The sequence below is a fragment of the Cervus canadensis genome, chromosome X, assembly GCF_019320065.1.
Source record: "Cervus canadensis isolate Bull #8, Minnesota chromosome X, ASM1932006v1, whole genome shotgun sequence".
Classification (NCBI taxonomy): Eukaryota; Metazoa; Chordata; class Mammalia; order Artiodactyla; family Cervidae; genus Cervus; species Cervus canadensis.
In genome coordinates, this window is record NC_057419.1 from 23,514,562 (window position 1) to 23,658,740 (window position 144,179).

At 39.7% G+C, this 144,179-nt stretch overlaps 1 non-coding gene across 1 annotated transcript; it reads right to left on the reverse strand.

Annotated features, from left to right (window-relative positions):
* Positions 1-139,013: 139,013 nt before the first annotated feature.
* On the reverse strand, positions 139,014-139,085 carry TRNAC-GCA. The gene has a single exon. It is a non-coding gene; the product is annotated as a tRNA-Cys (tRNA).
* Between the last annotated feature and the right edge of the window lie 5,094 nt (positions 139,086-144,179).

The window sequence follows — 144,179 nt, forward strand, 5'->3', positions numbered from 1 at the left end:
CAGCACATTATATGGATAAGATAGAGGCCAAGGAAAGACATTCATCAAAGTGATTGATGAATGAATACATGTTTCAAATAAAATGTGAAAGGTATACATGTGTCATTTTAAATGATTCTTATTTTATGGAGCCTTTTCAACCAACTGCTTAATCTTCTGTATGGATTACACAGCATCCCTTGAACTTCATATATTTGAATTCTTCTCTGTTTACCTTAGATTATACATCTGAGAGCCTTAAAATGGTTGGTAAGGTCTGGTCTGGATGAACTGGAACCGCAAGGTCATCTTGAGACCTGGTACTAGCCAGTGCTGCCTTCTTTCCCAGGGACTTTCCATGTGCCTTTCCCTCTGCCAGAGGATTCACTCACCCCTTCCCTCTTCATCCCTCAGATCATTTCCTGATCTTCCCAAGGAGGTCAGAGCCCTGTGGTATTGGCTTACATCACTTAACTCTTCATCATAACTTTCAGCACCATTGCAATTTTATATTTATTTTGTGACTACTTGACTAGTATCTGCTGTATTAGTTTTCTAGGGCCACTGAGACAAATTGCTACAATTTTGGTGGCTTAAAAAAACTAGAAATATGTTTTCTCACAGTTCTGAATCCCAGAAGTCTCAAAGCAAGGTGTAAATGGGGCCACAGTAACTCTGAAGGCTCTAGGGAGACTCCTTCCTCACCTCCTCCAGGTCTGGTGGCTCCTGGCATTCCTTGGCTTATGGCTGCACCACTCCAATCTCCACTTCATATGACCTCCCCTGTGTCTCAGAGTCATCCTGTTCTGTCTCTTAGGATACTGATTAGATTTAGCCATTGCCACCTCCCCTCTCCCATTCAGGGTGATTCTATCTCAAGAACTTACCTTAATTATATCTCCCTTTTATATATGCCTTTATATATACCTTTTTTCCAAATAAGGTAATACTCACAAGTTCCAGGTAGAACATCTTTTGTGGGCCACTCCCACTAGACTCTAAGTTTTGCAAAGGCAGAGATTATTTGTCTTTGCCTATTGCAATGTCTGACACATAGTAGATACTCAATAAATATTTGCTCTTTGAATGAATAAATGGATCTTGTGTAATCTCCAATATTAATCAGTTAGGTGGATGTGTTGGACTACCAAAACACTAATATAAATATGCTGATTACATTTTAAAGTACGGTGAACTCATTTCTATAAAAAATTCTATTGTTCCATAAAGTCAGTCCCTGCTATTTTGTAAATGTACCGAACTCTCTTTTCAAACCAACTGACCACCTATTTCACAATCTTGTAAAATCAAGCTTTAAAATCTAAGATCTAATTCCTTCTGGCTTATTATTATTCATTTAAAATTTTAAGTAGGGTCTATTTACACTAGCCCAGTTAGCACTTGGTGACAAAGAGGTAACCATGGGGATAATAAGAGAAAAGGAGTGACAGGAGGCAACACTAACAGCTAGAAATCACATTGTAAATATAAATACCTCAAAGCAAGTGTTCTTTAAAAATACCATTGTAGAGTTATACATTTCTGGGCAGTGTTATTGTTTATTATGATTATTAGAGCTTATGGTAATACTTGGAAGTTTCACTTAGGAACAAAGGTGAAAAACCCTTAACAACCCCAAAATACACTCCCATCACAAAAACTTGAAGCCCAGGCTGTCCATTTTATTAAAGTTTTGGCCTTAAGTTAAATGTGGCACAGTCAGAGTGGTTTCAATATTGAATTTATACATCCTACAATTAAAGAAAAGTGTTTTTATCCTCTAAGCTGTGCCTAGATTTTCAGACATTACCTGACTCTCTGAAATTTAAGAGAACAACAAGAGAGGCATCACAAGTAGCAGAGGTGTCTTTTTTCCTTTTTTTGCCTCACCATGAGTTCCTTGACCTCACCTCAGTTGCTTGACCAAGGATCGAACCCATGCTCCCTGCAGTGAAAGCGTGGAGTCTTAACCACTGAACCACCAGGGAATTCCCTAGAGGTGTCATTGACCCCTTTCATAAAGCAGATCCCTGTCAGGTGAGGTTAAAGCTGACTAAAAGTAAAAGTCACTGGGTTAAGGGGGCCTATCCTCCTCTTAATGAGAAGCAACTATCAACTTCTGTGAAGTCTTTTTGGCTGATAGATATGGGAGTGGGCTGTTAGCCTCATCTTCATTCCCAAGAGCTACAGAGAGGAGGAGCTTAGAAAGCAACAAGCAATTTACCATTTATTAAGCATTTAGAAAGTAGAAAGTGCTAGTTACTCAGTCATGTCTGACTCTTTGTGACCCCATGGTCTGTCCATGGAATTCTTTAGGCAAGAATACTGGAGTGAGTTGCCATTCCCTTCTCCAGGGGATCTTCCATATTATAGCAAATTTTCCTAACAACCTGGTATGGTAGAGATTCCTAGGTTCGATTTATAAACAGGGAAAGCAAGATTCAGAGAGGTTAAGAAACTTGACCTAAGTCACACAGCTAGCAAATATCTTTTAGGATTGGGACACAACCTGTCTTGCCTCCAAAACCACAGGTTTCCTACTTTGCCAAGCTGCCTTCCAGAGTTTACTTTCTAAGGAAAAGGGCTAGTCCATTGATGACTCATGGCTAAGATAGACTCAGAGAGCCCCTGGGTTCTAGGTTTTCAAACTGAGATATTTGTACCACCAGAGCTATGTGGTGACATGCCAGGGTAAGCAGAACCACATAATAAACTTGTTGCATCTTCAATGTCAAGTCTTATTCATGATGCATATGTATATAAAAAGAAAAATTTTAATGTAAAGCAAAGAGATTGAAAATATATTTCCTGCTTTTGGAAACTACTTTGGGTTAAAACATCAGATGCCAGGTATGGGGAACAATGCAATCACCATCAGCCTTCTCTACTTCAGAAGGATTTCTGTAGGAAAGTTTGAGAACTATTGCAATAGTATGAGAAAACTTAGTTGTATGGGTGTATAAGTCAGTGGTCAGTCAGGAAGACAAAGTTTATTCTAGGTCTTTCAGGGGGAATTTAGTACAGGAAATGGTTTACACAGTGTTGGCAAGGCACAAAGAGCACACAGAAAAGATGAGGAAAGCCTGAGAGTAGTAATTTCAGGAAGCTAGCTCTGAGGACTGGAGGAACCATTGCTAGGACTGGAGGAGCAAAAGGGAAGAGGTGGTACTACCAGAGCAGAGGGGGACGCTCATCAGTGAAACTGTTTAAACACTGCTGATGCTTTTGGAATCCTGCTCCCTCCTGAAAACACCAAAGGCCATTAGAGCCTGTAGCTATCCCTGATGTTAGATCTGCTGCTTTCACTGTAGTCCTTAGTTGCTGGCAGTCACCAACAACTGTCCACCAGCACAGCTGCTGGAAGGACAGAAGGCCACCCATTGTGCCAGAAATACCCCCAGAAGCAGGAGAAAAATAACTTCTTCTTTTCTCTCACCTTCCAGTCTCCTGTCATTCTCTCCCACTGGCAGAACCCAACAGATGCCAACAGGCAAGGGAGTCTGGGAAACGTAGTTTGCAAGTTCCCTGCCAATAAAGAGATGAGTGGAGAAGAGTGGGAATGATGGAATTAGGCAATTGAACAGTGATGGCCTGTTATGTTATTATTAATCTGTTTCCATGAATGCTTACTTTTTTATTTCTTCCCTAAGGATGGTAAAGAATATGTATCTTATTTGACAGGGATAAATACAAATATTCCTTGCTTCCCAACTCAGTTTAGCTTCTGCCTTCAGACAATGAGAGTTTAGCTAAGTTCAGATAGTGAGAGATATCTTTCTCTTTTTTTTCAAGTGACCAGCCTTTGTTAAATGTTCCAACCTCACATAAAAAGTCAGGGAAGTACCAAACTCATCCAATGGGTTCACTTCTAGGTCCAGCAAGCAGTCATATGATGGCCCCACTGAAAAGAATTTCCTTAGGGAAGGGTTTTGTACTCTCTGCTATACAGTTAATATGTATTCTGGTTAATCAGCTATACTCCATTATAAAATAAAAAGTTAAATAAATATGTATTTTGCAAAAGACAAATTTTCCATGGGCCAATATTTTCTTTTTGGTATATGATGTATGCTACAGTCTCTCCTCCATTTTTTTTTTGCATTTGCATCAATTCTCCCCTCCCCTAACTTTCTTGAGATATAACTGACATAGCATTGTATAAGGTGGACAACATAATTATTTGCTACACGTATCTATAGACCCTTGAACAACTGGGGTTAATCCATGTATAACTTACAGTTGGCCTTCTGTCTTCAAGGTTCCACTTCTGTGTATTCAACCAACCATGGACTGTGTAGTATTGTAGCATCACTATTGAAAAATATCCACTTATAAGGAGACCTGTGCATTTCAAACCTGCTTTGTTCAAGGGTCAACTATATTGTGAGATAACTATTACAATAAGGTTACTGAACATGTCCATATCCATCATCTCACATAGTTACCTTTTTCTGTGGTGAGAAAATTTTAAGATTGACTCTCTTAGCAACTTTCAAGTACATAGCATAGTATTGTTAACTGTATTACCCTGTTCTATAGCCCCTTTTTACAGCTTTGGAATACACACCTGTATTGAAGGCTTTGAGAAGTTCTACAGGAGACAACCTCGTTTAACCTCATCTTATTTGATCCTGGAAGCCTCTTCTCACTAACAGCTGGCAGGGCCCTATGACCTGCTGCCATGGGGAATCACCATCAGAGAGGGCTATCTCAGCCAAGTTGTGATGTGTCCAAATTTTCTTTCAGGGAAGCATAATGTTAGCTTTGAACTTTATTCCTTGGCTCCAGCTCTCTTGCTTTGTAACTATGGCAAATTATTTTTCACCCTCTGAGCCTTCATCTCTTCATCTACAAAATGGGGTAAATAATATCTACTTCACAGGCTTATTCTGGAGACCAAGGGAGGCTACATGAAAACTTTATGGTAAAGTATAAGGCACCACACAAACATAAGGACTCCAGGCTTCTCTAAGGTCTACCTGAGGTCCCAACCCATAAGGCTGCTCAGAGAGGCCTAGATGCCTCTCTGTGCCAAACCCCTCTTGGGCAGAGTCTTCACTCTGCGGCCCTTTTTTCACCTTCCTGTGATGCAGCGCTTACCTGGGGCTTATCACACTCTTCTGGTTCCAGCTCTCAGGGGACTCCTGACAGCCGTTACTGATTCACCTGCCTCTCTTCTCTGTCTCCCACTGAACCATCCTAGATACTGTTGCTACAAACATCATTCTAAAACAAATTTCTGATCTTTTCATTCCCATTTGTATAATAAAACTTGCACTGACTTCCCTTTGACTTCAAATCCACTGACATAAAATCTAACAATCAAGACCCTTTTCTAACCTCATCTGCCCTTCACCTCCAGCAACAAAACTCTAGTCAACAGACCCTCCCTTGTTCTTTACTGAAACTGTAAAAGAACTGGATTCAAATTCTGGCAGAGCCATTTGTTAGCTATGTGACCTTGGACATGTTACTCAATCTCTCTGTGCCTCAGTTTTTCTCCTTTGTAGAAGGGGATAATCATATACTTATTTTATGGGATTGCTTTCTAGGATGACGGGAGGTAGAGTCTATTAAGTTCGTAGGACCGTGCCTGCTTTGTTAAGTGGTCAAGAAATGTCAGCAATCTACTATTACTATTTTTGTTACTCTTAGAACCATATAATTTTTGTTCTCTCCTCCTCTTGCTTCTTCATCTGAGGATGCCCATCATCCTAGCTCCACGACTTAAAATCTGACTTATTTGTTTTAAACGCACCTTTAGCAAATTACTTTTAGTTCTCTCAGCCTTCAATTTCTCATCTATAAAATATGTGTAAAATATATATATATAAAATATATATGTCATATATACTCATTGATCCTATTCATCTCCGTTTTGATACTCTCTGCATGCTATAATCTCATAAGACTTTGTATCTCATTTTTGGTATTTCTCATTTCACAGTATCATTACAATTTGCCTTGTTATTTCTGTACATGTGTAGATCAGAATCTTCTTGAATGTGAACTGATGTGTCCAGCTGGCACAGTGCAAGGCAGCAGAGTGAGCTTGCTGAATTGAGCTGAACTCAAACTCATAATACAGGTTTAGTTGATAACATGGGTTAGTATATTTGATTTGCACATTTCTTTACTCCAGGAGAGGAATCTCTGAAGGTGGAATTTCAGCCTTCACTGAATAGGCTACTGCTATAGACTAGCGCTATTCACAGGCTGGTTCCCAGGCCAGCAGCATCAATATTAACTGCGGACTTGTTAGAACTGCCACATCTTGGGCTCCACCCCAAGCCTGATGAATCAGATTCTCTGAGAGTGGGTAGGAATCTGCCTTTTGACAAGCTGCTAAAGTCTGAGAAGCACTGGTATAGACAGTTTGAAGGAAGAAATCTTAATTTTCTACATTTGACATTTTATAGAGGAGTGCCTATTTGTGATACCTATTTAATCAAGGGCAACTTAAGCAAATTTCTTAGAATCTGACAGAATTTTCTCTAGTTCCCCAAGGTATAAGAAGCAGTAATTTTTATTAGTTTATCTGTGGGAAATTTTAATTTAAAAAAGAAAGAAAAAAATGTGTAAGAGGGAAAAAAAAAAAAACAACACCCCAGCACCTCTGGGTACTTTGTTAATCAAGTCTATAAAACTGTGACTTGTTTTTGCAAGAATGTGAGGCTGTGGACTGTATCCTCCTTAAAAGGGTTCTACAAACTGTTAAATTGGAGAAAATATCTTAGGTTCTCTCTTTTTATACTTTAAAGGCTTTCTCCTTCCTTATTGAAAATGGGGATTATATATTGCAAACAGTAATGGTCTGTGGCTGGAAGCTGTTATAAATGTCGTCTTCTCGGCTGCGGGAGTAAACACTTTAGAGCTTAGATACTAATTACTGTCACATGAAAAGCAGGGAGACATATTGTGACTTCTCGGGCTGTCAGAAAGCCCTTCTTCTTGCAAATGGCAGCACTTCACAGAGACTTTTACACTGTACAGTTTATAATTTCCATGGGTGATCTGTTATTTTAAAATACCAACAGGAAGATTAAGAATGTGTTGACACAAAAACGGCACCAACCAATGCCCTCTGGCCCTCCTAAACTTGAACCAGAAAGCTCCCTCGCCTTTTAAGGAAGATTATAATCTGCCAAAATAGAAAAAAGAGTTACAAAATGATTACATTCTATAATAAGTTTAGGACAATCCAGAATTTTCCTCAAGCAATTGCAGACTGCAGCGTGATTTGTTTACATGTGTTTGCCCTGACTGGGTAATTTAGGCACAGGTTGTTTCTAATAAAAGAATGGGACAAAGGATAATTAGTTCTGGAAACATTTTGCCCCAAAGTTTGATCTGTTCCTGAATTCTGGACCCTTTTGGGACTTCGTCCTTCAGTGGATTTCCAGTGGAATAAATTACACAAGGCTTTGTGAAACGTGTGTGACCTCAGGATGCTGGACTTCGCTAAGCAGATAGAGCTAAGTGGGATTAATTGAGTTAATATTTGTAAAGCACATTGCATAATGCCTGGCACACAGCAAGTGCTATATAAATGTTTGACAAATAAATGAGAAGCTCTACTTTGAACTAAGGAAGGTTTTATTTGTGCTTCGAGGAAAATGGATGAATCTCTAAAGAACAGATATAATGGGGTTCAGACTGTAGACTCCACAGTGCAGTTGGCACCAATAGCCTTTTTCTGTTCATGGCTGCCACATACACCAAATTTTGACATGAAATTCTCTGTGGCAAAGTAGAGGGGCAGAAAGCACGTTGTGTCTGTGGTTTCATTCTAGACAGCACCGCCACTTATTAGTTTATGACTTTAGGTAACTTGCTTCACTTCTCCACGTTCCTCCTTCTTCTAATATGTAGAGGCTCACATGAGATAATAGGGCTGAAGATCTTTGTAAACTTGAAAGCACTATACACATAGATGGCTTTATCTTAAAGATATTCATTTCCAACACAATCCCGAGGGTGCAGCCCACATATTTCCCAGAGGGGTAGGGAGACGCCATAGCAGGAGTGTCAGGAAACTCACTTTGGGTGAACTGGCATGGATGGGGGAAAGGAATTCATCAATGACTATCATTAAAATCTTATCAGGGGCTTCCCTGGTGGTCCAGTGGCTAAGACTCTGAGCTCCCAATGCAGGGGATCCAGGGATCCAGGTTCAATCCCTGGTCAGGGAACTAGATTCTAAGAATTTACATACTGCAACTAAGATCTGGCGCAGGCAAATATATATATATATATATATATATATATATATATATATACATATATAAAACCTTATCAGAAAGGTAATCTAAGATACTTCAGAAGTATCTTCTTCATTCACAATAAGTTCATGGAAATAATCTATTATAATTGTCACTGCTTCTTGTCTGCTCAGCATCCATTCTGCCCTCTTTTTTAACAGAGCCTTACATTTTTTCAACCATGTGTCCCAAGAGAAACCAATCCAGTCCACATCTTCAGGGATAGCCTAGCTGGTTTAAGATTATTCCCATTCTGCTTAAATGGACATGCGACCTCATCTGGCCAGTAAGACAAAGGAAAGCCTACTGGGAGTCTTCTGGAAAAAGTTTCCTTACTCCCAAGAGAGGGCCACAAAAAGAGATAGTCTCTCTTCTTCTTTGGAGTTGCTGTGCCCAGAGGAGATGCCTAAAACTGCTGCAGCCATCTTGTTGCTTGCCTGAAGCTGAAGCCAATACCCAGGATCTTGGAAGAGAAAGATGTTAAGGGGTAGAGGCGGCTGGGGAGTGTATGTAGGGGTGAAATTGAAGACACCGTGAGCTGAAATCACCCCAATTGACACAGAACTTCCCCTGTGTTCTCTCATCAGTCATCACAGAGTTCTCTGAGTAGGTGGCCTTATCCTTGCTGTATGGGATGAGGAAACCAAGAGGTTAAATTGCTCAGGGTCATCCAACACGTAGGTGAAAGATTTAGAACTCAAACAGATCTGTTCAACTTCAAAGGCTGTGCTCAAGTTGTTGTGGTCTCCTAAACCTTGCCTCAGATGAAAAATGGTGAAGGGGCAGTCTATTTACTGTGGCCATGAAACTAGCAGAGCCTGGGAGTTGGACAGCCTGAGTTTTTTTTTTTTTTTTTCAATGTTGGCTTTGCTGCCCAACATCTGACCTTTCTGGACCTCTATTTCATCATGTGTAAGACAGTTGTACCAGATGTTTACTGAGGTTCATTTTGGCTCTAAGATCTTTTGAAATGCTTGGTAAACCACAGGGAGGGATAAGACAAAATAAATAACATACATTTGGTATCTTGAGAAAGGGCGCTGGGCAGGATTTCCCCTCTCAGCCTGAGGTTCACGGTTTACAGTGCATCAGTGATGTTGCTGAAGAACCATAGAAGGCTCCATGTGGCACTAAACAGGACACGCTGAAACCAGATAAGAGTTCTTGTTATGTCAAGAGAGACAGAGCAGAGAGCAGAAGAGAGCTGTTTTCTGCAGCACCCTCCTGAGCAATCTAACCAGTTTGCTTGCTGAGTCCCTGATGAGGAAGTTACGTTCTGAAGGGCTTTTGTGCTATCTTTCACTTTCTTCTTATTTCTACTGGGCTTAAAACAGGGTGGTGCATGGTGTTCTAGGTACCTTTAAATACTTTTGTTCTCTTCTTGTGAGAAAACTTGTTTCTATGACATCATCACCAGAGCTAGAACTCATCAAGGCCAAAGTCCTACTCCTACCTGAGTTCCTGCTCTATGAGGCAATGTGCTGGCCTATTCGGCCTGCTTTTCTTTTTCAAGGCCACTTTTCATGTTTCTCAAAAACTGATTCTGCCTGTAAGAAACTTAGAGGGGTGGAGGAAGAGGACCTGGATGCTCCTGGAGCCGCAGTCAAAGGATGTGGTTCCCCCAGACCAGCCCTTCTCAAACATCAGTAAGCACACAAATCCCCCAAGGAGCTTGTTTAAAAGCAAATTCTGATTCAGTAGATCTTCAGTGGGGCCTGAGATTCTCCAGGTCTAACAAGCTCCAAGGTGATGCTGATGCTGCTGGTTCCCAAAGTGGTAAGCTTCCAGATCTAGACTAGATGGTGGTCATATCTATTTATGCCAAACAACTGAACATTACCATGTCTGGGAGGTTTCAAAACTTCAACTATAACACCCCAATTTTCATAACAGCATTATTTACAATTGCCAAGATATGGAAGCAACCTGTCTATCAGCAGATGAACAGATAAACTGTGGCACATACATGTTGTTGTGTTTACTTGCTAAGTCATGTCTGACTCTGAGACCCCATGGATTATAGCCCACCAGTCTACGGGATCTCCTAAGCAAGAATACTGGAGTAGCTCCCAAGTCCATTCATGTTGCTGCAAATGGCAAAATGTCTTTCTTACGGTTGAGTCCTATTCCATATATACATATACAGCTTCCCTGGTGGCTCAGTGATAAGGAATCTGCCTGCCAATGCAGGAGACATGGGTATGATCCCTGGGTTAGGAAGATCCCCTGGAGAAGGACATGGCAACCCATTCCAGTATTCTTGCCTGGGAAATCCCATGGACAGAGGAGTCTGGTGGGCTACAGTCCATGGGGTCACAAAGAGTCGGACATGACTGAGCACGTAAGCACAGATAGACTTGGAGGCCATTATGTTAAGTGAAATAAGTCACACAGAGAAAGGCAAACACTGTATGATGTCACTTATATGTAGAATCTAAAACTACAATAAGCAAGTGAACGAAACAGAAAAGCAGCAGACTCCCAGATCTAGAGAACAAACTCGTGGAGTGGGCAGGTGGAGGAGGGAAATATAGGGGTGGGTGAAAAAAATGGTTATCCTGGGATTGTATGAATTCATGTATGTGAAACTTTTGAAAATGGTAAAGCACTATAGAATTTAAAGACTCTTTCATTCAATTAAAAAAATAAAAATAAGAAAACCCTCAGAAAAATACTTCAATTGTTAGTTAGCCAGATGAAGTCGCAGTAAACTAAGTCAGAGTACTTCAGAATGAGAAAGAGCAATTCAGTGACGTTTTTTCATGTGAGAGGGAAGTCTGAAACATCTGTGTACATTCATCTGGATGGATACAGTATTTGCTAGCTCCTGGACTGTGGTGAATACTGGCCCATGTGCATGTCAGAAGCCATGATTCTGAGGGACAGACTGACTTCAAGGTTTAGGGAAACCAAGCAACTTCCTGTCTCAGCGAGCCAGAAGCACTGCATTTGGAGAAGCTTCAGACCAAGTGTGACAGGGACTGCCCACTTCCTGCTTCCAGTACTCAAATGGCCAGATTTTCCTGGGTCTCAACCCTGTTGGAGGCTCAGTCTCAGGGCCCACCCAGTTGATCTCTGAAGGCCACATCTGTGGCTTTGCTCCCACCCACATCTGTGACCTCTCTCCCTTGCCACTTCCCTCAGATGCTTGATGACTCCCAGGCGCTCCCCATGCGCGCTGCTCAGGGCCCAGCCCGGCATGTAGAAGGACCAGGTAGACGAGCCAGTGTATGCCCCCGGAGGGTCCAGCCCCTGGATAAGCTTGCACAGAGCAGGTTCCAGAGAAGAGTAAATCTTTTGTGATGTCAGGAGCTGGCAATTTGGTTTTCCAAACTCAATCATGACCTGATTATTTCCAGCTCAAAAACACCCATGCATTATTGGCTCCCTGACAATACTTTTTAGTTGGAAGTGTTTAGGAAGAGAGCTTTCCGAGCATCTGGCATGGTGCATCTTTTTGGTCAGAACGTTAGTCAGTTTACATGGTCAGCATCATGACTACAAGATTTGTAATAAATGTCAACTGTGTCAGACTATAAATTCCTGTAATGTCTTCTTATGGTTGAGAGAAGGAGAGAAAAAGAACAGCACGGAGTTTTCGTTACTGATTGCTGAGTAACCAAGTGCCCTAGAACTTAGTGGTTTAAAGCAATAGCTATTTGACTTGCTTGTGATTTTGTGGGCACAGTGGGGATGGCTTGTCTCCCCTGGCCAATGTCTGGGTCCTCAGCTAGGTGGCTTGAACAACTGGGAAGTGGATAAGATGGCTCAGTTGGGGTCATACACCTGAGCTCTCTGTTCTCTGCCATGTGACTGCTCCACATGGCTAGCTAGGCCACCCCATACTGGCCTCAGAAGAGTCAGACTTCTTAACTGAGAGCTGGCTTCCTCTGAGATAGTGGAAGCTGCCAGGCCTCTCAAAGGCTTGGCCCAGAATAAGCATATTGTCATTTCCGCCATGTTCTACTGGTTCAAAGCAAGTCACAGGGCATGTCTCGATTCAAGGGGAAGGGAAATAGACTTCATCTCTTGATGCGGGAGCAAAGAATCTGTGGCCCTCTTTAATCTATTACAGAGAGAAAAGTGGAAAGAAAAATATTTATTCATGTTCTTCCCCGGTTCTTATCAGATTAAGTCAAGCATGAGCAGTCAATAGAACTCCCTGTGATTCCTTGTCTCTTCCTCTCAGTGGCCAATTTTTAACTTTGGTGGGGGGGGTAGAGGGTCAGCATGTGGTCTTTGAACCTTCAGCTGTACAGAGTCACTCACTCTTTTTATTTTCATTTTTTGAAACTTCCATTTTGCTTTCATATATTTTTGTTGTTTTCTAAAAAGAATTTAAGCACTATATAAATATATATTCACTTACAAAGTTATGATAGTATTGTAGCATCCACACTAAAATGTAGAAACATCTTTTTACTTTGACCCTTCATCTACTCACTTTTCCAGAAGTAACAACTACAAATAGTTTATTGTGGCTCCCTTTATACTTTCTCTATATACATATATTCAAGGGTGTGTACATATGCTCATAGAGTTATTCTCCATTAAATGAGATCCCATGGCCTGTACCATTCTCCAAGCTGCTTTTTCCATCTAATAATATAACATGATGATTGCTCCATATTCACATATCTACCCACTGTTTTTTTTAAGTTGCTTTATATTATTCCACTGAAGTGACATGGCATAATTTATGCAATGATTTCTTTGGTAGTGGACTTTTAGTTGTGATTGTTTTTTCAATGACAAAAAGTGGCAGCTGAAATAAATATTCTTGCATATATACCTTTTTGTACGTGTGCAGGTATTTTTAAGATAGTTCCTGGAGGTGTAACAGTAGTTGAGTCAGAAAGTATGGGCATTTGCAATTTCAGTAGTATACCAGCAGTCCCCAACCTTTTTGGCACTGGAGACTGGTTTTGTGGAAGACAATTTTTCCATGGACTTGGGAGAGGGGGATGATTCAAGTGCATTACATTTATTGTGCACTTTAGTTCTATTATTATTAAATATTACATCAGCTCCACCTCAGATCATCAGGCAGTAGATCACGGAGGTTGGGGACCCTTGGTAGACAGTTGATTCTTAAAATTGGAGAACCAAATTGTATTTCTTCCACGTATTTTTCCACACCCTTGACAACATTGGCTATTACTCATGTTTGTAATTCTTCCAGGCTGACTGATGGATGAAAATGATACCTCACCATTGTATAGCACTTCTTTCCTGTAATAATTGGTTACTTATATTTCTTTCTTGAAACATGTTCTGTTAAAATCACATTCTTTATAATTTTGCTAAATATTTGTGGGAAGGAATTCCCTGGTGGTCCAGTGGCTAAGACTTCACAGTCCCAATGCAGGATGCCCAGGCTTGATCCCTGGTCAGGGAACTAGATCCCACATGCCACAGCTAAACATCCTGCATGCTACAATGAAGACAGAAGATCCTGTGTGCTGAAACTAAAACCCAGTGCTGCCAAATAAATATTTAAAAAAAAATTTGTGGGAGCTCCTGCTTTATCAATCCCTTGTTATTTCCTACAGTTAAATTCCCAGATATGAAATTGCCAGGGCAAATGATTTATCTGTTACAGAGACTTTTGACATTTCCTACTTGAACTGCTGTCAACTGTCTCAAGTCTTCTTTAGACATTACTCTTGGAAGGGACTCATCTCCTCTCACTGATGAGCTGAGTCTCATTTCTTGCCAGTATACAAGCTCTCTACATAAAGAAAATAAAGCTGAGAACTGTACACTAATACATTCTAAGGCTGTTGGTGCCCAGCTGTCCTGACTTATTTCACATATAATTAGCAAACTTCTTCCTGAATGTAGCTGAGCTGGTAGGTGGCTCACTGGACAGGACAAGAGCTGAGAAAGATCTTGCATTCAATGATTATATACTTTTCCTTGTTCCTGATGATTTAGGAGGGGAACATAGACTCTGGTTAGTGACTGAGCCAGTTGATGAGTACCTACTACGAACCAGGCACTGTTTCAGGCACTGCAGCTTATGATTATGATCTGGAATCTCTAAGGATGTGTTACATTTCTGAACATGGCATTACAGTTGAGGAAGCAGTTTCAGATTTTGTGTGTACGTGACTTGAATTTTAGACTTTGTGAGGCTGGGTTACAGAACTGTATCATTTAACTGATAAGTTTAGCCAACTATTTAACCTCTGAACCTCAACATGGCTCTTGCATTCTCTACTCACATAAGGTACAAAGATAGTTAAAAGTGTTTCTTTGTTAGACATAGCTGTAAGTGAAAGAGAAAACACTAGTAAAAGTTGAAAAAGCAGATAACTTGTGGTGTGTGGACATGCACAGGAAATAAGCTACTCTTAAAGGAAATATGATTTAGGAGATAGCCAGGAGCTTGCACAAACATCTCTGTTGCTTGAGAAGTTAGAAATTATCTTCTGTATAGAATACATTTTAGACACATTTAAAGAAAAACTATTTCTACAGAAACAATTATGGTTAAAGGATTTGTGTTTCAGTTATCTGAAGCCTTAAAAAATCTAGAATGCTAAGTTTTGTACGGTGAGTGACTTGCTACTATGGGAGGTGGTTTTTGTTGTTGTTATTTGTTGAGTAGACTAGTGACTTATAGGACAGGGAAGCCTGGTGTGCTGCAGTTCATGGGGTCACAAAGAGTTGGACACAACTTAGCAACTGAACAACCACAAAGTGACTTGTTCAGTTGAAACCTTTGAAGCAAATGTGGGGACCCTACACAGGCATAGTTTGTCTATGTTTGCTGTTGATGATCATTAATGGAAGGGATATAGCTAATGGTATGATGCAAGCACATGGGATTTAAAGCATGAACATTTTGAGTCCTGATTCTCTTTCTGATTGACTGTCACCTTTGGGAAGTCACCCAAATCTCAGAGCCTCATTTTCTTATCTGCAAAATTGTAGAAGCTGGCCACAGAATTTTAATGGGAAGATACTTTATAAATGTGAAATTGCTCTTCCAATGTGAGATTATTACTTTTCCATGATAATAAAAAGAGGGAAACAGACCACTCATTCATCCATCTATTAACAGTTTCTGATTACCTGCCATGAGCTTGGCACTGGGCTAAGTGGTGGAATAACGAAATAAACAATACCTGGTTTCTGCACTGTAGAAGTTTACAGGTCAGTGGAAATGATGGTCAAGATAATGTCTAGTTCACTCAATGCTGTGCTGGAGCTGGCTCACTCAGGCTCACAAGAGCTGCTAAATTTTCAGGAATTCTGCACATGAGTTGTTAAATACAGCCATTATTAAAAATTAAGATATAGTTGATAACTATTATTCACGTATTCTATTTGTGAATTCACTGGCTTACTAAAATGTATTTGTAACTCCCAAATCAATACTTGGGGCACTTTTGTGGTCATTTGCAGAGTTGTGAAAAACTCATGCAGAGTTGTGAAAAACCTGGGTTGCCTGACATGCATGTTCCCAGCTGAGATCAAACAAAGCTTTCTTGCTCCAGCTCTCATACTGTAAACAAGTGTCCTTTTTGTGGTATATTTAGTGCCAGGTTTTCATACATTTTTATGCTTTTGGTGAGTGATTTCACTGTTTAAAATGGCTAAGGGTAGTGCTGAAGTGCTGTCTAATGTTCCTGAGCACAGAAAGGCTGTGAGATGCCTTATGGAGAACGTACACGTGTGTTAGAGAAGCTCTGTTCAGGCCTGAGTCAGCCTGCTGGCCATGAGTTCACTGCTCATGAATCAGCAGGATATAGTAAATAAGGTGTCTTTAAACAGAAACACACATAAAACAAGGCTACACATCAATCAGTTGACAAAATGTTTTGACCCAGAGGCTTGGAGGAACCCACCCTCCACTTCCTCTAGAAGCAACGATTTAATATTTGCTAATTCAGTGTTTGCATCAACTTTACAGAACATAAATATCATGAATAATGAGAAGTGACTGTACAAAAAAGGTAATAAATACTCAGAATGTTTCACTTCTTAATGACTTTGCTACCTATTGCCATGGTCTAAGCTCTTGAGGTGATTTATGTGTATTTTGTGTGTTTGTGTAGTAGAAATACTACACAATGGAAGGGCCTGCTGTGTATCAATTTCTGAGTCCCAATGTCCTGTGAGCAAGCTGGTAGTTTGACATTGGCCACAGTGGGAGTATTTACACCACAGAAATTGGCAAATGCTACAAATCAAAGCTCTTTCTCCCTAGCCCCCAGACAGTTGTTAAGTATTTTTTGTTGTTTAATTGCTAAGCTATGTCCAACTCTTTGTGACCCCATGGACTGTCGCCCCCTGCCCCCCAGACTCCTCTGTCCGTGGGATTCCTCAGTTAAGAATACTGGAGTGGGTTGCCATTTCCTTCTCCAAGGGATCTTTCCTACCCAGGGATTGAACTCGCATCTCCTGCTTAGCAGGTGGATTCTTTACCACTGAAGCCACCAGGAAAGCCCGTTAAGTATTTAGCAATACATAACCGCCTTCATCTTTCTTTAGGGACCTGGCCTTGGGTTACTGGAGCCCACTTTCAGACACTAGGAGAATTAACGGGAGTGTATCTCTTCCTACCTCCACCGCAGGTCCATTAGGGCATGACTGCCAGAGCTCTTTCGCCTCAAGCTAGGATTTACATTCCAGGGCGCCCCATGGGATCCGCATGAGCTGAGAGCCCCAGATACCTGAGATAACACCCTACTTAGACTTCTTCCCCTTCCCCATCCTGCTTCCCTCTTAGCCTTACTCGTTTCTCCTGGGAGCTCTTCATTGATAAACTGCGTACCTATACACCTGAGCCTGAGGGTCTGCTACTAGAGGACCCCATGTAAGAACAGAACTTTGACAAACCTGAGAAGCAAGTCTTGGGGTCAGCAATGGGTGTGTAGGTATCTCAGACTGACCCTGAGAATCTACTGGCAGATCTTGATTTTCTGGTTGTAATTCCTTCTTAAGAAGGCATTGCTTCTCAATTTTGTCCTTCATTTTATACATTCTTATAACCTGTAAACAAGTGTGAATGAAAGTTCTTCAGGTTTTGCAGTGGCAACTTATGCGGTCAATGCATTCATGTTTTGATAAAATATAAAGGATTACTGGAGTGTCCTTTACTGAGCCTCGCTCATTGGTGGGTCTACCCCTGTTGAGCTCAGCTAGTGGCCTTGAAGTCTGACATGCAATAATAAATCAAGCTTTCATCAAGTTCTTAGCTTGCTGAGAAACAAAACCCCTGTAAGCAACGCTGCAATAACTCCCTTTGAAATTCTAATTTGTTTTACTGTGATTAAAAAAAAATGTGATAAGCAGGCAAGAAGTGTACTGTGTTGCTGTATACAACTGGAATATGATTTTCTAAAGACTTCCTTTATTTTCTAATTATTCTTGCGATAGAGTTAGCAAGTGCCAGTTCAGATGCAGGGTCTAGGTAATTGTGCAGTAATTAAATGCTTGCTTGGGAAAACAATTTTAGATCACTGAATTGCTTTACTGCATTTTGAAAAGCTGAAAGGGGCATTCAATCAGGTAGAGCCTGTGTGTTTGTCTTCTAAACCAGATTTGTCATAAATTATTCACAGGAGCAAAGACTGAATTTGAAAAGGAAGAAACTTGGGGCATAGGGCAATTATTGCTCCAATAGTCATTGTAGAGTTCAGCAGGCCTCATAAAAGGAGGCCTGTCTCGAAGATGCCTGGCAAGGTTTGGAGGATAAAGAAGTGCCTCTTTAGCAAATCCCATTTTAAACTGAGACTACTCATTGATTTGGGGAAGTTTGCTTCCTCTTCTGGATGCTGCCCCAGCTCAAACAGCCCTGTTCAATTACATAATTTAGAGGAAAGCATAAAAATATGATTTCACAACATATGACATAGGTGACAGAAATATTAGTATAAACACTGGGCATCACATGTAATTACTGCATACAAGAGAAAAGCTTCACTGAGGCTTCTGTTTTTATTATTTTTCATTTGCCCTGGAATTTTTTTGAGGAATAACTGACCTACAGTAAAATGCACACATCTTAAGTATGTAGTTTTCTGAATTTTTATCTATACACTCATATCGTGCTTGTGCACAGTCGTGTCTGACTCTTTGCGACCCCATAGACTGTAGCCTCTGAGGCTCCTCTGGCCATGGGATTTCCCAGGCAAGAATACTGGAGGGGGATGCCATTTCCTCCTCCAGGGGATCCTCCCGATCCAGGGATCAAACATGTGTCTCCTGCATCTCCTGCATTGGCAGGAAGGTTCTTCATCACCGAGCCACTTGGGAAGCCCATACACTTATATAACTACCACCTAAAGGTACAGAACAATTCTACCACCTAGAAAGTTCCCTATGCTCCTTCCCAAGTAACACCCTCTCCCAGAGGTAACCACTCTTCTGACTGCTAACACTGCAGATTAGTTTCACCTGTTCTTGGAATTCATATAAAGAGATGTACTCAAAAATCTGGCTTCATTTGCCTCACATAACACATTTGAGATTGCTGTAGTATACATCAGTAGTTCATTCCTTTTTATTTCTAGGTAGTATCCAGTTGTATGAATGTACCACAGTTTAGTTTCTTGCTGATGAAGTTTTCTGGGGCTTTGGCCTACTATGAGACAAGCTGATTTAAACATTCTTGTAGGAATATTTTTATGGACAGTGTACAGAACACAGCTGTTTGGGTACCTATTTCTTTAGGATACACACCCAAGACTAGTAGTGCTGGGTCTGTCTTTAAAATTTACAAAACATACACACATAAAATTAAAACTGATACCAACTGGAAGTGTACATAAGAAATGATTATCTATTGTTTGTTCCTGGCAAAGTGAGAACAAAACCGTGTACTGCCTGAAGACAATGTTTTAGCATTTAGACTTGGAATATCTCGAGTTATTGCTTGGGAAATTGGAGATACAGTTCAGATTCTTTCTTGGTGAGATGAATACAGGTGCTGAATGTCTGAATGGATGGAAGTGCTCTGAAGTCGCTCTGAAGTCCTTGCAACGGACTGCTTAGTACCTTGGAAATTGGATTAATTTGGGTTTCATCATTTAGAAACAGGATAGCTTGGTTCACCTTGAGATCACCCAAGGCCAAACAGACTTATGTTGCATTGCTGGAAGAGATCCAAACAGGATGGATTATGAGAGCTCAGTGCAGCCGAAGTGCCACGGGGTTACCAGAATTGGGCTGGATGGTCTCCAGGCAATCTCACTGCTGAGAGTTATTCTTTGCTACCAATCCGCTGATAATGGAGGTGGGCTGGAGACCAGCCTAACCACAGAACACCGGGCTGGTATACTTGTGAAGGGGTTATGGCGCCCCCTGGGGGACACTGAAATGTTCCTCCTGTAGACGTAACTTCTCTGACTGAGGTCAAGTTTACTAAGTTATGTTGAATAATGTCTCAGACGTCACTCTTCTAGTAACTCTCTTCAAACCTTTCAAAATAAATTTAGAATGTTTTGGAGTTTTATTGAGAACCATTCAATTCAGGAAAGGCTTAAGAGGGATATATGTGATGTTAAAGCTCTCGCAAGAGGGAGGGAAGACTTCTTTCCGGTTTATTTCTTGTAGAAAGGGCGTCACGTGATTGGATAGTTTGTAGTTTTTGCTGTGTTACTGAAGGTGGTCGAATAAGATGACAACTTCACCCTCAAAGTTCTGCAGGCAAAATGCCTCTACAAGACGGCTGTGAGCCTTTTGTGTCTTGCTTGCTCAGGATGCAAAATGAGCGATTCTGAACCCACGCCAGTACCACCCTTCCAGTGAGCATTTGGAAGAGTGTGGGAGCATTTTTGATTGTCACAATGACTGGGGGGTGTGCTACTTCCAGTTGCTGAGGTCGAGGAGGGAGGGAAAATGTCTAGCACGAATTTTGTCCCATTCAAAATGCCAATAGGGCCCAGATGAGAAATATTTTTTCCCTCCTCAGGGGATACTGAGCCGTTTATATGCAATTCTTATTCAGAAGGTTTAAGAACATAAACAAAATATGTCAAGCAAGTGAAAGCAGACTTAGGGAGCTTACTGAGACAGAAGGAGTGAAGTCTGTTTTTGGACATTTTGAGCGTGTGATCACTTTACCCAAAGCAGAAATGGGGCAGTGCTCAGCCCTGACCTTAAGTGTAATATGGAGATGGAGGAATTTGTTTTCCATGCTCTCCACCACCTCTTTCTTCATTCTCCTCCAAACTTTCACTGATCCTGCTCTCCTTCTCCCATGCTCCCTGGGATAAGGAAGCAGCTGATAAATTCCTTAAGTTGTAAGAGTCTTCTCCTACTCCTCCCAATAGGCTACCAAGAAGAGAAGAATCTCAAATGTTGGAATTTCAGTTGTGGGCGAGGAAGGTAGGTGTTTTTGGCTGCGAGATCTTTCTAGAACTTCTTAAATTATGCCCAGGCAAGTAATAACTTATTTTTCTGTGATGCTGGCTTTAGATGTGGAAACTAAAGTATTAGAATTTGTTGTAACTATGGCAAAGAAAAGGAAGGAGGGACAGGACAATTTTGTGAATTTATTGGCAGAAGACTGGGTTGAACAAGACTCTTTTGAAGTATAAAGTTTAGAAAGCGTCATGTACTTTGTAAGTGTAAAGTACTCTGCAATTTTGATGTATTTTTTTTTATCATACTGGATCTTCCTTGTATTTTTCATAACACATATTTCAGAACCTTGCACAAAATATCCATTCAGTAAACGTGCCCTAGATGAAACACATGAATAGGCATAGGGAGTTGCAGTGAAGATTATGAAATAAGGTCATACGTAGCCATGTTTATTGATAGGCTGACATGCCTTAACTTGGATGGAACTACCCACTGAGAAGGAGATTTTGCTACAGTATTCTTTATGCTTCCATTAAGTATTTCCAGGAAGGAAATTCTCATTTTTCCTTTGTGAAAAGGATTGGTGATCCCTCTCTCTCAGGTTTCCAAATGACATGAAATTATTCTGTCTCTATTTAATATATGAAAGAAGGCTTGGGGGATCACCACTAGTGTCATCATTATCCAGGACCTGAGCCAACTGGTGAACATGAGAACCTAATTACAAGAGCCCCTGGGATTGTTGGACCCAAGATTCTAGGATCAGACTATTAGGAATACCCTGATCATTTCCTTCCTTGGTTGGGAGAGAATGACAAATGACAAGATCTTCAGTATCACCTGCATTTATTGAGCACCTCTTGTTCCAGCCACTGTGCTATGCCCCAGGCACACAAGGCTGAGTATGGCATAGTCACTGTCTCCATGGTGCTCACAGTGGTCTAGGGAGGGTGTTGGCTACGGGGCGTCAAAAGTTTGATTGCAGATTATAGTCACCTGGAGAACTTTAAGTTGCACAATAAAATCAGAATTTGGGGGAACCCAGACTTTCATATCTTTTAAAGTTCCCTGGGTGATTTCAAAGTGCAGCTGAGGTAGAGAAACACTAGGGAAGGGGGAAGAGACAAATCTGTAAAGGGAAATTTTAAAACATGCAAAGTGTTGCTGCTGCTGCAGCTAAGTCACTTCAGTCGTGTCTGACTCTGTGCGACCCCATAGACGTCAGCCCACCAGGCTCCGCCGTCCCTGGGATTCTCCAGGCAAGAACACTGGAGTGGGCTGCCATTTCCTTCTCCAATGCATGAAAGTGAAAAGTGAAAGTGAAGTCGCTCAGTCGTGTCCGACTCTTCGCAACCCCATGGACTGCAGCCTACCAGGCTTCTCCGTCCATGGGATTTTCCAGGCAAGAGTACTGGAGTGGGGTGCCATTGCCTTCTCCGAGAAAAGTGTTAGGTAGAGGTGAAAACAAAGTCCTGCTGGAGGAACGCACAGGAAGAGAAAAGAACACTCACATCCAATAGAAGCTCTCTGTGTCATCAGAAGAATTAGATGAGCACTGACAATCTGGTGAACTCTGGAAATAAGAAAGGGTGGTATTTGAATAGTTTTCTGCTGGAACAAATTTCCCTTTGCATCTCAGTCTTTACTGGTGATTTTGGGGGTTTGAAAATAAAGTCTGATAATCTGGGCAGCATACCTCCAACTCTTCTTTTTCTTGTCTCCTTGCCCTTTTTTTTTTTTTTACTACAACCTCTGGCACACACACGGTACACTGAATGCTAGGTATAGGTTGGTGGTTGCTAATATATTACAATTAAAGGGGCAAACGAAAGCTTACTGTTTCTCTCTGCTTGTGAGAAAGCACTTTAATATAAGTATGTGGCTATGGTCGTATGGCTAAGCCTAGACTTGAAAATAGTAATTAAAAAGACCCACTTAATGTATCAAATTTCTCAGTCTAAATGCATTAACTGTGATTCTCAAAACACATCTCAAAGAAAGCATTATTATCTCTAGTTAATGGATGAGAAAACTGAGGCCGAGAGGAAAAATAACTTGCCAGATCCACATGTTTATTTGGTGGCAGAGGTGGGATTCAAATCCATGTCACTCTGACTTGAGAGTGTTGCTTCCCATTTTAGATTTGAGCTTGTTATGTCTGCCAAATGACTAAATTGAGGTAATAATGTTGATGTGTTTATGGGACACAGCGCAATGTCACACTGAAACAATGAAGCTAGTAACTAAGTTTTTTAGTTACTAAAATATGTTTTTACCAACATCATTACCATACCACCATCACTGAATGAATAGATCTGCTGGCTGAAATCTTGGATAAATCTCAGTGGAAGGGGGAGTTATCTTGTAGGGAGAAGTGATTTCAAGCTTCACTGGGGTGTGAGATTATAAAAATAATAAGAATTATTAAGTATCTAACTGGATTTTTAGTGGAAAAAAGCAGAGGACAGGATTTAACTGTGCATGGTAGAGGAACAAGCACATTCCAGAATGTGAAACAATTTGGCTACAAAGTAACTATACTAATCTCCCTGTAGAGACTTATTGCCTGTAAAGACCTCATTGCCACAAGATCATTAATGTGATCTGAGCTTTTGAAAACTGAAACCAGAATGAAAAACAACCTAAACTCTAAAAAGCAAACAAACCAACATGACCACAGAAGCCAAATGCTATGGACTGAATGTTTGTATCCCCTCAAAATTCATATGCTGAAACCTAATCCTCAGTGTGATGGTATTAGGAGGTGGAGGCTTTTGGGAGACTGATTAGTCATGAGGATGGAGCCCTCATGAATAGAATTTGTGTCCTTATGAAATAGACTGGGAGAGTTCCCTGACTCCATGTGAGGACATGGTAAGAGGACATTGATGTATGAACTAGGAAGTAGGCCCTTACCAGACACAGAATCTGCCAGTGCCTTGATCTTGGACTTCCAGCTTCCAGAACTGTGAGAAATACATTTTTGTTATTTTTGACTCACCCAGCCTATGCTATTCTGTTATAGGGGCCCAAACAGATTCAGATACCTAGAGACTGTGCCGTTTTTTTCTTTTCTCTTGAAGAAAATGATTGAATAGGTTTTTAAGCTTTATTTTAAAGACTATATTTTAAAGTCTTATAATATTTATAATAACATTTGTGTGTTTTTTGACTACAGGAATTCCCATTTACCTATCTCTTTCTTGTACCATTCAGGCAGAGTGAAAACTTTTTAAACAAATTCCCTACAAGGTAGGCTGGTTATAGCAGGAAAATAGAGAGAAAGCCATGACATTTTACAGCTTTTGAATTTCTAGATAGATTCAGAGAAAAGGCATTGAACTTTACCAGAATTTTTTTTTAACACTAATGGAGCGAAATTGTATGCTAGAAACAGCAGTTTTTAGCCTTCCCCTAGCATTGACATCACTAGAAAGTGCTTTAAAATTTACCAGTACCTGGATTTTAACTGAAAAGATTCAAGTGTAACTGACTTTTGGTGGGCATTCATGTATATATATATATAAATTGCCCAGGCAATGCTAACATGCAAGCAGGGTGGAGAACCAATGCCTTAAAACAGTTGTTCCCAAACTTTGGTGCATGTTAGAATCACCTCAGGGGGTTAAAATCCTCAATGCCAAGGTTGTACCTGTACCAATTAAACTGGAATGTGTGGAGGGGGCACCTAGGTGCCTTAAACAAGTAGATTTAGGAAGAAATCCTGGTGAAAGTTCTACTGCTTTACACTTAGAGGTTTCCACAGGTTAACAAGTGAGAGGAGAGGTGAAATAGAGAGAGACGGTAGCTTAGACATTAGTAATGTCCTTGAGAAGGACCTTTTTGACCCCCATCTCCCACATCCCCATCAGACCGTGAAGTGGGTATGGGTAGTCATGTGCTGGTAAATGTTTAACAGATGGAAAAACAAAGAAAAGAAGCCTCATTTATAGTGTTTTCCACTTTCTCTTGAATAAATACTCCCACCATGCATGGCCAATTTCAAGTTACCAAGACAACATCATTGACTGGAGTTGGAAAGAAATACACACAATTGGCTCTAGCGAATCCGTAGGAGCTGGCTCTAGCTTGCCACTGGGTATGAGCTTGAGAAATCCTTCACCCAAGTTTGGGACTCTGAGGGCAGCTTGAACCAGAAAAGACATCAAAGAGCCTAAGGATTCCCCAGGATGTGTCTTCTAGAGTGGAAATGGGGGCCCATTTAGGAGGGTCCAGGTAGCCAGGGCATAAGATCAACTCTCACATCTCTTGGCCCTCCCTAGTGGTAGAAGAGAAGATTCAGATTTTCCTGTACCCTGAGAGCATAATAGAAGTGGTTGAACATGAGCTGGAAGAGCTCAAGGGGCCTTGAGGTCAGGATGAGGAAGCCATGAAGAGTTTTGAGTAATTGGTTACTGATGGGCACACAGAAATAAGCTGTAGATGCAAACTTGGAGGGCACTAGTGAGGGCCAAAGCCAATAATAACTGAGAATCAGACACCTCCTGCTGAAGCCCTGAGACTGCTCACCTCTATGACCTGCAGTCAGAGACATAACAGAAAAGGCTTGAGGAAACAGAAGAGGTGACTGTTAATCACTGCAGTAATTACAGTTTATTACAGGAGATACAGCCAGAATCTCTCTTTTATTTCTTGGCAGAAGTCAAAAAGGAAAAAAAGAAACCTCAATTTTAGGTTCATCTTGTTAGAGCTACTGAAATGATGCAGTAGGATATCTTTCTCTTTTCTTGCTTGGCAATATTGTGCAAATTTACTCTGACAAAGAATAGCATGCCCCAAGTTCATCGCAGTGACCTTACTGAAAGTAGGACAAGATCGAACACCTTCAACAAGTGCCCATGCGAACATATCCCTTAGAATAGAGGTGTGAGGGGAGACTGCTTGCCCTCTCTTGGGCATGTGGACTGCTGAACCTCTCTGCCATTTGTAGATGACCACTGGATGGTACTAACTGAGTGCCTGGTGGTTTTTAAAATACTGTTGGCTTTGTACACTGTGATGCTCACATACTGCCGGTGGTAGGAGCAATCTTATTAGGAGAGGCCAAACAGCAGAAAGAACAGCAGAGTGGGGACTGGTAGATCAAACTTCTCATTCTGGCTCCGTATCAGCTATGCAATCATGAGTAAATCTGTTTTATAAAGTTTTATGGGAACACAGCCATATCCATTCATTACTTGTTATCTATGGCTGTTTTCACATTTCACGGTAGAGTTGACTAGTTGCAACAGAGATTGGTCTGTAAAGCTTAAGATATTTACCATCTGGCACTTTACAGAAAAAGTTTGCTGACCCCTGATCTAAAGTAATGGGATTATAGTTCATTTAATTATTCAGGCCCCAAAGTGGAGTCACTCCTGATTCCTCTCTCTCATACTTCCATCCCAATTCTTCGGTAATCCTCCCAGCTCTCTCTTAGAAAAATATTCTGATTCTGCTGTCTCTTTATCACCACCATGATTTCTCTTTTTTCCACCATCATCTCTTGCCTGGACCAGCATCCCTTCTTTCACTCTTGTCCACTTTACAATCTGTTCTCAACACAGCGGGTGGAGTGATCCTTTAAAAGTGCCAGTCAGATCACGTCACTGCCCCGTGCAAAACCCACAATGGTTTCCACTGCATTTAGAAAGAAATGGAGAATTCATATCACATGAGCCCTATATAATATCCCCTGCCTTCAACCCATCTCCAGCATGAGACTGACTCCTTCTTTCACTCTTCCCTTCCTTCTCTCTGCTCAGTCACACTGGCTTCCCAGCTGCTGAACTCTCCAAGTATGGTCCTGCCTCAGAGCCTTTGCGCTTGCCATTCCCTCTAAGTGTTATAGCCTTGCCCTGGATATCCATTAGCTAACTCCCCCACTACCTTCAGTGATCTGCTTGAATGGCATCTTATCTAAAACAGCACTTCCATCCCTCTCTGTCCCCTCATCATGCTTTATCTTCAGAGCAGTTATCCATTCAGCTAATGTCCACTCGCCTCATTAGAATGCAACTCTGGATACTGTATCCCAAGCCCAGTGTTCAGTAAATATTTGTCCGATGAATCTGTTGCGTGAATGGGCCTCAGTTTCCTCATGTGTAAAATGAATGAAAGGGCCATCTGGCTGGAGCATCTGTTACTGAACTGGTTGCCAGGATTGTCTCCGTTGATCCGACCAGCTAAGTAGGCATCCCTTTCCTCCTTATGTTAGCCTCCCCCCAAAGCCTATGGGAGTCTTCCTTCCCTTTGGTCAAGAGTATCTAAGTCCCAAAGCTCACTTGTTGGACTGTCAAAGCAGACTGTCTTTTCACAAGGGGCCACCAGAGTAATGTCTTTTCTGCCTCCCTCTTATAAGTATTGTGAACATCAAATACGATAATAGATTTGAAATTCTAAAGCTCTATGTAAGTGGAAAGAAATAAAGACAATGTAATATAGATCCCCCTCCTCATCATACCCTCTCAGCCCTGGGCTAATTTGATAGGCTACATGAGACATAAAACAGGAGTTGAAAACAAAATAAAGCAGCCTCAAGAGCTGGAGATCAATAAGATATTTGTTTAAATGGTTTTAAAAATCAGTCAGGGACTTCCCTGGTGGTCCAGTGGCTGACTCTGTGCTCCCAATGCAGGGGCCTGGGTTGGATCCCTAGTCAGGGAACTAGATCCCACATGTCGTAACTGACAGTTCACATGCTGCAACTGAAAATTCGAGACCACAAAGAAGATCGAAGATTCCACATACTACAACTAAGACCCGGCATGGCCAAATAAATAAGTAAATAAAAATTTTTAAAAAATCAGTTAAAGAAAGGAAAACCCAAATATTTCTGGCTTCGAGTTGTGACGAATCCTCTTACCTTACTGGGCTCTAGCACTGAAAACAATAACAACATCCCTACCCTTACTCCCCAAAGCCACTTTAATCATTTTAGGATTCTCATAATTATGTTTACGAGTTATTTAGACACTTAAGTAGTAATAATTCAAAAGCCTAGAATTCTCATAAAATATTGAGACTATGGGAACACTAAATTCACATCTAAGCTGTTAATCATTGAAAGATAACTTTGACCCGTTCCTAAGCAGCCTCTTTCCCCAGATGTCACTCTTGATAATGAGGAGGATTTGTCTCTGGGTTTTGCAGGAAAGACAAAGAGGCAATTGAGTGTATTTTATATACAGTTGTGACATGAACTGTATTCTGAAACAATGGAGACATCAGTAAGTGAGAATAAAAAAGCCACTTTGATAGATCGGATAACCAAACGACCAGGACTGGTATCCTTCTGAGTGACCCAGGGTCCCTAGTTTTTCAGGGCCTTGGCTTTTGCTGCCTTCTGACTGGGAAATGATACAAGTCCATAATCAAAATGATCATGGGGCATGCATAGTGAAAAATCCTGGTCAAAATATGATCCTATTTTAATCTTGACTTTTGCAGCATGGTGATTAAGTGCATGGGCTGTGGTCAGACAGATGTATTAAATCTTACCCAGCTATTCATTAATTTTGTAGATTTATACAAGGTCATTATTTCCTTCAGCTTCAGTTTTCTAATCTGTAGAATGGAGGATAAATTTATTTAATTGATAGGATGATTTTAAAATTAAATTAGATAATTGCATATAAAGTACTTAGTCTGGTGTCTTGCTCACAATAAACACTTGATGAATGTTAACTAATATTCATATTCTTCATTTTGAATTTAGGATGGGAGGACTGCCCAGTGTATTAGTTTCCTAGGACTGTTGTAACAAAGCACCATAAATTTGATGGCTTAAAACAACAGAAATGTATTCTTTCACAGTACTGGAGGTTAGAAGTCTGAAACCAAGGTGTTGGCAAGGCTCTGAAGGCTCTAGGAGAGGATCCTGCCTTGCCTCTTCCTAACTTCTGTTGTCTGCTGGCAGTCCTTGGTGTTCCTTGACTTGTAGACACATCACTCCAATCTCTGCCTCCATTGCCATGTGGCATTCTCCCTGTGTGTGTGTCCAAATTTCCTGCTTCTTATAAGTACAGTAGTCATATGGATTTAGGGCTCAGCCTACTTCAGTATGACTTCATTTTAACCTGATTACAACTGCAAAGACCCTATCTCCAAATAGAGTCACATTCTGAGTTTCTAGGTGGACATGAGTTTTTTTTTGAGGGGGGGGCGCTATTTAAAAGAGTATACCAGTATGGGACAGTACTAAGTCCTGGAAAAGATTAAGAGGGAACCTGCAGAGCTCACTCTGAACTAAGCAGAACCTGAGCAAGAAGGGAAGGGATGTGATGGAAACAAGTCCCAGAGGGCACTGTCTCTCTCCCTTCCCCAAGAAGGGTTTTCCACATTCACTGGATGACTGCTTCAGTCCGCTGAGTACAATAGCACATTTCCTGACCAGACTCTCCTTAACCTGGAGCTGAAAACTGGGAACCACTAGGAGCAGTTATGGATTCCCAGGTGGTGCAGTGGTAAAGAATCCGCCTGCCAAAGCAGGAGATGCGAGTTCCATCCCTGGGTCAGAAGATCCCCTGGGAGGGGAATGGCTACCCACTCTAGTAGTCTTGCCTGGGAAAACCCATGGACAGAGGAGCCTGGCGGGCTACAGTCCATGGGGTCGCAAAGAGTCAGACACGACTGGGCACACACACATCCACAGGAGCAGTTATAAGACAGGAGGAAAGCGAAGAAGGTAGACAGAAAAACTAAAGGCTGAGTCTTGTGGACTAAGTGGCTAGGTCCCAATCCAATTTTGGTTTGCTTTTTTTTCTTTTTGGCCATGCCCCTCGGCTTGTGGATCTTAGTTCCCTGACCAGGGATTGAACTCACACACTTGGCAGTTAAAGCACCAAGTCCTAACCACTGGACTGCCAGGGAATCCCCCCAATCCATTTCTGGTTGGAATGGGGCACATCAGTCCACTGGGAGCGGGAGGCAGAAGCAATTGACATCCTGTCACAACATTCTTCTGTGGTTTCCCATGCAGCAAGATACATGCTCTACAACTATGCTTCTTAATCTGCAATGTGCAGAGGAATCCCCAGGGGATCTTGTTGAGCTGCAGACTCTTGATTTAGTAGGTCTGGGGTGAAGAGTGAGCGCCTGTATTTCTAACAAGCTCCCAGATGAGGCTTGTGTTGCTGGTTCATGGATCACACTTAGCTCTAGGCTTGGCTTGTGTTGCATACCACTCTAAATAAGCTACTGAATATGCATCTTTAAAAATAATCTTGGGCAAAATAACTATCATGCTTGAAGCTAAAATTATGTTCCCTAAAGCTAATATGCAGTCAATATTCAAATTTTCCCAACTGCTTCCAAAATGCCCTTTAATCAATCAGAGTTCACTATAGGACCACCCATCACATATGGTGATTTCTTTTAAGTCTCTTTTATTCCAAAACAGTCTCTTTTTCATGACCTTGACTTACTGATGGGCAAGTTGCCCATAAAAATATTTCACTGTCTGGATTTGTGTGGTTGATTCCGTGTGGTGTCACTTTGCTGTATTTGGCTGTATTTCCTGTAAAGTAGAAGTTGGCTCTGAAAGCTTGATAGGTACATGTTAAATATTTGCTGCAAGAATTCATCATAGATGATGGGTACGTTATAGTGCGTCACATCAGGTGACATGTGACATCTGCTTGTTCTACCATTGGTGCTGCAGAGACTTAACCCTGGATTAAAGTGATGATAGCTTGATCTCTTTGCCATACACTTAAGTTTTACTCTTCAAGACCAGAGTTCGAAGATTTAGTTTGGTTTTTCTTGGCAGCATATGAATGCCTCATTCCTCATCAAACATTCTCTTAATAGTTTTCTTTTTAAACACCAATTGATAATCCTTGCCCGAATCAATAATTTCTGAGGGCTGCAAAATAATAATTGCATAATTCTGCCATTCCTTTTACATGTATTAACTGGCATCTTTATGGAATGAAGAGTTGTCTTTTATCAATTACAGCTATTTGGCTACCTTTCCAGGATAAATGCTTAATTCTTTTCCTTTAATTACCAACTTTCAAAGGAAGGAGTTGGTTTTAGAGCTGCCCTTAATGGTGCCAAATGGATTTTTCCTGGCTTTCTCTTTTTTGATTTATGGATTTTCATACATTCAATACATTTCAAATGACTACATTGTTCTTTTTGATACTCATAACAACTTTGGCCAGTAGGCGGGGCATTTTCAGTCTTGCTCCTGTGTCCTTTTGACATGCCTCAATTCATCTTCAAAAGCTTCCTTTCTTTCTTGCCTAAAAGAAATTATAATTGTAACTTCAGACCTATAATTGTACCTTCTCTGCCCCAGGCCTGGTATCAGCCATTTCTTTAAGGAGACATAGTTCCTTTGAGTGAGGAATAAGTATTAGAAAAAAAAGAGTTTCAAGGTTAAATTTGATGATTGGGGGTGACTGCTTCTAGGACATTTTAATGCATTTTAATTATATGTATATTTTACAAATGACTTCATACTGATACATCCAATTAACTTTAATATCACTTCAAAATTTTTTTATTTTGTAATTCTTTTCTCTTACTCTGAAAAATCTTGATTCTTATATAATTATTTTATCTTACAAGAATAAAAAATAGCTTCTGAATAAGAATATCACAGTTAGATATAACAATAACATTACCAAATGGTTTAAATTTTCTTTATGACTTTTTGATGACTTAAAATTTTCTTTTATGACCTTAGATAAAATTTCCCCCTTAAACTGAGCTCCTTAAGATTAAGAACTGTCTTAGTTAGATATTGGAAACTCTGTAAGTGTTACTTGAATGAATAGCTTGTTGAATAAACAATTTCAATGACTAGATATCCCATACAACAGAACAAAAATGTGTTGGGGATATGGGTGAGTTATCAAGTGGATTTTACTAAGGCAAGTTCATTTGGCAAGCAAGCAATCAGTAGGTATTTAAAATCCATAAATCTGGTAATTCCCTGGCTGTACAGTGGTTAGGACTTTCAATGGTGAGGGTGGGGGGTGGGGTGGTGGTCCGGGACTTAAGATACTTCAAGCCGTGTGGTGTGGGGGAAAAAAAATCCATAAACCTGTTTTCATTTCCCATTTCAAGTATATTGATATAATTTAAGATGTACTTAGTGAACAATAATTTATACAGAGTCCTGAATTTGGACTGAATCCTCATTAATAGGATTGTGAATTGGAACATTTTTCTTCTTTTCTATTCCCATTAAAAGTCATAAGGGGGACTTCCCTGGTGGTCCACTGTCTAAGACACAGTGCTCCCAATGCAGTGGGCCCAGGTTCAATCCCTGGTTAGGGAACTAGATTGCACATCCTGCAGCTAAGAGTTCACATACTGCAACTAAGACTTCGTATGCCACAACTAAAAAGATCTGGCATGCTACAACTAAGACCTGACACAGCCAAATAAATAAAATAAATAAATATAAAAAATAAAACTCACAAGGAAAAGAGTAAGGAATCATGGGAGGCTGTGAAAGACTAGAGCAGGGTTTGCTTCGTGAAAGCATGAGATATTGACAATGATGACCTGCCTGCTTAGGTTTCAGTTAGCCATTTCTAACTCCACAAATGAATGAATTCTTATCTTAATTCTCCTCTCTAATGGAGCTTGGGGCTTCCCTGGTGGCTCAGTGGTAAAGAATCTCCTGCCAATGCAGGAGACTCGGGTTCAATCCCTGGGTCAGGAAGATCCCCCTGGAGAAGGAAATGGCAACCCACTCCAGTATTCTTGCCTGGGAAATCCCATGGACAGAGGAGTCTGGCGGGCTACAGTCCGTGGGGGTAATAAAGAGTCAGACACAACTTAGGGACTAAACAACAGTGAACAAATGGAGCTCAAGCATTTCATCATTGGTCTTACATAGAACTATTAGCTTTTGTGTGATACAGGAGAAGGAAAGAGACATAGCCCTAAGAGGATCTCCAGAAGGCCTTTGGATATTTTGCAGGTATTTAGGATTTTTCTTCCTATCCTATAAGGAGTCAGTCATCTAAAAATTGTTTTTACTTTTACTCTACTCTGAGTCAGGAAGGACTTTCATAGTCATATCACTCATGCTTCATTTACCAATAAGGTTTAAGAAAGGAATGCCAGTTTCAACATGTAATTTAACTCTGTTCCTGACAATAACCAATGGGTGCAATTTATTCATCACACATCAATACTCCTAACTCATAACAACAGGAAGGCTACCGAAGACGGTCATTTGAGAATTAAAGGAGTCTATACATGCTGACAGAACAAGTGGCTTGAAGCATTTTCCGTCAATTTGTCATTGACCCGATGGTTCTTTTGAAAATCCTCCACTCAGCAAGAGAAAAATAGGGAGATGGGAAAAAGAAATTGTTCGTGGAGACAATACAGAAGCTCTTTCACGTTGAATTTGATGGATTTGATAGTTTTCAGTGGATATACTAGGCTTGTGGCATCTTCTCTCTGAATTCTGATTCTCTTCGCTTCCTTTATAAGCATAACCTCCGGTCAAGAGCTTTGCAGCTAATTGGAGAATAAGAATTCATTTTATGTATTCCCACATAAATGTCACAGCCTGACCAGGATAAAAATAACCCTTGCTTTAAAAAAAAAAAAAAAAAACAATGTCTTTATTGTGTCAGAGATTTGTTGCTCTTTGATTAAGTACACTGCTTGCAAAAGTACATTGCTTGTTTCTCATGTTTTCGGACTCCTTAGCATGATGATAGATAATGTAGTTGATTTTTAGGGGCCCAAAGGTTCAAAAGTGAGAATCACCTCCTAAAGTGTGAGGGCAGAAAGACCAAGCGTTACCTTCTTTCTTTGAGACAATTGTCCACTCATGGTGGGATTCCTTATCCCGAGAAGTCTTTCTCTAGGAACTTCCTCCTACGGTGGTGTGTAGAGACCCCACTGATGAGAAGCCAACCCTTCACGTATTGTGACCATATTTTCTGAACTGAAAATTGGCACCGGATCTGGCAAGATGATAAAATACTTGAAATTGGGACTACTTTAGAAATCATCCACATATGGCTGCCATACCTCGATGTCTTCAGAAAACCCACATTTGATTTGTGTTTGATGTCATCTGGCTATCATATGATATCATATTCTTTGAATCTCCTAAAAGGAAGTTTGGCTTTTTTTTATTTGAGGGTTAACCACCATCATATAGAGCTTGCAATAAGTGAAATATGTACATCTGTAGTGCCCTTTTTTAGTTTTAGTGTTTTTTGTTTTTTTTTTTTTGCTGTAAGTATATCTGTCTTATGTTTTCAGTTATATCTTAAACTTCTTGCAGGCAGGTCATTTTAAACCTGTCATAGAAACTGGAATGCTAGACTTACTGTTTGTTGATTTAACACACGTATTTCACAGCCCCTATCCTACATCCCCAAATCCTCAGTGACCGAAATTTCTAGCCAGAGCTGTGCTTTAGGTGATCATTCTCTTTAGATGTAACTTCACTATGCCATAAATACAAGCAGCTTATGGAGCCCATCATAGTAAGGGGGCTATTAAGTGCAGGCTGAAATGTTACTCCTCCTATAAGAAAGAGTCTCTACATAGAAAATCAGGCCTTTGGGGGCAGGTGGTCTTTGAATAAATGTCCTTTTCATCTGCAGTGAATGTATTGCTCTCATAATAATGCGTAGATGGAAGAAATGAGCTAGAGCTGTTAGTCATCCTCTAGCGCTTTAGGCATTTTAGAAATGGCAACAAATTGGGCCCTGTTAGAGCACAATTTTCCTATTATGTGTTTGAAAATGTCAGACACGAGATGGAAGGCAAGGTGTGCCACACCTGCTTCCATTTATGCTCGACACCATTCATTGCTGTTTTTTTTTTAACAAGACACTGAATAAAGAACCAAGACAGCAGCATAATGTACCTTTGTGCTGATTCTTTGAGCCTGGATGGGACAGGAGGTGAAAGAGAGACAGGAGACAAATGTATGAAAAACCCAAGTGTCTATGATGCAGGAAAAGAAAGTTCAGCACGTACAGAATTCATTCGAGCATGAATGGCAACTTACTGTTTCTATTAAACCTTCACTGAAAGAGCTGTGACTCGGGTTTACTTTGCCTTCTCTTCCTTGTGTCTTAGAGGATGCAGAGCATTCGCTAGTCTACATTTCAGGTTAGAAGGAATTCATCATCGCCCAGCTGAGGACAGCTGCAGCTTTAAGAGAGAGAGGTGATGAGGACAGGAAAGGGGGTACACAGGGAGCTTGGTGATTTCAACAGGTTGTTCTGGCTATCACACTGAAAACAATTCAGGCTTTTTAAACTTTGAGGAAGCATGAACATCCGTATCATCTTACCTGTCACAAGCCTCTGAAACAAGAAGGACTGTCCCTTCACAGAGGGGGCACATTTCTTTGCTCTGCCCTGAGCTGGGTGATGTTTCCATGGAGAACATTGATTGATCTTCATATGATCTTGAGAAAGCAGTGTGGGTTTTATTTGCCCCATAAAAAAATACCAAATGTGGAAAATGCACTTAGCATATGGGGATGAGCGTGCAGCCTGGGTTTTTAAGTCAAAGCAACTGTATTTAGTTCGCAGCTTCCTGTGGTGATCAGCAGCTTTAGTTGTGAAGTCAAGAAACCCAACCAGATCTCCAGCCACACCACCTGTGTTAGAAAAACCCCTATGAGTAAAAGTTATTTCAGGAAAAGGTAGCATGTAATTTAGGTAATGGAAATATTTCAAGTACTAGTAGAACATTTCAAACAGGTTTTTAAAATCCTGGCACTACTGATATTTGGGACTGGGTAGTTCTCTGTTGTGGGGCAGCTCCTGTGCATTGTAGGGATGTTCAGCAGCCTCCCTGGCCTCCACCTGAGACACGCAGTAGCATCCTCTCCCAAGCTGTAACAACCCACAACGTCTCCTGACACTGCCGAGTATCCCACGAAGGGCATAACTGTCCCCAGTTGAGAACCACTGGTTTAGAAGTAGGTATGTAATAAACATATGCTCCCAAATGCACGTGACTCATCTGAGAGGCTTAAAGTTTGGAAGGCTTGTTTAACTAATGATGATTCCTTGTCTTTGACAAAACCAGCCTCTTGTCAAAGTGGAAAGTAAGTAGTTGGATCATTTTCTTTCAAGGGCTGGGAATGGACAAGAAGTGGTTCTTTCGGCAAAGGCAGGCGATTTCAACGCTACCATTGATGGAGAGCTGCTGACTCACCTCTGCACTTACACACAAGGTGCAAAGCAATATTCACTGTGAAAGTACTAAGGGAACACATCCTCTTGTTTTAGTTTGCTGATCTGCCCCTGCTCCTCCCATTTTATTCAGCTCTCTTCTTCTCAACCTCCATTTCTTGAAGAACAAAAATTGGGGGCTGTGTAATTGGTTCTAAAGAGCATCATCTTAGCTGCTCAATTTTTGGAATTGGTGCTGTTATGGTTCCGAGTCTCACACTTGCTCCTTGGGCAAAATGGAGGAGTCAGAAAACACCCTGGCTTCCCAAACTTCATTTTCTTTGCTCTTTATCCTCCCTCACTCATGCCTTTTCTTTTCCACACATTACATCCTCTGCACATCCACCTCCAGGTGCCCCAAATGCTTTCTTCATCTTTCTTCCCTCTCACTTTATATAAATCAGATTTTTAGAGAAGGAGAATCTGATTATCCTTCCACATTGTAGCTAAATATACATCTCTCTTTTCTTTTTGAGATTGGCATGCATTGTCTTAATTTTTTTTTTTAAATTGACATATTATACAATTGTTTTAATATAGAGTTCTATGAGTTTTAACACCAGGTAGGTTTGTGTCACCTCTGCTACAATCAGGATGCAGAATAGTTCAATCACTTCAAAAAAACCAAAACCTTGGGCTGCCATTTTACCAAACCCTGCTCCCCACACCTGAACCCTGGCAACTGCAAATCTGTTCTCCATCCTTCTCTATATCATGTAAAGAATATCGCACTGTGACGGTGACCTTTGAGAGTGGCTTCTTTCACTCAGCATAATGCCTATAAGATCCACGCACTTTGCTGTCTTGCATTCTTAGTCACTCCTTCTTCTTGCTGGGTAGTTTTCCAGGCTTTAGATGTACTACAGAGAGTTTATCACCTGTTGGAGGACATGTGCTTGCAGCTTTGGGCAATTATGAGTAGAGCTGCTATAAACATTCTTGTATAAGTCTTTGTAGGAATGTAAGATTTCCTCTCTAGGGATGGCATTGTTGGATCACACAGTAAACAAGTCTTTCTATTTTCCAGAGGAATTTTACTCTAACTGGGTCCAGGAATGAATTCAACATCTGAACTGTAATGATTCTGAAAGCGTGAGACTTACGGCTGTGCTTTTGAGGTACAGTGTAAGAGTGTGTGTGTGTGTGTGTGTGTGTGTGTGAATGAGCATGTGTGTGAGCGTGTGTGTGCTTGTGCACACGCTGGGCATGTTAAAGGTTGGGAGCCCTGAAATCACTGCAGCCCAAATGGGTGGCCTCTCCTTGCCCACCTTGTGCTTGTGGGTTGACACGCCGATTTTTTTCCCCAATGCTTTCATCTTGACCTTTGGTTTCAGTACAGGAAGAGCTATTTAAATTGGATGAGTGTTTGACAAACAGCCGTCTGCTCCTGATGAGTGGATTTCCTTCCATCTCTAAATCCCATGACTATGACTCTGACTCTTATGCTTGAATCATTCTCTAGCTACATCAATTTCATGGTTGTCAGCAATGGCTAATCCATCTTCCATAGTCTGGAACTACTCAGGCGGCAGACTCTCTTGAGGTGGGAGAGCCCCTTACGTTTGCTAATGTACCTGCCATCCTTGGGGTGCTTCCGGTTTACGTGTTTTAGAGAGTTAATTATTTAATTTTTTTGCAAAAGAAGTCTTTGGTAAAGAAAAATATGAGCAATGTACCAAACAATTCTATTGGATATCATTTCTTCTTTTTTTAAATGGCTTTCATTGCCAGAGGTTTTGCTCTAAAGTTCCAAAATGTAGATTTTGCACACACAACTATTCTTCATCATCTTAATATTGCCAGGTGTGGCTTCTGGAAAGTATTCAGTAAATGTTTGTTGAGCTGAATGAGTGTAAAAAAGAAGCATAATTTGGTAGCAAACAATAAGGTCTGTATAATTATAATTTTCTTCCTTTTTTTAAATCACTATTTACACTGTATCAAGCCCTCTTCTTTCCTTTGATTTTAGATGCCAGAAATGTTTATTATCTATGTTTTTTTGGTGGAGCATTTTATATTGGAAGCTTGACTAGTATATCTTGGAAAAAAGTGACTCTTCTGAATTTTTAAATGTAGATTCATTGATTATTCTATAAATTAGGATATTAATTAACTTTTACAGTTACTAGACGATGCGTACTCATCCTCTTAACTTCAAGAAAATTGCCACCATCTCAATGAAGCTTTTGCAAACTAACCTGTGAAAAACTGTTTCCTCCACATGCCACAGTTCTACTGTAATTTATTTGAATTCAAGTCCATCTCTCCCAATGAATGATCTGGCAGCAACTTGAAGATGGGACACATGCCTCATTCTCTTCTGCAAGTTTAGCATTTAGCACAGTGTCTGGCACAGTTATGCTAAATAAATATTTGTCACATTGAATAAGATAGTAGACGTATAATGATAACTTTGGCCAATATTTTAGTTTTTTCATGTATTTATATAATGTATGTATATCTGTGTGTGTGTGTGTAATATATATATTTGAGAAACTGGTAGGTGGTAGGACTGAATGAAAGCAGAACTCTTTCCTCGAGTTTTATAGACTGGGTAGTTGGATTTTTTTTTAATGGGGCTGATAAATCATCAGCAAGGAAAAAAGTGAGTTTTGGAGTGTTTTGTTATTATGGAGGGGAAGTAGGTCTTTGATTAATTTGGAAAGACAAGGGCCCCCATTCATTTGGTTAATTCAATTTCAAGAGCTCTCTGAGCATGCCTTGAGCCAAAATTTCTTCATGAAATAGCTTTTTAAATTGCAAGAATAATTCTGTCACCATAATTTGAAACCACTCTGGAAAGTGATGGAAAAACTAGTTACATGGGTTATGTTGCACAAAAATTGTGAACCACAGTGAGGTTAACAGCACAGATCATCCTCCCTTTAGTTTTATTTTGCATATCAAGTTCACAAAATTCCTAATAAGACAAGATTGCTAAGGGCTACCGGAGAAGGCAATGGCAACCCACTCCAGTACTCTTGCCTGGAAAATCCCATGGAGGGAGGAGCCTGGTGGGCTGCATGGAGTTGCTAAGAGTCGGACACGACTGAGCAACTTAACTTTCACTTTTCACTTTCATGCATTGGAGAAGGAAATGGCAACCCACTCCAGTGTTCTTGCCTGGAGAATCCCAGGGACGGGGGAGCCTGGTGGGCTGCCGTTTATGGGGTCGCACAGAGCCGGACATGACTAAGCGATTTAGCAGCAGCAGCAGCAGCAGCTAAGAGCTACATCAAGTTATTTCAGCTGAAACAAGGTGGGAGACATAATAACTCAAGCCAATACCTGCCTGTTATTGCTTTTTACTCTAGGTGGAGATCTAGGTGGCTACTAGGATGTAGACATCCATCTGATATGACCTTGGACTGGCAGTGAGGCTCACCAGGTAGCTCTGCCAGGCAACTGGCCAGAGAGAAGTGGTCTGATTAGATTCCTTCTGAAGAAGGCCACACCCAGAAAACCTGATTTTTCTTACTGGAAGACAACTCTTGGTCACATGTGGTTGTAAGCTGTTGGTGTTTCACTCAGATGCTCTTTCCTGTGAAATTGGCTGTTAATGACTGATAACTGTACTATTCCTTGGAGAAGTATCTTTGGTCAGCTGGAGTTGCTTTCCTTGGAACTGCATGGGGCATCATGCCTTTCCCATGAGGGTTTCCCACAGCCAATGACTGCTGCTTTAGGGGGAGGGTAAAAAATCCTTCCTTGTCTCCAGGTAGGACAACTCCATGGTGCTGGTTCAAGCACCAGAGCTCCTTGTGGCATCAGGCAGAGGCTAGAGCTGAAACTATATCTTTCATGGCTTATTCTCTCCTACCCTGCTTTACTCTTGAGAGTACTTCTTCAATCAATCCCTTGAACAAAAATCTCCATTTCAGAATCTGCTTCTGGAGAAACCAACCTTTGGAGAAAGATATGCCTCTTACTAAGTGAGCTGGCAAGGACAGGGAACTGGAAGGACCATCTGTGAGGATACTGACATTTCCAAGAATTATGACAGGAGTAATGTTGGCAAGAAAGATAGTTATCTGGGTGGTAAAATCATTGAGGATGAGGCCCAGAGGCCTGAGGTTCAAAATGGGACTCTTGCTTACTCAACATCTGCACTGAGAAGCTTAATATGTTTGGAGAAAAACCCATAACTGTGCTAATGATTTGCACTTTGAATTAGTGATCAAAGTCATATGAGTTCTAGGTACAGCCTGGTCATCCTGCATTTCCCAGTCAACTTTCTGTCTTAATTTTCTCTATTTATTCTACCTGCTGAAAAGATAGACTCCCAAAATCAGTGGCTTAATGTAATAAAAGTTTCTTTCTTTCTTCTTATGTAAATCCCCAAAGAGTGTTCCTGATGGGCAGGTGGCTCTAGTCTAGGTGATGATTCAGGGATCCAAGGAGCTTATCCTCTTGTGGCCTTGTCATCTTTGATGCATGGTTTCTAAGGTTTCAGCTTTGGGAAGGAACATGGAGGATCACATGTGAGAGGATTTGATGGGTGCACATCAGCCTCACATTTCGCTGACTACGTGATGACTGTATACCAGATCTTCCACTGACTGCATGACAATATGTAAGTCCCCCATGCATTTGACACAACTGTGGAGAAGGGGTAATACTGAATTGATTGGAATTAATTTTCTACCAGTGACTGAAATGGGGGACTAAAAAGGATTGAGTTTGGTAGTGCTAGTGGTAAAGAACCAGACTGCCAATGCAGGAGACATGAGACATGGGTTCAATCCCTGGGTCAGGAAGATCCCCTGGAGGAGGGCATGGCAACCCACTCCAGTATTCTTGCCTGGAGAATCCCACGGACAGAAAAGCCTGGTGGGTTACAATCCACAGAGTCACAAATAGTTGGACATGACTGAAGTGACTTAGCATGCACACACACACATAGAAAGTTAAGTTAAATTCCTTGACAATGTAGGTTTGTGCATTGTGATCGATATATACTGAATGTGTTGGAAATAATATCTGGAGGGGGTGGTTTGGGGGTAGAAGTGGGTAATGAAGTAGAAGAGCATGGAATTGAAAAACCTGATGAGAAAGTTTACAATTGTATTCAGTGGGTAGACAGTGATACAACAGTAGCTTTTGATGCCTTCAATGGTAAATTTCCGACAGGGGTCCACCAACCCATGTAGTGCTTTTGTTAGAGAAGACACAGCCCCATGCCAGGGTGCATGGCTTTGGATTCCAGCCCCTCCCTCCCCTTTCATCAGATGCTGTTGTGCAGGATACGCCTGCACATCAATAAGTGGCCCTTCTGATATCAAAGCAACTGCTTTTTCTCCTTTCCTATAGTAGATTGAATTAATGGCCCTATTTTTTTTTTTTTTACTTCTTGTGTCCACATTCTTTGTGATATGACTTTACAGTTCTTCCCACTAAACAGGTGGATGATATTTCTCTGATACTTGACTTTGAGTTTGGCTCTATGATGAGCTTTGGCCAATGGAATGTTAACAAATGTGAGATGACCCCAATGTAGAAGTTGACATTACATGATTCGGCTTGCCTTCTTACCTATCTGCCAACACCTTGAGAAGCACATGCCCAGGCTAGCCTGCTGGTCCCAGAAAGAGGATTAAAGACATGTAGAGCAGAGCCAAGTCATTCAAGCCAAGCCCGGAGAGATCTACTAATATTCGGTCAACCCTACAGATGCATAAGTAAGCCCAGCAGGGATCAGGAGAGTCACTCAGATAAAGCCCAGCCTAGATCAGCTGAACTCCTGTCAACTAGGTTGTGCGTGGGTTAAATAAATGTTTATTACTGTTTGCCACTGAGATTTTGTGGTTGTTTTTTATACAGAATCACTGTTATCTGGTACATCCTCTTCTCCCCAAGAAGCCCTATGAGTGTGAAGCATACTGATGGTTGCTTTTGCCACATCTGCCCTTTCCCATTAGAAATTTGCACTCCTTTTTAGATGCAATACCTTTCCAAATTTTCATCGGAATTCAGTTAAAAACACACACATTAGAAAAGATTTAGGGATGGTTGATCAAAATGTTTCTGATAAGAGATCAAAGGTGGTACAAGGTCCTAGACCTACTGGAGGCAGACAATCAGAACTTATAGTCGGATGATACTGATAAAAGAAGGATAGGTGGTGGAGAGTAGGTGGGAAGGGAGACAGGTTAACCTCTTTATTCTCAGTGATGAAAATTTCTCAGTGCAACTGTGTCAATTCCTAAGTTTCCTTCTACTTATAATTCCGTGTAGGATTTGGGTATATAATATAATTTTAGCAGGTCATAAAATTTTCTATTTATAGATAGGAAATATGTCATTTTTCACCCTGATAGAATATGGGAAGTGAATATATCTGAAGTCCGTATGCATATGAAAAAAAGTAAAGGGATTCAATAATTCTTGAAGTGATGCATTACAATGTTTTTATTTCCTTTCTATTTTCTTTGCTAACCTATTCTTGCAAATGAAACAGTTGATGACACTTTTCTCTCATTATTCGCATTAAAATATTCTATCATTCTATCTAATGACACTGAATAATTTTATTAGATAAACAAACATTTTAGTCACTAATGAAACATTCCTGCAGCAAATCAGATAGATTAGATTGTTAGGTCAAAAGAGAGCACACTGTAATAGCTGTCACCATGATGGAAAATTTCAGACAATGACTATTTTTTCTTTTTTAATCTTGACTGCTTTGGGGACCAAGTAGCAAGTCCACCCACAGCTATTGTCAAGCATATTTCTTTTTTCATCAGTAATGAGGAGCAATCATTCCCTTGCCTAAATTTATCATCTTAGAAAAGGATCTAGAGATTTCTGTTGCAATGTTGAATTCCTGGTGCTTTCTGTCCTTCTTTTTTTTTTTTTTTTTTGAAGTCTCACAGTTTCTAATCTGCTCAGGACTTCTAATATTAATATTAAGTGGGAGTGTCTAGATTTTCTGAACCTAAATATATTTACTACATTGAACTTCTTTTCCTATAAGATTTTTTTTGATCGATAGGATGTATGTCTTAAAAATTACGCTTTCCCCATTTTTATGGTTATCAGCCAGCATAGCTCAGGAGAAAGGATGGTTATATCCATAAAGGATGTGGTGCTTTTCTTGGCTAGGGGATACCTTGAATTAAATCTCCTCTGGTCTAAGGTCTGACTATACTTAGGTGAAATTATATTTAAGCTGAATGGACATAAACATTTTTATTTCCCCAGGCTAAGTGTTCTGATGCATAGCAACACTGTTGTAGATCGGGTTTCCTGGGAAGCAGATCCTGAAATGGAGTTTAGTGGGCAAGATGTTTATGAAGTAGTGCCCCTGGGATCATCACGTTGCCACGCAGTTTCTCCCTCTGTAAAATTCTGCTTCCCTCCCCTCACTAGCACTCACATTTAATTAGTTTCCATAGTATTTAAAACTAAACAATATACCTACAATTACAACTGGAATAAACAAACTTGAGAACAAAACTCCAACTGATCTTTTTTTACGCATACAACTTAAAAAATGGGAGCTGAACTGCATGGGTGAACTGAAATGTGGGTATTCCAAATGTCATGGGCTTTGACTGTCTTGCTTTGCAGAGAGAATGATATGGTCAGTTAATTAAGTGGAAGTCTTGTAAGGAGACTTCTACCTCCACTTCAGGCAAACTGTTGTGCCTTCATGCTTGAATACAACATAAAGCATGCATAATACAATTTTACATGTTTTAAAACATTACTAATTCAAGACACTAAGAAACTGAAGAAGACACAAATAAATGGAAAGAATATCTGTGTACATGGAGTGGACTAATTAATATTGTCAAAATGCCCATACTACCCATACTACCCAAAGCAATCTACAGATTCAGTACAATCCATTTCAAAACTTCAGTGACATATTTCACAGAAATAGAACAAACAATCCTAAAATTTGCATGGAACCACAAAAGACCCCAAATAGCCAAAGCAATCTGGAGAAAGAAGAACAGAGCTGGAGGCATCACATTTCCTGGCTTCAAGCTATCATAATCAGAATATTATGGTATAAGCATAAAAACAGGTACATAGATCAATGGCATAGAATACAGAGTGCAGAAACAAACCCATGCACATATTGTCAATTAATTTAAGAAAAAGGAGGCAAGAATATACAATGGCGAAAGGACAGTCTTTTCAATAAGCAGTGTTAGAAAACCTGGGCAGTCACACACAAAAGAATAAAACTGGCCCACCATCTTATACCATATACAAAAATTGACTCAAAATGGATTATAGACTTGAATGCAAGAACTGAAACCTAAAACTCATAGAAAAAAAATCACAGGCAATGAGCTCCTTGACGTCCCTCTTGGCAATGAGTTTTTGGATCTGACTCTAAAAGCAAAGGCCACAAAGGCAAAACCAAACATTGGGACTATGCCAAATTAAAAAGCTCTGGATTTCCCTGGTGGTGCAGTGGTTAAGAATCTCTCCACCAATGTAAGGGAAGGTTCGATCCCTGGCCCGGGAAGGTTCCACATGCTATAGAGGAACTAAGCCCAGGTGCCACAACTACTGAGCTCTAGAGCATGTGAGCTGCAACTACTGAGCTGGGGTGCCTCGGGCTCGTGCTCTGCAACAAGAGAAGCCACTGCAGTGAGAAGCCTTTGCATCTCAATAAAGTAGTCTCCATTCGCTGTAACTAGAGAAAGCCTGTACACAGCAATGAAGACCTCGTGCAGTCAAAAAAAATAAATAATTTTTTAATTTATTTTTTTATTGAAGGATAATTGCTTTACAGAATTTTGTTGCTTTCTGTCAAACTTCATATGTATGAATCAACCATAGGTATACATATATCCCCTCCCTTTAGAACCTCTCTCCCCATCCCAACCCTCTAGGTTGATACAGATCCCCTGTTTGAGTTTCCTGAGCCATACAACAAATTCCTGTTGGCTATCTATTTTACATACTGTAATGTAAGTTTCCATGTTACTCTTTCCATATATCTCACCCTCTCCTCCCCTCTCCCCATGTCCATAAGTCTATTCCTTATATCTGTTTCTCCATTGAGTGAGTGAGTGAGTGAGTGAAGTCGCTCAGGTGTGTCTGACTCTCTGCAACCCCATGGGCTGTAGCCTACCAGGCTCCTCCATCTACGGGATTTTCCAGGCAAGAGTACTGGAGTGGGTTGCCATTTCCTTCTCCAGGGGATCTTTCTGATCCAGGGATCAAACCTGGGTCTCCTGCATTGTAGGCAGACGCTTTACCATCTGAGCCGCCAGGGAAGCCCTATTTCTCCATTGATGCCCTGTAAAAAAGTTCTTCAGTACCATTCTTCTAGATTCCATATATATGTGTTGGAATACGATATTTCATCTTTCTCTTTCTGACTCACTTACTCTGTATAATAGGATCTAGGTTCATCCACCTCATCAGAACTGACTCAGATGTGTTCCTTTTTATAGCTGAGTAATATTCCATTGTGTATATATACCACAACTTCTTTATCCATTCATCTGTCAATGGACATCTAGGTTGCTTCCATGTTCTAGCTATTGTAAATAGTGCTGCAATGAACAATGGGATACATGTTTCTTTTTCAATTATGGTTGTCTCAGGGTATATGCCTAGGAGTGGGATTGCTGGGTCATATGGTGGATTTATTTCCAGTTTTTTAAGGAATCTCTATGCCATCTTCCATAGTGGCTGTATCAATTTACATTCCCACCAACAGTGCAAAGGGCACTTTTCTCCACATCCTCTATGGCATTTATTGTTGATGGCCATTCTGACTAGTGTGAGGTGATATCTCATTGTAGTTTTGATTTGCATTTCTCTAATAATGAGTGATGTTGAGCATCTTTTCATGTGTTTGTTAGCCATCTGTATGTCTTCTTTGGAGAAATGTCTGTTTAGGTAAAAAACTGGGTTGTTTGTTTTTCTGGCATTGAGTTGTATGAGCTACTTGTATATTTTGGAAATTAATCCTTTGTCAGTTGTTTCATTTGTTATTATTTTCTTCCATTCTGAGGGTTGTCTTTCCCCCTTGCTTATAGTTTTCTTTGCTGTGCAAAAGCTTTTAAGTTTAATCAGGTCCCACTTGTTTGCTTTTGTTTTTATTTCCATTACTCTAGGAGGTGGGTCATAGAGGATCTTGCTTTGATTTATGTCATCGAGTGTTCTGCCTATGTTTTCCTCTAAGAGTTTTATAGTTTCTGGCCTTACAGATTGGTCTTTAATCCATTTTGAGTTTATCTTTGTTTATGGAGTTAAGAAGTGTTTTAATTTCACTCTTTTACATGTAGCTGTCCAGTTTTCCCAGCATCATTTGTTGAAGAGGCTGTCTTTGCCCCATTGTATTTTTTTGCCTCCTTTGTGAAAAATAAGGTACCCATAGGTGCATGGGTTTATTTCTGGGCTTTCTATCTTGTTCCATTGGTCTATATTTCTGTTTTTGTGCCATTACCATAGTGTCTTGATGACTGTAGCTTTGCAGTATGATCTGAAGTCGGGAAGTTTGATTCTTCCAGCTCCATTCTTCTTTCTCAAGACTTCTTTGGCTATTTGGGGTCTTTTGTGTTTCCATATGAATTGTGAAATTTTTTGTTCTGGTTCTGTGAAAAATGCCATTGGTAATTTGATAGGGATCGCATTGAATCTGTAGATTGCATTTGGTAGTATAGTCATTTTCAGAAACATGGGATATCTCTCCATCTGTTTATGTTGTATTTCATTTCTTTCATTAGTGTCTTATAATTTTCTGTGTACAGTTCTTTGTCTCCTTGGGTAAGTTTATTCCTAGATATTTAATTCTTTTTGTTGCAGTGGTGAATGGGATTGATTCCTTAATTTCTTTTTCTGATTTTTCATTGGTAGTGTATAGAAATGCAAGTGATTTCCGTGTATTGATTTTGTATACTGCAACTTTGCTAAATTCACTGATTAGCTATAGTAATTCTCTGATACTATCTTTAAAGGATTTTCTATGTACAGTATCATGTCATCTGCAAACTGTGAGAGCTTTATTTCTTCTTTTCTGATCTGGATTCCTTTTATTTCTTTTTATTCTCTGATTGCTGTAGCTAAGACTTCCAAAACTATGTTGAATAATAGTGGTGAAAGTGGACACCCTTGTCTTGTTCCTGATCTTAGGGGAAATGCTTTCAGTTTTTCACCATTGAGAATAGTGTTTGCTGTAGGCTTATTATATATGGCCTTTACTATGTTGAGGATGGTTCCTTCCATTCCCATTTTTTGAAGAGTTTTAATCATAAATGGGTGCTGAGTTTTGTCAAAGGCTTTTTCTGCATCTATTGAAATTACTGTATGATTTTTATCTTTTGTTAATATGGTGTATCACATTGATTGATTTGTGTACATTGAAGAATCCTTGCATTCCTGGAATAAACCCAACTTGATCATGGTGTATGAGCTTATTGATGTGTTGCTGAATTCTGTTTGCTAAAATTTTCTTCAGGATTTTTAAATCTATGTTCATCAGTGATATTGGCATGTAGCTTTCTTTTTCTGTGTTGTCTTTGTCTGGTTTTGGTATCAGGGTGATGGTGGCCTCATAGAATGAGTTTGGAAGTGCTCCTCCCTCTGCAATTTTTTGAAAGAGTTTTAGAAGGATAGGCATTAGCTCTTCTCTAAATGTTTGATAGAATTCTCCTGTGAAGCCATCTTGTCCTGGGCTTTTGTCTTTTGTAAGATTTTTGATCACAGCTTCAACTTCAGTGCTTGTAATTGGGTTGTTCATAATTTCTATTTCTTCCTGGTTCAGTCTTGGAAGATTGAACTTTTCTAAGAATCTGTCCATTTCTTCCAGGATATCCATTTTTTTGCCATATAGCTGTTCATAATAGTCTCATGATTTCTGAATTGCCTGTTGTAATCTCTCCATTCTCATTTCTAATTTTGTTGATTTGATTCTTCTCTCTTTTTTTCTTGATGAGTCTGGCTAAAGATTTGTCAATTTTGTTTATCTTCTCACAGAACCAGCTTTTATTAATTTTTAATTATTAAATTTAATTAAAAATTATTTATTAAAGTTTTATTAATCTTTACTATTGTTTCTTTCATTTCTTTTTCAATTATTTCTGCTCAGATCTTTATGATTTCTTTCCTTCTGGTAATTTTGGGGTTTTTCGTTCTTCTTTTTTCCAGTTGTTTTAGGTGTAAAGTTAGGTTGTCTATTTGATGGTTTTTTGTTTCTTGATGTATGATTGTACTACTATAAACCTGCCTCTTAGAACTGCTTTTGCTGCATCTGGTAGGTTTTGAGTTGTTGTGTTTTCATTGTCATTTGCTTTTAGAAATTTTTTGATTTCCCTTTTGATTTCTTCAGTAACCTGTTGGTTATTTAGAAGCATGTTGTTTAATCTCCATGTGTTTGTATTTCTTACAGTTTTTTTCTTGTAATTGATATCTAGTCTCATAGCATTGTGGTTGGAGAAGATGTTTGATATGATTTCAATTTTCTTAAATTTACTAAGGTTTGATTGTGACCCAAGATGTGGTCCTGGAGAATGTTCCATGTGCACTTGAGAAGAAGGTGCGTTCTTCTGCATTTGGATGGAATGTCCTGAAGATATCAATGAAATCCATCTCATCTAATGTATCATTTAAGACTTGTGTTTCCTTATTAATTTTCTGTTTTGACAATCTGCCCATTGGTGTGAGTGGGGTGTTGAAGTCTCCCACTATTATTGTGTTACTGTCAATTTCTCCTTTTATGTCTGTTAGTGTTTGTCTTGTGTATTGAGGTGCTTCTATGTTGGGTGCATAGATATTTACAACTGTTATGTCTTCCTCTGGGGTTGATCCCTTGATCATTATGCAGTGTCCTTCCTTATCTCTTGTAATCTTTATTTTAAGGTCTATTTTGTCTGATATGAGCTACTCCAGCTTTCTTTTGCTTTCCATTTGCATGGAATATATTTTTCCATCCTCTCACTTTCAGTCTAACTGTGTCTTTAGGTCTGAAGTGGGTTTCTTGTAGACAGCATATATATGGGTCCTGTTTTTGTATCCATTCAGCTAGTCTGTGTCTTTGGGTTGGAGCATTTAATCCATTTACATTTAAAGTAGTTATTGATATATATGCTCCCATTGCCATTTTCTTAATTGTTTGGGGTTGATTGTGTAGGTCTTTTTTCTTCTCTTGCATTTCTTGACAGTATAAGTCCCTTTAACATTTGCTGTAAAGCTAGTTGGGTGGTACTGAATTCTCTCAACTTTTGCTTGTCTGAAAAGCTTTTTATTTCTCCATCAGTTTTGAATGAGATCCTTACCAGGTACAGTAATCTTGGTTGTAGATTTTTCCCTTTCAGTACTTTAAATATATCTGCCATTCCCTTCTGACCTGAAGAGTTTCTGCTGAAAGATCAACTGTTAAGCATATGGGGTTTCCCTTGTATATTACTTGTTGCTTCTCCCTTGCTGCTTTTAATATTCTTTCTTTGTTTTTAATCTTTGTTAATTTGATTAGTATGTGTCTTGGCATGTTTCTCCTTGGATTTATCCTGTATGGGACTCTTTGTGTCTCTTGGACTTGATTGACTATCTCCTTTTCTGTGTTGGGGAAATTTTCAACTATAATCTCTTCAAAAATTTTCTCATACCTTTTCTTTTTCTCTTCTTCTTCTGGGACCCCTATTATTGGAACGTTGGTGCATTTGATATTATCCCAGAGGTCTCTGAGACTATCCTCCGTTCTTTTCATTCTTTTTACTTTATTCTGTTCTTCAGAAGTTATTCCCACCATTTTATCTTCCAGCTCACTGATTCATTCTTCTGCTTCAGATATTCTGCTACTGATTCCTTCTAGAGTATTTTTAATTTCAGTAATTGTGTTGTTTGTCTCTGTATGTTTATTCTTTAATTCTTCTAGGTCTTTGTTAATTGATTCTTGCATTTTCTTCATTTTTTTTTCAAGGTTTTTGATCATTATTACTATCTTTATTCTGAATTCTTTTTCAGGTAGTTTGTCTCTTCCCTCTTCATTTATTTGGACTTCATTTATGTGTTTCTAGTTTGTTCCTTCATTTGTGTAGTATTTCTCTGCCTTTTTTTTTTAACATACTGTGTTTGAGGTCTCCTTTTCACAGGCTTCAAGGCTGAATTCTTTCTTCCTTTTTGTTTCTTCCCTCTTAAGGTTGGTACAGTGGTTTGTGCAAGCTTAGTATAGGGTGAGATTTGTGCTGAGTTTTTGTTGTTTGTTTGTTTTTCCTCTGATGGGCAAGGCTGAGTGAGGTGGTAATCCTGTCTGCTGATGATTGGGTTTATATATTTGTTTTGTTTGTTTAGATGAGGTGGTTGAGTGATGCAGGGTCTGGTATTCAAGTGGTTTCTGTTGCTTGAGTTCTCACTATTTGATACTCCCTAGGGTTAGTTCTCTGGTAGTCTGGGGTCTTGGAATCAGTGCTCCCACTTCAAAGGCTCAAGGCTTGATCTCTGGTCAGGAACGAAGATTCCACCAGTAGTTTGTTATGGTATTGAGATTAAAACAAATATCCAAAAATGAGAAACCAAAGATAAACCCCAGACAAATGGCAGTTATAAAATCAGGCAAATAATAATCAAGATAATGGAATATACACATATACATATACACCCATAAGCAATGTCAGAACAGTCCAACAAAAATAAAGTACAGTAGATCGACCCAGCAAACAAAGGAAACAAAAAATTACACTTACCAGTTAAGAACAAAACTAACTAAAGCACAAACTGGAAAACAAAACTAACGCAAGGTGCCAAGTGGTGAATAAAGCAATGAAAACAAAGCTAACAAATATGTTGAGAGGAAAGGAAAGAAAAGAAAAAGTAGATATGCAAAGTTACATAGAGGTAGATGAAGAAAATTTGGATACTTTAAAGATTAACTGCAAGGGGAAAAGAACAGTAGGAAAGGCAAACAAAGGGATAAGTGTAGAAAAAAGATAATAGGTTTAAAAAATTAAACTTAAAAAAAAAGAGAGAAAAGAAGAAAAAAATGGAAGAAGAAAGAAAAAAAAAAAAAAAAAAAAAAAAAAAAAAAAGAAAAAAAAAAAAAAAAAAAAAAAAAAAAGGAAAACTCCATAGAACTGCAAATGCCCAACATAGAGGCAGAAGTTTATAACAACAATAAAAAGTGTGACTGAATATACACATATACATATACACCCATAAACAAAATCAAAGCAGTCCAACAAAAATAAAGTACGATAGAATGATCTGGTGAACATAGGAAACCCAAAATTATATCTACCAGAACAAAACTAACTAAAGCACAAACTGGAAAACAAAACTAAGGCAAGGTGCCAATTGGAGAATAAAGCAATGAAAATAAAACTAACATGTTAAGAGGAAAGGAAAGACAGAAAAGAAAGAAAGAATAGATATGTAAAGTTAAATAGATGTAGATAAAGAAGATTTGTATACATTAAAGATTAACTACAAGGGGAAAAGAACAGTAGGAAAAGTAAACAAAGGAATAAATGTAGACACAATAATAATAGGCTTAAAAAACTAACAATTAAAATTTTAAAAAGAAAAAAAGGAAAACTCCACAGAACTGCAAAAGCCCAAAGTAGAGGCAGAGGTTTATAACAACAATAAAAAAATGTGACTGAGGATATAAAAAGCTCAAAAGCTTAATTAGATTTCATAGTGCCAATAAAATCGACAACTACAATGGGTGGGGGGGGGAGGGAGGAGAAAAAAAGAAAATAATTCCAAGAGAAAAAAAGAAAATAATTCCAAAAGAATCTACAGAACAAGTCAAAATATAAGAATAATAAATGTTTCTCTTGAGTCACTGCTGTGAGAGTCCTTTCCCTCGCTGGGAATCACAGTCCACCTCACCTCTCTAGGATGCCCTCCAACACTGTGCTGATCCTGAACCTGCTGTGGGGGCAGCTCAGATTCTAATCTAGTCCTACTCCTGTGTGTTCTTGCCTCTAATGTCCACAGCTATCAGAACTAGTGTGTTTTCTTTTGTGGGCACTCTCAATGACCTTTTATATATTCCATAGATACAGAAAAGGAGTGTGTCAAGGCTGTATATTGTCACCCTGTTTATTTAACTTCTATGCAGAGTACATCATGAGAAACACTGGGCTGGAACAAGCACAAGCTGGAATCAAGTCTGCCGGAAGAAATATCAATAACCTCAGATATGCAGATGACACCACCCTTATGGCAGAAAGTGAAGAAGAACTAAAGAGCCTCTTGATGAAAGTGAAAGAGGAGAGTGGAAAAGTTGGCTTAAAGCTCAACATTCAGAAAACTAAGATCATGGCATCCAGTCCCATCACCTCATGGCAAATAGATGGGGAAACAGTGGAAACAGTGTCAGACTTTACTTTTTTGGGCTCCAAAATCACTGTGGATGGTGATTGCAGCCATGAAATTAAAAGATTCTTACTCCTTGGAAAGAAAGTTATGACCAACCTAGACAGCGTATTAAAAATCAGAGACATTACTTTGTCAACAAAGGTCCGTTTAGTCAAGGCTATGGTTTCTCCAGTAGTCATGTGTGGATGTGAGAGTTGGACTATAAAGAGAGCTGAGGGCCAAAGAATTCATGCTTTTGAACTGTGGTGTTGGAGAAGACTCTTGAGAGTCCCTTGAACTGCAAGGAGAGCCAACCAGTCCATCCTAAAGGAGATCAGTCCTGGGTGTTCATTGGAAGGACTGATGTTGAAGCTGAAACTCCAATACTTTGACCACCTGATGCGAAGAGCTGACTCATTGGAAAACACCCTGATGCTGGGAAAGATTGAGGGCAGGAGGAGAAGGGGACGACAGAGGATGAGATGGTTGGATGGGATCACCGACTCAATGGACATGAGTTTGGGTTAACTCCGGGAGTTGGTGATGGACAGGGAGGCCTGGTGTGCTGCAGTTCATGGGGTCACAGAGTCAGACACGACTGAGCGACTGAACTGAATTGATCTGAACTGATAGACACAGAGTCTGCCTCGTTGATTGTGTGGATTTAATCTGCAGCTTGTACAGATGGTGGGAAGGTTTTGGGTCTTCGTCCTTAGCCACACTGCCCCTGCGTTTCAATTGTGGTTTTATTTCCACTTCTGCATGTGGGTCATCCACTGGGATTTGCTTCTGAAGCTTCCCTGGAGGACTTGGGTTTGCCCCGTGAGGGCCAGGTGTGGAGGTGGTGCAGCTGCTTGGGTTTCAGAGGTTCTGGCAGCACCAGGTACTCAGGGGAGTTAGCAGCTAGGGCAGCAGGAAATATAGTGCTCTAGAAGGGTATGGCAACCAGTATTGGCCAATACGCTCCAATATTCTTGCCTGGAGAACCCCACTCCCTGACAGAGAAGCCTGGCAGGCCACAGTCTACAGGGTCACAAAGACTCAGACATGACCAAAGCGACCCTGCGTGTATAGATGCAAGACTTTTTTGCCTGTGGCACCTCTGCCCCAGTGAGAGTTGAGCGTGAAGGTGGCATAGCTGCTTGGCATGTGGGGACCCTGGCGACTCCAAGTGTGCAGGAACACGGACTGCCTCAGCCACAAGAGTTATGGCCCTATCAGTCTTTTTTTGAGCATCTTGTAACTGGCGATCAGAAAGCCTCTTTGGCCAGTCTTTCTCCATAGCTCCACCTGTTCAGGCACTTAGAGGGCTCCCTTGCCTGGGGTCCTTCTCTGTTGTTCCGTGCATCAGGCACATAGAGGACCCCCCCCCCCCGCCCCGGCTGCAGTCCTACTCTGTAGATCGGCACATCAGGCACTTAAAGGGGCACCCTAGGTGGGGTCCTACTCTGTAGTTGGTGCATCAGTCAATTAACGGAGCACCCTGGGTGGGGTCCTACTCTGTAGTTCAGTGCGTCAGGCATTTGATGGGCCAGCCTCTCAATTGTTCAGCTGCCCATGCTGGTGTGTAGGGGAGAGAGGCTATAGTGATGGTTCCATCCCCTATGTGTGACTCAGCAGTATCGCCTTGCTTCCATGGCTGCCTGGCTTTCCTCCAAAGGCATTTCCCACCACACTCTTCTCTGTCACATTCCCTTGATCCGTCTCTCCACAGTCAACAGCAGCCCTCGCCCTGGGATGGCTCCACAATCCCTAAACTCCAGCTCCCAGCTGCTGTGCCTTCCAGGGGACCCGCATCCCTGTCTGGGGTATGTATGGCTTCGGCAAGGACTGTCTGATTCTTATTCCATTTAGGGTGCCACAGATCAGCTGTTTCACTCTCAGCCTTAAATGTTTCTCTTCTGACTCAGACAATTGCCTTGATGTGGCGATCAGACCCCTGCTTCAGTTCCCCTACTGGCCGAGGGCAGGTCCAGTCGTACTAACACTCCTATTTTCCCCCCTAGTTCTTTTGTCCTACCGAGTTTTGTGTGGTTCTATATATTCTTTTCCACTGGTCAGGTCCTCCTGTCCACTCTCAGCTGGTGTCCTGCATGCACTTCTGTGTCTGAAGGTGTATTCCTGATGTATCCATGGAGAGAGGTGTACTCCGTGTCCACCTACTCCTGTGCCATCTTGTTCCCTCCATTTAAAAAAAAAATCTAGAAAAAAAAAGCTCTGCACAGCAAAGGAAACCATCAATAAAATGAAGACAACTTATGGAATGGGAGAATATATTTGCAAATTATATATGTGACGAGACGGTAATATCCAAAATACGTAAAGACCTCACATAATGTAATAGCAAAAACCCAAGCAATCTGATTAGAACTAGGAAGATCTAATTAAACATTTTACCCAAGAAAACAAACAGATAACCAACACCCACATGAAAAGATGCTGAACACCACAAATCATCAGGGAAATGCAAATCAAAACCACAAGTGATATATCACCTCACAACTGTCACAATGACTGTTATGAAGAAGACAAAAGATAATAAGTGTTGGTGAGGATGTGGAGAAAAGAAAACTTTTGTGCACTACTGGAGGGAATGTAAATTGGTGCAACCACTATGGAAAACAGTATGGAAGTTACTGAAAGAAAATTAGAAAGAGGAGTACAATATGATCTAGCAGTTTCATTTCTGGGTATTTATGCAACCAACATAAAAAGATACATATATCCCCATGTTCACTGTAGCACTACTTTTAATAGCCAAGATATGGAAAAAAACTAAGTGTCCATCAGTGGACAAATGGGTAAAGAAAATGTCACAAGCACACACAAATATTATTCAGTCATTAAAAAAGAAGGAGATCTTGCCATTTGTTACAATATAGATGGACCTTGAGTGTATTATGCTAAGTGAAATAAATCAAACAGAGAAAAACAAGTTCTGTATGATCTCACCTGTATGTGGAATCTAAAAACCAAAATCAAGCTTAATAAACACACTGGTGGTTCTTAGGTCCAGAGACTGGAGGGGTAGGTGAAATGAGTGAATGAAGTAAAAATTACAAACCTCCAGTTATAAAATAAGTAAGTCTTGGGGATGCAATGTAAAGCATGGTGACTATTGTTAATAATACTATATTGAATATTTGAAAATTGCTGCAAATAGATCTTAAAAGTTCTCATCACAAGGCCAAAAATATGTAACTATGTATGGTGATGGATGTTAGATCTATTTTGGTGAATACAAATGTTGAATTATGTTGTACACTGAAACTAATATAATGTTATATGTCCATTATCCATACTTAGTCGCTCAGTCGTGTCTAACTCTTTGTGACCTCATGGACTGTTAGCCTGCCAGGCTCCTCTGCCCATGGAATTCTCCAGGCAGTAATACTGGAGTGGGTTGCCATTCCCTTCTCCATGGGATCTTCCTGACCCAGGGATCAAACATGGGTCTCCTGCATCACAGGCAGATTCTTTACTGTCTGAGGTATATCTCTATAAAATTAGTAATTCTTTTTTTGTTACTGTTGAGTTGGAATTTTTAGTCAAGTGGATTCTAGTATCTGAAGGGGTAGAGGATTAGAAGTAAAAAAAAGAAAGACCTTTCATGGAGAAAAGCAGAATGGCTGAAGAATGGGTTATACCTAAAGTTTCAGGGTGAGTTGAGTAATAAGGCAGAAATTTGCAGGTTCTTAGGGCTAAAACACCTTTAGTGGGGATGGGGAAGGGTGTTGACTGGGAGGTGTGAGTGGGGTAGTGGTTTGTGGTAGGAGTAGCTTTAGTTTTTTTTTAAGCCTTTACTTATTAAGAGCAGTTTCAGGTTTACAGTGAGAAATAAAACATTGCCTGCTTATCAGTAAACAAAGATGTCACAGGAAACTTAGGATGGGAAAACAGGATACAGGCCCCAGATAGCTGAGGTGCACATCAAAGGAGTGATGTCAGTGAGCCCAGACTCTTGCATCTTCCCATACATAGAAAAGCACTAAATTCCTTAACTTGAGATATTTGGTTTTCTTTAATTAACAATAATCTGATATTCAGACTATCTGCCTTTTATTAGAACACTCTTATATAGCCCAGCTCCCCCCTCACCTCCTTGGAGCAGTTTTCTCAGGGTTACTTGAGATGCTGTTAGGCTTGAAATTCTAAGAATGTCTGCTGAATAAAACATAACTCTGAACTTTTAGGGCATTTTTTCAACCGACAACAGCAAAGTTGAAGGGAAGGTATAGAGATTTCCTATAAGACCCCCTGCCTCATATGTGCATAGTTTCCCCCATTATCAACATCCCCTACCAGAGCAGTATATTTGTGCTACTTGATGAACCTCTATCAATACACCATTATCACGCAGACTTCATAGTTTACATTAGGGTTCACTCCTGGTGGTGTATATTCTACAGGTTTAGACAAATATTTAGTGACATGTATCCATCATTATGGTATCATGCAGAGTATTTTCACTGCCCTAAAAATCTTTTGTTCTCTTCCTGTTCGTCCCTCCCCAACCCTGCCCATTCCTGCAAACCCTGGCAACTGCTGATTTGCATTTTGTAGTTTTTTTTTTTTTACTGTCTCCATAGTTTTGCCTTTTCCAGAATGTCATATAGTTGTACACAGAATATGTAGCCTTTTCAGATTGGCTTCTTTCATTTAGTAGTATACACTTAAGATTCCTCCATATCTTCATAATTTCCATTTAGTGTTGAATAATATTCCACTAGCTAAATGTACCACTATTTATCCATTCACTTGTTGGTTTGGCTTCTAAGTTTTGGCAATTATAAATAAATAAAGCTGCTATAATACATGTGTGTGACTGTGTTGGGGACCTAAGTTTCCAATTCCTTTGGGTAAACACCAAGGAGCAGACACCTTTTTTATTTCATTTACTTCTAAATTGTTTGAGACTTTTAGTAGTGATGTTCATTAATTTTATAACTGAAGTTAATTAAACACTTAGTAATTATACGTAATTAAACTAAATGAAAAATATACATTAACTTGTGGACACATAAAACCAAGTGTGGGATAGAATCATTGCACTGTATTAGGCAATTGACCAGAAAGTATAAATAGTGTCTTACAAGGGCCAATAAGGCATTAGGAGTGCACACAATTTGATTTCTTAAATGTATTCTCTCAAACACATTTAAATTAAATGATTATGAGTGGAATCATTTGGTGCTAAGTAAGCTATTATCTAAGACACCAGTTTTCACAGGAAACAAAAAGCCCATAAAAGCATAAAATTCTGTTAAGTCCATTAGTAAAGAAATTTCCTAAAATGATGGAAATATTTATATTTAACAGACAAGCAAATACTTTTCCAGTGAAGAATTAGAACTAACAGAGATGAAACATTCTCCTGAAGTGCAGTGCTGTTCAGGCCATGGTGCTCATCAGTGAAATGAGGAGGGTGGATGGCAAGAAGACTCCATTAGATGAATGAGCAGTTCCTGCTTTTGGGAAGGGAGTGTTTCCACAGCTTTTTCCTTCAGAGCTTTCCTTTTCACTTAGTACCATCTTTGAGTCATCTTTTTTTCCTAAGGATGGCAAACCTGCAAGTATTAGTATGGTATTTCCTCTATACTTAGAAAAGGTATATTTTTGGTGGGTTCATTTATCCTTCTCTTCAGCAAAGTGAAGCAGTATACTCACCAGAGGCAAAATACCAATGGTGCAAAGAGCAGGGGCAGAGTGGGGGTGAGGGGAAATGGGGCATCAGTCAGTCAGTTCAGTCAGTCAGTCGTGTCCGACTCTTTGTGACCCCATGAATCGCAGCACGCCAGGCCTCCCTGTCCATCACCAACTCCCGGAGTTTACTCAAACTCATGCCCATTGAGTCGGTGATGCCATCCAGCCATCTCACCCTCTGTTGCCCCCTTCACCTCCTGCCCCCAATCCCTCCCAGCATCAGGGTCTTTTCCAATGAATCAGGTCTTTGCATCAGGTGGCCAAAGTACTGGAGTTTTCAGCTTCAGCATCAGTCCTTCCAATGAACACCCAGGACTGATCTCCTTTAGGATGGACTGGTTGGATCTCCTTGCAATCCAAGGGACTCTCAAGAGTCTTCTCCAACACCACAGTTCAAAAGCATCAATTTTTCGGTGCTCAGCTTTCTTCACAGTCCAACTCTCACATCCATACATGACCACTGGAAAAACCATAGCCTTGACCAGATGGACCTTTGTTGGCAAAGTAATGTCTCTGCTTTTTAATATGCTATCTAGGTTGGTCATAACTTTCCTTCCAAGGAGTAAGCGTCTTTTAATTTCATGGCTGCAGTCATCATCTGCAGTGATTTTGGAGCCCCAAAAAATAAAGTCTGACACTGTTTCCACTGTCTCCCCATCTATTTCCCATGAGGTGATGGGACCAGATGCCATGATCTTAGTTTTCTGAATGTTGAGCTTTAAGCCAACTTTTTCACTCTCCTCTTTCACTTTCATCAAGAGGCTTTTTAGTTCCTTTTCACTCTCTGCCATAAGGGTGGTGTCATCTGCATATCTGAGGTTATTGATATTTCTCCTGGCAATCTTGATTCCAGCTTGGCTTCTTCCAGCCCAGTGTTTCTCATGATGTACTCTGCATAGAAGTTAAATAAGCAGGGTGACAATATACAGCCTTGACGTACTCCTTTTCCTATTTGGAACCAGTCTGTTGTTCCATGTCCAGTTCTAACTGTTGCTTCCTGACCTGCATACAGGTTTCTCAAGAGGCATAAGGAGGTAGATTCGTACAGGAAATAATATTATTGTGTTCTCAACTATGCATGCCAGGCATTACACTTGCTTTGCCTTGTGTAATCTTCCCAAGAATCCTGCGATCTAAGTATTATCTCCATTTTACAGAATAAGGAAATGAAGCTAAGAGCATTTAAACAACTTGTGTAGGTTGCACAAGAAATGTCTCCATCATCTGTCGCAGGTCTAAAATTTTAGCCCAATGGATCTGGCCTCTAGCACATCCTTTTCCACAACAGCAGGGAGCTCTGGTTAAGAAACCAAAGACTGAGAGCCACGTAACTCATATGTGGGGCTGGGCAAGTGCCAATGCCTCACTTAGAAACAAATGTTTTAAAAACACCTTTGAGGTTAAACTGAGCAAATCTGCAGAACTAAGTTTGCATGCATCTTCTGCAAATAAGGTTGAAAGAACAAGTACATGGGTATTTACCACATTCAATCCTCCTTTCTTAAATTATTTAAGGAACAAGATTGGGGGCTGGTGGTATAAATAAATACCCAGGAAAATGAAAGAAGGCAGCTTTCACTTTAGAAAAGTTATTCAGTGCAGAATATGTCATATTTTGAACACACATTAAGTGATATTGTGAAGGTTACTGTAGACGGGGTGATGATGTCCAAGTCACTGTCAATGGCTCTCTTATTTCAAGGAACACTTGACATAAAGTTTAAATAAAAAATCATTTTGACCTGTGAAACTTGGAGTGAATGTAACTAACATCAACTGGGTTACTCAAAGTTTGCTGATCCCAGCAAACTGTTAGTCCACAAACTGTTACTAGTCTGTGGTAAGCACAGGGATTGGGAATAAGCATGTAGAAGCTTCTATAAAAATTTTACATTACTGTAACACTATGTGATCAGTGGACTTGCATTTTGTATGCTTTTTAATACTTTCCTAATAATTTATTTTCACTGTAATTTATAAAATTATTGGTCTGTGACAGTAGCTTGAGAAACACTGACCTATGTGATATGAATTATGATGTTAATTAAGGTCTATCCTAGTGCATATTAAGCCATATGAAGATGTATGGCTTCTGTCTCTGATTCTTTATTTTATTCCTTAAAGAAAAATGAGTGCTGTTAGTCACTTATTAAGTCTGCTTTTGTTGACTGACTTAGTCTCAGATGTAATAATACAAAGTACAGCCATGCTGGCATACTACAGGCAAAGATGACGGGTAAATTGGTTCTCTATGGGAGGCTCAGTGTATTTCAGAATAGAGAAATAACAGTTCAGTGCATATTCTAACAAATATAATCATGATAGCCTTAATTTAAAAAATATAACACTTGAATATTCTGACTCTTAAACAGCTCTTTGTTAAATGCCTTGAATGTGTTATTGTGTTTGCCTTGAATTTTTAAAGGGAGTTTTATTTTTATCCTGAGTCTGCTGAGAATACATACTTCATATTTACTTCTCTAATTTCTCATATGCCAATGAAATCTTCCAGTATTCATAAGCAAAGTCCTTTGCTGCTCAGCTATAACAGAGTTTTGTTATTTCAAATGATTATTTCAACCCATAGCCAAGCTGTCCCTAATGATGTTTAAAATCTCAGAAGTTATTCTAAAATATGTCGGCACCATTGAAGGGCCTAGCATCAACCATTTCTCTTCCCATAAAATTCTGGAGCTCTCAGCTCCTGTGCTGCTGTAGCAGCAAGAAAGAGGGCTGATCCAGGGCTGGGGCTGGGGCAGAGGAAGATGGCTCATCCAGAGGCCAATGGGTCATAGCAAGCTCTGTGGTGGTTCTTCTCCAGTTACAAAGAGGCCCAGCAAGGTCATGGGTCAACCACTAATTCTACCTCTGGGCCACTTTTGATCCTGGCTTGTGGGACCTCAATTCCCTGACCAGGGATTGAACCCAGGCCACTGGCAGTGAAAGCCCTTAATCCTAACTGCTAGGCCACCAGGGAACTCCCTCTGGGCCACTTTTAAGGGATATGAGGCGTCACTCTTTTTCTTAAGGCTTTCTTTTCTTTCATAAAACTAGCCCCTTCTGGAGGGGTCTCCTCAGCCTCCCGTATTGTTATCATTGATAGCAAGCAGTCAGTTTCTCTGCACTTCAAGGGTCTTTCTTGCCCAGACCCCAATGCAGGAAGGTACACCCACACCTTCTTAAACCCCTGCCCAGTATTTGTCCTCTTCTGGTCTGGAAGGCTCTCTTCTTCTGTATAAACCTTCTATTAGTGCCTTTGATTTGTGTGTTCTCTAAATAAAAGTAATTTGGCATTTAACTGACACTGAATCATTTTGATCAGTGAAAATATATTTTTTTCCAAAAACAGTCCACTATATTGTTCCTTGTGAGTGATAACAGTATATTTTAATTTCACTTCATTTTGCATGGTGTATGTTTTTATAGCATGCGTTTCTAACCAGTTTTATAGTCTCTATTAACATTTTAATGATGAAATCATGGTAAACTTACAGCATATGAACAAATTAACAAATACTGTGGTATTTGTAGTATTTTAGAAACAGTTGTGACAGCTAAGAGTCAATGGACATATTTTTAAAAATTCTCTGGAAGGGAGCACATGAAATGTGGTTATACACTGAACTCTGGTGACTCAGAGTAAAGGACACAATTGTACAGAAGACGTGTGTCAATCATGGGTCCTACTTTTAGCAGTCAGAGAGTACCCTGGTAAAACAGTTTCTGACCTTCAGATTGTCATGTTTTATTTACAAGATCACAGTGTGGCGTACTTAGCTGATATTGCTTCAGGGTCTCTGAGGTCTGAACACATGAAGACATAACACAAAGAACCTTTTCTTTTAACCAATGATTTTTGTACTCTCAGTGAGCTTGCCTGGTGCTCAAAGCCATTGTAATTTCTATGGAATCTGTAAAACAAATCAATTCCCTAATTTAATTCAGCAGGAAAAAACGTGTGTTTGACATGTAGTGATTCAAGTCAGATTAGAACATTTATCTTTGGGGAAAAGCTCATAGTCATATTTTTTTCCTTTCACATTTAAAGGTCCAGTATTTTAAAATCTAAATTCCTCAGTTTCTATGAACAATCCTTACATATAGTATAAATAATTAATTTCAAGTATTTATAGAGCCAGTTAGACTACATATTCCAAGAGTTCAACCAGTGTTCCTTATTCTACTATTCCATGGGTCTTTTAAAAAAAATCAATGATGTGAAAATAAAGCTCTTTTTCCCAGTATGGAAAATAACAAAATTGTCACCAAAGTATTTATTAGCTGAAGTAATTGATCACAGGGTGCTTTTTTTTTTTAACTTGGCCTTTTCAAGAAGCTGTATTCTGTGATCATTCTTAAAAGCTTCTACTGTGAACATTGTTACTTTAAATGGTCTGCTTGCTATGTTTAGCTACAAGATGCTTGACAAAGAACAGTGCACATGCTTGATAAACTCTTCATAAATTTATTATAAGGCAATATCTATTTGTCAGTCCTTGAGTCATTACTTTTGGCATCAAGCTAAGATTCAAATGGAAGGTGAACATAAAGCCTCTGCAATTGTTTTAAATACCTAATATATATCACAAGGAGGGACTAACGAGAGCAAATGAAATAACATTTGCTGGCAACATGATGGTCACTCTTATAAAACCAAGAAGTAGTTGAAATTTAAAGTTGATTAGGATCTGTTAAACCACAGGTGAGCGAGTGGTATAAAAATAAATCTAGATTAATAGCTATTTTCATTGCATTTTTCTAAGTATCATTATACATAGTTTATCCAAAATTTAATCAAGTTTCTGATGTGCTAGTTACTGTTAAATTGTATTCAAATAATACTCATTGACTGCCCTTGTGCTAGGTACCACTGAGGTTATGACCTAATGCTTAGCAAACAGAATTTTAAATACATGGCTGTGATCATATGTTTAGTGATCTAGAGAAAGGACTGAATTCCTATTAAAATTCAACTCCCATCAAGATTAGATTTGGTGGTTTCAATAAATCTCTTTACAGATTATTGGGCTAATGCGGTCACAAATCATATATCATCTACCTCCACTGGTGTCTGCCCTCTAGGATATTAAACACAATTGGGAAGACAAGATACACAGACATGAAAAGTTAATCATCCTAGACAGTGATATAAGAGCTATCACAAGGAAATGCATGATTGAATGTCAAATGATGCCTGTTGTCTCTGAACCAGTGACGAATATTGCTATATACAGAAGAGGCCAAGCCAAGATAAGCTAAAGGAGTTCAGAGAGGGGAGAGAGGAACGTGATCTGAAGTTCAGAGAGACAGTTTCGAGAAGAGCCAAGAATGGGAGATGACCCTCCAAGAGCAGGTGGACTCTGCAGAGATGGAGAGAAAGGCAAAGTGTGACCACTAGCTCTGTGGTTTGAACCCACGTCCTCAATTCTGCTTATTTTATCTTTGGATTATTCTGTCTATTCCTGTGGAAGACTGCCCACTGCTTAGTAAAACCCTCTTATTTCTGGGCCAGGCTGTGTTTCTCAGTTATGTATGGCCATGTGGCTGATTTCTAGCCAATGAAATAAGTGGAAATGTATTAATTATCTACTGTCACATAACAAATTACCCTGCAGCTAAGCTGCTTAAAACAATAGACATTTATTATCTCCTAGTTCCTGAGGGTCAGGCATTTAGGAGTCTATTAATAAGGTGGTCTGGTTCAGCACCTCTTATGAGGCTGCAGTCAAAGTGGGGCTACAGTCATCTGAAGGCTTGCTTTGGGATGGAGGATCCAATTTCAAGCTGGCTCACTCACATGTCTGTTGGTGGGATGCCTCTGGGCCATCTGTGGGATGCTTGAATGTCTTCATAAGATGGCAGCCAGCTTCCCTCAGTGATTCAAGAGTAAAACTCAGCCTTGGAAGTCACACACTGTCATTTCTGCGATATCGTATTTGTTCCACAGATCAATCCCATCCAGTATGGGAGGGGCTCAGTATGATCAAGACCAGGAGGCAGGAGCTATCTCAAAGGCTGGCTACCAGAGGAAGACAGAATTCCCACATGCTGCTTCAAGTGCGTTTCCTTTTCCAGCTGACTGAAATAAAACACTCTCAGGGCAACTGGGGACACACATGTTAAAGGTAGTAGCCCCTCTATCAGCCTGGGTCCTGAGTGACTGCATGGAGGAGAGTACCCTGTTGATCTGTTTACTAGTATTAGTAAGTGAACAAGAAATCAAGTTCTACTGTATTTGAGCCATTGTACAGTTTTGGGTCTATTTGGTTCGGTAGTTACTACATGCCAAGCAGCGTTAAGTCCCATTTAGTCAATCATTACAGTGTCTTCTCCTGAAGCAAAGTCAAGCACCATAGAATGTTGAGGGAGTGAGGGGACTATCTCTGTTACATTCCTTTGTCCTGTGGTGCTTTTTAAAAATTTTCCACAAGTATCATCTGAGTGCCTACCGTATGTCAGGCCTTGTCCAAACTGCAAGGGGAAGACCTATAACAAAACAAAGTTCTAACTTCATAGCGCTCATATTCTAATGAACTATCTAGTGGAGGCCTCTTGATGAACACACCAAAAAGTTTGCCAGTGTTTGTCTTCAGGGGGTTAAAAACTGTAAAGGCATTTGCTCAATCTCCCGATTTGATGGAGGCCTGAGAGATTAGTGTTTCCCCTAATTGTGCTCTACACCAGTGTTAGTGCTTCTCAGGATTTTATGCACACACAGGTCACCCAGGGATCTTGTTAAAATATAAAATCTGATGTTGTGGCCAGGGTGTTGCCTGACTTTGTATTTCTAACAAAGCTTAATGCTTGGTCTAACAAGGTTCTAAGGAACACTAGTTACTTGGTGTTAAGGATATCCTATGTAAAAGGATTTCACATTCAAATAATAAGATGTTGCCCTGGTTCCTGACTGCTTTCTAATTCCTGGTGCCAGTCCTATCAGAAGCCTACCAGTACTTTCTACCATGTGCTCTGTGAGATAACCCTCTATAACATATTTACCTTTTGAAATTTAAGCCACTTTGAGAGAATTTCTGCAATTCCTACCCTCCCCACACCCCCCAGTCCCAAACACCTCGAGTAAAGGCCAAGAGACTCAGGCGCAGGGAATGGAGGAGAAACACAGCCAGGCTGCAGAGCTGAGGGCAAAGTCAAAGCAATGAAGCTGCAAGGGGAACACGAAACCGATTTCTCAAGAGCCTGAAATATCACACACTCTCCTGCCGCTTCTAAGCCTCAGTTTCCTCACTGATAAACACAGGGTTTGCTGTGAGAATCAAAGAGGATGATGTGCTGGGATCTCATGACGCTGATAAACTAGGCACGGGGCCATCATATTTTTCTTCTGTAAAGAACCACCTGCATCCAGGGTCTGGGAGAATAAAGTGGGATGATGACCAAAAGCAATTAGCAGTTTGCTGGCACTGAACAAATGTTAGCTACTGGGAACCCAGCTGGATTTAAGAGAGAAGAATTAACTGCTTTTCCCCACAGATAGAGGAGAACTGGCATGTTGAAAAAAGAAAGATAGCCCTGGAGAGGGAAGGTCATTGATGGAGGCTGCAGGAGGGAAGGGGACAATAGAAGGAACCAGGTCATCCACATCTCATCTCAACGCAAATGTCTTGAACACACTAGAACCAAGATGATTCCTGAAGGAATACCCCACCTCGACTAAATAGTAGTTGCTGACCAAGAAGAAACAGCTCAATTCTTCTTAAAACATACCTGTTCACATTATTATTTGATAAAATCTGGTGGTTGGGGCCGCTGCCCATTGTCTCCTGCCCAGATGGGCTCCGTGGCCTAGTGCTCTGGTCCCTGCTGCCTGTGATCATGAGCCCAGGCCTTTGAGGGGTCACCACCGAGGCTTCCCTCAGCCCCCAGGAAAGAGCATGACAGCCACCAATGACTACTACCGGGGCCACCTGGGCTCCAATTCCAGTAACGGCTCCATCCCCCACCATCCCAGTGTCCCCAAAGCCCAGCCTGGACACTGGTGGGGTAGCTTCTTTTTTGGGAAATCCACTCTCCTGGTCATGGCCACAGTGCTGGAGTCCCCAGAACACCCTGGACCTCCCCAGGCCTCCAGAGCCCCCTTCTCCTCCTTCACCTCCTCGAGACTAAGCAGGGTGCAGCCAGAAGCAGCAGTTGGTTTTTTAATATCAAAACAGCAAAACACCAAAAAGGAAATGGCTACTACTCAATTGCTTTGCTACCCAAGCCACAAGAGAGCCTTCCTGATACCCCCATAACTCTGCCTTGCACCAAGTAGACAATAAACTCCAAGCAGATAGAAAAAAATAAAGTCAATCCTCTACAATTCAAATTATCCAGGTGAAGATTGCAATTTTCACATATTAGCTATTTTGTTTATGTATCTAGAAGAAACAGCTCAATTTATATAAAAATATATGTTTAGTAAAGGTATCTTTATCTTTACAATATATTTTTATTTTTATATTTATGTAAATATTTTATATTTATCTTTATAATAGTTTATCTGTTGTAGCTTAAACTCCCAGGCAAAGATTCCATTTCAGTTTTCAAGTATTAACTTTATTTTCCATGCTTGGGTATCTTTGTATCTCCAACTTGTCAGCAGAGAGAGAGAGAGAAAAGGTCCTAAGGTTTCTCAAGCACATGTTCTTGGGGTGATGGTGATAGGGAGCAGGACCTTGAGGGGCTCCTCAGCACAAAAGCCTTTCTGTGGCCCCTTATTATTTCTTGATTACAGGAAATAGGCTTCATTCAGCCTCCAGACCTTCCCTGAGTTCCAAGGAGCAGGTTCAAACAGATGCTAATCAGGGAAAGGCAGGGATGCAGAGACAAAGGATGAGCAGTAAGGAGAAACAATAGGGCAGCTTTGGGGTAGAGACCCGGTCCCCTCTCATGGTATACAGAACAATATCTTTGAGCTGTTTGCAGATACTGAAACCCCCACCAGGTGGGAGAAGTTAAATTTAATGATGGTCTGCTGCCCACAAGCACAGTAGACCCCACACCTGTTGGAACCAGGATGATGACGCTGACGCCCATGTACCTCACCACCAACCAATCAGAAGAATGTTCACAAGCTGATCACGCTCTCTTTGAAGCATTACTCTAAAACTCCTCACTACCCTCTCCAGGTTGGGACACATAGTTTTAGGAGCATTAGCCCACTGTGGCCCCCTTTCGCCTAGCAAAGCAATGAAGTTATCCTTTTCCACTTCACCCAAAACTCTGTCTCTGAGATTTAATCTGGTGTTGGTGTACAGAGGCTTCAGTGGAAATGTTCTGTGTCATGCTTGTGGTAGAGGTAACACAACTCTGTGAATCTGTCAAAATTCAGAGAACTGTGCACCTAAAAAGGGTGACTTTTTACTGAATACCAATGATACGTTAATAAACCTGATTTAAACCAAACCAAAATGAAAAAAAGATCACATCCTTGAACCAGGAAGTAAGAGGGCATGTAAGCAGATTTTAAAACCTGATTTTACAACTGAACTAGGAAAGAAAAGTTCCAATGTTGTAATCCAAATGACCATAAAGGAAAATCTAGACCGTCACCTCTCAGTAGGTCATGTCAGCCATGGCCCTGTGCACACTCAGCCCGAAAGTGAAAGTCGCTCAGTCTTGTACGACTCTTTGTGACCCCATGGACTATACAGACCATGAACTTCTCCAGGCCAGAATACTGGAGTGGGTAGCCTTTCCCTTCTCCAGGGGATCTTCCCAACCCAGGGATCAAACCCAGGTCTCCAGCATTGCAGGCAGATTCTTTACCAGCTGAGCCACTAGGGAAGCCCACTCAGCCCTGAACAGGGAGGCAAAAGCACCAAGCGAAGGCCCTCGCTGACCCAGAAGGAACACACACCCCCTCACCCCCAGGAACCACGGTAGGTCGGCTCACGTACAATCCCCAAGCCATGATGTTTCAAAATCAGACTTCTGGTTGCAATTGACAAGTATTTGCCTCCTGCCTGCGTGTTTGCACCCTCACTGTATTCAAGTTTCTGCTCAAATGTCCCTTGGCAGAAAGGCCTCCCTTGACAGCCCTATGCCAAATAACCTCCTCACTCTTCACTCCATCCACTTGCTCTGACTGGCTGTTTTTCTTCATAGCACTTGTCTCTATGGGACATTGTCATATGCACATATATAAAATGGAGCTTATAGTCTAGTGGGAAAAGAACTAACTCACAATTCACACAGATAATTGCTTCTCTTTCCACTAGGCTGTAAGCATCATGAGGAGAGCAGGCTTTATCTGTTCTGTTCACTGCCACAGTCTCAGCACTCGAGTGGTGCTTGGTATATAATAGGTGCTCAGTAAATATTTGAAGAATAAAGCGAAGAGGAGAATTAATTTCTGAATCCAATCTGCGGCAAAAGGGATAAATAATAGCACTAAGGGCATGAATGCCCTCAGGGCTCCCTTTGACCGATAGGCTGGGCTGCCACCCTGTCTGGTGTCCTTCATGATTTTAGTGAGCCGCATCCTGGTGACTTCAACGAAGCTCCAGTTTACCCAATCACAAGTCTACAGCCGAGGACAAACGGTTTCTGTCTCTCAGCTCCAAGTTGCAGCGCCCTGGGGAAGTGTTCAGATTGGCCTGTCTCCCACAGATGTCCAGAGCAGCCTGGAAAAAGCCACAGAGCATCTCCTGTCTCCCTCTCCGATCCTGCTTGCTCTAGGGATTTTTGGAGCTGTTGCCCCACTTCTAATCGTGAGGCTTTAGAGCTCTGTAGCAGATGCTGTTGGAGCCCAGCCTGTTACCTCCTGGATCCCTTCAGCATCTCTGCACACTCCTGCTCCCCACTGCATGCTCTCTCAACAGCAGCACCTTCACCTCCTTCCTGGAGGACCACCCCGGCTGCTGGCACCCACTTGGCCTGGGTGAAGAGAGAGCTGCAGGTGCCCCCAGGGTAGCTTCTGACCGATGACTGACAGTCCAGGAGTGCAACTCCAGTCCCCGTGCTCCCAGTAGCAGACAACTCTGGGGTGTGACCACCACCGCCTGCAGAGCTCCCTCAAGACGGAGCCCACGTTACCTTCCGTGGGCTTGCTGGCTGCAGCACCGTTGCTTGGCCTCCTCCCACCCCATGCCCCCTCCCCACTCCCCTCCTTGGGAACACCTACTAATAAATCACTTTCATGTGAATTCTCATTCCGATTTACATGTGGGAACTCAACCTACAAGAAGCTCTGTGTGGGCCTTTAGCTCTCTACTGATTTGCCATAAGTTTTGCAAGAGAAAATCTTTTCATAGATTCTGGTCTCCCCTCCACACATGTGCATTACAGGAATGTTTACCTATTTGCTTTTAACATGTTCCAGTCCTTAGAGATCTTTCTTCTCTTCCCTGTTTTCACGTGGGATCCTTTCTGTTTATTAGATCTGCTCATTTTCCCTTATGACTTTGCTTTTCACTTCCCTTTTCACTTTGCTTATGACTGATGGTTTGTCTAGCCATACTAACTCAACATGTTAGAGAAACACTTCTATTTTCCCCTCTTATTTTCCAAACCTTTCTTCTATACTAGATTCCTGCTCAAGATAGCTCAGGGGTCCCCAGCTGGCTCAGTGGTAAAGAATCTGCCTGTTAATGCAAGAGACGTGAATTCGATCCCTGGATTGGGAAGATCCCCTGGAGGAGGAAATGGCAACACACTCCAGTATTCTTGACTGGGAAATCTCATGGACTGGCGGGCTACAGTCCATGGGGTTGCAAAAAGTCAGACACAACCGAGCATGCATGCACGATATCTCAAGGTCAAGTTTGAGTTCACATTAATTTAATCATTATTAACCATACTTTTCCTAGTTTACATCTCTGAAAAGAGGAAATACAATAAAACCATCAGAACACCCCGTGGGAATCTTTACTTCTTAACTATTTTCTAAAACATTATTTAATTCAGTTCAATTCAGTGAAACTCTTAGTAATTATCAGATAAATTTATATATACATCATTGTAGAAAATAATAAAACAAGTCCCAAGTATCTACAGTTCAGGCTCAATTGAGATAAACACTGAAATCAGAGGCTACAAGTTTCAAATAGAAAACACAAAGAGAATGTCTAAGACATGACAGACACAAGCATTTTTGACAAATGAAAACACTGGATTAACATTACCCTTTGCCTAGACAGATAAAGGCGAAGTTTAGCAAATATTTACCTACAAGTTTTCATAACATTTAAACTAAATCTTTGCTTCTATATATTGTCATTATATAGTTGAATTTCTAAGGTTGTTTACTGAAAAGGGGCAAAGAACATTTCTATAATCTTGCAAGGTTTGTTTTAGTAACCCTAAAGATTGTTGACTTGTAACCCTGAGACTATGAATGTTTATGACAGGAAACTGCATGTTAGAATGGTTGGGGTAGAAATTTGTGCTTGTTTGCTTAAGCTGGTAAATTGTGTTTGTCCTAGAAGGTTGACTTTACTCACCAACTCTTTGATAATTGATCTGTCATTTTTGACCTCACTGATCCAGCTCTAATTAACTCAACAAGTAAAAGAATGTGCAGATTAGTTTGGAATTAAGGACATCGCTGAAGGCATTTTTCGGGAAAAGTAATTTTACCAACAAAATAAATATGTGACTAACAAAAGAACTCTAAAACCTGAATATGGATCACAGCACTTTGTAAAAGCCCCAAATCAGAAACTACCCAAATACTGCCTGATGATAGTTGGATAAATACACTGTGGTATATTTACACAGTGGAATACTATACAGAAATGAGAATGAATGATTTACAAACAGATGCAATATAGTTGTGCTGGGGCTCATAAACAAAATGTTGAGTGAAAGAAACCAGACACAAAAGAGTACATATTGTATGCTTCCATTCATTTAAAGTAAAAACAGGCAATACTAAACTGTAGCGTCAAGATAGTGTTTATTTTGGAGCAGTAATGCCTGAAAAGGAAATGGCAACCCACTCCAGTGTTCTTGCCTGGAGAATCCCAGGGATGGGGGAGCCTGGTGGGCTGCTATCTATGGGGTCGCACAGAGTCGGACACGACTGAAGTGACTTTGCAGCAGCAGCAGCAGCAATGCCTGAAGGGGGCATGATGAAGGTGTTCTGGGTAGTTGATACTGTTCTATTTCTTGAGTTATAGGTTACTCTAACTATATATATTTACATATAACTTAAGCAATATATTTTACTATATATACTTATTCCTGAGTATTTTATTCTTTTAGATGCTATTATAAATTGGATTATTTAAAAAGTTCTCTTACTGATACTTCATTTTTAGTATACAGAAACACAGATTTATTTTTAGATATTTTTCCAATGTTGATTTTGTTTTCTGCAACTTTACTAAATTCATTTATTCTAACCATTTTTTGGTGGAGTACTTAGGATTTTTATATATAAGATCATGTCATCTACAAACATAGACAATTTTATTTCTTCGTTTCTGATTCAGATGCCTTTTATTTCTTTTTCTTGCCTAACTGCTCTGTTAGGACTTCCACTACTATGTTGAATAAAAGTGACAAAAGAGGGCATCACTGTCTTATTCCCGATCTTAGAAGAAAAGCTTTCAGTTCTTCATTGTTGAATATGATGTTAGCTGTGGGTTATATACAGTTGACCCTTGAACAACACAGGTTTGAACTGGGTGGGTCCACTAATACATGGGGTTTTTGAATAGTAAATAAGGTACTACATGATGTGTGGTTGGGATTGGTTGAATCTGCAGATGCAGAACTGTGGATATGGAGAGCTGATGATGAGACTTGAGCATCCTCAGATTTTGCTATCTGTGGTTGTCCCTGGTGGCTCAGACAATAAAGAGTCTGCCTGCAATGCAGGAGACCGGGTTCAGTCCCTGGGTTGGGAAGATCCCCTGGAGAAGGAAATGGCAATCCACTCCAGTATTCTTGCCTGGAGAATTTCATGGATGGAGGAGCCTGGCAGGCTACAGTCCATGGGGTTGCAAAGAGTTGGACATGACTGAGAGACTAACACACACACAGTGGTGGGTCCTGGAACCAATTCCCTGCAGATACTAAGGGAAAACTGTATGGAATTTATTATGGTGAGGTACATTCCATCTATGGGCTTCCCTGGTGGCTCAGTGGTAAAGAATCTACCTGCCAATGCAGGAGACACAGGAGATCTGGGTTCGATCCCTGGGTCAGGAAGATCCCCTGGAAAAGGGAATGGCAACCCACTCCAGGATTCTTGCCTGGGAAATCCTACGGACAGAGGAGCCTGGCAGGCTATGGTCCATGGGGTCGTGAAGAGTCAGACATGACTGAGCATGCAACACATTCCATCTATACCTAATTTGTTGAGAGCTTTTATCATGAAAGGATGTTGAATTTTGGCAAATGCTTTCTCTGCATCTATTGAGACATTCATATGATTTTTGCCCTGCATTTTGTTCATGTGGTGTATCACATGTATTAACTTGTACATGTTGAACCATCTTGCACCCCAGGAATAAGTCTCACTTGATTATGATGTGTGATCTTTTTTATGTACTGTGGAATTCATTCTGCTAATGTTTCATTGAGGATTTTTACATCAATGTTCATCAACAATATTGACCTGTAGTTTTCTTTTATTGTGATGTCCTTGTCCAGTTTTTGTATTGGGGTAATGCTGGCCTGGTAAAATGAGTTTGGAAGTGTTCCATCTTCTTCAATTTCCTATTGGTATTTGTAAATGGTCATACTGGCTACTGTTGGAACCTGATGGGTTCTTGTAGGTGGGTAGGTGAACCTGGACAGATACAACAATAATAACAATGAACATCCAGACAAGAATAAAAACACAAGATCTGGGATGTGACAGGGTGGTAAGGTGAGGCAGGGAAAGATTGGAAACAATTACTTACCATCTTCTATGATAGGAAAACACAGCTCCAGGTCTTTATCACAAATATTAGCAATCCAAGTAAGCCCACTGGTGGACACTCAATACCACAGTGTTGCAACAGTCCTTTTGCTTTGCCTTAACCCCATAATCATTGCTCAAATATATCCATGGGAACTTTCATTGCGCAATTCTCCCATAGATGCATCCAAAAATCCTGACCATCAGAACTGTGGATTGTTTTAGTCATCTCCAGATTTTGCCCATGAACCTGTGATTTAGTAAAGAGATGCTTCACCCACCTCAGGAATCAGCAGAAGCCTGTCATCAAGTAGTTGCATACCCTCCAGTTCAGTGGGTAAAGTGTTACCACACTAAACCTGGGTTGTGAGTCTAGAAGCCTTGAACTCAGTCTAATTCTTTGTTTCAACAGTACTCAAGCAAGATATTATCTGTTAGTGAATATCTAGGTGAAGATGATTCTTGCTTTAAATATGAGAGGAGGGGCAAGAGAGTGAAGAATTTCTGATGCAAAGTCGAGGCTAGAGTTTACAGTTGGGTGCTCTCATCATCACATTTATCAAAGGTTATTTATTTTTGTTTACAGTGAAACAAAGTCTAACCCACAGGCTCTCAGCTAGGCACGATGAAACAAAACAGAGATTATGGTTTTGAAATTCAAGGCGAATGATGTTTTGACTTGAATGCTTTTGCTTAGTTCTGCTGACAAATAAGTTTGCTTAAAAATTAGAGGGGAAAGAGACATTCTCTAGGTGTTAAAGTAGGAAAAATATAGCCCTTCTGAGATGCTTTATTCCTCCCAAACCCCGACACTCCATATGCTTTATAGACTAAGAACTTCTGCCTGTTTTTAGTATACCAAAAAGCTAAATCTGCATGGAGAAGTGTGGCATGAATCAATGTCTTTTGGTTAAGAAGAAGATACCCCGTGAAGTCATTTTAAACCAAGCTTTGAATGGAGTCAATGTTTAGTATGAAGAGTGAAAAAAAGTCCATGACTTAGAAAAGCGGATGCACAGTGTGGAATTTTAGAGCTAGATATTTATTGACAGATAACAACTTGCAAAGTACTGTTGGAGCAAAGAATTAGGCTGAGTACAAGTCTTCTGGATTCACAACCCAGGCTTGGTGGGTTAAAACTTCACCCACAGAACTGGACGGTGGCAAATACTTGATGACATGACATTAGGATGCCACCTTCTCCCACCTCCTTCCTTGCAGTATGTGTGTCCAATGTGGATGTAGCAGGTCAAACTAGGAGCCAGAACTTAAATTGGTACAACCCCATTTGCAAAGTGTTAACTATGTAACTAGAATTTCAACATCTGTGCCATTGCTTTGTCTTTCCCAAATTTATTTTCTGAATTAGTTAATCCTTGCAAAATGGAATAACATTTAATATTTTGAAATCTTCAGAGATGATGCTGAAGACTTAAACTTGAAATATTCTACAATCTCTTAGTTGCAACACATTTTCTTATTGATCATTAAAACGTAAAGGTATTGGGACTTCCCTGGTGGTCCAGAGGCTAAGACTCTGTGCTCCCAATGCTGGGTGCCTGGGTTCAACCCCTGGTCAGATTTTGTTGAACCACATGCCTCAACAAAAGAGTTCACATGCTGCAACTAAAGATTCTCCACACCTCAACTAGAGATCCTCCATGCAACAATGAAGATCAAAGATCCCGTGTGCCACAGCTAAGACCTGGCACAGCCAAATAAATAAACAAAAATTTTTTAAAAAGTAAAGACACCAATGACCCAAACTCTCTAAGTGAAGTGAAAGTCGCCTCTGACTCTTTGTGACCCCATAGACTATACAGTCCATGGAATTCTCCAGGCCAGAATACTGGAGTGGGTAGCCTTTCCCTTCTCCAGGAGATCTTCCCAACCCAGGGATTGAATCCAGGTCTCCCGCATTGTGGACGGATTCTTTACCAGCTGAGCCACGAGGGAAGCCCGAGGATACTGGTGTGGGTAGCCTATCCTTTCTCCAGCGGATCTTCCCGACCCAGGAATTGCAGGCAGATTCTTTATCAACTGAGCTATCAGGGAAGCCCCAAACTCTCTAAGCAGAATACTCTCTAAGCAGTATTCTATAATATGACCAGGGACTAGAAGGCAGGATTGTACCACATGGCGCATAGGTTGCATACACACACACACAAAATAGGAAGTGTCCCAGACTTCTCACCACTCAAGTCAACACAGCAATTCTTCATAAAATAAGTTCAGGCTCCTGGTTTCACAGATCCATGCAAGGCAGTGATCTCTTTATTGTCTGCTAGTTGGCTTGGTAGGTACCTATGCATCAGCTAAGGAACAGGCCTGCTTTGGGAGGAGTTAGGGTGGGGATGTTTTGTTCTCTTCTTCTGGCAGCAAGCCATGGTTTATCATCCCATTTTAACAAATAGAGTTGGAAGAATGGATGCCATCCCAGTTTTCATAAGTAACAGGGAGGACTTTTTCCCACCAGGATTAAGGGCATGCAAGGGACAACAGGCAGTGATTTTCTGGGCACTTAAAGAAGCTGAGGGAACAGCTTAGGCTGGAATCATAACTTTGGAGCCAAAAGATGGTGGTTCAGGGCAGAAGAAAACTGTAGGCATAAAAGGAGGGTGGAGCTGGGAGGGGGGTGGTGGAGAGTACACTGCATATGGGGAAACTAGGCAGTGAAGGTGTTTACAAGACTTGGGGGAAAAGGGATTTGTTTCCTTAGATGACTTGCAGATTTAATGTGTATAATATTGTTGTCTGTTAATTAATTCTCTTTCTAGCTTTGAGCTGAGGAGGCATTTTCTAGGAGCTGGGTACCTTTCTGGAGAAAGTGAAGCATAAGCTGGACCCTTTCTTCCACAAAAATAATCCAGACCTTTGGTGCCAGATGATTGTCGAAGCCAAGGGTTACACTGGTAAGCAGTGTCAGCCCTTGAGTTCTGCATTTCAACTCTTATTTTAAAATAGATGCACTATTTATAAAAGTTATTTGCCCCAGCTTTACTATTTGACCTAAATCAATCTTTTGGCTTTTGGGGATCTCAGCCATTCTCTTTGCCTATATAACAGACTTACAGGCTCATCTTGAGGAGATTCAGACTGGATGAATAATTGCCTTGAAAAAACCAGAAGCAGTGACTCATCATTCTAAAAATCCATACTGCTTGGCATTTACAGCACTCCTACTCTGTTTCATAGGAGATGAAAAAAGAATTTGTTGTTTGTGCCCTCTGAAGAATGAATTCTCTTCCCATCCCTGGAAGATGAGGTGCATTATCAATGGAGCAGGTCATTTCAGACAAAACCTCCAGTCCTTTCAAGCACGTTGCTGGGAGCAGGAAGTACACATGACTACAGGCTTGAGGTCTTAGGCCCCCAAGAATCTGCACCTAGGGGTACAAAGCCAGGGATCCAGCAACGGCTCTAGTGAGAGTGCCATGGTTAGAATTCATGGCTTTTACCTTCCACCTCTCACCACTGGCCTGTCCTCAGGCTCTTCTCAGAAACTGGAGAGATTAGCAGAATTTAAAAAGCAAGAGGAAAGGCAAAGAAGTTAGAACTTGGGTCTTTTTTTTTCATTTATTTTTATTAGTTGGAGGCTAATTACTTCACAACATTGCAGTGGGTTTTGTCATACATTGACATGAACTGAACTTGACAAGAACTTGGGTCTTAAAGGGATCCCTCTGGAGGTAGAAATGGCAACCCACTCCAGTATTCTTGCCTGGAGAATCCCATGGACAGAGGAGCCTGGTGGGCCACAGTCCATGGGTTGCAAAGAGTAGGTCACAACTGAGGGACTGACCACACGTGCTTAAAGAGATCCACAGGGGACACGCTGCCCCCAGCAGGAGTCATAGGGCTTTACCACACCTCGGTTGTAGTAGAGAAAGGTCAGCGGGGAAGAAGAAAAGAGATACACCACCAATGGCCTTGCATGGCAGAAACTGACTGGCTATTCAACAAACTCTCTTCTTTTCCACCTGGCCCCTTATCGGACTACATTTCCCAGGCTCCTCTGCGATTAGGTCATGCCACGTGCCCGAGTTCTGGCCAATGCAATATGGGTAGGAAAGTCACATATACCACTTTCAGGCTTGGGCTGCTTAATTCCTCCTGTGCAAGCAATCTCTCTTAGTCTCTCTCACTCTGTCTCACCCCTCCTTACTATCTGCTGACTGGACTGATGCTTGGAGAAATTGTGGAAGCTGTGTTTTAAAGATTTTAGAGTCGTCTTCTGCCTGAGTTCCCAAATACTGAGAGAACAGAGGCCCCTAAGCTCCAAACTGTACTTTTTATGATCAAAAAATAAAATTCTGTTTTGTTAAACCACCAAGATTATAGGGTTTATCTTATATAACAGCTAGCTTTAACTCAAGTAGTATGTAATTCAACCTAATAGAAGAAACATTTTTATATTGCTCCCAAAATTATTGTTCACATCTACTTGAAGACCTGTTTAGATTTTTTCCCTAGTTTTCCACTGTGATAACAAAGTTTTAAAGACCTAGGACTCCGCAGAAGGAAGGGATTTCAGACACAGGCTAAGACCAAAGGCGAAGCACCTGAAGAATGGACACAGTTTCTCTGAACACAGAAACATGCCAGAAAGACAAAAGGTGACCTCATTTCTCCCAGTTACAGACATGAAGGAAGAAAGGGTGGTTAACCCCTTACATTTTTAAAAAAGATGATTGATTCCCAATTGAAACAGCCTATATGTTGAAAGTTTCAAAAACATACATTTTTAAAGCCTAGAAACATATGACCTAACTGATCTTCCCTCAGAATTAGGCCAGTATTTAGCACTGAGGTTTGGTATTGAATTCACAGAGACTTTTGGTATATGGCATATTTCTCTGTTTTCCTGTCATCAATTATAAGCTGGGTACTGCTGCTTTGAATTGTCAAATTTAGAATTATTCATCTATCCTGCTTCAGGGTGCCAGCATGTTGAAGCCAGCCAGTAAAAAGTGCATAAGTAGCTACCCAAGGCATCTTCAGGATGTTTGGATCTTCTCCAGGCCACCTAGATTGGTTGATCCATCCTCATGGATTTCCTGGTGTTTCTTGACCACTTTTAAATTTTATTTCTCAGTTCCCCCTTCCCACCTAGCCTTCTTGGGTCAGTCATCTAATACTGTATGTATATCTAATACTGTACTGACCTCTGGCATGATCCTAAAACAATGCTCAACTGTCAACCAATATTCAATTGTCAAAGCCAGAACATGGGCTGGCTAGTAGGGATATTTCTATGAGGCCACAGCAGGACATGTGGCAGCAATGATGGTTGTCATGAGCTCAAAGAGCATGGTCAGGTGGTGCTACTACAGGTACATTTTGGTGTAAAGGACACTAGTCACCTACAGATACGCCCAAGTCTCAATTTCAGTCAAAAACTTTATCCAACAACTATCACCAGCCTTTTACCAAAGCTAGTACAAAGGGGCAGAGCCACACTTTGAGTTTCCTGCTTCAGTACCCATCTATGCCTTCCTGGAGCAGACGCTATTAGTGCCCTGCCCATATCTCCTCGGTATTACTGCTGTTTACTGGTTGCCCGTGTTGGTGACTGGTTTGGTAACAGATTATTAATTGGCTTTCCTCCCCTGTCTATCTCACTTCCCCATATCCCTACTGATGCTTCCTGGGATCACCTTCCATATAAACCACTCACACCCAAATCCTTGCCTTAAATCTGCTGAACAGAAGTAACCAATCTAAGAAAGCTACTGTTCTCTGATTGTAAAGCAAAGCAGAGAAACAACCCCTAAGAAGTTAGTAAAACAAGGCAGAAGCAATGAAAGAGGTGTGTATATTCCATAGAACAAACAATAGAGCTCCCTGATAGAGACTATTCATTATCCTAGACTTGTGCTGTTCAATATGGTATCCATTAGCCACATGTGGCCATCAAGCACTAAAACGTGGCTAGAGCAACTGGGGAAATCAATGTTAGATTTCACTGAATTTTAATTAGTTTAAGTTGAAATGACCACATGTGGCTAGACTACTGGATTAGATAGTAAAAGTTACGGAACTCTTCCATCATTGTAGAAAGTTTTGTTGGGCAGCACTGGCATGGAGCAAGGGCAGGAAATATTTGTCTGTGAAAGGCCAATAGTAAGTATTTTCGACTTTGTGGGCCATGTGACTTCTGAAATAACTACTGAACTCTTACTGTAGTGTGAAAGCTACCACAGACAACATGTAAGTGAACAAGCATGGCTGTGTCCCAATAATACTTTATAAAGGTTGAAATTTTAATTTCATATAATTTTCTCATGTCACAAAAGGTATTATTCTTCTTTTAATATTTTCCCCAACCATTTAAAGGGGATTTTATGGCACTGTACAAAAACAGGTGGTGGGTCATTGTTTGCTGGCCCTCAGTCTAGACTATCACCATTAACTGTTATGGAGGGGATTATTATTAAGATGCCCCGGTGATATCAACACAGTACAGGTTGCAACATTACTGACCAGAGTGTCAAATGAGCTAATGGTCATAAACTAAATTAACCTTTGAAGACAAAAAGCTTAGTTCAGAGTGGAAATTACTGTCAACTGAGGATGGTAAGGAGACTTTTTTTTCTGTTGTGTATAAGGTTCCTCTCACGTGGTAACTGAGAATCATTAGGGCTGCTTTTAAGAAAATCCTCGAAGCCCAGGATGTTCCTGTATCCCTCCCCTGGCCCATTTTGCTTCTCATAACAGCGCTTTCCTCACGTAGAGGAGCTCAATGGTGTTCTCTAACCTCTTGATTCCTATTCGTTTGTCCTGTCTGCTACATTTCTTTCTCTACCTCCTGCCCTTGCCACAAAGATCAATACTTAGGTCTGGCAAAGATTCACTCAAAGCTTTCAAATGGCTCCTCCCAGCTGATAAAAGTTAGTTTTCAAAAACACAGTGTTCTCAGAATATGAGCTAATTTAATCTTGAGACACCAGGAATTAAAGAAGTGTTATCTATACGACACAGACAATACTTCATTTTTGAGAGCCCTTTCAGAGCCAGCTCAAAACAAAATGGGGAGGTGAATGGGAGTGGGACTGGGACTGTTTCCAGCTGGACAATTTAATACCATAGTTCTCCACAGTAACTCAATGGCAAATTGGCCACATCAAGCTAAAGGATCAAAAATAAGGTACCTGGCAGGGATCAATAAAGCAGTAGGGGAGAACTGCTTCTGGAAAAGACTGAGCTATCCACTCAACTGGCTCTCAAGAGCTCCCAGAAGAAATGGTGGGCACTAACATTTTGTCAGCTGTGCCAACAGAACCCAGGGACCTACCTGGGGCCTCTGATGGTAGCTCTAGCCGCAGAGTCAAAGGTCTTGAGGCATGGAGAGTCAGAATTTTTTTTCCCCCTATTGCTTCCTTTTTAAAAAATGATGCATGGTGCTTCAGCAAAAAAAAAAAAAAAAAAAAAAAAAAAGTCAAAGTAATACCCTCTTCAGCTGGGGTTTAAAACAGCCACTGAAAGCTCTATGTAATCAATAATATAGATCTAATTACAGGGTCTACATTAAAGAGGTAAGAGTTATGTTAACTTTACAATTTCCTTGTGGGAAGGACAAGCAGAGCTTGAGCCCATGTGTTTTTATATCTCTCATACTGAATGCACAGACAACAGCAGAAGAAGTATGCAGCACCGGTAGAGGACCTGACTCGCTATTATGCTATGGTTCAACTCTCCCAAGAGCACTCGGCTTCTTTTAGAGGTGGAGAAATATAGCCTGGGAGAGCTCGATTCGGCCAAGCCTCTGCATGACCGGCCAGTGGAGTCAGGCTGCAATCCAAGTCTTACTCCTGATTCCAGAACCAGCCCTGACCGGCTCTTCCACGCTGGGGAGTCTCTGATGTGGACAGTGGTGCAGAATGGGCCTAACTTTGATGCAGGGACTGGTGAAAAGCCATGGGTAGAGCTAGAGAACCTGGCTTGAGTGCTCCCCAGCTAAACTCTCAGGATGTGATGGAGAATCCATAAGCAAGTGAAATTGTTTTCTTTGAAGCCCTTACCAAGGCCAGATGCCCAGAGTGACTACTGTGTTAGCTGTCAGCCAATCAGTTTCACCCATAAATGTGCAAAGGAATATCTGGAGGTTTCCCTTCCCCTGTCTCCAGCCTGTTAGAAATCCTGTTTTTGACTTTTTAATTCAGACCACCAATGGGTTCCCTCACATATAAGGAAATAACTTGCATACAAAAGGATTAAATATTTCTGAGTTATCCTTCAGTGTAGGTAAACCATGCCAGTGGTGGTGGGACTGTACACACTCTAGAACTAGATAGTGTTTAAATTTTTTTACATCAAGCATGTACCTTCTTTTAAAAAATTAAACAACATAAAAATAAATGAAAAAAAAAGGCTTAAGCTCCCCTGTAAAAATTAAACATTATTTTGAGAGAAATGTAAATTCACATGCACTGTAAGAAATGATAGAGATTTTCCCTATGCCCTTTACTAAGTTCCCCCAGTGGTACCATCTTACAAAACTATAGTATGGTTGTTTTTGCTTTTTTTAAAAGCTGTCTTTAAAAAAATCAGCTTCCTTGGGGTATAATTGACATAGAACTTTGTGAGATATTTAAGTGTACATTGTGGTGATTTTATGTATGTGTACATTTTGGAAGGGCTCCCTATGTCTAGTTAATTAACATATCCATCACCTCACCTATTTATCTTTATTCTTTTTTTAGTGAAAATATTTAAGTTCTATTCTCTTAGTGAATTTCAATTAGAAAATAGTGTTATCAACTACAGTCACCATATTTTAGTTAGATCCTTAGACCTTATTCATCTTACAGCTGAAAGTTTGTACCTTTTTACCAACTTCTCCCTATTTCTCCCACCCTCCAGCCCCTGGCAACCACTTTTCTACTCTCTGTTTCTATGAGTTTGACCTTTTTTTTTTTTTTAAGATTCCCACATATAAGTGATGCTATGCAGTATCTGTCTTTCTCTTTTTGGCTTATTTCACTTAGCATAATACCCTCAAGTTCCAACCATGTTGTTGCAAATGGGAGGATTTCCTTCTTTTTGTATTAACTTCTATAATAAATGAAAAATTGTTTTATTGCTAAGGGGAGGAAAGAGACAAGGGGCAGCTGGGGATTAACACAAAGTCATGGGAATGGATCTGTTTATTAATTTAAGGGTGGGAGAGAGTTGAGCAAGTTAAAAAGATGACAGGAAGTAATGGGAGACCAGAGAGGAGACCGAATCCCCTAGGCCACCTTGCTGCATTCTCCCAGAGTTTCCTGCTACTGTGTATTCAGCATATGCTCTGCTCAAATGGCAGAGAAGAGAGGGGGTATTTTATTTCATTCCTGTTGGAGAAAAGAGAGCCTTCCTGATTGGGGCCCTGCAAATGGATTCTCCAAATGGACCAAAGCATGGATGGCTAATACTTCTGGTATGTATCCTCACCATCTCTCTTCTCTGTCCCTCTCCCTTGACATTCAGGCTCATGGGTGAGTTCATTTATCCACATCATGTGCAAATGATACATGGCAGACCAACTTTTTGCCTCTGAGCTGTTCATTACCCCCATTGTCTTCTAAACTGTAACTCAAAAAACAAATAAAAAGCCCACACAAAACAGGCCCACTTTCTGTAATTTCCTTTTCTCCATCTTCACTCAGAATATTTCATTAACTTCCTTTATCATTTGTGTAAAAAGGCAACCAAGCATAATGTAGTAATTTTGATCTTAATTTGCAAAGAAGACATGCTTCTGTGTTTCATTTGCTCACCTTTAGCCCTACTGTGAGAAAATATTTTAAAAGATCACAATGAATAACTCTTTACTTTCAGATGCTACTGTAACAATTACTCATCCTTTATAGCATTTTCTTGTTTACAAGGCATGTAAATATTCCCTCTGGGTATACAAATACACTGAATAAATATTCTCTCTCACTGGAGGGTCATACTGGATAAGAGGTACTCAGAAATCTTTATTCTGATCTATTTTTGTGGGTTTATTCTGCATATTCTACATTCATTTTAATTCCCCTGTGCTTTAAAATAGGATATGCTTATTCTTCCTAGATTTGAGGGACACTAAAATAAATTTGACTTAAATAGTTCCACCTGAAAAAAAAAATGCACCAAGATATCCAGGGATAGCACCATAGAAACGAAATTTTGAAGCAAATCATGTTACATACCTTTTTGTTCTAAATTCAGTACTGGTGAAATATAGAAGACTGGGCATTCATCCCTGGACTCTGGACACACCACCCTTGCTTGATAATGTGGAGTACAGGAAGCCACCTCTCTCTCTTCTCCCCTCATCCCATTTTGCTTTTCCCCAGTTCAGACACCTGGTCACCCACAGCACTGGGGTGGTGGGAGATACAATCAGATTTTGGTCTGAGGAGTAGAAGAGAAGCATCTTAATTTATAGTATCCTATTAACAACTCTGGGCCTCTCTCGTGGCTCAGGTAGTAAAGAATCTGCCTGCAGTGTAGGAGTCCCGGGTTCGATCCCTGGGTGGGGAAGATCCCTAGAGAAGGGAATGGCTACCCACTCCAGTATTTTTGTCTGGAGAATTCCATGGTCAGAGGAGCCTGGTAGGATACAGTCCAAGGGGTTGCAAGGTGTTGGACATGACTAAGTGACTAACACGAACATGAACAACTCTGATATGAATTCCCAAATTAAGGCTTCAAATGCTTTCTTCTTAACTATGGTCTGGAGCATGTGACAAATGGAAGGGAAGGAGAAAACCATTATATCAGTTAGGATGGCATTGGACTGTATGTAACAGTAACTTTTTCTAATGTACCAAAAATCACAATTCTAGTGGCAGCAGGACAAGATGCCAGCTGGCACACAGGTCACTTTCATCTTTCTATTCTGCCGTCCTGTGGCTATCATATCAAAGACTGCAAGAGAGCTGCTCCCCCAGCACATCATGTCCACATCCCAGAGAGGAAGAAGGCAAAGAGTTAAGGGAAAGACACCGAGTTTGCCCCCCTTTCTAGTGTGCCCCTTTCTATCATGAGAGCAGTTGCTCTTGGGGAAGCCTCACCCATTTGACACCTGCTCACATTTCAAAGGACAAAAATGGGTCACATGGACACAAGCTGTAAGAGTGTCCAGGGAAACAGTGCAGCTTTGAAAGATACCAGGCTCCTATCAGTAGAAATCATGAATATGGGTTGTAGCTATCAGTATCACTAGAATAAGCAGGGAGAATGGATGGACAGTCATCATTATCCTGTGAATAAGTTGACATATCTGTCTTTATGTACACAGATGTAGAGGGTCAAAAGAGCACTTGGACTCACCCTCTACATGCAGAGCAGCATAATGCATAGCATCTAGAATTAAGCCTTTAGATTCTGGAACAGTTTATTTATTCATTTATTTTGCTGCACAGGGCATGCAGCCCGTGGGATCTTAGTTCTCTGACCAGGGATCGAACCTTGGCCCCTGGCAGTGAAAACCCAGAATCCTAACCACTGGACTGTCGGGGAATGCCCTGGAACATGTGTATTTATTCAAAAGTTAGCTTTACCTGTTATCAATTAGGACTTTGAATAGATCATTTTGCTTTCGTTTGTCATGACTACATGTCTCATGTCTACATGAGAGAGCTACTTGAGGATTAAATAAAATCATGTTTTCAAAGAGCCCTTTCTTCCATTCCCCTACATTAGAAATCCCAGCACACAGACCCCAGCAGGCACTCTCATGATTTCAAAGAGGAGAAGAAAATGATCAGCAGCCCATGAACAAGAGAAGAGTTAGATAAAGCAAAGTAACTCACCCCTTAGGTCATGTTCTCAAGTAGTGTGATGTCAATTACATAATGAGACATAATGAAAGGACCATGGCACCTACCCCACAGCACGTGGGCTCCGTGTGTTGTGATGCCATGCAGTACACGTTTAGCTAAAGATGAGAAATGTGCTGAACTCCAAATGTGCTCAGCTACTCCAAAGTCCAGAACTTTCAGCAAATAATACAGATCCTTGTTTCTAACAAAACTACCCCCAACAAACATTATGACATCATATTGTGCTCCACTTAACAGAACAAACACCTCCCATCAGCTTCTGTGTAGTTTTTGAGAATCACAGTGAATGGACAGAGGAACATTGTTCACGGAAACAAGAAAGTTAGCATGAAATCTGAAGTGGCCCCCATGGCTTTGATCCTCAGTAACAGGTTCCCTACTCAAATATGGGAAACTTTACTTAGTCTTGTTGTTGTTTTAGACACTAAGTCATGTCCGACTTTTTGCAACCCCTTGGACTGTAGCCCGCCAGGCTCTGCTTAGGTAGATATAATTTCACTAAGTTCCTTACATTTTTATATTTCAATTAGAGTAATCTTATTCTACATCTCCGTTCAGGAGATGGTTTGTTATACATTTTAAGGATCAAACAATCTTTGATGATATTGTTGTTAAAAGATTTAAACAGATTTATAATTTTGTATAGTCTTGGCAAGAGCTCCCATGCCTAAGGAGTTGGGTTTCTGGGTCATGAACCCCACAACCCTTCACAGTAAAGAACAATTATGCCAGAGCAGCTATTTGCGGTCAGCTATAAGCTAAACACTGTTAAGCTGCTCTAATGGAAGTGTCGTACATTGTGCGTTCTCTGTGTATTCTGTCACACCAATAAATCACACTGTATTTAAGGGCTGGATTGTACTCTAAGGGTTGTATTGCTTATTTTGAATGCATCCAGGGCAGGAGCTGAAAACTGTATTAAGGAGCAACGATTGAAGGAACTAGGGATGTTTAAGCTACGGGAGCAGAAACTAATGCGAAACATGATCTGTGTCTTCAGATATTTAAATGATTCTCAGATTTTAAAGAATATGGTCTTATTCTATACAGCTTCAAAGGTCAGAAATAAGAGTGCTGAATACAAGTTACTCAAGGACAGCATTCAGTTCAGAGTGAGAAACAACTGTTTCGGCAAGGAAATGAGCGACTTGGTAAGAATTGAGTTCCTGTGCATCAAATATCTATCCAGGGGCATGGTGATCATCTGTCAGAGATATTGCATTAGGTGGGAGGATAGACTAGAGTAACCTAAACATCTCTCAACCCCGAGTTAATTCTAACACTCACAGTGCTTAGTGATTCCAACTTTCCAAATTCAGAAAGAAAATATCTCCAAATCTGACATAGGAGACACAGTGATCGTCCTTTGTTTTTAGTGTCCTTTAGACTTTGAGCATTTTAGTGGGATTATTGTTAGGGTTATTGTATTCTAGTGGTATAAATAAGCTCTCTTACAGAAGTACCCAAATCCCTTTAAGAAGGGCTATTCTGTTTTGATAAGTTTTTGGTAAGTACTTCTCTTTATCCTTTGGCAACAAGGTCAAAGCCACAGTTCCAAAGGCATGCTGATCCAAGGACAGAGGATTTCTTCCCTCCACTGTTCATTTTCCTATGTCCAGTTTTCTATTGGCTATTCTGTGCTCTGAAGAGGGAGGGCAGGGAGCACCTCACCCACTAGAGTTTCCATGTCCTACCCCTTGGCTTATAGCTCCCTATCGCTGATATACTGGCATTGTCTTCGGATTTACAACTTGACCTACAATGGGCTGGATGAAATAGAGGCTAGAAGCTGTCAGCTCAGAGTGCAGACTGTTGCCTCACTCTTTCTTCTCCTCCAGGTTCTAAATGTTTTTGCAGAAACAGAGAGGAAACATATTCTCAGTAACAGTAATATAGAATGCCAAGCACAACATGTATTACACATGCATTTATGGCATGTGAACATATGAAATCAGCACCGTATAAAAGGCATAAGTAACATTGTCTCCTGCCACCAAAGAAGTGAAGGAGAGTAAAAATCCTTTAGTGGTTTGAGTCAGATCAATACTGAACTCTCAGGAAGGAAATTGTGGTGCTCTCACACAGAAAGCTCCTCAGACATCACCCGCACCAGACTTGGAGCCAGACATCCTGACAGAGGCTAACATAATGGGTCATAAGCGGCGAGCGGCTCCTTAAATTGCAGCCTAAATTCTCCCACAATATCTCCAACTCAAAAGGCCCCTTGGAAAGGAAGCCTGAGATGAAAGAGCACTAAATATTTCCAAACAAATTTTAAATCGCCTGATTTGGGTGAATTACATCCCAGGGAACTAAGAGAGCATGCAAATGAAGTGACAGAATCATTACTTCTTTATGGGAATTGGCAATATAAAAAGTCACAGAAAACTGAGACAGGGAAGTAGAATTCCCATTTCCAAAGGGTGGGAGAAGATAGCTCTCACATAATATGGCTGGGTGAATTTGATATCGATTTTCAGAAATGTTCTAGAACATATTATTAAGAGAATAATTTACATGTACTTAGAAAATGATATAGCAGTCTCTAGCACTCAGCAGGGGTTCATGACAAATGAGACCAATTTAATTTTTTCTTTAATCAAATTATTAGATGATTATAATAATCCAGGGAATGCAATAAACAATATTATTTTTCAAAGGATCATCTTTTTTTTTTTTTTTTCCTTTTGGCCATGCTGCATGGCTTGTGGGATCTTAGTTCCCCAACCAGGGACTGAATGCAGGCCTTTGGCAGTGAGAGCATGGAATCCTAACCACTGGACTGCTAGGGAATTTCTGGGATCATGTTTATTGAGGAGTGATTTACATAAAATAAACTGTACCCGTTACAAATGTGTGCACCCATGCAGCCATCACAATAGTCAAGACATAGAACATTCCATTACTCCCAAAGTTTCTTTTGTGTTCCTTTGCAGTCAAGCCCCTTCTAATTCCTGATGCCAGGCAAATACTTAATCTGCTGTTCTTTGTTTCTGTAGATGTTTCAGTTTTCTAGAATTTCATATGCATATAAACATATAGTATGTAAATTTTTGTGTCAGCCTTCTAGCATTCACTGTGTTGTTTTTGAAATTTATCCATGCTGTTGGATGTTACTTTTATTGACAGTCATATTTCATTATGTAGTCATACCACATTTTGCTTATTCACAAACAAATTGATAGACATTTGGGGTTGTTTTGCATTTTGAGGTATTAATAAAACTACTATGAACAGTCATGTACAAATTTTGTATGGATGTATGCTTTAATTTCTCCTAGTAAGCAATGATCTCAATGCCAGAGACATTTGACAGATGTTATATGCAACTGTGAACAAGATGAGGATGTGTGAGCCAAGTACAAGAAATGTGTGTGTGTATATATATATACACACACACATGATATGCATCACATAGTAAAGTAACTGTCAATGACTATACTTAGTAGGTATTAATTAATAGATCAATGCCAACATGACAAGAGGTTTATGCCATGTTACAGGACTGACTCTGTCCTTAGTGTTCTTGTATCTGGTATTTTTATCATGACGTGTGGGATCAGGACCATAATATTTATGTATCTGTGAAGCTAGAAAAATTAGCTAATCAGTAGCAGATTCTGGGTCCAGAAAAAATCTTCTAATGATTAAGCAATGATTTTAAACAACTAAAATCAAATTTGACAGGGAAAAATGAGAGGTATCAGGTATGAGTACCAAGACACAACTGTCCAAGTTCAGGATGAAGGAAATATGACTTAGGAGAATATGGATAAAAAACTTCAAGTTTTCAGTGGCTAACATCAGCTGACAGTCTTACCACCAAATAAACCAAGTTGATTTGGGACTACATTCATAAATGTAAAATCTGAATGAAAAATGTAGTATTTCTTCTGTACCCTCTTTTTGTCAGAGCACATGTAGATTATTGGGTAGAATTCTGAAACAACACAAATTGAGGTACATTCAGAGGAAAGGGGCTAAGATGGTGATTAGTCAGGATTGTGTTATATAAAGACAGGTTGAAAGAATTGTCTTGGTTATAAAGACTTACGATGGAGGAGGCTATGGTTATAACAGTGTTTAAAAATCTGAAGAACTATCCTGTGTTAAAGGAATAGGATTCATCATGTGGCTCTGAGAGCCAAAATCATGGTTTAGGGGAAGTTACTAGAAGACAAATGGAATAATACTCCAGCTACTAGGCTGGTCCAAAGATAAATGTGTTTTCCTCAAGAGATATTGAATTATTGGTCACTGGAGGTATTCAAATACCTGGAATGTTGCCTCACCTGTATAAAGGGCATAATGATGCTAGTATAAGTGGATCAGGGATAATGTGAGTAAACATACATCTATTAAAATAGTTGTCATATTGTATTAGACTTACTGGTTTACAGGTCTATCTCAATTAGCTAAAGAATTCCCCAAATCAAGGACCACAGCCAATTCATCTTTTATCTGTAGTATCAACTAATGTATCTAGCACATGAAGGCATTTGATACAGGTTTTTTGAATGGGTGAATTAATGAGGTAGCAGATGTAAGAGCAATTTAGAAATGGATGAAGCACAACATAAATGTTGTACTATTAATGATTAATAATTAATTTCTTCCCACTTTGCCTGTCAACATAGGTTATCTATATTCATAATTATAACAAAAATTTATCCTTTCCATATGGCTTTACTGGTGAGTTCTTTCTACTCAGCAAGAAACATACTTTTTATATTATATAAACTGTTCATGAACAGAACAAAAGGACAAAAACCTTTCCCATCTATTTTTATGATCAAACTTATTTTATGACATTAGCATTAAACTAAAACTAAAACTTGACCAAAAAATTCAAAAAACAAAAATTGTAGTCTAATCTCAGTATGAATGTAATTCAATAAAATAATATAGCAGCAAATCAAGTCTAAAGCATATTAAAAGAATAACTCACCAAGTAATACTATCCTAAGGATATAAGAATAATATAATATTACCAAATATATTAATATAATGCATCATATCAGGATGACAAACAAGAAAAATCACATGAGTACTGTAACAAATGTTGAAAAGGGTGTTGATAATTCAATAGTTACCTCCGATTTAAAAAAAATAGAATAGAAATAAAAAATAACTAGCATAGCATTAGTAATAATATTAATCTCAGTAAAGCAGTAAATATCTAGTTAATTGTGAAACACCGAGGGAATTATTCAAAATTACTCAAAATTCTTCAAGCCAGGCTTCAACAGTACATGAACTGTGAAATTCCAGCTGTTCAAGCTGGATTTAGAAAAGGCAGAGGAACCAGAGATCAAATTGCCAACATCCGCTGGATCATCGAAAAAGCTAGAGAGTTCCAGAAAAACATCTACTTCTGCTTTATTGACTACTCCAAAGCCTTTGACTGTGTGGATCACAACAAACTGGAAAATTCTTCAAGAGATGGGAATACCAGACCACCTGACGTGTTTCTTGAGAAATCTGTATGCAGGTCAAGAAGAAACAGTTAGATCTGGACATGGAACAACAGACTGGTTTCAAATCAAGAAAGGAATACATCAAGGCTGTATATTGTCACCCTGCTTGTTTAATTTATATGCAGAGTACATCATGAGAAACGCCAGGCTGGATGAAGCACAAGCTGGAATCAAGATTGCCGGGAGAAATATCAATAATCTCAGATATGCAGATGACACCACCCTTCTGGCAGGAAGTGAAGAAGAACTAAAGAGCCTCTTGATGAAAGTGAAAGAGGAGAGTGAAAAGCTGGCTTAAAACTCAACATTCAGAAAACTAAGATCATGGCATCTGGTCCCATCTCTTCATGGCAAATAGATGGGGAAACAATGGAAACAGTGACAGATTCTATTTTCTTGGGCTCCAAAATCACTGCAGATGGCGACTGCAGCCATGAAATTAAAAGGCGCTTGTTCCTTGGAAGAAAAGTTATGACCAACCTAGACAGCTTATTAAAAAGCAGAGACATTATTTTGCCAACAAAGGTCCATCTAGTCAAGGCTATGGTTTTTCCAGTAGTCATGTATGGATGTGAGAGTTGGACTATAAAGAAAGCTGAGGGCCAAAGAATTGATACTTTTGAGCTGTGGTGTTGGAGAAGACTCTTGAGAGTCCCTTGGGCTGCAAGGAGATCAAACCAGTCAATCCTAAAGGAAATCAGTCCTGAATATTCATTGGAAGGACTGATGCTGAAGTTGAAACTCCAATCCTTTGGCCACCTCATGCGAAGAACTGACTCATTGGAAAAGACCTTGATGCTGGGAAAGAGTGAAGGCGGGAGGAGAAGGGGATGACAGAGGATGAGATGGTTGGATGGCATCACCAACTCAATGGACATGAGTTTGAGTAAGCTCTGGGAGTTTGTGATGGACAGGGAAGTCTGGTGTGCAAAAGTCCATGGGGTCGCAAAGAGTTGGACATGACTGAGCAACTGAACTGAACTGAAGGGAATTATTATTTAACTTTGTTTTAGAAATTCTGGAAAACCAAAGCAAAAGCAAAAACCCCAAACAAAAAGAAAAGTAGTAAAAGTAGACATGAAACAAAGGAAGAAACCCAAAAGAATCAACTAAAAATTATTATAATTAATGAGATTTCATCATACTGGTTGGATAAACAAATTACAGAAATAAATAGATCTACCCTATAACAAACATAACCAGTCAGAAGAGAGTATAAAACAAAAGAAACCATTTGAAATAGAAAAAAGAACATAAACACTAGGATAAATTTAATAAGAAAAGTTTAGGAGCTTGTGTGACATGTAATAGAAGATATTAATGAATTGAGAGACCATTCATCATCTTAATGGATGGAAATACTAAATATTTTAAATATTAATAGATCTATTTTTCTCTAATATTTAAATTTGGTGTAAATACATATTGGAATTTTTTGTAATGTAATAGAATGATTCTTAATTTCAAATGGAATAATAAATAGATGAGAATAGCTGAGAAAATATTGGAGGGGCAAGGATTATAGTACTTCTTTTATGACAGATATTAAAACCTATTGCAAAGCTTTAATAATCAAAACATTGTTATACATTGGAAAGGAGATATCATATAACAACGAGGATAACAATTTAATAAACAAAAAGTTGGCTAGCAGGTACGGCATTTGGGGGAGTGGGGAAATCAGTTTTATGTAATAGTTCATTAGATTTAAAAGAAATGTAATGCAGAAATACAAACCATAAGACACTAGAAGAAAATATAGGTAAATATTTACCTAATCTCTGGATGGTAAAAGACCATCAAAAGACTGTCAAAGTTCAAATGTAATAGGAATAATCTCAAAGAGAAAGGTTATATTTGATTTCAGAAAACAGTTAAAATCTTTTTTGTATACGTCTTTTAAAGAAACCCTCCTGTTGAAGACTGATTTTCAAAAGATCGCAGCAAGTGAGCTACTCTGCTATGTCATTTAAATTTTTTTATGTAAAAAATTGAAAGGACAAATGGTGAGATGGAAAATTTTCCATAAATACAATAAAGACTTATCACTAAATTGTAAAAGTGATAAATACCACAATAACTACTAGAAAAATTGGACAATGATGTTTACAAAAAGGAAACAGGTGAAAAAAAATCTAACCTCATCAGAAACAGGTAATAAACATGGAACCAATAAGTCCAGTTTTGTCTTATGGACTTAACATGTTTATAAAGGGATGAAAATACTCATTACCAGCAAGGGTGTGGTGGAAGATACTCTTGCATTCTCTTGGTATTGGTGTGAATTGGGACAGCCTTTTTGGAAAGCAGGATACATTAAAAGCCTAAAAATCCTATTGCCCTTAAAAATGACTCCTCTTCTGGAAATAATCCAAAATGCAACTAAAAACTTAAGTATAGAATTATTAATTTCAGTATCTTTAATAGGAGTGAAGAAAAGAAGCAATACAAATGTTCGATAACAAGCGAAGAGTAAAGCAAATTTCATATACCTCTATGTCAGGAACATAATATAGCCTTTAAAATGTGTTTATCAGGATTTTTTTTAAATGTTGTGAGGAAATGCTAATAATGTAAAAAGCAATAAGCAAATTTATACACATCAAGAATATTCTCAGATATCAAAAATAAATAGACACCTAGGTGTCCATCAACAGATGAATGGATAAAGAAGTTGTGGTACATATATACAATGGAATATTACTCAGCCTTAAAAGGAACAAATTTGAGTCAGTTCTAGTGAAGTGGATGAATCTAGAGCCTGTTATACAGAGTGAAATAAGTCAGAAAGAGAAAAACAAACATTCTATATTAATACACATATATGGAATCTAGAAAATGGTATGATGAACCTATTTGCAGGCAGCAATGGAGATGCAGACATAGGGAACAGACTTGTGGACACAGCAGGGGAAGGAGAGGGTGGGATGAATTGAGAGAGTGGCATGGAAACATATACATTACCGTATGTAAAATAAATAGTGGGAATTTGCTATATAATGCAGGGATCTCAAATCCAGTGCTCTGTGGCAACCTAGAGGGGTGGGATGGGGTGGGAGGTGGGAGGGAAGCTCAAGAGGGATGGGACATGTGTATACCTATGGCTAATTCATGTTGATGTATGGCAGAGACCAGCACAACATTGTAAAGCAACTATCCTCCAATTAAAATTAAATAAATTTAATTAAAAAATACATAGACAATTGGATAAAAGGAGATGGCCACACTGTCAATTGTGTGGTGCCTCTGTGGAGAATGGTATTGCAATCTTTATATTTCCCCATATTTTCCCAAATCCCTATAACTAGTATGTATATCTCTTATTTTCAGAAAAAAATATTTTAAGATAAGAATTGTTCTTAAGTAAAGTGACAAAAACCTGTCAAAAGGGAAAAGATAAGAAGGATCATAACGTACCGTGGTTTCTTCAGACTTTCTGATAGGCTCACTTGGAATGTGTTGCATTTGGGATGTCAGTAGAAACCTGGTGAGGATATCCAGTTGGCAAATGGAAATAATATCTAGAGCTTGCAGCAATATGGATTGTAAATAAGTGTAGAGACATCAGAACCGTGGACAATGTAGCCCATTTGGTTTTCAGTTTCCTCCTCAATAAAATGAGAATGATAAAGGAACCTCATAGAACTGCTGTAAGGATTAAATGAACTGGTACGTAAATGTTAGCTATTATCATTGTTAGTTTTACTATCACCGATGAGACTAATGTTTAAGGTGAGGAAAGAAGGTGACTAATGTTTGGTGCCCCAACCATATCCCTCAGCCTTTAACATTCTGCATACAGCAGTCTGACTTCCAACCAGGGCACCTACAACTCTTCGCCTGAGGGAAGGTGAGAAGTGTAGGGAATTAATGTTGCTCTCAACCAACCACTCACAGAATTGGTGGCTCCACAAGCAGGATGATTTGGAGGTGTGTGTTCTACAGTGGGATTATGCTCCAGTTGCCCACAGTGGTAACTGGCTGATATCACATGCTTTATTGGCTTCCTTCCCTTACCTGCCTTGCTTTCCCACTCCTCTCCTGGGATCATCTCCCCAATAAATGATGTACATGTAGATCCTTGTCTCAGGGTCTGCTTCTAGGAGAACCAAAATTAAGACAGGCAAGGATGGAACTTGGTTTACAATAGCATTCAAGGGATGACTGGGGAAAAAGAAGCCCATGAGGGAACTAGAGAAGAAATAGAGAGAGGTACCAGAAAACTATGTTGTGTAGTGTGGTCTGAAAACCCAAAGTAAAGGAGAGTTTCCCAAATGAGGTAGGAGGAAACAGCATCAAATGCTATGGAGATGAGATGCAAAAAGAACTGGAAACTGTCCATCTGAGTTGGCATCTTGAGGTGCTAGGTGACCTCTGCCAGGAGATTTTTGGTATAGTGGTGGAGGAAGACAGATGGTAGTGGGTTGAGGAAGTGAATGGGAGGTGAAAAAGCAGAGGCAGCAAGTGTAGGCTATTCATTTAGGAAGTCTGGCTGTGAAGGGAAAGAGCGAGAGGGAGGGAAGAAGGGAGGGAGGGAGAGAAAGAGAGAGGCAATTACCTACCTGCACATAGGAAATCTTTAATCTCCATCTTTAAGATGGAGAGACTTGGATATACTCTAATGATAAGAGAAAAAGAATCCATTGAAACATGGCTGAAAAACCATATCATTCTTGATATAATGCTTTATAATATATATGCTTTATATAATATATATGCTTCATATAATGCTATAATGGGGATACCGCCATATCCCAAGTTTCCCAATATTCTCATCTTCATCAACACCTTTTTATTGAGCACCTACTGTCTGCAAAGCAGTGCTCAGTCCTGAGATGAAAAGAACTGTAAGACACAATTTCTCATCTCAAAGAGATTATACTCTAGTAAGGGGAGTGAGACATCAATGTATGAAAAGGTTATTAAAAATATAAGCTAGGACACGATGATGAGAGGTACAATGAATAATTACTTTAGCTATTCAAAGGAGGATAGGTCAGGTAGGGAAGGCTTCATAGATTTGGGGTGTTTAGATGACTTGGCAGAAAAGCTCATTGGGGAGGAGGGTTCAAAGAGAGAAATTTAAGAGAAAGGTAGAAGTTGGTAATAAACAGGTCAGGAAGGGATTTGAATGCTAAACTAAATTGAAAAGCTTGTATTTCATTCAGTAGGCAAAAAAGGAGTCATTTAGTTTGTGAACAGAGTGAAATTAGTATTTTGGAGAAAGTAACTTGTAAAAGGTGTGCAGCATGGTTTGGAAAATAAAACAAAAGCAGGAGGGCTAGCCAAATGAGGAGGAGAATCAAGCTTGGACTAGGATGGATAGGGTGGAGGGAAAGGACAGAGAAGGGGTCTTTTATATTTTTGATATTGTTATTGGTCAGTCGCTCAGTTGTGTCCAATTCTTTGCCACCCCAGGCACTGCAGCACATCATGCCTCCCTGTCCCTTACCATCTCCCAGAATTCACCCAAGTTCACGTCCACTGAATTGGTGATGCTATCCAACCATCTCATCCTCTGCCGCCCTCTATTAGGTTTGCCTTATTTCATCTTCTAGATTATAAGCTACTTGGACTATGCCTTGGTCATAACTGGAACCTAATCATGCCTCAAAAAAAGGTCTATTACATAAATGTTCCTGAATAATTGGGTAAATGAAGTAACCCGTGAATAAAATGAATAGATGAGTACACATCAAATGCATAAGCATTATGAGAGATGAGCCACCAAATAGCTCTTGGAGGACAAAGAAATCGAAGAAGGATAGAGGGTTTACAGGTGTGTTTGGGGAAAATAACATCATTGATTGAATCAACTGGCACCTATGAGTGTAATCCTATATATTTATATATCACAATCTTTTATATTTATGATATTTATTTTATGTATGCATGATATTGAAAAGAGACAAATCTGGAAGGCAGTGCACTCCTTTGGTAGTTTGACAAAGAGGTAGCCCAGCAGGTCTAAGTTAACTCAACAAATGCCCATTGCTAAGTTCCAGAGGCCCCCCTTTTCTAACTGGGCCACTTCTTCAAACATCAACCTTATATTGTTATATGGCTCCTGAAGATGCCCTACTCCCCATTTTAAAAATAAATATGTAGGGTACAATGGGAGATGGGATCTCTATTTTGGAACTCTGTCTGTCCAGCCTAGCCTGGTCAGCCTAAGTACACCTCTGTATGGGATAATGAGAGTTTTGGGGATGTATGCATTCTCTACTTCTCTGGTGTAAGTTTTCCTTAAAAAAACAGAAAAAAACTTATGTATTTACATGATGTGATCCTAGTGTGTGTGGGACTGAAAAATCTAACATATTGCAAATAACAAATAACCGACACATATAGCTGAGACTTTAGAGGGAGAATTTTTTGAGGGAAATTTTAATTTTAGACATGATCCAGAGAGCTTTCATCTGTAAAAATAAATATCAATCTGATACAAATAATAAAATCCTACTTAAATCCATTTATAAACGCTTAAATTTTTTCAATGGGCTTCCCAGGTGGCACTAGTGATAAAGAATCCACTTGCCAATGCAGGAGACTCTGGGTTGGAAAGATCCCCTGGAGGAGGGCATGGCAACCCACTCCAGTATTCTTGCCTGGAGAATCCCATGGACAGAGGAGCCTGGTGGGCTACCGTCCATAGAGTCACAAAGAGTCAGACATGACTGAAGTGACTTAGCACACACCAAAATCTCTTTAATAGAGAAATTCCATAAAACTTGATGAAAAATAGTCACTAAACATGACCTACAGATCAGATCAACAGATAACTTCTTTACTGAGTGCAAGCCTATGCTTGGTACTATTTGACAGCTAATAAATACAGAAAGAATGATAGGATTAGAAGTTATCAACAGAATAGAATAGACAATTACCAGTTTTCTAATTCAAGTGAAATAACAGATCTAGAAAACATGATAATCAGTTCAGGTCAGTCGCTCAGTCATGTCTGACTCTTTGCGACCCCATGAACCACAGCACTCCAGGCCTCCCTGTCTATCACCAACTCCTGGAGTTCACCCGAACCCATGTCCATTGAGTCGGTGATGCCATCCAACCATTTCATCCTCTGTCATCCCCTTCTCCTCCTGCCCTCAATCTTTCCCAGCATCAGGGTCTTTTCAAATGAGTCAGCTCTTTGCACCAGGTGGCCAAAGTATTGGAGTTTCAGCTTCAAGATCAGTGCTACCAATGAACACCCAGGACTGATCTCCTTTAGGATGGACTGGATGGATCTCCTTGCAGGATAATCAGTGGATACTAAAATCATTAGGCCTGAGGTTATCAACTTTACATGTGTGTTGGAATCACTTAGGGGGTTAAAAAATGCAAATACCCATGTCACACCATCAATGATTCTGATTTAAATGAATCTGGGTGTGGCCTTGGCATTGTGACTATTTAAATTTCCACTTGTGTGCATGTGTGCTAAGTCGCTTCAGTTTTGTCAGACTCTGTGACCCAGTAAGAGATCAGAGGGTAAGAGAGGGCAGTCAGGGGATTTATTCCCTTCCACCAGCCTCTGTGATTCCTCCACACCTCACAGTGCTTCTGTAACTAAGCCCTCCTTGAACAATCCTGACCTGAGAGTGCTCTTTTGGGACGGGATGGATACAGATCCTCACTGGACCAAATCAATTCTCCTTGGAGAGAAAGGAGAAATTCCCAATATGAAGTAAACATTAAAAACCATTAAGGGATCACTGTTAATTTTATGAGGTGTGATAGTGCCACAGTGCTTATGTAAACAAACAATTACTAGTTACAGATACACACTATTTCTCGATGAAATGATATGTCTAGGAATTATTTTAAACAGACTGCATTGGTGACCTGGGCAGTAGGGTGGAAGATAAGAAAAAAGTACAGGGGGAATAGATGAAACAAGATGATCAAAATTTTGATAATTGAAGCAGGGTGACAGATATGTGAGGGGGTCCCTAAATGGACTAGTCTCTTGATTGTGTGAACAATGGAAAATTTCTATAATAAAATGTTAAAACAGAGCAACCAATCTTTTATTTTTCTTAGATGAGACCTGGTTTGTGATTTTTCATTAAAGAGAGAGGCACACAAAATCTGAATTTGCAGCAAATGAAGGTTTTTTTAAAAAAAAATTAAGAAAAAATTTAAATTGGAGGATAATTGCTTTATAATGTTGTGTTGGTTTCTGCCATATGACAACATGGCAAATGAAGGTTTTAAGGGTATGTTTAAAGCATGGAAATATGAAAATTTATGTTTCTACATTTTGTTCTTTCCTGCAGAGAAAAATTGATGAGAAAGCTACATATATTTACTGGCTGTATTTTTTTTCTCTTTAGATATTCAGATAGCTATCAAATTCTGTCAATCTGCCTGTGAGCATCTGCAAAGGGAGGGGATGAAGAGGGTTTGGAGGGAGTGGAGGGGCCCCAGTAGGCCTGAGTTCCTATTGTCTGCAATCTCAATGACAAAGTCTGTTACTGCTTGGAGCATCCTTTTTATTTTGTTTTGGATTTTCCTGGTAATAGATACTAGTAATGGAGCAAATTTATGCATAAAATTGTCATTATTTATAATCCTTTCAGGGGATTTAGTTGCTCCTGGGGCAGCTCAGAAGCAAACATAATTTCTTCTGCAACAAATTCTGCTCTCTCCAAAGGAAGCAAGGTGCTGGATTGGTTCTGCTTCAGTAGCAGTTTTGCTTCTCAAACACCGCAGATAAGAGAATTTTGTAGATATTTGAGGATGAATGAATGAATACAAATTGAAAGACATACGTATCTTGCACTAAAATAAGCTTCCTTTTATCTGAAGCAAGTAGCAGACAATAAGGAAAATCTGAACACAAAGAATTCTACTGCATGCTCAACCATAAAACAAAATAAAAACAAAAGCCAAAGTATAATGTCTGTTGGGTTAATAAAGTTGCTTTGTTTTCTTATAATAATAAGTTGGCAGAGGTCCACCTGCATTAAAGTATTTCCTGGCATAATGCTCTTTACTCTGTTTTTCCTAGCCCCACTTTGCTAAGCTTGTTTTATTGACATTACTGTTAATTGATGGTTACTAGATATAGCCACAAGGCAGACAGATGAGGAAAGAACAGTCGAAGCTTGTTTATAAAAAATAGGAAAACGCTGCTTTTTAAACTGTAGTATTAATATAGGAACCTCAGTTTACCAAATAAATGTAGTATTAACACAAGAACCTCAAGTCACTAGGATGAAAGTTGTACTTACTACAAATACAATGTAAGTTGTATTAAATGTTGACATTAAGGATCAATATTGGGGGAACCAGGATGATTCAAGGGTGTTTTAAAAATAGTCTCCTAGAATGTATCTGAAAGAAAATCTGTATCTCTAAACTAAATCTCTATTAAGTGTCATTTGCAAATGTTGGCTAGGATATGGGAATAGATAATTTGGACTCAGGCATCTGGTGAGTTAAGAGGTTAAGAGGAAGGACTTCTGAGTCACTCTGCCTGGGTTCAAAGTCTGGCTCCATGACTTTATAACTGTATCACTGCTGTCCACTTTCTGGATCTCTCTGAAAGTTTGACTCAAATTCCTCGTGTGAGAAAGAGGGATGGCAAGAGGGGGTTGTTGAGAGAATTAAAGAAAATTAACTTAGATAAAGTGACTTCAGAGCCTCAAGAAGGGACATAATCCAGAAAGGAAAGAACTACAACAACTTAAAGAGTTGGCTACTTAGTTGTTCATAGGATAAAATTATTATTTTGTCACCTTAAATAATTTATGGTCCATATTGGGGAATAGGAGAGTAGCTTACAAACAAGCAGAATAAGAGAGATTAATCAGAATTATCAATACAACAAAACTAGCAACAGTTCTGAGCACAGCACTTTAACAGCATCATCTTTTAGGATTTGAAATAGCTCAGCTGGAATTCCATTACCTCCACTAGCTTTGTTCATGGTGATGCTTCCTAAGGTTCACTTGACTTTGCACTTTAAGATATCTGGCTCTAGGTGAGTGATCACACCATGTGTAGTCAAAGCTATGGTTTTTCCAGTAGTCATGTATGGATGTGAGAGTTGGACCATAAAGAAGGTTAAATGCTGAATAATTGATGCTTTTGAGTTGTGATGTTGGAGAAGACTCTTGAGAGTTCCTTGGACTGCAAGGAGGTCAAACCAGTCAATCCTAAAGAAAATAAATCCTGAATATTCATTGGAAGGACTGATGGTGAGGCTGAAGCTCCAATACTTTGGCCACCTGATGTGAAGACCCAACTTATTAGAAGAGACCCTGATGCTGAGAAAGATTGAAGGCAGGAGGAGAAGGGGATGACAGAGGATGAGATGGTTGGATGCCTTCACCAACTCAATGGACATGAGTTTGAGAAGGCTCTGGGAGATGGTGAAGGACAGGGAAGCCTGGCGTGCTGTAGTCCATGGGGTCACAAAGAATTGGGCATGACTGAGTGACTGCACAACAACAGCAACTGTTCAAGAGGCTGATCCCAGGGAAAATCTGCTCCTCTCTCCAAAGGAAAATGGTCAATTGCACTGATTTTGAAGTTATTTTGTACCAGGAATTATGGACTCACCTATGGAGAAAAGTATAGAGGTTCCTCTAAAAACTAAAAATAGAGTTGCCATATGATACAGCAATCCCCTTCCTGGGTATATATTCAGAGGAAACACTAATTTGAAATGATATATGCTTGTTTCAATGCTGTTCTTTCCGAACATCCCACCCTCGCCTTCTCCCACTATCAAGGGTGAAACAGATCACCAGCCCAGGTTGGATGCATGAGACAGGTGCTCAGGGCTGATGCACTGGGAAGACCCAGAGGGATGGGATGGAGAGGGAGGCGGGAGGGGGGATCGGGATGGGGAACACATGTAAATCCATGGCTGATTCATGTCAATGTATGACAAAAACTACTACAATATTGTAAAGTAATGAGCCTCCAATGAATAAAAATAAATGGAAAAAAAAAGAAATGATATATGCATCCCATTGTTCATAACAGCATTATTGAGAATAGCCAGGACATAGAAGCAACCTAAATATCTATCAACAGATGAATGTATAAAGAAGATGTAGTATATATACACAATGGAATATTACTCAGCCATAAAAAGAATGAAATAATGTCATTTGCAGGAACACAGGTGGAATTGAGATGATCATACTAAGTGAAGTAAGTCAGAAAGAGAAAGGCAAATACCATATGACATCACCTATATGTGGAATCTAAAAATAATGATACAAAATCAACTTATTTATAAAACAGAAATAGATTCATAGATATAGAAAACAAACTCATGGTTAGCAAAGGGGCAAAGCGGGGAAGGCTAAATTATTAATAGGAGTTAAGGTTTAACATATACACACTACTATATATAAAATAGATAAACAGCAAGGACCTACTGTATAGTACAGGGAACTATATTCAATATCTTGTGATAATATATAATGGAAAAGAAGCTGAAAAGAATATATGTATAAAACTGAATCACTTTGTTGTACACCTGAAACTAACAGCACTATAAATCAACTCTAATAAAAAATAATTATGGAGTCTCATCAACTCAGTCATTATTTGATATCAGCAGTTACTTTGATATTAGGGTTCAATATCAAAAATGATGGATATTCAGCATGATTCTGAATCAGGAATGAAGTCATAAGAATGACTTTGAATATCTTGCCATCATTATTCTTATTAAACTAAAAGGAGGACTAACATTGAGTCAATTTACATTAATATTAAGTACAAACCCCAAATGAATACCAATTCACATTAATTTTCAAGTGCTGCATTCACTCTGCCTTTCCACATCAGGCCCAAGCCATGATTCAGAGGCAGCCCACTGATGAGTCATCCCCTGCTGATATCTAGATGGGTCAGAATGCCCTGCGTGGGTTGAGAGGGAGGAGGCAGAGAGACCAAGAGCTTCCTTTGGTGTGGCACAGCAAAACCTAGGGGCCAAGATCCAAGAGAAGGACTCAACAAGCAACGTCCTTGCTCTCAGAGAACTCAGCTTCTAATTGTCTCCTGAATGAGACAATTGCTTCCACATGCCCAAAGGATGCATGAGTCCTTTGACAAATGTGGAGGCTTCATGGGCAGAGAAAGATATCACTTCCAAATTAGAGGACCAATCTTGTCCCCAAATGGTCCTCGTTCTTGATGTCAGAGAAAAGGAAGTGCAGAACAAAGAACACCCAAGACAGCAAAACTGAAAGTCCCCCAAGGTTCTGTATCCCATGCGGTGCTAAAACACATCCAAACAAGTAAAAATAGCTAACATAAAGGTCCTCTGGGGAAGAGTTTAGTTGTCTCAGATTCTAGCTTGGTGTTCTACCCACCTTCTTCCTTTCCTCTTGCTCTCCTCTTCATCACAGTCCAGCCCTCCAATCTCTGCCCAGTGGCCCTGTTCTCAGGGATCATCTTTCTGTCTATTCTAATGGTGAGTAATTCCAAGTTCTACTTCCTGCCCACCATCTGACCACACAGTAGGCCAGCCTCTCTTACACATTTGTTTATACTGAAAGGCTTGTGGCCTATGAGAATTTCCCATTCCTCCATGGGTCACACACCTAACTTAACTAGTCATCACCACAGAAAATCAGACTTCCCAGGTGGCGCAGTTGGTAAATAATCCTCCTGCCAGTGCAGGAGATGCAAGAGAGATGAGTGTGATCGCTGGGTGGGGAAGATCCCCTGGACGAGGAAATGGCAACTCGCTCCAGTATTCTTGCCTGGGAAATTCCAGAAAATCAGGACAAGAGGTACTCCTGAACCTTTACTGAATCAGGCAAGAGACAGTGCTTGCCACACTGGTTTCAGTGTTCAAACACAGGCCAAACACAATATCTGGCTATAGGAAATGGAACCTGAAAAAAGGTTTTACAGCCTCCAGTTTGAATGACCTTTGCCGTTATGGTTCCAGTTTTTCAGTTACTAGAAAACATATACCTATGTCTGAGAGTTTGGGAACCACTTTTGTATATTCCATCCTGTATATCATGAGTTTGAGCAAGCTCTGGGAATTGGTGATGGACAGGGAAGCCTGGTGTGCTGCAGTCCATGGGGTCGCAAAGTGTTGGACACAACTGAGTGACTGAACTGAACTGATCCTGTGTATCAGAACTCAGCAGAGCACAGAGCCAAGAACTGATGGATGACAACTTATTTTTTGATGTATTCATATCACAGAGAAATAATCTTTCCTGGAGATTAGAGTTGGATAATGACTTCTCTATTATAGAAACTCAACCAGCTCTACAGTATATGTATTTATAGGTCACAACCTAGAGAAGCTCAAGCCAGTCACTGGTTATGGGATCATGTGAGTTAAATACTCCTGCATCACAAGCCACCCCAAATGTTGGTAGTTTAAACAGCAATTATTTCTAATTGCTCACAAGTCCGTGGTTGCCTAGGATTGGCTGGTCTAGACTGGGCTCTGGGTGGGAGGCTCAAGTTCACATGTCTCTCATCCTCAGGCATGATCTTCTAATACGATGGCAGAGCCACAAGAGAGTAAGCAGAAACATGCAAACCTCTAAGGCCAAGACTTTGACGGTCATTCTACACTTGTACCCACATTCCTTTGACCAAAGGAAATCACATGGCCTAGCTCAAAGACAAAGAGTGGCAATAAAAACTCTGCCTTTAAGAAGGATCTCCAAAGTTACAAGACAAAAGGTATGATGCAGGTAGGGATGGAAAATTAGAGCCAAGAAGGCACTTTATCACAATTACAATTTCTGAGAACATGGGAAATTTGACTGTAAGGCATACTTTCATGATGTTAAAATTAAGAATGAGTTTTGGATGACATCAATTGCAAGGTACTCATTTCTTCCAGATGCTTATTCTAAGTTCTTCCTACTTCCAGGAGGGTCACAATGGTTGAAACTAAAAATTGCCGTGTTCAAGTAAATGTGTCTTGTAAAAGAGCAACGAGGTACCTGGTTTTGCACTGCATTCCCTCCCATCTCACCCCATATACTAGGAAATGCAAAATTAGCCTGCTTGTCCAGAGAGATGAGTTAAGCTTGAAACCCCAAACCTTGTACAGGTTCCAACTGATAAATTATCTATAGTGACTTTTTTTTATAGACTTCAAAATTTGTTTAATCAGAAACCTATGATAACCCTTGAAACGTTTTTATTGATTTGTTCCTTAATTAAGTCACTTTGCCTCATGGTCATCCAAATTAACAAGTTTACGTTTCTTGAATCTACAATTCTAAGAAACAAGAATCTTTACAGAAGCATGTAACAAAATAAAAAGCAAGCTTATTCACAGAGTTTTCATGGGTGGTATTTTCAATTTCATGATAAGATGGAACATGGAAAAAACTCTAATTAAAGCACCTTTGGAAACATCTTGTTGTCTTGGCTCTGACAATTATAGAGCTACCTTGCTTCTAGTGGCAATTATAACTTTTATATATGCCAAAGAAAACATTTTCTCTAATTGCTCAAATTTGAAAGCTCTGTGCTCTACACGAAACAAGCAAAAGATGGCCTATAGTGGTTAATTAGGGGTTAGGATATTTAGACTTACTACCAAACAAATTACCAGGGCAGCTTTTCTGTGAGAAGCGCGTTTACAAACCTCTTGCCTCATTTGTACACATAACAAAAACAGTCCTTGAGCTCTAGCAATACCCATGTCCTTCCCTTGAGAAGGATGCTTTCTGCAACAGCACACACATTTCAGGTAATAGTAGAAGAACATCAAAGTCATCTTGTAGCTGAAAAACAAGCCAAAATACTCACCCACTCAGCTCCTCCCAGAGCTCTTTACTTCAGGAAGATACACATGCCTGCAATAAGAAATTGATGTATTAAAGATCCTACTTATGTTACATTTACAGCCAAACCCAGGGAGACAGCTAATGGCACTCTAAAACTGGTCATTTTGTCAGAGCTTTGGTGTCGATTACTGATTACACACAGGAAATGGTGACATAAAAAGCCCAGTGACAGCATAAACAGCACCTGGCCAGGCCTGTGCATGAGCTCGGATGCTTGGGGTACACAGTTACATTTGGTTCATTTGATTAAAACTCTGGGTATCATCAGCCGGCAGGAAGAATTAGAACTAGTCAGCTTGTTAATTTTTTCTTTCAGTTCAATATCTAAAAATCTATTCCCGTGAGTGCAGCCATGAGGGATGAGACAAACAACAATTAAAATTCATGAGAGGCTTATACAAAGTGGCAGAGATTCGGAAAGAATGTGCTGGTCCATAAGTTGGAACATAGCTAATAACAATAGCCAGCATCTCATTAATGCTTCAGGTGGTGCCTGGAACTGTGCTGAATGTTCTGTGTGCCTTAATCAGTTTCATCCTTTCAACAACCCTATGAGGTAGACCTTGTTGTCATTATCCACATCTTAGAGATGTGGCTGAGAGAGATGACACCACAATGTCAGAATATGCTGGACTCAACTCCTGACATTTTCCTGGCTAGAAGTGTGTCCTTGAACAGATAATTTCTCTTCTGTGTGCCTTTGCGTTTTCACACAGAAATGAAGTAGTTGGACTCCATTGGTGCTTTATCCTTGGCTGCAAATTAGGATCTCTTGGAATGCTTTTATAAGGCAACTTGCTTAATATTTACTGCATGCCAAGGGCTTTATATATAGTATCTCATTTGATCCAACAGTAGCCTGAGATATCATCATGGAAATGAGGGATACCTAATCTCATGGAAGAAAAACTGAAGTTTGAGAAGTTCAGGAACTTGCCTAGATTATAAAGTTTGGAGATGGCAGCTGGGTCTGGCTCAGGCATTTCAGATCCCTAATCCTGGGCTTTGTGTCCTGGGATGAATGATGCTCATCCTTTATCGACTGAGCACTATTCTTCCTGTTTCCAGGCTCATCCCCGGTTTATCTATCCTCCGCATTGTTTCCTAAATGCTCTTTCTAAAATATACAACTTACTCCCGCCTTGAAATCTGACATTATGTCTTCAGAGCTTTCTAGATATTTCAAACTCCTCACTGCAGTGCACGAGGCACATTGGGATCTGATTAGCCCTCTAGTCTTATTTCCCACCAGTCCCCCCAGCCCCCTACTCTGTTCAGGCAAGGTGTGTCAGACAGTTCCTCACATCTGTGTCTTCACATATGTTGCTGATTCTTCCCGGGATGTTGTTTCCCTCCTCTCCCCTGACCTCCTAGTTTAATTCTCACTTCTAAGCTCAGCTCAAGCATCTACTTCTGAAGACTCTTCTGGCTATGATGGGACTTGGTTAGGCCGCCCGTGTTTGCTCCCAGAGCACCCAGGGCCCTCTTTAAGGGAGTTGATTGGAAAGGTCACTTTCTTCCAAAGCATCTTCTAACCCTTCCATGTCTAACTGACCTGTGTGTCTGAATCAAAGCTGAGGAAGGGGAGCTGGAGAGGAGATGGGTTGGAGAGGGAGCAGGATCAGGCAATTTGCTAGGGGCTCTGGACCCCACTCCACATTTTCCCCCTGGATCATGGTGATGTCCTCCTGACTGTTCCCTCTGCTTTGATCCTAGAAGCTCTTCCCAACAGGATGGGCCACAGTGATCCTTTGAAACAGAAGATAGAGCCTGGGGCCCCTGTGCTCAGAACTCTGCAATGACTCCCATCTCCCTAACAGTCAAAATCCAAGTGCTAGCAAGGGCCTTTCAGACTTGACATCGCCACTTCTCAAGTTTTCGTGTGACACGAGTTACCCAGGGATCTTATTAAAATGCAGACTCTAACACAGTAGGTCTGGGGAGGGGCCTGAGTCTCTGCATTTCTAACCAACCCCCAGGTGAAGCCGGGTGCTGCTGGTCCTTGGGTCCCTGCTCTGAGTAGTAAGGCTTCCCATTTCCTCTCTGACTGCCAGTCCTGTTCTCCTTGCTTTCTCCACTCCAGCCCTACGGGACTCCCTACTATTCACAGACCACACAAGAAATGTCCTCTTGTCTCAGGGCCTCTGCACCAGCTTTCCCCTTTCCCTGGAACACCCTTGCCCCAGATCCACTTGGCTAACACTTTTTTCACATCTTTGCTCACATCTCACCTTTTCAATGAGCTCCACCGTGACCACCTGATTTAAAATTGCAAACTGATTCAAGTGAATTCTTTTTAACGGCTGAGTAATATTCCATGGTGTATATGTACCACAGCTGATTCATGTCAATGTATGACAAAACCCACTGCAATGTTGTGAAGTAATTAGCCTCCAACTAATAAAAATAATTGAAAAAAAAATAAAAGTAACAGAAAACCCTAAAAAATAAAATAAAATAAAATAAAATTGCAAACTGCCCTCTGTGCTCAGGTCTTTGTGTTCCTGAACCCTCTCTTGCTCTTCTGTTCTTTTTTTTTTTTTTTCTGCAAAGCTTGTTGACCTTTCAACCCATGTTATATATTTACTTCTGTATTCTAGTCATGATTTTGTTCTCTAGCTCGCTCTCCCCACCCCCAATTCTGCAAAGCCCTTTCCCGAGGAGCTCCCACTTTGTGTGTTGTGTTCACTGATGTTCCCCAAGAGTCTAGGACAGCTGCCAGCAAATACTATTTGAATTTGAATGTTGTGGGTGAATGAGAAAGAGAAATAAAGATGATGTGGTGTGACTGTGTGTCCTCCACTGAGTGTATTTTCTCCAAGTGCATTTTGCTGGGTGCCTGGCATAACGAAGTGAGATACTGCTTGGCACATTCTTAAGACTTTTCTTGGGCAAGACATAGCAAAGCATGTTGTGCTTGAGACATTTCATGTTTTCCTTTATTTCCAGATGACTTCTTCTGGAAGAAACGTTATCTGCTTCTAATAAACTTCCCATTATCTTCAGAGACAAATTTCAGGAAAGAAGTAAAGAGCAGTGCAATTACTGTCTTCCGTCTTACCCATGACTCAGACAGGTAAGCGCTGCTTCTGTTCTTCATCGTCTTCAAATTTAGTAAAGCAGTCAGCTGTGTCTTTTATGATGGCAGAAGCTGATTCCCTTTTAATTCTACCAGTCATTTCACCCTCCTTCTCCCTTCATTTTTCTCAATCCTCCTACATTACTAAGCTTTCACGAAGCATTGTTTGACTGACATTACAGTCAGCATTTTTATATAACTAAGAAGATTATATCACAGAATAAAGACATAAGATAAATTCTCCACTGATACAGCTCTTGAATTGATCTTGGGCAGTATGCATAAAGACCAATACATTGCCTTTTTAAAAAACATTGGATAGTCTACTTATCCACCCTCAACAAAATAATCTTTTGAATAGTAGGTTGAGCCACATGACATTGCTAACATTCAACCATTTTGACTTAGAAAAATAGAAATTTCAGTTGGTTCAAACTAAATATAATTAGCAGAGTTTCTTCTCTTCAGGGAACAATCAATTCCTTAAAAAAGAAGTAAGACTTGTGGGCTTCAAAACAAGAAGATTTCTGGAAAATAGGGCGTTTAGCCTTGTTAAAGTGAGAACAGGCTTGTTCTCGTTCCCGTGCATAGGCTTCATCCTGACCAACCTGAGTCCTCTGAGCAAGCTCTGGGCTGCGAATAAAGTCTAGCTGACAACATTGGATAAACAAGGCTATGGGGCTTTCTGGTGGTCATTCACGCTGGATAGAAATATTCTCAATCTCCTAGTCCACTCATAGAAATTCACTCACACAGCCTTTTCCCAATCCTTGTCACCAGTCTTCCAATTTTGTTTCTTTTGGGTCATGTCTTTTAGGTCTTTTAGGACTTCCCTGGTGGCTCAGATGGTAAAGAATCTGCCTGCAACGTGGGAGACCCCGGTTCAATCCCTGGGTCGGGAGGATCCCCTGGAGAAGGGAATGGCAACCCACTCCAGTATTCTTGCCTGGAGAATTCCATGCACAGAAGAGCCTGATAGGCTACATACAGTCTATGGGGTCGCAAAGAGTTGGACACGACTGAGTGACTTAACACTTAAGTCATGTGCAGTTATTCAGATCTTTACTCAGTGCCAAGGCATTTGTGTAGATGCTGACCTCAGGTCATCTCCCTTTCCACACAAAGTAGGTAGAGAGATCAACTGCTTGATATTCTCTTGCGAGAGGATTTCTCTTCATCATCCTTTTGGACCATAATGAGGGAGGCTATGTTCTGGTTATCTACCAATGCATAACAAACCACCTCAAACATAGTGGTCTAAAACAACTATTTTATGATGTTCATGGATTCAGTGGTTGGGAATTCAGATGGGGCACAGCAGAGATGGTACCACAATATCTGGAACCTCAGCTGGAACACTCAAAGATTGGGACTGATTCCACAACTAGGGTCTGGAATCACTTTGGGGCATCTTCCTTTATGTGTGGTGGTTCCTGCTGGCTTTGGAGGGACCTCATCCAGGTGATCAGCTAGAACATCTACACCTGGCTTCTGTAGGTGGCCTCTCTGAGTAAGCTAGCCTGGGTCTCCTCACAGCACGAGCAACTCAAGAGGATCAGGGAGAAGCTGCATCACTGTTCATTACTTAGCCTCAGTGGTCACACAGCATCACTTCTGCCACAGTACTAAGCCTGCCCAGATTCAAAGGAAGGGGACATGGATTCCCTGCCTCTCTGTGAGAGGAGTGTCAAAGGCCTGTCATAAAAAGAGTGTGTGGGATGGATAGCTCATAAATGCTAACTTTATTAAGGAGTCCCAGACCATTTTGTTGAATGCAAATTGTTGAAATAACTATTCCCAATAATTGATTTTCACTTACTGAACATTTTTGAGTAATCTGGGATGATTTTTGCAACCTTTTCTGTGCCTTTAAAAATTTGTGTTCATTTTTTTAGAATTAGGGTAATTTTCACTCTATTCATTTTTTAAATTTCTAATGCTTTGAGAGCCTGTGCGTAGAGGTATCAGCTGTCAGCTGGAAAAGTGGCCTTCCATCAAAGAAAATTGAGGTTTATTTGTCATTGACCTCAAACTATAACTAGCTACATTGATTAATGATGGCCCAAAGCCCATGAAAACCATATAAAGATCAATGTTTAGATACAGTTTTTCTTTCTTAAAATCCAGAAAGAGATTTCTGTCTCCTGTCTAGCAGCAAGGCAAACATCAGATCGATCTGCCTCCAGGCCAGCAGTGTAAGCAACCTTAAGCTTGTCCTTGCATTCACATTGTGGCTGCACATGCTTTGCATTACAGCTTCAATCCTGACAGCAAACACTGTATGAATGCTGGCCACAAAACATCAAATTCAGCTAAGAATACTTTAAAAAATAAATGTTTATGCAAAGAGAGTAAACATGTTAAATAAATTAGGTTAATGGTGATGGTTGAAAATTAAAAGGATGAAAAGGTTAATGAGAAGGTAGACAAAATTAACTTTTATGACTGTGTTTAAAATTTGTGCAATTACTCTAGGTTGCACAGAAATTATAAATACATGAACTGAATATTGCAAATGTTAATTCTTATACTAATTTGCTTATAGACGATTCATTTAGAGCTAGAGGCAGATGTAACAATTTATTAAAGCGTTTGCAAACTGGCATAGCTGGAATAAGTGGACGAGAATGATTTATAAATTAAAAAACAAAAAAATTAGTGTGTGTGTGAGAAGACACAAACTTCTGGAGAAGAAATGGATACATATGCTTTAAAACATTTAAAGGACCATAAATCTACCCTGTGCTGGAATCTCTATAAGGGAAGATACCACATCTGCTTGCTCAACATTCTATCTCCATTTTCTATAAATATTTCTCTATTAATGGTGTATCAAATTATCAATATTTGAAAAAAAACTTGGAATATTCAGTTTAATTTTCAATTTGTTTCTCTGACTAGTTGTGTTCAACCAAACATTTTCAACCAATTTATTTTCTATAAATCAACCTGGATCCATGTGGGCAAAACTCTATCATAAACCAAAAGGGCTATGAGATACAATTTCTGGTTTCATTTTTTGGGGGCGGGGGTAATTTATTTGAGCAGAAAATGTGTGAGAAATTCCTTAAGATTTAAATAATAGATCAAGACAACAATAGGGGATCTGTCACAAGGCTGTCTGTGATTAATTATTGAACCAACTATAACCTTCCATTTCTTCTAAAGTAGTATATTAGGTAATATTAATCATTCCAACACAAAACATCAAGAAATAATTAATGAAACATAATAAACATCCTTTTTATACAAAGCTGAGATAAAAGGAAACTAAAGGAATTCCCCTCAAAAACCAAAAATGGAGAGGAAAACTGGAAGAGGAGAGTCGTAAGAGGGGGAAGTTTGAGCTCTTGCTGCTCAGGGTTTGGGAATGGTGGGTTTTGCTCACTTCTGTAACCAAGGGGATTAGGTCATAAGCTCTGCCACAGTGAAATGGTGGAACAGAAGCAAAATCTACCTACTGCCAGCAAGACAACCACCCTGTTCCCTAGGTCCTTCACTCAAAAAGTTAGACCCTAAATCTTGCACTTGGTTGTATTTCTATTCAAATACCTACTCCCTTTATCCAGTATACCCCAACCCATGAAATGAACAGAAAAAGTAGTCCCCATCCAGTGATTCCCCTGGTAGAAGTAAACACCAATCTTGCATGGAGTGTTAGTCACACCCTCAACCCAGACCACAAAAGGTTCCTGCAGATAAAGCCTCACTAAACATGAGCTTACCATCTGAAAAAACCATTCTTTTTAAGATACACTGGGAGCCAACACAACCAACAGTTAGATCGGGCCCTCAAGTCCTTTAGATGATGAGATTGTTAAAATACGTGCTTGTGCTATGAAGTATGACTGACACGACGGAGAGACTAAGCACACACACATGAAGTCTGACTAAACATATTTTTTAGAAAAAAATATGATAAATATCCAAGTACCACCAAAAAGACCAAGCAGGCTTGACAAAGAACCAACTGATTTTCTTTGAAATGAAAAAAAATAGTCATTAAAATACAAACTCAGTAGATAAACCACAGATTAGACAGAGCTAAAGAGTGAACTACTGAAATGGAAGATAGAACTGAAGAATTTACTCAGAGAGTAACACATTCTGGGGGTGTGGGGGCAATCACTTTAGACTGGCACAATCAGAGGAAGCATTGTGAAGGAGGTGGACTTTTACCTGAATCTTAAAAGTTGTGTAAGAATGGGTGAAAGAAGGTATTTCAGAGGAGTAGCATTACAGAAGCCAAATTTCAGAGACTAAATTAAAAACTAGTTTAGGTCATAATGAGCTGGTCACTTTGGCTGAAATGGAGAGCTTGTGTAGAGAAGTAGAGAGATAAAGGCAGATTATGAATGTTAGGGCCTAACCCTAAAGCCACATATGAAATGCAGTAACAATCATGTAAAATAGATGTGTTTTTAAAAGAAAGCAGACACATTATGTCTGTTATAGTACTGATATTATGGTCCTTTTGACACACAACACTCCCGCTTGACCAGCCTCCTTCCAATGAGCATGCACCTACTTAAAATGGAGGGGTCTTGAAGTCACTCTGCCCCTTGCCTTCCCTCCATCCACACAGAGGTATATTTCAAAAGATTTCAGGTTGAAATCTGAATGAAAGAGAAACAAATTCCACGAAACTTGTAGTTGTGCCAGGATTAGACTGGTGCTAAGCAGTTTATAACACTTTTTTTTTTTTTTTTGCAAAAAAAAAGGCTTTATGTTATCTCCTTAAATTAATTCCCCAAAGTATAGAAGGCTTTGTTACCTCTAAATTCCTTTCAAACATGATGGTAAAATGGATTCCAGCTTGGAAATTTAATAAGGCCTCAGAGGAAAAAGCGGATTTCAGATTCCCTAGCAAGGGGTGATCTCAGTTCCCAGGGAATTATCTCCCTTGGCTTCTTTACATGGCTTCCACCTACACAAAAGAATGTAATATCCAGCCCTCCAACAGGGAGAAGAACAGACTCACCCTGTATAAAGTATGAAAAGTATCAATTAAAATTTACCCATACAATTTCCGAGCAGACAGATTTGCACAAAGCTACTCACATTCAGCATTAGCAAGATGAAATAAAATGTCAGGGAATGGAACTGTATTACAGGTAAATAATGGCTAGAGAGACAGACAGACAGATAAATCAATAATAGAAGAATAATAGAAGATAAATCAATAATAGAAAGGTAGGTTTAAGCAAATGAACAGTAATAAATGAATGAATAAATAAACAAAAGACAGAAGGCCTCTTTCTAGAATCAGAAGAAGAAGATTTATCCTTATACACATAATTTGTGTACTACAAATTACAAAAGACTTTGTAAGAATATAAATTCAATAAAACAAGTAGTAGTAGATAGATGATAAAACAACAAAGTGAGAAAAGGGAGACTGCAGAGGCTAAGAAATTTGTTTACCATTACACTTATAAAATTAATTTGAGACAGCAAGGAGAAGAATGCTTTAAGGTTGAAAATAGGCATAGGAAAATATTTGAGATAGTCTTAGTACGTATATGTGGAGGCAAAAAGGTAAATAGGAAAGATGAAATGGAAAATAGGTAATCCAACATAGTAGGCAACTGTGTTACTGAAATGAAGGTAAAAGGAAATATTAATATCAAAAAGGTATCCTTTGTACCATGATATTCAAATGATGTTTATCAAATGATAAACAAATGATATTCATTATTGACCTTCACCTTTAAAAAAGAAATTTTGGTGTGCAGGTAATTAGAAAATAGAAAAGCAAGTCATCTACAAGGTAAGGAGGTGGAAGAATAATCAGATTTTCCTGTAACTTTTCCAAAGCATTATTAAGGTTGCCCAGTGCAGCAAATAAAAATATAGGCTCCCCAGTTAAATTTTAAAATTTAGATGCAACATTTGGAACAGCCCTAGACTAAAAACATTCATCATTCATCTGAAATTTAAATTTCACTGGGCATCCTGTATTTTATCTGGCAGTCCTAAGCCACATTTAATGTCAGAAAGCAATGGAATAATATCTGCAAATTCAGGTGGGAAAGAAAATGGGACTCACGAGTATTATACCCAGCTAACCAATCATTCAATTAAAAAGGCAACAGGGAGACATGAGAGAATCAAGGAATGTAACTTCTCAGCAAGGAAATTCTGTTAACCATGTGGATGATTAAAATAAAGACCTCAGGAATGGAGAACTCATGGTAAAGAGGATGCTGAATCTGGAAAGTTCTAGGGTCATTTGATTTAGAGAGTGAGACATGGCCAGCCGCTTTCAAAGTCTTTTTTTCTCTTGGTCTTCTTTCCACTGGCAGCCTTGTTCTTAGGACACTCTTCACATGGTTGCCTCCAGCAGCTCTAGACTGACTTCCTATCAGCTTGGCAACCTCAGTGAGTGGAAAGAGGGCATTTTTTCTAAAAAGTGTTAAACATAATCTTATTGACTGGGCTATGCAATGAGCCCATTCCTGAATCAACTAATCACCATGAAAACAGGCTACTAGTTTTATTGGCTAGGTTGTAGCACCTGGAACCAGGGGTGATGTCAGCTCCAGATAAATCATTGAGAGTGGAGAAGGAATGATTTCCCCAAAGAAACATATGGTGCTGTGACCAAAAGAAGGGAATGGATTCTGAGCAGATCAGAAGAACAACTATTTTGTACACTATATTGTCATCTCTCCAACTAACACATAAACTTGAGAATAAGATCTCTGTATTGCACTTCTTTTAATCCCACAGAATGACTCCTTCAGTTCCTCATTATAATGTAGGTGCTCAAAAATATTAATTTCCCTTGACATAACTTTCTATATTTGCAAAATGAGGAGGTTGGAATACATGAACTCCAAGGCCTCTCCAGCTTTAATAAAACTGTGAAAACTTCCATAAGAACATATCATAGGGGACCCCATATCACACACTTTTGGTATACTCTAGAGTAAAACATTTACTATATATATTATATTACTATATATAGGTATAGCTCATGATAAACATTTTCCATTTCAGAAATATCAAAGGTATTACAAAGTCCTATTAGATTAGTATAATCTTATATGCCTTCCTCACATCAATGATTCACAATATTAAGGAATAGCTTGCCTAATCATGCAGAGATCTTTTCCTAATGTTAAAGTTTTTCATTGAAATATGTTTACTTCTCATCACTTCTAAGCCCCTACATAAGAAATGAGAGTCTGACCTTCACCCATTCTCCTCCCATTTATGCTTACTTCAAAATGCACTTTCTTGATTAATTACCATCTCCCATTTTGCTTACCCAGAAACTAACAACTTCCTTCCTCCTTTCCTCCTCATCCAATTGTCCACCAAGTCCTATTAAATCTATCCCCTAAATATATTTTAGATCTCTGCCCTATTCCAAATTCTTGCCATGACTCATTTCTTAAAGTTACTATATGTTCCTTTGATGGTACATGTCATACGACTATACCATAGTAGAACAGGCTCCAGCCAGTTGGCCTGGTTCACAGCCTGGCTCTAGCATTTACTCTGTGTGACTCTAGGGGAATTATATAATTCTTCTGCGCCTTAGCTCCCTCTTTACTAAAATGAAGCTAAAAATAGTACCTTAAAGGGTTACTATTGGGTGAGTTAAAACATGTGAAACACTTAGACGACTGTCTGACACGTAGTCAGCATCGTGTGTGTGTGTGTGCCCAGTTGCTCAGTTGTGTCCAACTCTTTATTATTCTTGGTTTAGTTTACATCAAAGTAGCTGATTCTTCTAGTATACTAGGAACATATCAGTGGTAGGGTAAATCATCACGAGCAGTATTTTAAACACAGTAGTATGAGTATTTTTTTTTAAATCGACTTTTATTAAAACTGTTTTTGTTTTTTATTAATTTTTATTTTATATTGAGGTACAGTTGATTTACAATGTTGTCTTAGTTTCGTGTGTACAGCAAAGTGGTTCAGCTATACAAGTACATATATTCATTCTTTTTCAAATAATCTTCCTGTGTAGTATTAGTGTTTTAAATGACTAACTTTCGGCATAGTGTAGGTGCATTAAAAAAATCTAGTTCAATGAATTTTACGTCAGAATGGGGCAGTTCTAAATAATAACCACTAGATGGCAGCAAAACCCTTCATAAGAATCAATTCTTACCAGAAACTGCTGCAGTATAAAAGACCTATCCCTTTTGTCTCCTTTATTTGTACAACCTCATCGTCTTATTTGTACAACCTCATCGTTGTCGCAACAAAATACCACCTGCACCACCACCATCATCATCAACAACAAAAGCTAGAAGAAAGGCAACTCATAAAGAAGTTCAGAACTTTGTAATTGAAGACAATTCAGACTAAAGGTTTTGGAAAGCCTTTGCTGAAGAATTTAGAAATTATTAACCCAAAAATGCTGAAAATATCCTCATTGAACCCAAAGCTAGTTGCCACCCACCCACATTTACGTAATAAGAATCTCTGACAGTCCTGGGGAAAATGTAGACTCCAGCTCTCCGCAGAGTGACTGCCACATAGTGATCAATTGTCCCTGAGAATGACACATTCCTCTTCACTTATTAACAAGGAGTTGTTGTTTTCCTATACTGTTTGGAACGGAGGTATTGTAGGTATTCAATGACTTAATTACCGGGTTTACTTTCCTCTTTGAGAGTTTCTATAGCTTATCTTCAATTGTGTTTTTCGTGTCTTTCATTTGCAGTGAAGGAGTTCATTTCTTTCTCCCTTGCTTATTTCCAGGGTCCTCAGCCTATTCTTTCTCCATGTGATTCTCATGTATAACTTCTCATATCAGTGACATTTCCCACTATATCACTCCCAGTATTATTATTACATTATTGTCAGTAATGATTCTCAGTGGGGAGGGGGCTGTGTATAGTTGGGATACCTCTAACCTTAGAGTCTGATGAGCTTTCAGAAGCCATTAGTTTTCTCGAATTAGCAACAATGAACTGACCCTCACTCTTAGAGTGGGCCTTGCTCTCTTTCATACCTTTAAATATTCCCAGACCCTTTCACTTTCTACTTTTCTTTTTTCCTCTCTTTTCTTTTCTCCCCCTTCCCATTTTCTATTCTCCATCTCCTCCTCCTTTGCTCTCCCTTTTAGAATTCTAACGATCTCCCTTCTACAATGTAATGTTAAAACTATAACAATGAGAGAATATCCATATAATATAAATTTGATCTCAAAAACGTTAGAAGGGGGTTTTCTTGCATACTAAACGTGTGTATGGGATCTTGGTAGGAAAATATTATTTCGACTTAAAAGCAATGCTCAATCATTGCTGTCATCTGCCCATATCTGAATGAGCATCAGCTGAACAGAGGAGCAGAGGCAAAGTGTAATGACCTACTTAGGATCAACTGAAATCACGTAGGTGAAAAATGACTACAATTCCAGTCTCCTTTTTCTAATGACAAAATCTGTCCAAGTGGAGAGAGGTTTTACTTGCCTGCTCGTTTCTCAAAGCGAATCTCCATCTGAGATTTAGACTTCTTTAAATGGGGTTTGGAACCTGAGCAGCTATGATTCAGGTTATCACAGAGGGAATTCAATTTCTCGCGATGCCCTCTTTTCTTCTTACAGAGCAGCCAACTGAGAAAGCTCAGGCAAGGAGCAGGAAGAAGGAATCACGGCTGCTCCGTTCCCCCTAGTCACCAAACCCATGCTGACCAGGTAGTAAAGCAAATGAGCTAAAGCCAGCCCCAGCACACTGCTATTCTTAATAAAGAGCTGAAGGAATTTCAAAGGAGGAGAGCATGTTTCTGTATTCCCCTTGGGGCAACATGAATTCTGCTAAGTATTTCCATTTCAGAATACACAAATGTAGAGAGTCTATTCTATACCCCTGTGCTTGCTGCCTGGCACAAAATGCACACACAGCTACAGACGTCTGGGTTTGCTTCTCTTCAGGGGCTGGTGGAGATTCTCCAAGCCCGTGGGTGAAGCTGTGGCAGTGTGATCATAGCTAGCCTGGATCTTGGCTTATGTAATATAGTCTGTTTGTTGATGGGCTCCTGTTCGATCGGCTCAAGAGTGGGTACTGGAAAACTTGTGCTCAGTCCCAGTGAGTGCTAGACTCAGGCACCAAGAGGTTAAACTGAAAATCTTTAAGGAAATAAACGTGGATGCCTGTGCATGGCTTGGTGAGGAATGATTGGGATGAATAATGGAGGCAGTTTAGGGGGTCTGAATTAGGTGTGGGAGGGTGAGGAGAGTGAAAAAGGAGAAGCGGGGAAGGGAATTATGAGGGAAAAATTCTCTAGCTACTAGCAGCTAACCATAGATCACTGGAATTCGTTCCTTATCAAATGTAAGCAGGAACCACGGAATGGAATATGGCTGAGTGGAATGCTTAATAAAGGCTTTCTCTCACTGCCCTTTCAATCTAAATAGTAAAGTAAAGATAAGCAGCAGCTTGCAGGGCTTTTACAAGGAGGCAAAAGAGTAGAAAGACAAGAGTCATCAGTGGAGGACTTGCCACTGAAGGCACAGCTTATTGTACTGTGTTTTTAAAAATTTCTTCATTCGTTTTTAGTCAAAACATTTTGTAAAAAGTATTTCTACTTGCTCTGGTATTCTTGTCCATCTGCCCACCTGAAGCGACCTCACACTGCTTCCGACTATTTTGCTGAGGGTTTAAATGCAAATAACCAAAATATTTCCACCGTTGCCCCTTCGGAGTTGCTGTTTTCACTTCTCTATAAACACGCCCGGCAACAAGGTATTTGGAGAGCTCCCCGAGTAACAGAAGTGTTTTGAATTTCTCTCGTGCAAATCTCTCAGTGGATGCTCCATAACCGCTAACTTAGGACTGTAAAGTTGAACATTAATGAGTTCGCTATAGATCTCCCTCCCCCATAAAAAATTCTTTTTGGTATGGTAATTTTGTTTACTTCTCCCGAGAGCCAGTCGTTACCGAAATGCATCACTAGAGGGCGGACTTTCACAGAAAATACGCCAGTCCCCTGCTCTGGCTGATCGCGTCTCCTCCCATTTGCAGGATGGAAGAAACAGGTTTTCTTCGGAGGCATTTTCAGTTCAAAAGCAAGTTCTAGAACTTTGGTTTATTATTAGCCTGTTCTCTTACTTGGGTGGAAGGGAAAAGAGAAAAACAGCTCTGTCTGCAACTGTTGTATTCCACCCCAATTCAGTGACAGCCTCAGAAACTGTTTCCAAAGATGATAGAAAAGAGCCTGATCGCGTAGGGATGTGAGAGCGCAGGCTCTGGCCTCTCTCAAATGACAGATCGTCTCACGTTACTCAAGAAACCACAAAAGATTCACACCCACCCTCGCCTCCCCCAGGCCTTGTCCTTTTGCAAGTGATTTGCAATCCCAGACAAGTATTATATAACGATGAAGCAGAAGCCTGGAGCTCTGGCTGGTTCTTTCTTTCTGAGAAAAGACATTTTAAAAAATCCTGTTATTACAGCACTATCTTAAATGCCTGTGGGATAAGCGTTTCTGAGAATGGTTAGAAATGTGAGGCAGTGGAATTGATCAGAATTTGCATCAGTGCTAAAAACTGTGACCATCTACAGTTGTCCAAGGGGGCAGTTTGAGTGAAAAGAAGCAGTTTGGTGGGGTGGGTGGCAAAGTTACCACCCAGTTGGGAAACCCTGGATCTAATCAGAGCTAACTAGCTAGCTGAGCCTCTTTTAGTTAATTACTTAACTTCTCTGGGCCTCAGGTCTGGGAGCCCATGATTAGATGATCTCAGAATTCTTTCCATTCTAACAAGTTTTTCTTCTTCCAAGAACAAAGGTAGATAACGTTGTTAATTTGACTCCTCCTGGAGAATATAGAAGATTTCATGATTAAATCAAGCATTTTGCAGGATATTATAATATTTCAAACTTTCTGAAGTACTCTATATTTCGTATTTATGAAAATAGCTCATTACTTAGCAATCATTTCTTTAGTGTTTTAACGGCAATCAACCCTGGGGCATTTTGGTCCAGGGAATGCTAGAAAAGCACTGTGATATGGCAAGGAAAAAAAAACTTTGGTTTGGACCCTGAATCTGCCTTTGTTATGTGCCCTTGAACAAGTTGTTTAACCAGCTGGACTCTGATCTTTTTCTTCTTTTGCTGGGAAGGGGGCAAAGTGATGAGAGGATGAAAAATGTTGGAAGGAAAGTTTGAGGGAAAATATGCAAATGGATGTAACACTAATTTGGAACACACAAGAAAGAGAATAAGATGGATTTTAATCCCCCCTACCTGCTTGGGCCAGCCTAGAGCCCTCTCTCCCAGACCTCACTATTATAATTTAACTGAGCCACTGTTCATTCCTCTGTGTGTTCGGTATCTAAAGCCTATAAAGCTTGGGGCACATAGGAATGGGTGCTCTGGAAGTGCCAGTGAACATACCCACAGGTTTTTGGTTTTTAAACTGCAAGAATCTCTTATGGTTATAATTGGAAATAATGGGTTAACCAGATGGTTGGGCACATAAAGAACCATCAACTGTAATAATATTTGTCATTACTACTAAAATGCCCAACTGATAAAATTATTTAGAGAGTTATTTAACCCCAAAAACTATGCAATACATAGCTCTCTTGGTTAGGTTTAAACTTATATACTTTAGAATTATAAAATCTTGAATGAAGAAATTTAAGGAAGGCCAACAGACTTCCCTGGTGGCTCAGATGGTAAAGAATTCGCCTGCAATGCGATAGACCTGGGTTCCATCCCTGGGTTGGGAAGATCCCCTGGAGGAGGGCATGGCAACCCACTCCAGTATCCTCGCCTGGAGAATCCCCATGGACAGAGGAGCCTGGTGAGCTACAGTCTGTGGGGTTGTAAAGAGTTGGACATGACTGAGCGACTTTCACAAGGGGGAGCAAGGAAGGGCTGGATTGGGAATTTGAGATTTAGCAAATGCAAACTATTATATATATGTATGAGTGAATCACTTTGCTGTACGCCAGAACCTAACACATTGCAAATCAGCTATACTCCAGTAAGATACATTAAAAAAAATAAATTTAAGGCAGGTGTTTTTTTTTTTTTTTTTCAGAAATGGGATTCTGTCTTTCAAAATGACCTCATCTTGGTCTCCAAAAGTTGGAATTTGGGAGCTATTAGAGTATCCAGTCTTTGCAGCCTAAGGAGACATGTGAGAGATCTTTTATTATGGAGGGTACTGATTTCCACAATGGAGGGTAGTGCTGGCGAGAAGACAGTCCTGGTGTGCAGTGGTGGAAGGGTCGCTTGGGGTCCCGCTGTTTCCCGTGGTAGCAGCCTTACAGTCATTCCTGTGACTCCTTGACAGTTCATATTGCTCAGCTAGAGATAGCAAAGAGAGCATTATTAAAGAAAGATGGTGAAAGGCAGTGCTGAGAAATCCCAGTTGCTAAGCTGAGTCCCGAGGCTGGTGTGTGAAGCAGTGTGTGTGTGCCCGGGGACTGGGGTTTCCTGTCTTTCCTCTCTGAGTTCCCAGGGCCAGCTGTGTGTATAGCAGACACTCCTGGTGCCCTGGCTGCACCTCTCAGCGCTCAACTCGACTTGCTGCAGGCTGCTTTCTATTGGATGTCTGTGACTCTGTGTCTGAGGTCTTTTTCTGATTGGGGAGTGTGCTCAGTCTGCACTCAGAGCAAGCTTCTACTGCCCCCAATGTAGCTCTCAACCAATAACAGACGTAGGAGTTGCTGGAGAACTTTCTCAGTGTCCTTACCTACTGGTTGGATGGACTCTGAGGTATGCTCTAGTGCTGTAGGCTGGCTTCCAGAGCTCCTCAGAGGATGCACGTTCTTTACTGGCTTTCTTCCCTCCCCTGTACCACTTCTTCCCTCCTCTTATGGTGTGTATAGAGGACTGGAACTCTAATCCTTGTTTCTGGGCCTGCTCTGGGAGAACCCAACCTAAGATATTAGACAGGCTTCTATTTCAAAATTTCTATGTGATTATCTGCATATACAGAACATGACTTATGGTAACATGTGAATTTAGGTCTGAGAGTGGGTCCTGCCACATAGATTTGTGACCTTGGGTCAAGTTTTTTAAATCCTCCCAGTTTTGATTTTTCTTATCTAAAAAAGGTGTAATAATACCTAGTTATTGGAGTGATGTGATGATTGAATGATTATATATATGAAGTACCTGGCACAGTGTCTGGCTCATAGTCTAAGCTTTTAAATAAGTATCATCAGTCATTGACTATTATTGTCCTTATTACCCTCCTAATGTACATAGGAGACCTCTTATATTGGCCGCAAAGGATATCTTCTGGGGCTACTAGGGCAATCAGAAGAGAAAAATGACTTGTAGCTTTTTCATTCCCGTGGCAGAACATAATTTCCTCAGTAGCATTAAGCTTCATTTTAAAAAAATGCTATATGAGCAGGAAGAATGGAGACACAAAAAAGAAATGCCAGTGAAAGCGATGTGTCCCAGTTGCGCCCTGAACATGATAGGTGTGCAAGTGGGAGCTAGAACAGTGAACAAAGCAGCATCTGAGGTGTTATTTTTAGAAGCTGGAGAAGCTGGAAAGAAGTAAGGGGGAAATATGCAGCATTTATGTAACATGTTTGCAAGTAGCTTGGAAAGGAAATTTTATATTTAATGGAGTTGTTAACAATTGGGATTGACAGCCTAAAATAGAAATAAGAACATTTAACAAACTTGTGAGTATTTTATTGGGTCTGCTGTAGAATATTAGGTTTGGAGCAGTTAGTTGTATGCAGTGATAGGTAATATACATGGCAATGAACATAACTTTGTTATTAAATTCATGTTTGATTATAAGACTCTTGCTAATGATTTTTCTCCATCCTATTGATTGAACCATATCTCTCTCTACATGACACCAGTCTTCCTTGCCGATTAGCTTATCTCTTCTTTGGCTTCCCTTAAATAAAACAGTGTTTTCAACTTCAGAGCTTTGGTTTGTGTTGCTTCCCCACTCAAGCATGCCCTTCTGCTTACTTTCCTCTGATAGGAGTTCTAGCTTTCTTCAAATTTCCTCTGCTTCTGGAAGCCCCAGAGACTCTTTGCTTTGACTTACAGGGCTAGAAAGAGAAATTGGGTCCACATCATGAAGGGCGTTGGAAGCCGGTGGAAGCCAATGTGCCTCTTAGGAAGGTATGAATAATGTGGCAGTGTGTGAATGACAGGCGCAGAGAGGAGCAGACTGGCCCAAGTCTGGAAGGCTACTGTGAAGGCGTAGGTGCAAGGAGGTTGGGATATAAACTGGGCCAAGTAGAGCCAAAGGGCAGAAGGATGACGCTTTTGTAGTAGACCTCTGGTGTACTAATTTTTAAAAAATCCTCTCACCTGTTAGGTATGGAGAATGGGAAGAAGACAGAGTAAAGGTTACTATGGAGGGGTTGAAGTTTCCACAGATTTGTGAAAGGGAGTGATAGAGGGCAAGGAATAGATGTGGAAGAGCTAAGAACTTTCTTTGAATATGCGCCGATTGCACATTCCATTGCAGCTCTGCCAGTGTGCAACCAGAGATGTGAGTTTGAATGTAACCCGGCAGGACCCTGTGGGCCTTCCTGGAACAGGCCCTTCCTCTGCTTCAGCTCCTTTCCGAAGTACCTAGATGACAGTATTTGATGCAAATTTTCTGAGTTGTTTTGCAAATGTGAAAATCCCCCATCAAATGGAAGATGTTAACTCCTTGATGAGCATGAGCGCATAGCCTCAGGCCTCCTGGAGCTTAAGGATTGATAATGTTAACCCCTGAGACATCACCCTCCTACCTCACCATCAGCCAATCAGAGAATTGTGCACAAGTTGATCATGTACCCTGCAGCCCCGCTCTGTCACCTGGGTTTTAAAAATACTTTGCTGACATTTCTGCAAAGAAGACAGACAGACTGCCAACAAACACATGAAAAGATGCTCAACATCACTCATTATTAGAAAAATGCAAATCAAAACTACAATGAGGTATCACCTCACACCTTTCAGAATGGCCGTCATCAAGGAATCTACAAACAATAAATGCTGGAAAGGATATGGAAAAAAGGGTACCCTCCTACACTGTTGGTGGGAATGTAAGTTGGTGTAGACACTAAGGAGAACAGTATGAAGGTTCCTCAAAAAACTAAAAAAAGAGCTACCATACCACCCATCAGTTCCATTCCTGGGGATATACCTGGAGAAAACTGTAATTCAAAAAGATGCATGTACCCCAATGTTCATTGCAGCATTATTTACAGTAGCCAAGACATGGAAGCAACCTAGATGTCCCTTAACAGAGGAATAAAGAAGATGTGGTGCACATATACAACGGAATATTATTCTGCCATAAAAGGGAATGAAATAGTGCTATTTGCAGAGACATGGATAGACCTAGAGACTGTTAGAGTGAAGTAAGTCAGAAAGAGAAAAAACAAATTATCATATAATATTGCTTATATGTGGAATCTAGAAAAATGGTACAGATTAACATTTGCAAAGCAGAAATAGAGATACAGGTATTGAGAACAAACTTCTGGATAATGAGGGGGGAAGTAGGGGTGGGATGAATTGGGAGGTTGGGGTTGATATACGTACACTACCAGTGAGAACAGGGGACGCTGTTCAATGCTCTGTGGTGACCTAACTGGGAAGGAAACCCACAATAGAGGGGGCATATGTATATGTATAAGTGATTCACTTCGCTATACAGCAGAAACTAACGCAACATTGGAAAGCAACTATAAATGACATTTTTAAAAAAATAAAAATATTTTGACTAAACCCTTCAGGGAGCTCAGAGTGTCTTAGAGCATGAACCACCTGTCTCTTTGCATGGCCCTGCTATAAACTTTCTCTGCTCCAAACTCTGATGTTTCAATTTGTTTGGCCTCATTGTGCATTGGGGACACAGACTTGTGCTAATGTGAACTCCCAGACAAGGACAGATGAAGTCTTGGAAAAAGACTAGCTAATGAAATATTGGAAAAGGGTAAGAAAAGAAGCTGTCTTCAGTAAAAGCAATAGGAAAATCCAGTATTTTAAAGGTTAATAAGGGAAGAGAAAACAGTAAGTGAGAATGAAATGTGAGAAGCAGAAGGGGAATCAGTGTGTAGACAGATGTTGAGAGAGGTGTTTCAAAAGGAAGGGCTGCTCAATAACGTGAAACCTGCAAAACCATCATGTGAGATGAGAACTGAGGAAAGTTGATTTGGTTTGATATGTTGGCAACCAAAAACAGTTGCTAGAGAGAGATAGGTATAAAAATGGGATTGCAGGAGGCTGAAGAGGCTGTGAGATGGGAGAAGGGGACAGAGTGGAGGTAAACAACCTCTACAAAGACTTCTGACAGTGAAGGGTCACAGCTGAACCAAAACTAGAAACTATGCATCAGGATCATTTCTATATGTTGAACCAGCTTCTATGGAGACCTCTGCTAAATGCTGATTTGGTCCTATTTTCTAAGTCTGCCAAAAGATCAAGAGAGAGGCTGGGGTGTGGCAAAGGTGGATCATTAACCCCCAGGGCCACGAGTCCTACCAGGTACTGTTACAATGAATTGTTTAAAAAGTAGAATGAGACGATGGAAAGGTGTCTCCTACTTTGTGTGAACCAAATTTCCTTTTGTTCCTTATCACAGCAGGGAAGAAAATATATTCATGCTCTAAATGCTCAATTGTGTAAGCAGGGATATAATTTGCATACACAGCCCAGGTAATGCTATAGAGAAAATTGTACCTGAAGTCTTAATGAGGAAATTTAAGCAGATGTGATGGAAGAATTAAAACTAATGTTAGCCTTTGCAGCCACTCAATTCCAGGCATAGCAATTTCTTCTTTATGCGTGTGAGGAGAATTTGATGACTAAATTAGAAGGAATAGGCAGCCTAGGTGTTAGGGTAGTGGTGAGGTCCTTGACTCTGTAAGAACTAATGATGAGAGGAAAAAAGCATGCACCTCTTTGCATAAATTACATTTTAGAGGAAATATTGGTTTTCCAATTTAATTTGGTTAACAGTTTTGGAGTGCTTGTGATGTCACAGGCACCATGCTCTCTCCACTGAGGGCATGAAGAAGAATGAGATAAATTTCTATTCTAAAATGGCTAGATCTCTGCCCAAGATGACTAGCAGCTAATCAAGTCAAATCTAGCTTATAAAAAAATATTGGAATAAACTACAGTTAAAGCTTATTTTAAAAAGAAACTGAATCTGGACACTGATCATCAATGGATACATCAAAAAGAGATGCAACTAGATATTATATGCCTCCTTGTAAAAGTGCAAAATACCGTATATAAAGTTTTTCTTGTTAAAATACCAAACTAGAATCTGATCAAACTTCTAGACTAAGCTATCAATTTATAGGGAACAGAGGATCATATTAAATGATACCATAGGGATGCAATTAGCAAAATCCAGACTGTCAGGCTTTAAGGGCAAGGAACAAGCTTTTCTCAATGGCCAAACTGCATTGGAAAATGAGAGAGAGTGAGAGAGAGGGCGCTTTCAAATGTAAAGATTGAGAGAGTCTTAAGAGACATCTACTAATTTACTAACTGCAAAATTTGGGCCTTATTTTGATTCTAACACAAAGTGTAAAGAGTATGAGATTAAGGGAATTTGAACACTTATTGGATATTTAATGTTATTAAGGAGTAATTATTAACTTTTTGGTGGGAATGATAATAATATGGTTATGCCTTAAAACAAGAATCACTGTTTAGAGTCACCTGCTGAAATACCTAAGGTTAAAATGATTTGAGATCTAGGATTTGTTTCAAAATAAGCTAAAAGGAGGGGGGAAGTGGAGAGGAGCATGTAAGAAATGCACTTGGCCATGAGTTGCTAACTTTTTCAACTAGGTTATGGGTACAAGGGGAGTCCCTTTTAACTTTATTTTAAAATTTCCATGATAGAAAGTTCTAAAAAGCTGGCAAAAATAGGTCTAGCATCATTCAAGATGATTAAGAATTTAAATCAGATGTTCTTTTTTCCCAACCTGTGTACTAGTTATAGAGCTACTGTGTGGCAGGTACAAGGCAGTTTTGTTCACTTGGGATGGGAAGAATAACAAATTTAGCTGCATTTCCCATGGCTTGAATTGAGACATCCCTGGCATGCTTTTATCTGTTTTTCCTTTCATCTTGAAGATGTTACTTCAGATGGTGATGTGAGTCTTGGCATTGAGTGGGCTGAGAGGAGTGTTACTGTGTGGCAAAACAAACTCAGAAACAAGGAGTATGGGGAAAAAATGGGGATGCTCTGCCCTCACATTCCCTAAGTTTCTTCCTCCCTCCCCCCATTTTCCTGGGTGAACATTAGATACTTTAAATGCAGTGAGAAGGGGTACTCCAGTCACTTAAGCTTGGGTTGAAGATGTTTATAAAATAGAATTGAAATCATCATCATCTCATCATTTTTTAAATGATTTCCCACATGCACATAAAAATAAAATTCCTGCATTTTACAGGCACAGGTGAATTTGCCCTTTGTGACTCCTATATGAATGTATTATTATATTATAGTTGTTATTGTACATCTTACAGACTTGAAGAAGAAGATAAGTGTTCTGTGCAGTACTGGGCAGTCAGTGGCAGGGTCAGGTTTCTAACTCAAAAGGTTTTGCTCTTCACTTCAACCTCATATGCCTCTTAGCCTTTCCTTTCTAGATTTTAGGAGTTCTGATGAGATGCAACAGATTTAGAAGGGTATCCTTTTTCTAACTTTTCTGCTTTTCATAATTTGTAAGTTCTTCACATGCTGTTTCATTAGGAACTCTGGCTCTTTGAAAAGAAGTCTCCAGAAGTTCTGTATAAGTGCTTAGCCATTGTGCACACATAGCTCACACTTTAGATGTGGATTTTCCAAAATTATCTTGGGGCCATGATAGGCTCACTGCTCAGGAGAAACATAAGTTTGGCCCGCTCACAGTGTCCAGGCTCTGGAAATCTGTCTGTATCTCACTGAGTACAGAATTAGCAAGACATAGAGTACTTCCCTTGTGGAAAACTGTCTCCCATAATCTGCACTTCAATCTGTGATGTATTCTGCACACTTTGGCTTATAGAATGAATTTAACATGTTATCATCACAGTATCTTGTCTAAAAATGCAACTGCAGAAGATGATAGGGTTTAGAATATAAGCTTTGGAATCAGAAAGATCTAGTTAATACATACAATGTAATAGGTCTATGGCTTTGGACAAATTACTTAATTTTTCTGAAGTTAAATAAAATGGAGATAGTAATTTAGTGCATTACTTTTGCAAGAATTACAGGGTATGGCATGGTGCCTAACACGTGGGTGTAAGTGTTATTCTCTACTATTATTTTTGTTATTTCTTTCGTATCTAGCCAATGACTTTAAGGTTGAGAAGGGTGTCTATGCAAAGAGCCAAATATACAGATGTTAGTTCTAGAGATGGGGGAGAGTTTGGGGAAGTGGAGAGGGTAAAGACAAATTTAAGTGAAAAGTTAATTTTTTTAAAAAAGTGTGGTTCAGTAACATTGTGGATTCTGATTTAGCCAGGGAGAACAAACTCAGAGGTGAAGTTCTCTCCAGGAAAGTAGGAATTGCCACCCATTTGAGTCTTTATAAAGTCTGATTAATTTTGTTTGAATGAAAAGTACCATTTGGGGAGGAACATTAAAACAACCTGAATCAATATTAATTTGGGAAGTTTATACAGGTCTCTTTATAGATTAGGTAAAATGAAAGAAAAGAAATATAACAGATTTAGTAATTATAACTGGGATCATGACTCCACTGTATCATTTGATATTGTAAACAAATCTTTTAGTCATTGCTTTATAGAGAAATATATTAAGATGCTCCATTGAAGAGATGGTGATTATAATACACATAGCATAAACAAATTTTTTTAAAAGTGTGCAAAGGAATGTTTTAATTTCAGATAGAGTTCCTAACACTTTCATCATTTCTGAAATCAAAAGATGTTGTATGTCAACAGCTCAGAATGAATTGAAGCTGATACTGTTAAAAGTAACTATAGTGACCAAGAAGATACTGAGTCATAGCTATAGAAACCTGTCCAAGATGAATAAAATGTTTCCTGACCCATGACTTTGGAAAAAAGCACTATTTTAACAATACACGGCTTTATTTAATTTGTGATATTATACATATGTGTGAAAATTTAAAAGTACAATATTATAGTAAGTTAGTGCAGCCACAGTTGAAAACAGTATGGAGGTTCCTCAGGAAACTACAAATACAGATACCATATGATCCAGCAATCCCACTTCTGGGCATATACCCAGACAAAAGTATAATTTGAAAATATGCATGCACCCCTATGTTCATAGTAACACTATTCACAACAGCCAAGGTATGGAAACAATTTAAATATCCACTGATGGGTGAATAGATAAAGAAGATGTGGCACACATTTACAATGGAATACTACTCAATCACAGAAAAGAGCAAAATAATGCCATTTGCAGCAACATGGATGGACCTAAAAACAGTAAGTCAGGAAAAGAAAGACAAGAAAGACAAGGAAAGACAAGGATTCTTTACCAACTGAGCTATGAGGGAAGCTCCTTTAAAAAAAGAAGAGTACATATACATATAATATATGTGTATATTCTATATATAACTGAATCATTTTGCTATACAGCAGAAATTAATGCAACACTAACTTATTTTATTTAATCAATAAAAATATTGATTAAAAAGTACAATATTATAAGTAGACATTTGACTACTTAATCTATGGCTCTACCAGTTTATTATTTATACTGGCTCCAATTTTGGTGGGGAGCAGAATTTTCTCTCTGATATATTAAGGGGAAAACAAGAAGGAAAACATTAGACTGGTTGAGATGTGTTTCCAGATAGAATTTATACTTCTATCTGATCTCTATGTTAAAGGATATGTACATTTGTTCATTTGCTTTAGGAAAAACTAAGACAACTTATTTTGAAATGGAGAAGGTTGAGTATGTGCTTGTGTCTCATACAATACAAGACTGGGTATGGGGGTAAGGAGGGGAATTGTGCTTCTGGGGTCAGACTTGAGTCCTCACAGCTCTAGGGTGTTCTCTTTGAAGGAAGAGATCTTTCAGCTATCTTGAGCTAGATCTTTGTGCTACCTTGGCTCAGCTGGTAAAGAATCTGCCTGCAATGCGGGAGACCTGGGTCCGATCCCTGGGTTGGGAAGATCCCCTGGAGGAGGGAAAGGCTACCCACTCCAGTATTCTGGCCTGGAGAATTCCATGGACTGTATAGTCCTTGGGGTCACAATGAGTCGGACACAACTGAACGACTTTCACATCTGGAGACTGTACCTTAAATCCCTGTTAGCTTCTGCTCAAAGCCATGCTCTATCCTACTGGTGTGTTGTCAATAGCTGTCCTGTGGAAAATATGTTGGCAAGGATGTGGGGTGGCCAAACATTCATAAACTGTTGGAGGTAGGGTCAAATGGCACAACTGCTTTGGAAATCAGTTGGGTGATATCTGCTAAAGCTGAGCATATGCCCACCCTATAAGCCAGCAACCCCACACATGGGTATAGTCCCAACAGAAGGATACACGTGTTCACCAAAAGTCATGAACTTAAATGTTCGTAATACCACTCATCATATCCAGATGCCCATCAACTGGGAAATGGATAAATACACTTTGTAATATATACCAAAGGGAATACTCTACAGCAATGAGAATGAACTGCAACTCTGCACAACATATGTGTAACTCTTTCAAACAATGTTGAGTGAAAAAAGCCAGGCACAAAAGAATACAAAGCACATAATTCCATTTATATCAAGACAGGCAAAACAATCTATGGTTATATGAGTCAAGATAAGATTACCCTTGGAGAAGAATACTGACTGACTGGAAAAGGGGCCAAGGAGGGTCTTCCAGGATGCTGGTAATGCTCGTATTCTTGATCTGGGTTGGTTACCTGGTGTGTTCAATTTATACAAATTCTTGGAGCTATATACTTAGGGTATGTGAACTTTTCTGTGTATATATTAGATTTCAACAAATGTCTTAAAGAAAGGTAATGTTTTCACATTCTGCAAACTGGGCACTGAGCATCTGGCGATATTAATGCTGCTGCAACCTAAATCTTGTGTTCTAATTTTGTAAACTGTTTTTGTTTTCATGTGTTTATGTCTTGTTTCTCTAATTAAATTTTAAGCTCTTTGATGGGGATGCCTGTGTCTTGTTTTTCTTTGTATTCCCGCAGCAGACAAACAGTGTGCATGCTCATTAAATACTTGTTCATTTATCAGGAGGAAAAGCAGTCTTGCCTAGCTACCTCGTGGAAGGGTATGGTTTTCATGTCCAATTGTAGCAGAATCTTTTAATAATTATGTTCACTAATTTAAGACAGTCTTAGAATAGAGTGGCTATTTTGAGCTCTTAACCTTGTGTTTTAGACAATCTGATGTGCCAAATGCTTTGACTAAAATCTCCTGAGATAAAGTGCCAGCTTTGGAATAGATTTTCTGAGAAGCCAACTTTGAGTGCTGGCAGAAAATGGAGTGGCTGGCTGCCAGCTGTGGGTGGGAAAACTTGCTTTGAACTTTGCTTGACTATCTCGTTAACTTACTGTGCCATGGGTGAATTCTCTCTGGCTCTTCGGGGTCTGGAGAGATAGAGGAAGAAGCACATAGAGAGAACACACAGCAACTCCAGGGCCTCAGTCACAGCGGGAAATGGTGCTGGCTTAAGACACTGTTAGTGAAATGAGTCAGCATGTCAGCTCAGCCAGAGGACAAAATCTCCACAAGTTAGCTATAACTGCAGCGAAAATCCATCCTAAACTGAGAGCAAGCACTCATCTTCCTCCTTAAAGTAAAAACAGCCCTTGGTGGAAAATTTTACATCATAAATAATGCACATTGTAATACTTCAAAACTGTGGGGACCTATAGGTAAGAATTGTTTGAAATCTTTTTTGTTTTTTTTGACTTGGCTCTGAAAATAAAACGGTTGATTCTTTTTAAAGTGACATGTGGAAGAATCCTTTCAGACCCTAGGTTACTAAACACTTACACTGAAAAAAAAATGCAGACAAAAACATATTTTTCTGAAACCAGTAATTTAACTGATTCCAATTTGGGGTGCTATTGTGATTCCCTGGTATAATATTTTTCCACTTGGAAACTCAAGAGTTAATTCTGGCTGCTTTTGCGGTCGGCTTATAAGAGCAGCAGGAAGAAAAAGAATGGTATCCCCAGTGTTTCTGTAGGATGCTACATCGATTTCTTAGTTTCATGTACATTGCTTTTGGGGGTTTGGTACTTCCCTCACAATTTACTATTCCCTTTCCCTTTCTTGAAAGCACACACATGCACCCCCTTGAAGGCAGAATTAATCTCAGCAAGAATTCTGTGAAAGGTGGACTTCCTTTATTTGGGATCTGAGAGGAATTTGTAGAGAGCCAAAGTCTTGAACAGGAGTCTGGATAATTCTGGAAGCCATTAGAAGAAACCAGAGAAGCCCTACAAGTGTAGTGAGAGCTCATATGCAAGTGTGAGCAGTTAATTGACATTGTCTTTTCATTTCCTTTCTCTTCTTTCACACCCAGAAAGTGCCAAGGCATCAAAGTTGATTGACGGTAACTGGTCCTTCAATCAGAAAAAAGGGAAATTTCAGCTGATTTGGAAACATTTCTGATCTTACATTGATTTATTCTTTTTAGGGAAAGTATGAGAGTTTTTCACTGTTTCTTGACTCTTTCCTGAAACTTCCAAAGCTTACCAGACTTGTGTCTAAATGTAGAGCTTTGTATTTTATTGTTAGTCTGAATCACATATTTAAAGAGCTCTCAGATGCCAGGGACAACTTTTTTTTTTTCTTTCTCACAAGTCAAGGCTCATTAGATAAACCATTTTTTTCTTAGCCTAATGGATAGTGCTAACCTGGAAATTAATTTTATGGGCTAAAAGATAACAATGGGTTTATTGACCCTAGACTTACTGTTCTGCATTTATTTGTAAGTTGAATTTTCAATTATTATCTGAAAACAATAAAGAGACTACGACTAAAAAAAAAAAAAAGAGCTAGAATGTTGAAAGCCATCTTTCAAGATGGCTTATTGTCATCTCTGTAGTCCCAAATGCTTATGAATGAGGTGATTGTGTGTTCTGAATAGTTGAATAAATAATTCAGTGATGAATAGTTATTTAAAGAGCATTGTATAGATAAAGCAAAAACAAGACAAATTTACCAGTTTAGACAACTAGGACTCTGAATAATCGGGAGTTAGTAATTAATTTCTGGTTTTGTGGGTCTCAATGCAGGTGATCTCATGTACAGATGTGAGAGTTGGACCATAAAGAAGGCTGAGCACCAAAGAATTGATGCTTTAGAATTGTGGTTCTGTAGAAGATGTTTGAGAGTCCCTTGGAATGCAAGGAGATCAAACCAGTCAATCAACTCTGAATATTCATTGGAAGGACTGATGCTGAAACTGAAGCTCCAATACTGTGGCCACCTGATGCAAAGAGCCAACTCATTGGAAAAGACCCTGATGTTGGGAAAGATTGAGGGCAGGAGGAGAAGGTGACGACAGAGGTTGAGATGGTTGGATGGCATCACCAACTCAATGGACATGAGTTTGAGCAAACTCTGGGAGATAGTGAAGGACAAGGAAGCCTGATGTGCTGCTGTCCATGGGGTTGCGAAGAGTTGGACATGACTTAGCCACTGAACAACAATAACAATGTAGGTGAAAAACTGAGATGAGAGCATACGTTTTAAGGTGGAGGTGGTGGCAGGTTTTTCTTTATGTACAAGAGCTTTTGAGGTGGGGTGTGGGACAGAGGGCTTCTGTAATTATCAGGGTAAGGGACTGAGAGCCACAAGATATCTACTGCACATTTCATGAAAGCCTGTATGGAACAGTCCAGAATCTACTGGTACTATGTCTGCTTTCAACTTCCTCCCCCGTATCATCTATTCACCTCCAGTTCCCTTGAATATTCTGCCTCTGTTTTTGTTTCCTACCATACTTTTCTTCTAGAGTCCCCTCTCTTTCTCTTAGTCCTTGTCTCTTTGCAAGCTTATCTGCCTCACACCCATCATCCTCATTGAGTATTCAAGCATGTAGCAGCTTCAGAACCACTTAAATATTTTGACCATCTGGTTTCCTTGATTATGAAGTCAGATGCCACAGAGATGTCTCTTAAAATAACTACTACATTATATGAGTTGGTCATGCTACCTTTAAGATTTACATGAGACTGAAATCCATTTCCTGCCATGAAGATGTTGGAAGCAGGCAATCCACATGGTCCCAGGGGGTTTTAGGACTGCTATGGACCAGTGAATGTCACATATTTGTTATTCTACCTCATTCTGAATGGGAATGCCTATTATGGTTACCCTGTCTCATCCCACCTATTTCTACACATGTTATAGCAGGGATCAGCCAACTTTTCCATAAAGGGCCAGATAGTGAATGTGTCAGGCTTTGTGGGCCTCATGTTCTTTGCAGCAACAACTCAATTGTCCATGGTAGCATGAAAGCAGCCATAGAAAATTTTAATGGGTGTGGTTGTATTCCAGTAAAACCTTACAAAATACTGGCTGGATTTGTCCTGCAGGCTGTAGTTGCTGCTTCCACATACATTATCCCTTTCATTGTGAGACTCCTGTTATCAAGAATTTGTCACTTTAAACCTCTATATCACTTGGCTTTTATTTTACAATTTGTTTTTTCTTATCCTTTCCTATTGTTTTATGGCAAAGCACTCCAATCAGATTTCTAGCATAGTAATGTGGTGTTTGGCAGGGTCCATTCTGCTACATACGTATCCTAGCTATTAAGATCTTTATTGCTATGATTATATTTTTGATACTTAACATTTTCACTTGATTCTTTTAAAATCATTCTTTTACTGCTTCATGATTCAAATAACCTTCCTTATCTCTTTGAGGGTATTTAATATGCCATCTGTTCCAGTAACTCTGTTTCATGTGGTATGCATTATTTAATTTGCTTTTTTGGTAGATGTTGTATTACTCAGAGATAAAATTCTTTTGGCTAGCATGGTCCTGTTCCTTGGGTACCAGCTACTCTCTCTAGTAATGTAATTTTGGAATGGATGAATTTCAGGCTGTAGTTGTTTATATCCTGCATGATGATTTTTAAGGAGAGACAAGTAGATTAATCCAAGTCTGGAATACCTCAGAAACCACAGAACCACCTTCATTTGCTGCTATGCCACAGGCAACTCTTCTAATCCTTCTAAATCATTTCTATAAACATTTGAAGAAGGCACATTGTGAGGTGGTGGTCTCCTTAAATTGTAATCTATCAGCTCTGGGAATTCAGACAGTAACAGGGGAGAAGTGACTGCCTGTGTGGCCCAGGACAAACTATATCTCTTTATCAACTCCTTCTGCAAGGATGCTTCGTGCTACCTTGAGAGAACCTTTCTAACACTGGCATTCTAGGCTATCTCTCCCTTTTCTATGTGAAGGGACATGATCATGTTGAGAGAATGTGGGGAAAGGGTAAGAGGAGAACTGAAAGGCTCTCCCTTCATCTATCTAATTCCTGCTGTATTTGTCTGTCCACTGCCCCAGACTGCCACTATCCCTAGAGGCACAAATTCATGACTTCCTATGGCTTCCCAAAAGTCTGAAGAGTTTTTTATTCATTGTTGTTAATTCCTTGGTTCCCTCTTTTCCTCTCACTTGTGAAGTTTCTCCATGGTTGATTTTGAGAGAGGGGAGCTAGCAACCTCTGTTAGTTCTCCACCTTGGAATCAAAAACTCCATGAAGCTATCTTTTATATTCATCTTAAGACTTTCTTGAGGTGGGAGGGGGGATCGGGATGGGGAATACGTGTAAATCTATTGCTGATTCATGTCAATGTATGACAAAACCCACTGAATAAATAAATAAATAAAAAATGTAATTGGAAAAAAAAAAAAAAAAGACTTTCTTGGCCAAATAATTAAGGGTTGTGTGACAGTTACACTGATTTACATCGGTAAGCAGGAAAGGAGAAATAGGAAAAAAGAAAAGAAAGACAATAAATGGCTAACATAAAATATGAGCAGAAGTATTAATATGAGTAACTAATAAATTTAAATGTTCTAAACTCACTGTTAAAAGCCAGAGAACATTAAATTGAGTTTAAAAATAAGATTAAACAATATAAAATCTACCTACAACAAATGAAACAAAAGAATACAGAAAGATGGAAAGTAAAAAGAATGAAAAGATGTAACAAACAGATAAAAGCCAACAGAATCTGGGATAGCATCTTAATATCTGATAAAATAGAATTAAACCAAAAATATAAGGGATAAACAGGTCTTTGTATACAAGCAAAAGTTATAATAGAATCAGAAGGAAAAAGGAATCATGAATATGTATGTATCTAACAATGTAACTTCAAAATATATAAAGCAATTATTCATAATATGGGGAAGATGAATTCTTCAACAATAACTTATTTAGATGTTTAAATCCACCTCTTTATAAGACTGACAGATCAAGAAATCAAAAACAAACTGAGACGTGGGAGATCTAAATGTATGAATTAATAATTGTTAGTCATTAGATATTAATTAAATGCAAATCAACACATTCTTTTTGAGTATATTTTCAAAAATTGATGATGCAATAGGCCATAAAGGAAGTCTCAATAAATTCCAAAGTATCAATATTAAAAAGCTATGGTCTCCTACAGTAATATAATAAAATGAGAACATAAAATTAAAGAATTGCTAAAAATTCCTGTGAGATTAGAAACTGAATAGTCTGCTAAAACCCCCTTTGATTAAGAAGTAAAGTATTAAAATGAAATTCAAGTGAATTACAATTAAAACATTACTTGTCAAATTTTGTGGGACACAGAGCAACGTCCTCACATAGAGGTAAATTTATAACTTTTAACACATTTACCAAGAAACAAGAAATGTTGAAATGAGCTCCTTTCAAGTCAAGGAGTTTTAAAACTATGAATAAAATAGGGACTAAAAATAATAAATGAGCATAATGAATAACTCTAAGTAATTAAATTTGAAAACCTAGATGACTAGATTCTTTTCTGGAAAAAAAAATCTAAATGCTAAAATATACCTAAGAAGCTGATGAAAAAGGACAGGAAGCATCAAAAAAATTCATGACAATTAAAAACTCCTTTTTACTTTCCAGGACCATATGTTTTTACAGGTAATTTCTACTAAATCTTAAATGAATAGTTTTTACCTTAGATAAGTTGTTCTGGAAGATAGAAAATAAGTCTATTTTATGTTGTTAGACTAATGAACTCTGGTTTCCAAAACTGGACATGGACAATATAGAAAAAGAAATATTATTTATAGATCTCTCAGGTATGAATGTAGATGCCAAAATTGTAATGGAGGAAAAGAATATTATTCTCTCAATTGATGTAGAAAATGCATTTAATGAATCAAAACCTTTTTATGATTAAATCTTCACAAACTAGGAATAAAAAAAAATTCTTTATTATGGGAAAGATTATACATCAAATTTCTAGAGCAAATATTATATTTAATTGAGAAATCTTGGAGAAATTTTTATTATCAGGAATGAGGCAAGAATACCTCTATCATGACTGCTGTTGAATATAGTACTGGGACGTACAAAGTTATAAGAAAGAAAAACAAACTAAGTTTATAAAAATTGGAAGGCAAGCAATAAAGCTATCATTATCTGTTCAGTTCAGTTCAGTTCAGTTGCTCAGTTGTGTCCGACTCTTTGTGACCCCATGAATTGCAGCATGCCAGGCCTCCCTGTCCATCACAAACTCATTATCTGTAGATGATATCAAATCTACCTAGAAAAGCTAATAAAATCAAGAAACAAGCTGGGCAAACACAAGATCAACTTATGAAATTAATAGCATTTGTGTACAGTAGCAACAAGGGCCTAGAAATGATGGTTTTAAAAAAGATACCACTTATAATAGCAAAGTGAAAGTGAAAGTCACTCAGTCGTGTCTGACTCTTTGCGACTCCATGGACTATATACAGTCCATGGAATTCTTCAGGCCAGAATACTGGAGTGGGTTGCCATCCTCTTCTCCAGAGGGATCTTCCCAACCCGGGGATTGAACCCAGGTCTCCCTCATTGCAGGGAGATTCTTTACCATCTGAGCCACCAGGGAAGCCCTATAATAGCAAAGGAAGAAGAAAGAAAGAAAGCAAAAAAGCAAAAACAAAACTCAAAAATAAAATACAAAAAATATGCAACCAACCAACCAAAAAATAAATACCTACAAAGTTGCTGTTGACAAATTATGACTTTTGGGATAATCCAGCCAACAACCTGTTTTTGTAAATAATTTTTTTTTGAAGCACAGATACAACAGTCTATGTCTGCTTTCATGGAACAATGACAGAGCTGAGTTTGAACAGAAACTGTATGACCTGCAAAGCCTAACATATTTATTATCTGTCCCTTTACAGAAAAAAAATTTTTCTGATTTCTGCTCTAACGCATACAGGAACGAACATAAACTCAAATATACAACACCTATGTGGGAAAAAGTTTTAAAGTTCTATTAAAGGATAGAAAAGAAGATCAGAATAAATGAGGAGACATTTCATGATCTTAGATTGAATGACTAGATTTTATTAAAATATTCTGTCACCTCCAAGTTAATTGAAATCAATTTTTTAATTGATGTGAAATAATTGTTTGTATTCATTACTACTAGATGTAACTCAAATCCAGAATTAATCTGGATTTTTGAGGCACTCAAAAACTTTATTTTAAATTTACTATGGAAGAATAACCTTCTGCTAATACCTAAATCAATTTTTAAAAGGAAGAACTAAGAGGGGATTTATCTATTCAGATATTAAGATATAGCACAAAGCCACAACAAGAAAAACATATCTGGTACTGGTGTAAGAACAAACAGATCAATGGAATGGAACAGAGAACTCAGAGACAGACCTTGTATATATGAGAATTTAATATGTGATCAAAGCAGCACTAGAAATCAATGTGAAAGGATGGATTGTTTAGCAGATGGTATTGAGTAAACTAACTCACTTTATGGAGAAAAAGAAAACTGGGATTCTACTTAATAACTGTGTTCAAAAGTGGTTTCCAGATGCATGAAAGAATTAAATGTGAAAGATGAAGTTCTAAAATTAATAGAAGATAATGCTGGATATTTGTTTGTGGCCAAAGGGAATGAGACTCTTAAATAAAGCTCCAAAGCAAAGAAAAAGAAAAGAAAAAAGAAAAAGAGGAACTTGACTATGTAAAAATTAAGGGTGGTGGTAATTTAGTTGCTAAGTCATGTCCAACTCTTATGATCCCCTGGACCAGGCTCGTGTGTCTATGGGATTTCTCAGGCTGGAGTGGGTTGCCATTTCCTTCTTCAGGGGATTTTCCCAATCCAGGGATTGAACCTGGGTCTCCTGCATTGCAGGCAGATTCTTTACCAACTGAGCCACCTGGGAAGCTGCATAATTCCTCTCCAATAAAGAAAATATGGACAAAGTAAGCAGTCAGATGATAAACTGGGAGAAAATACTTCCAATGTCTAACAAGAAACTCCATCAAATAAATAAGAAAATGATACTCTAGTAGAAAAATGAAAAAAAGAAAAAGAAGTAGCAATTCATAGAAGAAGAAAGCAAATGACTACATCAAGTATATGAAGATATGCTCTAAATCTTTAGTAATCAGAGAAATGCAAAATAAAACAAGGGATATCATTTTGCTCTTATCAGGCTGGCAAACATCTGAAGGGTGGGAACACTAACTAAGCCTGTGGGGAAACAGGAATCATCATACATTGCTGGAGGGATTGTGGGGGTGGAGACTATTGCAACCATTCTAGAGAGCAATATGGCATGTTTTAGCCAAATTAAGAACATCTGTACATTATAACCCAGAAATTTCACTTTTGGTTATATATCTCAGAGAATTCTCCTAGAGGTCTGTAAGGTGGCCATATTCAAAGATGCTCATCACATATTATGGCTTCCCAGGTGGCTCAGTGGCAAAGAAACCACCTGCCAATGCAGATGTGGGTATGATCCCTGGGTGGGGAAGATGCCCTCGAGGAGGAAATGGCAAATCTACTGCAGTATTCTTGCCTGGGAAATCCCATGGATAGAGGAGTCTGGTGGGTTGCAGTCCACGGGGTCACAAAGAGTCAGACATGACTGAGCAACTGAGCACACACACACATCACATGTTATGTGTAGTAGTGGGAAGTAGGGGCAATCCAGATGTGTACCTCTGGCACTCAATATGCCAGCAAAGCTGGAAAACTCAGCAGTGGCCACAGACTGGAAAAGGTCAGTTTTCATTCCAATCCCAAAGAAAGGCAATGCCAAAGAATCTTCAAACTACCACACAATTGCACTCATCTCACATACTAACAAAGTAATGCTCAAATTTCTCCAAGCCAGGTTTCAATAGTACGTGAACTGTGAACTTTCAGATGTTCAACCTGGATTTAGAAAAGGCAGAGGAACCAGATATCAAATTGCCAACATCCCCTGGATCATTGAAAAAACAAGAGAGTTCCAGAAAAACATCTACTTTTGCTTTATTGACTACACCGAAGCCTTTGACTGTGTGGATCACAATAAACTGTGGAAAATTCTTAAAGAGATGGGAATACCAGAGCACGTGACCTGCTGCCTGAGAAACCTGTATGCAGGTCAGGAAGCAACAGTTAGAACTGGAGATGGAACAACAGACTGGTTCCAAATTGGGAAACAAGTACATCAAGGCTGTATGTTGTCACTCTACTTATTTAACTTATATGCAGAGTACATCATGTGAAATGCCAGGCTGGCTGAAGTACAAGCTGGAATCAAGATTGCCAGGAGAAATATCAGTAACCTCAGATATGCAGATGACACCACCCTTATGGCAGAAAGCGAAGAAGAACTAAAGAACCTCTTGATGAAAGTGAAAGAAGAAATGGAAAAAGTTGGCTTAAAGCTCAACATTCAGAAAACTAAGATCATGGCATCTGGTCCCATCACTTTATGGCAAATAAATGGGGAAACAATGAGAGATTTTATTGTTTTGGGTTTCAAAATCACTGCAGATGGTGACTGCTACCATGAAATTAAAAGACACTTGCTCCTTGGAAGAAAAGCTATGACCAACCTAGACAGCATATTAAAAAGCAGAGACATTACTTTGCCAACAAAGATCCGTCTCGTCAAAGCTATGGTTTTTCCAGTAGTCAGGTATAGATATGAGAGTTGGACTATACAGAAAGCTGAGTGCCAAAGAATTGATGCTTTTGAACTGTGGTGTTGGAGAAGACTCTGGAGAGTCCCTTGGATTGCAAGGAGATCCAACCAGTCCATCCTAAAGGAGATCAGTCCTGAATATTCATTGGAATTGAATATTCATTCATTGGAATTGAATATTCATTCATTCATTCATTCATTCAGCTTCACTGATGCTGAAGCTGAAACTCCAATACTTTGACCACCTGACACAAAGAACTGACTCATTTGAAAAGACCCTGATGCTGGGCAAGATTGAAGACAGGAGGAGAAGGAGACAACAGAGGATGAGATGGTTGGATGGCATCACCGACTCAATAGACAAGAGTTTGAGCAAGCTCTAGGAGTTGGTGATGGACAGGAAGGCCTGGCATGCTGCAGTCCATGGGGTTGAAAACAGTCGTACATGACTGAGCGACTGAACTGACTGACCACTGAAGAAATGAGTTAAGAAAATGTCAAGGGTGCAACTCATGGAATTCTGTGTCATAATTGGAAGCATCTGACCACTTATACACAGTCACATGGATATCTTTAAAACATAGTGCTGAATGGGTAAAAATTAAGCAGGGTATGTAAAAGAGAGTGAAGAATGAAGCTAAATAAATAAAATACAATAGAAAATTCCTTGGCGGTCCAGTTGTTAAGACTCCATGCTTTCACTGCCATGGGCCCAGAGTTCAGTCCCTGGTTGGGGAACTAAGATCCCACAAGCTGCACAGTGTGGCCAAATAAATAAAAAAATGAATAAAATAAAAAAATATACTAGAGCTGGACCTTTCATGGACCAACAGTGACAGACGAACAGAGGAATAAAATGAACTCAATCTCCCCCCAGCCATTATCCTTAGCTGAATGCCCACTGCCAACTGCTCTTGGGCCCACTGCCTCTAACTTTGTGGTTATACTGAACTTTTACTGGGAAAAGTCTCCTTGAAAAATCTTCCCTTTTTCCTGTACTGTAAAAGGTTAGGATTTCCTCTGCTTCCCAGCTTTTTGGGTATGACTGTCAGTCTGATCCAATTGAATTTATAACTGCCAGGTATTTCTTTCTTTTCTGATCTATTGCTGACACCCATCACAGACTCCCAATAGACTGTGGAATGATTATTTTTATATTTCTTCTTCAATGGTTTTTGTAAGAAGGAGAGGTAAAATATCTGTGTTCACTCAATTATCTTGAATCAGAAGTCTAAAAGATTTATTATTTACTTTTTAATTTTGTGCTTCAACACTCCTAATCTAAATTTCAAACCTAGGGTTGTTGAAATAGCTTTCTTAAATATTTTAAGCTTGGCTTCTGAGAAAATTGCTTTAAACTCAGAACTCCAACAAGTTTAGACAGATCCACTATTTGTGGGTTTTTAATATGCCATCACGCTCAACATCCTGGGTGCAAATTTGAGAACATGGAGCTATCTTAAAATTGCTTTAGCACTTGAGGTGAAATTAAATTCATAAATCAATAAAGAAAAGAAAGCAAAAATGCATAAAAGCAGTGATTTATTTATGCATTAAATGCTAATATTGACACCTCTTATACTTCTTTAAATTCCAAGAATGTCCTAAACTTGTTGATTATTTTAATCTTATTGCTACTGTGCTTGGAAATGTAATTCTTGAAATTAACTTTTAAAATTAAAATATAACATTTTAAAAAGTGCACAAATCATAAGTACACAGCTTGATGAATTTTCAGAGTAAACAGATCCATGTGTAATCACCAACTATATCCAGAAATAGACTTTACCCACAGCCTAAAAGGGCCCTTCATGCAAATTGCCAGTCAAGGTAGCTCACATCCTAACTTTTAAAACCATATATTTGCTTTGCCTGTTTTTGAACTTTAAGAAAATGGAACTGAAGAATGCATATTTTATATGGTTTCTTTCACTCAACATATGTATGTGAGATTCATCCATGTCAGTGTGTGTAGATGTAAGATATAGATGATTAATTTTCTGTTGCTATACAGCATTCTACTGTATGAGTGAACCACAATTCACTTATCCTTTTCACATTGAATACTTGAATTGTTTTCAGTTTGGGATTATTAAAAACATTGCTGCTGTAATGTTCTTGAGGTGTTTTTTCATGCACCTATATGCTCAATTTTTTGGGTTATGTACCTAAAAGTGAAAGTTCTGGGTTGTAGGGGATACTTATGTTCAGCAACTGCAGGTACCACTTTCCCATAGTGCTTGTACCAATTTAAACTCTCACCAGCATTGCATGAGAGTTTCAGTTACTCACATCCTTGCCAATACTTGATATTATTAATCTGTCAAATTTTAGCCCTTTTATGAGGCGTGGAGTCATATCCCATTGTGATTTTAATTTGCATTTTCATGGTGATCAATATGATTTAGTACATTTTTATGTCTCCTGATTATTTAAATATCCACTGGTGGCTCAGATGGTAAAGCGTCTGCCTACAATGCAGGAGACCTAGGTTCAATCCCTGGGTCGGGAAGATCTCCTGGAGAAGGAAATGGTAACCCGCTCCAGTATTCTTGCCTGGAAAATCCCATGGACGGAGAAGCCTGGTAGACTACAGGTCATGGGGTCACAGAGTCGGACACAACTGAGTGACTTCACTTTTCACTTTTTTGGAAATGTGCATTTAAAATTTTATGGCCCATTTTCCATTGGATTGTCTTTTTAAAATGGATTTGTAGTAGTCTTTCTCTCCAAAATATACAAGCAGCTCATGTAGCTCAATACTAGAAAAATGAACAACCCAATCAAAAAGTGGGCAAAAGAACTAAACAGACATTTCTCCAAAGAAGACATACAGATGGCTAACAAACACAAGAAAAGCTCAACATCACTCATTATTAGAGAAATGCAAATCAAACCACAATAAGGTATCATCTCACGCTGGTCAGAATGGCCATCATCAAAATGTCTACAAACAATAAAAGCTGGAGAGGGTGTGGAGAAAAAGGAACTCTCTTACACTGTTGGTGGGAATGCAAACTGGTGCAGCCACTATGGAGAACAGTGTGGAAACTCCTTAAAAAACTGGGAATAGAACTGCGATATGACTCAGCAATCCCACTGCTGGGCATATACCCTGAGGAAACTAGAATTGAAAGAGACATGTGTAGCCCAATGTTCATTACAGCACTATTTACAATAGCTAGGACATGGAAGCAACCTAGATGTACATCAGTAGATGAATGGATAAGTAAGTTGTGGTACATATACACAATGGAATATTATTCAGCTATAGAAAGGAACTCATTTGAGTCAGTTCTAATGAGGTGGATGAAACTAGAGCCTATTATACAG